This window comes from Dermacentor variabilis, chromosome 5 (genome assembly GCF_050947875.1).
Source record: "Dermacentor variabilis isolate Ectoservices chromosome 5, ASM5094787v1, whole genome shotgun sequence".
NCBI classification, from domain to species: domain Eukaryota; kingdom Metazoa; phylum Arthropoda; class Arachnida; order Ixodida; family Ixodidae; genus Dermacentor; species Dermacentor variabilis.
In genome coordinates, this window is record NC_134572.1 from 64215279 (window position 1) to 64326819 (window position 111541).

Genomic DNA, 111541 nt, shown 5'->3' on the forward strand with positions numbered 1-111541 from the left:
GACTCGATGGATGTGAAACTAAAAAAGAAACAGTTGCAGTTCTGCAGACAAACGCTCCACACGAGGCATTTGCACTCGAGGTTTGCCTCGCAACCAGTATTTCTAGATCTATGTGATTCAAGCTTCACTCTGTGGTCTGGGAAGTGTCCTGTCTGCCAAACCTGATGTCATCAATGGGCAGTGGAGTTCATCATCATCGTTATCATTGATGACACATGAAAACCTGATGGCAACGAAAGAGAAGCCCATTTTGAGTTTTCGAGTTTGTAGCATTGATCAGCTAAGCTCCTCCTAAATAATTTCTTACTGGGGGTGTGCGTTTGCTGCTCACCGGGGGCCATGTGTGTCGACTTCAATGTTGTGACCACTGTTTTCGCTCTCCATCTCTGCATCACCACAGCCCTCGGCATCGTCAACAAATTAAGCTTCAGATTTTCCCGGATCCGAGAAATTGGCTTGGCTACCTCGCAAGCACACCTCAGTCTTTTTGTTAGTCAAATATTTTGCTGGTTGCCGTAAAGTAGCAAGACCCACTGGCCCCAATTGCGGACATCAAAGTTAGTCTCCTGAGCTGCAAGAAACAGCCCGTCTTCTACATATAAATTATACACGTCTGATCTGTGAACTTTAGAAAAGGCTTGCAAAACATAAGCGTTGTTGCAAAGCATGCTATAACGACAGTGAATCAACGTGAGGTTGGAGACGAGTGCTTTTGCCGGAGGAGGCCATCTTTGGGATGCAACTGTTCTTGCCACCTCATGCACAGTGCACAAACTAGAACCCAAAAATGCAGCTAATTCACATTGAGAGAGGTCCCTCGCTTTAACAACTAACTACACGTTTAAACCAGTGACCCAATTTGGGGTCACAGGGACTGAGGAGGATATAACCACTACTAGTATTAGTGATGTAAGAAGTGAGCTTCAGCAGCCGTCATTTTTGAAATAGTGTCTAATCCATCACAGTTTGTACCATACATGTTAGCCAACGACCCACGTAAAACTTATTCAATTTGTTGAACTCATGACTGAGAGCAAGAAGCGTACACAGCAATACTGTACCACAAGATAGATTTGCCCCAGGCTTTGAATACAGTAGTATGCAGATGAATGGAGCTGTTGTGCTTAATTTGATATAATTGGACAGAAAGCAGTGAGACACTTAACTATGTGTCCTGCACGTGAGCATACCACGATGTTTTCACAATGTAGTGCAATCCCAAATTAATATACCTAACAGCAGTAGAATAGAATGGTATCTGTGAACATTGACACCTTGTACATGAGCTGCCATGAAGTACAATAACTTCTCTGAACTTGACTCTCTCATGAAGATTTCTAAAGCATACTAGCGTGGTTTTGGCTTTATTTACGTACATGTTGTTGTCCGATAGCTAATCAAAAAGTGCCTCAACATCAGCTTGTAATAACATTAAAGCTTGATTGTGTGACTGATGAGGTATTATTAATATTGTTGTTATTATTTTGATAGGTTTTTGTGACTAGTGTATAAAGTGCTGCTGTTGATTTCGTCACAGACGATATTCAAAGGGCTTATATATCTGCATAAGCTGCGTCGTCGGCATGGTGACCAGCAACTAACAAAAAAGAAGGGCATAAGGATTTTTCCAGTAAATTCGCATTTTTGTTACCGTCAGGACATTGTTTTGAATCCTATTTGCAATGCCTTTCATAAATTAAGCCACGTGTCGAGCTGTGCAGGGTGTCGAACCAAGCCCGAACTGAAATCCTTGCCCGAACCGGAACTTTAGCCGGAAGTGAACACAAACCGAATTTCTTGGAACATGCCAGAACTAAAACCTGACTGTAAATATATTAATGGTCACCGGTTCAGCATGAAACGGTTCAAGCACATACAGTGACAATGGGTACCCAATAAATAAATGATTCTTCGAAATAATTATTCAGTCTGTGCATTCCACTAGCATACTGCTAGGATTCACGAGTTGCGTTGTGTGCGAGAATGGGCTTGGGTAGTAGCATAGAATAAAGAACTGTAGTAGTAGGGCAGTAGCCTCGTGCGGGACTGGTGACGCCAGTCAGGGGACCCGCCTTTGTCGTCTGCTATGCTCCGGCTATTGGCAGCGAGTACTTACGGAGTCGCCATCTGTCGGAAGCGCCTCGCTTGCGTAGTATGAGGGCGCGCTTCTCAATGGCTGACGGCGCTCAATAAAAACACCACGCGTGAGCCCTCCTGGACATTTCTGTAAGTACTCTTTGGCCAAACAGAAAGCACAGAATTGTTTACAAACGCTTTTTTTACCGAATATGTACAGTGAACGCACACTGCGCGTGGTCGCCGCGATGGAGTCCCCGAACCGGTTTCTTGCGTTAAAAGGCCTCTCACCAGGCCCCATAACAAATTTTGGTTATGCACTGAAAGTTACGTGTCCTCTAGGAAGCGTTCTGCCGCAAAAAGTTTTTTCAAGGCGGCTCATTAATAGCCAGTGGCGTAGCAACAGGGGGGGCCGGGGGGCCGTGGGCCCCGGGTGCAAGGGTCCATAGGGGGGGGGGTGTCATATACGTCTGAAAACACCCCTTTTTCCGCCAGCTACACCCGGGGGGGGGGTGACAGAAGACCTATGGGCCCCGGGTGCCAGACGAGCTAGCTACGCCACTGTTAATAGCCGAGATAGAAATATTCCAGTGCCGCGAACCCATGATTTCAAGCAAGACGCCCTATCCGCTCGCCCTCTCTAGTCTTCGCAAGCGAAATTCCTTCCTTGCGTTCTCCCATACCAGACCTCCAGGATCGCGTGACGCATGCGCCACGGGCTCCGCCTTCGTTTTTTTTTTTCTCCTCGCTTTTTTTTTTCCGGCGCTACGCATTTCCGCTGACGGCGTCGCGTGCGAGCTGTTGTCTCGTTCGCGTTGCGCACGATTTTGCGCGCTGTGCACAAGGAAACATGACTAGCGGTATGATTCAGTGCTATACGATTACTGAGGCAGAACAAGCGGATCGCAGAGCATGATCACGCGCTGGAGCACGGTAGAAAATGGCATAATTTCGGTACTACGCACGTGACCGCACGACCGTGGGAACAAGCAGACGAAGCGGAAGTAGATCTCTCTTGCTTCGGTGCAAAGTAATAATAATAATAATAATAATAATAATGATTTATTTCCATCACCATTACATTAATGGAGGGGATGAGAATAAAAGGACAAAAAAACACAGACATTCTGTTTGTGTGTTTTATTATTTCTCTAAACATCAATTCGTCAATTCAAGCAACAGATCGCACATATGACAGATCTCTTGAATAATCCTCGAAGTCACGTGTCACCACGAGCGATCGCGTCACACTGCGGACTCGAGTACGTAGGCGCAGGGACGCGGAACGTCATCCTCCGGCTTCGAGCGCGGCGGAACGGAAGCAAAATTTCATAATTAGAGATAGCAAAGCGGCCATCTAGAATTTTGGAAATGGTAGGATCTCGCCGGAAGCGGCAAGGGTTCGTTCCAGTAGACGGCTAAACAGAAAAATTAGCCCAATTTGGACCCCCGCACACACGTCCGTTCCTGGCAATGAGGCGGCCCACGAGTTAGCCCGAGCTCTCTACTTTCAGCCGCCCGACTGCCGGAACATGGACGAGCGTCTGGAAAATTATACGGAGAGTGCCGAAAATTATTGGCTACGTAGGAGACTGGTGCCGCCACCGGATAAAAGTCTATAGACAATAGAGAGGCATTCGCATGGCGGCGCCTGCAAGCTGGGAACTTCGTAAACCCGGTCTGGGCATACCATGTTATACATGATAGAGAAAATGATAAGTGCAAACACTGTGAGGCGAGAGGGACCCTCGACCACATAATCTGGGAATGCGCTAGCTCCCCAGGGGCTAAAGCAAACATAAATTATAGAGAGGCCTGGGAAGCCCTGCTGCGGAGCAAGGACCCTACTCCACAGCAACACGCCATCCGCCTGGCGGAAGAAGCCGCGAAGAGTCAAGACCTTTTTGCTTGTTTCTAATCGCGGAGGTCCCGGCCCCCGTCCTCTAGGCCTGTGTGCCGGGGACGGGGAGTAGAGGGCTTCCTTATCCGGCGGTACAATAAAGCTGCTATCATCATCATCATCATCATCGAGCGCGGCGGCCGCGAGAAGGAAATACGGCGTTCGGTTTGAAATTTCAGATCTTTCCGCGGCGCGCAGCGATGTAATACTTTGCAGACACGATCGCTATCACGCAGTGTATGCTCTGTGCTTGTCAGCTCAAAATGGCCAGACCTGGTGGGGGGTCCTTTAAAGGTAGGCAGTCTCTCATAGCAAACTATGTGGAAACATCCTTCATTTTCGTTCGTTTTCTGGCGCTCTGCGTCTCGTATAACGCTCTCGCAGTTACTGCCTGTATTTTTTTCTACCTTGAGTTCTATAAATGACAGCTTTAGGAAGACAACAAACTTTGAATATTTAATTGTCCCTGCTGTATCACCGCCAGACGTTGTATGTAGCCCAGTTGCGCTGCTAAGCTCGAGGTTACAGATTTGATCGCGGCCGCATTTCGATAGGGGCGAAATGTGAGAACGCTCGCAGCCGGGTGAAAACTTGGAGGACCCTTAAGCTTCACCTTTAAATAGGGGAACGCGATAGCAGTCAAAAATCCCTGACCGCTTCTCACGCTTCCCGGCAACTGCAGCTTATGTAACCGGGATGTTTACGGGGAAGCACTGGCGGCGAACGCTATGCTCGAAGTTGAGCTTTCTGGTAGAAACGTGGCCTCTTGCGTGCGCCGATCCCGCGCCAAAACAGACGCGCCAAAAAAATTACGTCATTTTCAGATTTCTGTTATTGTTTCGCACTTTTTAATATCGCAGCCTGGGAAGATACAAGGTAAAGGCCATGCGCTTTCGGTGTTTTATTTCGTGACATTTGTTTGTGGGCTGTCATTCTCAAAATTCCGAGGAAAAACTTAGTCCAGAATGTAAGACACGGTATGAGCAACTCTACTGATAGCATGGTGTGGCAATATAGCCCGCATATACCGCGTGTCATATAGCAAGGCGTGGCATATACATATACCTAAATATATACAGCAATTTTCGCTCACGGGTAGCCAACGGCATCGACGACACAGGATTTTCTGCGACACGGTTAACACTATCGCGTTAAAACATCGCGCCGAGCGAGTGAAGCACGTTCGCAGGACTCATTCCCAAAATTGCGCGTCGGCTAAATGGTATTGTACTTGATTACAAATTTTAGATTTCGCTCTCAATTCTATAGTCACTTGGTATTGCATACATAAAAATTTTTCTTACCTGAAAAATCAAAATTTTTTTCCGTGACAATTGATTTATCTCGAACGTGGGATATGCACCACCCACTAAAAAAATTTCCGTATACCAGTTGGAACGAATTGTATATTTCCAATTGTATTTTGGGACACCCATGGAAAAATTCAACAGGTACAATTGGTTTCTGAACACAATTGGTCTCTAAATTGGACTCGTTGGGACCAATATGAAAAACAAAGGGGAAGAAAGAGGAAAGAAACCAGGAAACCTAGTGGGTTTTGACCTTGATATGACACGGATATACTTGAAACTCCTTTGAGAGGCATACTCGTGGATGAACACACTGTGGCAATTCTGTTCATTGACAAACCGAACATTCACGTACTATTTCACTACGAGAGATAGATGTCAGGCACTATTTGTATGTAAGCAAAATTATGTTGACCAAGTGGTGTCACTGTTTCATGAGAAATCGGTAAAATTTCAAGAGAGATTTTTAGCTTGACAGAAAGCTAAACGCTTCTATCCATTGATCACACCAAAATTCAGATATCTCTTACTTGAAAGCTAACATTATAATTGTGCTATTATTAGTGTCAACTATTTTGTTGTTTAACGAGATTACTCAAGATCTAGCGACTTCCAATTGGGATCAGTTGGCACCACTTTGCATACCAAGCTCCAGTGATGTCCAACTGGAACCAAGTGGACTTCTCATGAAGCCCAATTGGAACTTCGGCCTCCGATGCTGTCCAATTGGAACCATGCAGTTGGGTCTCATTGAAAGATCCAACTGGACTCAATGGCGTTTTTTTTTCTTTTTTTTTTTACTGGGCACGCTCTGTCATGCTTCGCAATCGCCAAGCATGCTTTACACTATTGCAAGTAATTCTCGTTACCATTTTCTAACGCAAAAATATTGTTTGTTTAGGTTAGCACATGACTATTTCTGTTCAACGCACTTTCATACTACCGGAAACCATGGCCCGAGGACAACACTTTATCAGCGTAGAAATAAAGATATCGTTATATAAAGAAAACGAAAACGCAGTAACGCCTGTGAACATTTTATTGCGCCTTTGTACGTTTCTCCAGAAAGTCGAAGCACTGTTAGCGATAGCTAAGTATTATACAACCACACGTATAGCAAGGTTCGTAGTTTTATCGGCCACATAAATTTCAGTGTACATTCGCTTACTAATTAAGTTACCAACAGTAGTGTCCCGAGCACACAGGCAAACATGAGGTCTCACTCGATGACTGCGCACACTCGCTCTCTACGCTGGCGTGATGAATAGCGGAAACAGAAGGAGGCGAGCGCTTCGTCCTGCTCCAAGGCGTCTCCGAAACTTGAGCTTACGCCACCCGTAACTCTTGGCGCGCGTGAAGACAGCGCGTATAGAGTGACTAGCGATCTCGGCTTGCCCAACGTTTGCACCCGCCGCAAGGTAGCTCCAAGATACGGCGCTTGGGCCGCGTATGCGCTCAGCCGCACTGGCAGCCATGCGCGGGTATGGCCGGGCAGAAGGAGGAGACGTGGAGACGCGCGCTCAGCGACGCCTCCAGCGCGCACTTTATCACATTACTGGAGTGTCTAGTACACTTTAACATTACTGCGCTCTGAAATACCCCCCCCCCCCCCCACTGTGGCGTCCTTGATCACGTGCTCCGACATTGGGCACGTGGACGGACGACGCCCGTATCAAGCCACCCCAATCTTTCCATCTCGTCACCCCTCGCGCACTTTCCCTCGCACCCCCAGCATACGGCTCAGCATACGGAGTGCTCGGCGAGTGACGTCACGGGCAAGAGGCCATCGGCACGCTCGGGGATACGGGTTCAGTGAAGGGATCGCGGCTTGGTTCACCTAGCAGCCGTATGCTTTTATTGACCACTCCACTCGTTTTCTTCAGTCGAAACTGCGGAATGAGCAGCAGGCACCTTACAAAGCATTTATTTAGAGGCACAGATACAAAACAGCTTTGTAAAGCTTGTGCATGTATTGATGCCAGAAGCTTTTATAGCATCGCGCTTTGTCGTCTTTGTAATGTACGTTTTTTGTAAATTATTATTATTATTATTTATTATACCCCATACTTCATGCCTATTACTTCAAGTAAATTAAATCCATAAAAACCTCTCCTTCCGTATTTTGTACTTGTGGTTTTTACGGCACGGCAATGACGAATGTAATGCACTCGATTAGCTTCACAACTGCGTATGAACAATTTTATTGGGGACACATGTATTTATTCCAATCTAGATTATGGTCAAACGAATAATTTCGCTTTCGACGCACTAATTACCGCAGTCCACTAATTTACAACAACTGAAATGAGTTTAGAAATGGGATATAAAACATTTGTGCAGCTATTTACACGAAAACAGCTGCCTTATTGCGCAGAATTTCAGCTTTTCTCTTCCTTGCATTAGCATTGGCATCCAATATTTTGTCATTCATCTTGCAGCAGTAGTTCATTAATAAAATATTCGTGCTACACCACAAAAGGTGCCTTAACACAAATTCATATTTATGTCTATCCGCGTAGGCGTCTAACTGTGAGGAATCATCACTTTCTGTAAATGCACTTGCTGTAATTGAGCAATTAACGTTTCCGTATTTTTCAAAAGTAACTATTTAAAGAAGTTCTGAACATCTTACCCTGGAGTGCGCTAATACAATGAAGTCTGCACGTGGTAGCGCCCTAATCCAGACACTCTGAGCTTCTTCATCTTGCGGAAACTATTTTTCTGCCTTGATTTGTACATGTAATTGCTCCGGCAATTGGGCACGCAGCACTTATTAGGCATATCTTGGCATGGCACTCCACATTCCGGGGCAATGAAGACTCGCGGTACACACAATCGCAAGCACAGCACAAGTGTTGAGACTACATGCACTGGTCACGTCTAGAAAAAAAAAATGTGCGTTCGGAAGCATGCAATAGCATGGCCGAGCATGCCGGGACTTGTTTAACACCGAAGCTTTTCAAGGATCGGCGGGGCTCCTGGAACTAATTGAATTGTTGTCGCCGCTTTAGTCCCCTCGGTCTTCTCCGAATAGCCGGGGTTAACCATTGTATATCTTCCGCGCTTCATTTTCAAAACTGGTGCGCCGCTCGTAGCTTCGTAGCACGCTGCACGGAACTTCTATGTTGGCCTCTTGTGCGTGACGTCGCTCAAGGGGAGAGGGTCAGCCAGAAGGCCTTAAGTTCTCTAGAGGGTGTTGATACGGCGCGCAGGATTCAATCTTATTGCATTTGGCTTTATACCGAACCTAACGGTGATAGTGAAAATTCACGTGGGGTGTCCATGCAATTGATATCGCAATAAGATTAAATGGCTCAACCGACTATGTTGCTCGAGGCGTTAAGCATACCCCACGAAGACGCAGGGATCATACTATAATTAACTCTGCCATTGACATGTATACATGAAAATTTTCCCGTGGTGGCGATAACCATTCGTAAACTGCACATTGTATCGAAAGACGTCTTTGCTCGTTCTTATCAAAGTGCGTTATTTATTATGTTTTATTCTCTAATAAATTCGTCGCTAAAATCGCAGCGATGGCGGCGACGCAAGACGAGCGTACAAAAAAAAAAAAAAAAGAAGAAGAAGAAAGAAACAGCACAGAACCGCGCGGCTACTGTGCGCGTTTTCGGCATCACGTTGCCCAGATCTATGCTACATCCTCAAAGTCATTGAAACTCCGTCACTCAAAGTGTCCAAAGCTTTAATGTAATTTAATGTAACGCTGCATATTATTCAGCCCTGGAAATACTGCTTGTGTGTCGCAATCACAAAAAGAGGTGTATATGAATCACGTATAATATCAAACAGATGGAAACGTTACCTGCCAAAAACGTCTGTCGATATCAGATAAGTCATCGAGCGCACTAAGCGAAGAATTCGGCAGCAGATCTCATCACCTTTCAAGGCCGCCTATAAGCGCTTCAAGGAGAGAAAATTATTAAACGAGAAAAGCTAGGAGGTCGAACCTCTGAGAAAAGTGCGCAAATCCTCAAGCCTTTCACGTTCACGTGATCCAGGCATAGGTGCAGGACGCTGATTGTGGGATGGAGGTAACCGACGTAGATGCTTTTATCCCTTTGGACTCTAGTTCTCAAAACTGCATCGCCTGTGAGAGCATTGTTTCGTCAAACATGTAACTGGTTACTTGTAATTGGTTACTGAACAAAATTAATTTATTTACAAGGACCGTTACCGAGTAGGCAAAGTAATAATCAAATTACAGTATTACCAAGAAAGTCGTTGATTACGAATAATTTAAGTAATTGCATGTAATATATTGTGTACATCATGATCGACTCGTCTCTCATCTGCGAAGCAACCGGACCTTTGAAAGGCCATTGTCCTGCGCTGTCTTCGATAACAGCGATGCGAGCTTACTATCAGCAGTGCTCCCGCATATCGTAGTTAGGTCATGGCATCACGTTACTTTAGGCTTTTCATGCAGAATTCAGGCAGCATCTCATTTCGCTTACGAGGCATTCTTTGAGAGCATACCGAACAGCATCAGTAAGAAATCTCTGTCTCACAGAGATTCAATCTCTACAATCGAGCGAACACCAATACTCGCATTTCCATGATGTTTATTTTCTTTCTTTGCTTTAATAAATCTCTACAATCGAGCGAATACCAATACTCGCATTTCCATGGTGTTTATTGTCTTTCTTTGCTTTCTGGATTCCTTAATTCAGACAAATTTTATTCCTCTGTGAGCTATGCTCCCAGCTGTGCGCTTGATGATCGCGCAGCACGCTAACTATACTCTCACTTTTTATAATTTATTTGCGGAATATTTTAGTTTGTCGTCCCTCCGCATGTGCGTTACTAAATCTGACTTGAAATATTTTAATTTTTTGATATATTCACGAAAAGGTGTTTTATAATGTCATCAGTGAAACATCTTCAAATTTCAATGTGCCACTTACGAAAAACGCCTTATATGATAATTCGGTCGCGACTGTCACATTTTGCATATGCAAATACCGAAATCCGCGCGCTTTTACGTCTCGATCGACTATTTCCTACTTGTCTGGCACGTATTCAGTATGAACGACGATACAAATTGACGATAGAAATGACGATAGAAACGCGTGAAGAAAGGGAGCGCACGGACACGTCGAGCCGCCGCACGGCGTGCAGAACAATCTTGCGACGCCATTGCCTAAGATGGCTGTGTTTTATGTGCATGCCTGGTGTTGCTGTGGAACATTAAAAATCATTGATAACCATGGACAAACATCGATTGTTGTCTTTCATGTGTCGAGGAACCCATTGTTTAACAACTCCCGACAAAACCAGCTCATGGGCCGTGCGCAGCGCGTTTGTGGAGCGCGTTTCCATGTAGAAGGAAAGTTTGCTGCACCGAACCGGTTCGCCAACCCGGGTTCAATGTTGCGAGCTGTTATAATATTTTTTTTCCGAACCGGAACGAATACGGAGCGCGTTGAACCAGCTAGTCTTGAGGTTGCTGGTTGAACCCGAACCCGAACCGAACTGTTACATACATATATCTATATACGTTGGCTAGACATCCTGGAGCTGTACCACGCCTCATATCTCCAGCAAGAACTTCGGGAAGTTTTTCCTTGTGAAAAAAAAAAAAAGCTGGATTTTGGAGAGAACATTGAAAAAGCTCCATGGGTAGAATTGCGCCCTTTCTTTTCTTCGTTGGGCTTCGATATTTTACAACACAAGGTGTCAGGTTTGCAAAAGCCGTGAACTAATTGAACTGGCGTTATCATTCTGAAATTGCAGTAGAAGTACCGTCAACGATTTCGTTCCGAGTTTTGTCAAAGGCTGACTCTCCACTACTCCGCGGAGGCACGCACGACGCAAGATATCGATTGAAAGATGTTTGAATCCCACCGATGGCAACGGTTGTTGTGGTCGCACCGATGGTACGACCTGTTGGGAACTCGGCGCTGACGCCCGTGGTTGCACCTGGGTCGCAAGCCCCAAGGGTAGCGTTGGCCTGGCGGCCTGGGGTACAACTGGAAGCATCCGAAGGTCCCGGCAAAGCATGAGTCGACTGGTAACAACAAAACAACTTGTTTATTCTAACATCGCAAAGAGTTGGCGGTCAGGTTGACCGAAGTAGAGAGACGGGAGTGCACTTTACTCAACAGAAGAAATCGGAGCCCTCCCTTTGGCGTCCGGGGGCAGCTGTTTTTATACTCTCGCAGTTGAGGGCAAGAAGGAACCCCTCAATAGACGAGCACGTGATTGTACAATGGGATAAGGTGACGCATACTGTCGTAGCGCCGCCGGTCGGGCACAAAGACTGGGAGGAGAAGGTGACTCCTACTGTCGTATCGCCTCCGGTCGGGCACAATGGCTGGGAGGAGAAGGTAACTCCTACTGTCGTATCGCCTCCGGTCGGGCACAATGGCTGGGAGGAGAAGGTGACTTCTACTGTCGTATCGCCTCCGGTCGGGCACAATGGCTGGGAGGAGAAGGTGACTTCTACTGTCGTATCGCCTCCGGTCGGGCACAATGGCTGGGAGGAGAAGGTGACCCCTGCTGTCGTATCGCCGCCGGTCGGGCACAATGGCACATACACTCACACACGCACATGAAGACACGTGGCATCGGAACATGCCTGGACGCGCTTGGCGGGGAGCGTAGCGGCGACGCCGAACGGGCCAAAATGTCTGCCGCTTTGTTGCAGTCGCGCCGGCTAAACCGCGCGTCGTAGGCGAAACGTAACAGACCGCCCCGCCGGGGGAAGGAGATCCCGATGGACAGGGGACTGCATCCGCTGTCCGGAGGGATGTCGCTCGATGATGCTCATAACCGAAGTCGGGCGTCCCTCGACGTTTCTTGAGCGCAGCGCACAGAGAAGGCCTCGTTCTCTCGTTCAGGTTCGCACAGGACACTGCAAAGTGACTTCGGGAAAGTTCACATTTTTGTTCTCGTTCCCGGCAAGCGTTAGAACTACGCTGAAACTCAACCGCTCAGTCAGCAAGCACGGCACAACCCTCACTAAGCCCTGCCAGGCTCTTTCCCCTTTTATACCACTGCCTAGTTCCTTACAGTAGTCTAGCATCACTCAGAACGCGTCCACAAATTGGAAAATTGCACTAGAAAGCATATCATCACTTTGAAACACTAAACAAAAGCAATATGTTAAAAAATCCTGCCTCAGGAAGAAAAACATCAGTAACAAACAATTTTGAGGCTGATTCCTACGTTAGGGGCTTCGACTTAAGCCATCGGCGTTACCGTTGAGACTCCCCTTTTTGTAACGCACCTCAAAGGAATATTGTTGCAAAGCGAGGCTCCAGCGCAGGAGGCGGCCATTTTTGGGAGAGATGGTCTGCAGCCATTGGAGAGGGCAGTGATCCGTCTCAATGATAAACCTCGAGCCGGCTAGATAGCATGACAATTTCTGAACGGCCCACACGAGACATGCACACTCTTTCTCGGTGGCGCTATACGCCTGCTCACGACTGGTCAGCTTACGACTAGCATACAGGACGGGGTGTTCTACTTCTCCATTTTCCCGTTGGCACAGTACAACGCCCATGCCTCGCTCACTAGCATCGCACTGAACAACGAACCCTTTTGTATAGTCTGGCGATCGTAGCACAGGCTGGCTTGTTAGGGCACTCTTTAGGGCGCTAAAAGCTCTTTCCTTTGTCTCGTCCCAGACGACTGTTTGAGGCTCTGTCTTTCTTAGAGCATCCGTCAGGGGAGCCGCGATATCAGAGTACCTGGGGATGTACCTCTGATAGTAGCCGGCGACACCTAAGAACGACCGAATATCGGTCTTCGTGCGCGGTTGCGGGAAGTCTCGCACAGCGGCCACCTTTATTTCAGAGGGGCGGCGCCGACCCTGACCAATCACGTGACCGAGGTAGACAACCTCGGCCTGTGCTAACTGGCACTTAGGAGCCTTTACTGTCAAGCCCGCTTCGCGCAGGCGGGTTAGCACTGCCCGCAAGTGTGCCATATGCTCAGACCAGGATGCGGAGAATATCGCTACGTCGTCTAGATACGGTAAAGCGAATTCTTGCTGTCCCCGCAACACTTTATCCATGAGGCTTGAAAAGCAGTATGGCGCGTTCTTCAAACCAAAACTCAACACTTTAGGACGGAATGTTCCCATTGGGGAAATGAACGCCGCATACCTACTAGCCTCTTCTGTAAGTGGAACCTGCCAATAACCCCTGACAAGATCTAGGGTGGAAATAAACTGAGCGCTACTAACTTTCTCAAGGCGCTCCTCGATGTTAGGGATCGGATAAATTTGATCCTTAGTGATGGAATTAAGCCTGCGGTAGTCGACGCAAGGACGAGGTTCCTTGCCCGGTACCTCAACTAAAATCAAAGGGGAGGTATAATCACTCTCACCTGCCTCAATAACACCGAGCTGTAGCATTTTCTTTACCTCAGCCTCCATAATATCGCTCTGACGGGGTGACACCCGGTACGCCTTGGATCGTACTGGCTCTGGGGAGGTAAGTTCTATGTCATGAGTAAGGACAGAAGTCCTACCAGGCCTCTCAGAGAACAGACCTTGAAACTCTTGTAAGAGCTGGTGTAGTTCGATTTTCTGCTCGGGCGACAGCGGTGCTTTACTGATAAGGTCACTAATGACTTGACCGGTGTCTTCCCTGTTCGTCACTGAGCCTAGTCCCGGAAGCTCGACCGGAAGCTCTTCAGGAACGTTTACCATCATGCACACCACTGCTTCCCTTTGTCTATAAGGTTTGAGCAGATTACAGTGGTAAACTTGCTGTGCTTTCCGCTTTCCTGGCAGACTCACCACGTAGTTAACGTCCGACAGTTTCTGAACAATTCGTGCTGGGCCCTCCCACTGCACGTCTAGTTTGTTGTTTAGCGATGTGCGCAATATCATGACCTCATCGCCCACCTCAAAACGACGGGCCCTGGCGGTCCGATCATAATAAACCTTGGCCCTCTGCTGGGCCTTTGTCATTGCTTCACCTGACAACTCCTGTGCCCTTCTTAAGCGTTCGAGGAGCTTAAGCACGTACTCCACCACGACTGGGTCGTCGCCCCTGCCTTCCCACGATTCTCGAAGCATGCGAAGCGGAGACCGAAGCGAGCGACCGTACACCAGCTCAGCTGGCGAAAACCCCGTAGCTGCATGCGGCGCGGTCCTTAATGCAAACATCACCCCAGGCAGACACAGCTCCCAGTCAGTTTGATGTTCAAAACACAATGCTCTCAACACGCGCTTCATGACGGAGTGGAGCTTCTCAACGGAATTCGACTGTGGGTGGTACACTGAGCTGTGTAGCAGCTTTACCCCACACCTTTCGAGAAAAGTTGTCGTCAAAGCGCTAGTAAACACTGTGCCCTGATCTGATTGGATTTCCGCAGGAAAACCAACTCGCGCAAATATGGACAGTAGTGCATTGACTATCTCCACTGAGCTGAGTTCTTTAAGCGGCACTGCTTCAGGGAACTTTGTCGCTGGGCAGATCACAGTCAAAATGTGTCTGTACCCCGTGGCTGTTACCGGCAGAGGTCCCACTGTATCAATAACGAGCCGTCTAAAAGGCTCCGTAATGATAGGTACCAATTTCAACGGCGCCCTTGATTTGTCCCCTGGTTTGCCCACCCGCTGACAAGTGTCACATGTCCTCACGAAATGGTCTGCGTCCCGAAAACACCCTGGCCAATAGTACTCTTGCAAGAGACGGTCCTTAGTTTTCTTAACTCCTAGGTGTCCGGACCACGAACCCCCATGCGACAAGCGCAACAGATCCTGACGATAGCATTGAGGAACGATCAGCTGATCGAACTCCACTCCCCTGCGGTCTAGATACTTCCGGTACAGGACTCCACCTCTTTCCACAAAACGCGCATTTTTCCTGGCGATACCTTCCTTGACATTGCAGCGCACGTTTTCCAGGCTGCCATCCTTTTTTTGCTCGGCTATCAAAGCCGAGCGGCTGACTTTTAGCAACCTATCAAGTCCGTCTGACGTAGGCGCGATGAGCAAATCTGCAGATAGCTCTTCTAACTTTCCCTTATCGGGCATTTCCTCTCCAGTATCTGGTGCCTTTAACGTTACAGACTCAATTTTATTTAGTTCAGGCGTGCTCTGAATATCGGCTTGCTGCGCCTCTGACCCTTTCTCATTGTTTGATAACGTCGGCCCCGCAACTACCGCCTTTGCAGCGAGCTCCCGAACCTTCGACCTGGTTAAGGCCTGAACGCTAGCCTCACCAAACAAAAGCCCCTTCTCGCGCAGGAGGTGATCGGACCTGTTTGAAAATAGGTACGGGTACTGGGGGGGGCAGCATAGAAGACACTGCGGCCTCCGTCTCAAGCGCTCCGAAAGGTCCTTCAATAAGCACTTTTGCTACCGGCAGACACACGCTATGAGCTTCCACGGCTTGCTTGATCCATGCGCACTCGCCCGTGAACATATGGGGTTCTACATAAGACGGGTGAACTACATCCATCGTAGCTGCGGAATCGCGAAGCACTCGGCACTCTTTCCCGTTCACGAGGAGGTCTCGCATGTAAGGCTCGAGAAGCTTCATGTTCTCGTCAGTGCTGCATAATGAAAAAAACACAACTTTTGGTGTTGTTTCCGGACACTGCGCCGAAAAGTGACCCGGCTTCTGGCACGTATAACACGCGCGCTTGCCTCATCTCGAACCGCTTTCTGCGTTCGGCTTCGGCTGCCGCCGTCTCTTTACGTTTGGTCGGACTGCTTTCACTCGCATCCTCACTACGCGTGTTCCCCTTTGCTCTCATGGGTGTGAACTTCGGCCTCTCAAACTTCGAGCCAAATTCACCCTTTTGACCGTCCTTAGCTCCGCGAGCCCGACGCGTCACAAACTCCTCGGCTAGCTCAGCGGCTTTAGCCACCGTACAAACGTCTGGCCTATCCAAGACCCAGTACCTCACGTTCTCAGGTAACCGACTATAAAACTGTTCCAGCCCGAAACACTGCAGAACTTTATCGTGGTCACCAAACGCTTTCTCTTCTTTGAGCCACTCCTGCATGTTTGACATAAGCCTGTACGCAAACTCTGTATATGACTCACTTTTGCCTTTCTCATTTTCCCGAAACTTCCGACGGAACGCCTCCGCTGACAGCCGGTTCTTTTTTAGAAGACTCGATTTCACTGTGTCGAAATCCTCTGCCTCCTCTCTATCCAAGCGAGCGACTACGTCGGCCGCCTCGCCGGGTAACAAAGTGAGCAAGCGCTGTGGCCACGTTTCCCGAGAGAACCCCTGCTTCTCGCACGTTCGCTCAAAGTTAACCAGGAACAAACCAATGTCCTCTCCAAGCTTAAACGGCCGCATCAGGTCAGTCATTTTGAACAATACGCGTTCTCCTGCACCGTGTGCCTGACTTCCATTACGAGCGCGTTCCATCTCTACCTCAAGACGCTTCATTTCCAAAGCGTGTTGACGGTCGCGCTCTTGTTGCTCTCGCTCTTTCTGTTCTTTACGTTCACGCTCTTCTTTTTCTTTCTGTTCTTTACGTTCACGCTCTTCTTTTTCTTTCTGTTCTTTAAGTTCGCGCTCTTCTTTTTCTTTTTGCTCTTTAAGTTCGCGCTCCTGTCTTTTTGCAGTCTCCCTCTCCTCAATGGTCTCAAGGCATTCCGACAGCTCGTCATCCTCAGCTTCTAACTCCAGAATAGCCTTTAGCAGTTCAGGTTTTCTGAGTTTGTCTGAGACATCCAGACCCAACTCTCTTGCAAGCTCCAGCAATTTCGGTTTGCGCAACGACTTCAAATCCATGGCTGCTCTGAATGCTGCTTTCTCTACTGCTTACTATTGTCTTGCCGCAAACTAACCCGGCAGCAACGACAACCACAATTACCAGCTCTGTTTCTGACACTAACAAAAGCCTGGCAAAGCTCAGAAGAAGAAAGTCCCGCACTCACCAAACCTCGCAGCCAAGAGTCCAGCGCAGTCGTTCCGCTGCAGGCAACCAGTCATCACACAGGGCTCGTTGCACTGCTCCCGGATCGTTGTTGAGCTGCTCAGCATACAGTCAACTGCATCTCTTCGCTGCTGGCCTCCGTTGTCGCGATCTCACCGCTGGCAGACAGTTGTTTGAATCCCACCGATGGCAACGGTTGTTGTGGTCGCACCGATGGTACGACCTGTTGGGAACTCGGCGCTGACGCCCGTGGTTGCACCTGGGTCGCAAGCCCCAAGGGTAGCGTTGGCCTGGCGGCCTGGGGTACAACTGGAAGCATCCGAAGGTCCCGGCAAAGCATGAGTCGACTGGTAACAACAAAACAACTTGTTTATTCTAACATCGCAAAGAGTTGGCGGTCAGGTTGACCGAAGTAGAGAGACGGGAGTGCACTTTACTCAACAGAAGAAATCGGAGCCCTCCCTTTGGCGTCCGGGGGCAGCTGTTTTTATACTCTCGCAGTTGAGGGCAAGAAGGAACCCCTCAATAGACGAGCACGTGATTGTACAATGGGATAAGGTGACGCATACTGTCGTAGCGCCGCCGGTCGGGCACAAAGACTGGGAGGAGAAGGTGACTCCTACTGTCGTATCGCCTCCGGTCGGGCACAATGGCTGGGAGGAGAAGGTAACTCCTACTGTCGTATCGCCTCCGGTCGGGCACAATGGCTGGGAGGAGAAGGTGACTTCTACTGTCGTATCGCCTCCGGTCGGGCACAATGGCTGGGAGGAGAAGGTGACTTCTACTGTCGTATCGCCTCCGGTCGGGCACAATGGCTGGGAGGAGAAGGTGACCCCTGCTGTCGTATCGCCGCCGGTCGGGCACAATGGCACATACACTCACACACGCACATGAAGACACGTGGCATCGGAACATGCCTGGACGCGCTTGGCGGGGAGCGTAGCGGCGACGCCGAACGGGCCAAAATGTCTGCCGCTTTGTTGCAGTCGCGCCGGCTAAACCGCGCGTCGTAGGCGAAACGTAACAAAGACTAGAAGCCCACGTGCAAAACCCCTGTCTCTGTATTCCACGCGGTAGACCACGCGCGCAAGGGCCGGTAGCCAAAAGAAGCCTTGAGTCGCCTCGCACGGTGCAGAGTGCGGTAACAGCTCGTGAAATTCTCACGGTTCTCGTAGCACCCGCGATTGGCCGTCATCGACCTTTTAATTTTTTCCCCCTTGCCCCTTAAGACCTCTCTACGCTTGGCCACGTTTAGCCACCAATCGAAGTTGCATTTTGCCTTCCCTTTTCGCAGTAATACGAGGCCACAAGCCATGTAACCGGGCGCCAAACACGGATCGAGCCAAAATTATTCGCGTCGTGCGTTCTCCAGTGTGTCGCTAACTGACAGATCGCTATACCACGAGACGGCAGCCAGGGGACGGGCCCCGTGCAAACTTACGCACGAACTTCCATGTACTAAATGCCTGTCTTTCAATATGACAGGTACGCCGTGCAAGTACGCACGGACAGGCGCTTGTGGAAGCCGATCTAGCAAGAAGCTCAACGTTCTCTTAGATAGTGACGGTTTAATTAACGTCAGTAAACTTGCTCGCCAAGAACTGTGGTACCTTTAGGTGTAAAGCATCCGCTGTAGTAAATAGGTGGTTTGTTTGTCGTTTGTTGATATAACTGCGCGCAAGAGCGGTGCGCATCGCGATTCCGCGTACAAATAGTGAACGGGTTATTCGACGCCCCACCTTGAATTCCGTGTTCCGCCTGAGCCGCCGAAAAGGGATACGCTCCGACGGAAGTGGGAATCCGAGATGGGCGACGGCGTCTCTAATCCGCGGCTGCTGGAAAGACGGGAGGCGAAAACCGGGAGCCAAGGCCAGAGCCGAGCACCTGGCGGCGTCGCCTGCCCCCCCCCCCCCCCATCCCCCGCACCCGTCGTGCCTACGCCAGCCCCGGCCCGTTCGACCGCTCCGCATCCTCCCTTCCGCGCAGGCAGTTGGGCTTCGCCTCATCGACGGCGTGGGCGCGCGCCATCCCCGGCGTCGTCGTCGTTTCAAGGTGGGAGCGTGATTTTTGCATTGCGCGCTCGTGCAGTGCGCTCTTACACAGCGACGACGCGGTACAACCCTAGACACCGGCGTTTGCACTGCCGCCTTCAACGCGTGTGACCGCGTTTGGCGGCTGCTAGACCCGCTATGAAAGCGTTGAACGTTTGACGATACAGATATGATTGCAGCAGCTCGCAGCGTTTCTTACCCCCACCCCCCCCACCCCATTTTGTTGTTGTTTCTCGCTGGTCCCTTTCCAACGCACGCGAAGCGCGTCATGTGTGCCGGCACGACTAGTCAGTGCAAAGGAAAGAACGAGTTCGACGAGTCTGCTTGCTCGCTTCTGAGGTTTCGTAGCATCTCAAGGGGCACGGTTGATGTGGTGAATTTACCGAGTACAGCGTGACAGGAAACGCCAAAATCTGCATTGGTTCATAGCGGTTGCATGGCCCATCGTGGCCCAGCACCTGTACGCGCCAAAGATAAGTGTTCCGTATGAGATAAATTATTCAGTGTGGAATGTTTATGTACATATTCACATGTCATGTTTAACAAATTTGGTGTTCGTTCTTGTCCACTGTAATGCTCACATCTGTGCTCTTTATGAATAGCCCAGAGAACCAATGAACGTCCTGCTTACGTTCTCAACATGTGCAGACGTTCTCATTCTTGTGCGGACGTCGTGAGTACACCCTGGGTACATAACGAACTAAATAGCCACGGATACGAGGACATCCTCTGTATGTGGATGCACGTAGAATTATTTGTGGTCATGCGCTGTCGAACCGTTTTACAAACGCCAACTTGAGAGCAACGTAATTGACCTTGTTAAAAGGTTTGTATGCTTGCGTATGATTAAAGAAAAAGGTTTTGTGTGAAGGACTTGCGCAGCTGCAACCGGCGAATTTATATGAAGCATGCCTATACGGAATGTGTTCATGTTTGCTAGTAAAAAGCTTTTCATTACATTAACATGCTTCAGGTGTGTGCGCGAGAAAAATGAGATCGGACGAAACTGATGAAGCTTGGTGGGCTTGATTATCCATATTCACGTAGGTAGCGTAAACAAGGGGAAAGAAAACGCAAGGTAGTACACACTTGTGCTGATCATGGTGTACGTTCTAGGTAACCAATAATTGGCTAATCAGGTTTCCATTAAAGCAAATTCCCTAAAGGTAGTAATACTTGCGCAAAAAAGAAGCAGAAACAAAATAATGTTTAAAGCGTTTTAAACACTTGCATCCTTATTTCAGCAGACTGGACATGTTGTTTTCAAGTTTGTTAAAAACGCATGATAAAGATCGTTTCTGTCTTTCACGAGGACGGAGAACAGAACGAGATTACGATATTTTAAGGATCATTTGGAGACGTCGCTATATTTGGGACGTCACTATAACCATGTCAACATGATAACAGCTTTGGGGGCCAAGGGCACCTCAAGCAGCGTAAGTGCCGTTTTTACTTCTGCCGCCTGCATTTGTACTGAATGGGAACAAATAATAATAATAATAATAATAATAATAATAATAATAATAATAATAATAATAATAATAATAATAATAATAATAATAATAATAATAGTTTATACCTTCGGTACGTCTTCAGCATGTGCTACGCTTGCAAGCAAAAGTTCGGGGACTGCTACATCAACGAAAATTAGTTTTTTTTTCTATAGCACAGCTCTGTAACGTGAAATCGCTGCAATAAATTCACTGGCCTAGGCTGTGCCACTTTATTTCAGCCGGCATGCACAGGCTGCGAAGAAAAAAAAAAGTTTTTTTTTTATGTGGCACCATTGGGCTCCAAGATTTTGCTCGCGACAGTACGTCTGTTGTCTGGACGGGTCATTCAACACCGCCTGCGAAGTGTATCGACAACGGAAACTGTATACCGGTGTACGGGCTGCACTCCAGTTTTCGCTGTGCTGTGTGTTGACAGGAATCCTAGTATCGCTACTCGTATCTCTATAGCGCCATAAGTGTCTTGGGAGTCTTCCCATATGGCCCACTATGACCTCGGATTTTAGGCATTCTGGCCTGTATACTCTCTTTACAAGGGATGTAGAGGGCGGATCAGCCTCAGTTTTGCGTTCGAAACAATTACTTGTCCTTGTTCTCACACTGAATTAAGAAAGCGCCAGGACGCGTATTCTCCTAAAATGTATCAGCAGGTGAGGATCGAACTCGCATATACCTTCTGTAATCCTTGTTAGGCGTACTCCGTTCATGACAAACCAGCATGTACGTACAGAGAAAACGTCGGCGGATGAACTTAGCTAACAATGCCTCTACTGAGGAAGCTTGCATCTCCTAGTTGACAGTTAAACCACCTTCTAAATAACAACATGAAAAGCCAACAAACACTGACCCCAAGGACAACATAGGGAAAATTACTTGTGCTTAATAAACCAAGCACAAGTAACCAAGCACAAGTAATTTCCCCTATGTTGTCCTTGGTGTCAGTGTTTGTTGGCCTCTTATGATATGACTAATAAAAATCGGGACCTTCGGCTAACCCCACTTTCTTCTCGCTCCTAAATCACAAGTGACGCAGCAATTTTGCAGCTAAGCCTCAGATAAAAAGAAAATCTAATAAAAAAGTCAACGTTATACCTTACTAGGCAATGTCCCTGCAACATCTTTCGTGAGATCTGAAGTTCCTTTGAGTAAGATTTTTCAATTTTTCATTTCCCCAATCACTGCAAGCGTGGCGCGAGTAGGATAATCTTAATAACGCAAAGCCTGGAAAGAGCGATGACGTCACCCTAGTAAACTGGGCCTCTGCATACCTGCGTTTAGCCAGAACCCTTCATTACTCCATGCGCTGTTTGAGAGAAATCAGCGGGCCAATCCCGGAACCCGCGCACTTATATGGGGACTCAAGCGCGGAACGCTTTTGCAGTAGATATACTGTGTCTGAGTTGTTTGATCACTTGACGCAGGCCGGAAATGCCGCAGTACAAACTGGTCGACTACAAGGTTCCATCGTCTGGCCGCCTCGCGGCGCTGCTGTTCACCTACGCCGGCGTCGAGTTCGAGTACGTCACCTACGAAAAGTCCAAGGCGGCCGAGGCGGAAGCCGGTAAACGAACCGTGTGCGCTTGCCGGACTGCAAATGCTGTTCCGCGCAATGCGCTCGCTGCGGAGGCTCGCATTTTCGTGAACGAGGTATACCATAACCCCCAACCAGAGCCGAGAAGGCATTAACTGTAGTGGCTTTCGTGATGGGACCTAATGGCAGGCAGGCGCCGCATTGATTATAGCGCATTACCCAAGCGACAGGTGCGGCAAGCCAAGCAGTTAGAGCAGCGACGCAACGCTAGCCGCGGGACAGACTGATGATAGACTTTGTTTTATTTGTTTTTTTTACGAACTTGGAACACGCGAGGATGTAAACGCTTTATGCGTAAAGGAACGGCTTTCCTGCCACGACATGAAGACCAGGGTTTTAGAAATGGAAATCACATGCGACTGTCGATTGCCGCCTTACGGGCTGCTTCCATGAGAAATATCTTATTCGTAAGATAGATAGATAGATAGATAGATAGATAGATAGATAGATAGATAGATAGAGAGATAGATAGATAGATAGATAGATAGATAGATAGATAGATAGATAGATAGATAGATAGATAGATAGATAGATAGGGGTGAACGGTATGCGTGTCCTGTTTATATATATATATATACACGGTATGCGGTATACGGTAACGGTATGCGTGTCCTGTTTATATACCGCTGGTTCTGGTTGTACTCTGCGCAATTCTTTGAGTTTGTATGCCTGCGCGTTTATGACTGGGTTTAATAATTATAATTACTGGGGTTTTACGTGCCAAAACTACGATCTGATTATGAGGCACGCCGGGCTTCGGATTAATATTGAGTTATTCTCCGGGTGAATTTTCACTCAGCCCAGTCATAAACGCGCGGGCATACAAACCCATAGAATTGCGCAGAGTACAACCAAAGCCAGCGGTACACCTGGAGTTCTTTAACGTGCACCCATTGCACGGGGCGCGGTCGTTTGACTGTGTCTGTATGCGTGCCTTTCACTCGACCCGAGAGGCGGAATTAAAGACGTCCAGGAAGAAGGAGGAAGATACAGCGGCATGACAACGTATGGCAGATTCGAACACATTAAAGAAATGTCCCTTTCGTATAACTATTTCGGATAGCTTTCGTATAACCAGCTCATTACGCGAGAAATGGGCCACGTGCAGTGGCGCGTGTGTGCAGGGAGACACCGAATTTCCGTTCCCGGGCGCGACGTCAGTGGTATTGCACCGACTGAAATGAGGCATTCTGGGCAACTACCTCGCCTTTGCTCTTATATAGGCTATATACTATAATATTATATATACTTATGTATACAGGTCTTGTATAAGCGTCGGCGCCTCCGTGAACGCTGTCCTGAGCAGCGGCGGCCGCCCAGCGTGACCGCGGTGCAGCACAGGAAATTGATTTGCTCCAGACTCGCTCGGCGAGCGCGTTGCACGCCAGAGTGCTTCTGCGCTCCACAAAGGACTGCAGCCGCTTACCCGCCGCACGCCAGCTACACGGATGTATGTGTACATACAGACACACTAAACCACTTCTTTGAGTTTCGCGCTGTTTACAAGCCGGAGGAAATAAAGTTTGCGGTTGACTTAAACGCTTGTTTGCTCTTCGGTCTTTTGTGGAGCATCCAACTCGTTTAACAGTCGCAGTTTCTCGAGGAAACCCGACTTCTGCGGAAGAGCGATGTGCACTGTGGTCACCATGCCATGAATAAGTTTTTTACCGCTTGGATGTAAAATTATCGAGGGCGGCGTAAACAAGGTCTCAGCCATTTTTATCGCGGGATCTCGGCAATGTCGCTGACTTACTCATTAGTTAATTAAGCAAGCGGAAAGGACTGCACTGCCGTTTGGGACACGAACTCGCCACTAACTTAAGTACCTTGGCCGAACAGAGTTTCGAAAGCTTTATTTTGGGATATACGGGACGGAAACCTGGATAAACTGTAATTGCCTTTTTTCATAACATAGAGCTGTTTGTCGCCATTTCGCGACATACTTGTTCTGGAGGAGGAGGAAGAGAAAAGCAGAAGGCAGGCAGGTTAACTAGGATAACGTCCGGTTGGCTACCCTAAACCGGGGAAATGGGAAAGGGAAGAACAAAGATGACAGGGCGAGAGAGGAGGGAAGGAAAGAAGGAAATTAGCGGTGAGTTCGAGCTTTCAACTTGTATGCCGGGGCGCTTGCGCGAGAGAAAGGCGCATTCAGACGTTATGTGTAGGTGCACAACAACAAATAATGTATTGGCGCCTCACTATCTGTCACACATGTATAAAGCAACGCCCTGCACACGGCATTTACGAGCAGGCTGATTACTTCAAGAAGTTTACGTGGCTGCATCTATTCAGGCGCACATATTGCAGTCGTCATCCGTGGAAATGTTTTACGGCCTGCCATAAGATGCGAGACAGTTAGTCTGCCATTTATCAAGAGACGTACTGCGATGTGAGAAAGCATGAGGAATATATAGTGCGGAAACATTTAACGGTGCACTTGCTTTGCTCTTGGCACACCTGCTGGCTGTTCTACGCTGTGCACGACGACGGAACACTGGGACCACGCAGACGCACCCTTCGGCTCGCTTCCCGTGCTGTACGCGGACGGCGAGATGTTGGGCGCGGACTACGCCATCTGCGTCTACATCGCCAGGCAGTACGGTGAGTGAACACCAGTTGGGCTACTTTCCTATATAGACGCTGCACAAATGGCGTAGCCAAATATACTACCGACAGGCGCTCAATCAATCAATCAATCAATCAATCAATCAATCAATCAATCAATCAATCAATCAATCAACATTTGTATCAGCATACTTAAATGTGCCCGCGGTAAAAATTTAGACCTACCCGTGCTGTATCCACGCAGGTCTCGAAGGCAAGGACGCCCGGGAGGCCACCAAGTGCGCCACCATCGTCACGGGCATCGCCTCCCTCTTCTCCAGCGTGCGTCACGCCAAGCCGCAGAGACTAGCTCCAGAGGAAGACGTGAGTGGACGAAAAAAGCTTAGCAGAGCGATGCAAACTCTTAGATGCATCAAGAACAGCGTTAGCTGAGAAGGAACTCCTAAGAGCCCTCAAAGACTTCTAACTGCAGTCTTTAGCTGTTAGCCGGCATCCTCACATGGGTCACTCTGGACAGCAGAAATTTTCGTGAATGTCGTTATAAACCTTGAGGTGGTACGTGCCGGCTGCCGCAGTGCCCGCCAATTATACCAATGTCTATAGCAGTTTTGATAAAGAAGTACAGGCCGTAGCATTACGTCTGCCACAAGCTCTTTAGACTCCTTACCAGTATCAGCACAATGTCTACTCGGTTCCCGCAACGTCTCGCCTCGGTGCGTCTTCTCCTTTACACGTGACGACCGTTAAATATCGCCGGATGCACAAACACAGCGTAAATGGGCTCCTAGTACCTGACGTCGCAAGAAAGACGGGAATTGGGAAGGTAGGAAGTGTAGACGAACTGTTATGTTTGAGGTAGTACATTTGTAAAGAACTTGCACTCATTCCTGTTAATGCCACTGCGCTACGAACTGTTCGTGAGCACTGCCAGCGTGTTTCCCAAATTGAGAGCACTGCAGCGTTCATACACTGCGTCTGTCACCGAGTATATTATGTGTGGGAAAGGGAAAAGAGCGAAGCTTCCGACTTGTGGGAGCTCGCGTTGTTTGCAGTTATAGTATAGCTTTTACGGGCAGACTATTCTGCAATAGAGAGTGCTTGAGAAGAAGCTGAGTGCCGCGAGACGAGCGATGGACCCAGAAAATGTTAGGCGTAATGTTAAGTGACTGACAAGAAGCCGGCTGCATGGAATAGAGAGCAAACGGAGGTAGCCGATATCCTAGCTAAGATTGGGAGGAATAAATTGAGCTGTGCAAGCCACGTAGAGCGTAGAGCACACAAGCGCTCGTCCGTTACAGTGTTACAGAATGGGTGCCGAGTGAAAGGAAGCGCCGTCGCGGACTCCGGAGAAGCGTAGTGGCGCGAGGAAATCGGGAAATGTGCACGCGTAGGATAGATGGTGTCAGCTGACGTAAGGCAGTTAGTGGTATAATTGGAGGTTGCTTGGAGGGTCTCCGTCCTGAAGAGGACGTGAGATAAACTGATTATGATTATTTCTGTAATACATGTACAAATTGGTTTGAGCAAGGTCTTCTTAACGGACTTAGAGAATTTTGCGGACCAGCGGGACAGCTGGTACAGGATATTAAAACTAGATAAACTCTAATCTAGCTGACAACAGGATAAATTGGCCAGAAAATGCTCTCGAGTGTCAGTTTTGACGGAGATAAATGACTGCTCCCCCTATATATATATATTGTTACGAATGATGTTTATTTACAGGGTGAAACGGTGAAACGAGGTCCGAGAGGGAAGCTACAGGCCAGGCCCAGCCGGCGCAGAGTACCGCGAGGTCACACGCGCACACTCTACTTCGTCTTTCTCTGCCTCAGCCGCAGCCGCGCAGTGCTGCGACATTTTCCCCGGGGGCAGACGAAGCTCGCCGAGCGAGTTAAAGGGACCTGTGATGGCACTGCTTGAGTCTGGCCACGTGAACAACTTGTGTCGCCCGTGAACGCCGATTACTTGCCGTCACTTTGGCGACGACATAGTTAACATCACTCAAGCGGTTGAGTATAACGAATGGTCCGGTGTAAGTGGCGAGAAACTTGCGGTACAATCCCTTTTTGCGAACAGGTGTCCACAACCAAACATAATCACCGGGAGTAAAACTGACGGGGAGATGCCGCGCATCATAGCGAATCTTGCTGTTGCCTTGTGAGGACAACGTCCTAAGATGCGCCAGTCGACGTGCTTCCTCAGCACGACACAGAGTTTGGGCGATGGAAGGATCCTGTTGGCACGATAAAGGTAGAATAGTGTCCAGAAAGCTCTGGGGTGCGCGGGCGTACAGCAAAAAGAACGGCGCATATCCAGTAACTTCGTGCTTGGCACTATTGTACGCGTACGTTGCAAAAGGTAAGACGGCGTCCCAATTCTTGTGGTCAGCAGCGACATACATTGATAACATGTTGGTAAGGGTTCGATTCGTCCGCTCCGTGAGGCCATTGGTTTGCGGGTGGTAAGGAGTGGCATGACGATATGCAGAACCACAAAGCCGCAAAAGTTCTTCAACGACGTCGGCGGTGAATTGCCGTCCACGGTCACTGATGACAACACGGGGAGCGCCGTGACGGAGTATGACGTGATGCAACAGAAATGAAGAGACATCTGCTGCAGTGGCAGATGGAAGTGCCGCCGTTTCCGTGTAGCGAGTAAGATAATCTACGCATACTATAATCCAGCGGTAGCCAGCTGACGTCTTTGGGAGCGGGCCAAGCAAGTCGATGCCCACTTTTTCAAAGGGTAACGTCGGTGGCTTAACTGGTTGTAAATAGCCTGCTGGGGCCGTCGTCGTTTGCTTGTGGCGCTGGCAAACAGTACAGCTGGCGACATACTGTTTCGTTGTTTTCCAGAGCTTGGGCCAGAAAAATCTCTGTCTAAGTCGGTGTAGTGTGCGTGTAAAGCCAAGGTGCCCGGACGTGATATCGTCATGCATACAACGAAGGACAGCCGAGCGCAGGTTTTCGGGCACAACTAGAAGCAATGGGGGACCATCAGCCGAGTAATTTTTTTTGTACAGCAAACCATTACGAAAAGTAAACGGTGTTGTTCCTGCTGGCTCACGTGCAGCTGCCCGTAGGGATTTCAAGGTAGGGTCACAACGTTGCGCGCGCTCGAAGGTACGCAGGTCTGTAAAGTCGGAAGAGATGGAAACTAGGTAGTCGTCGAAGTCATCATCCTCAGCTTTAGTGTGCGGCGAAGGGAGACGGGAGAGGCAATCAGCATCCGTGTGACAGCGCCCGCTCTTGTAGTTAACGGAGAAGCTGTACTCTTGAAGGCGCAAAGCCCAGCGGGCCAACCGGCCAGACGGGTCACGCAGCCCAACCAGCCAGCAGAGTGAATGATGGTCAGTCACTATCGTGAATGCGCGGCCATGTAGATAGGGACGGAACTTCTGAATGGCGAAGACGACTGCTAGGCACTCGAGTTCAGTAACGGTGTAGTTTGTCTCCGCTTTTGTAAGTGTCCGACTAGCGTAGGCAATGACATGCTCACGGCCATCGCAGAGCTGAACAAGCACAGCACCAACACCCGCACCGCTGGCGTCAGTGTGCAGCTCAGTTGACGCCTCCGGATCAAAATGCCGCAGTACCGGTCCAGAAGTCAACAAAAATTTTAGCTGTTGAAACGCCGACTCGCAGTCAGCAGTCCACAAGTATGGGGTGAGTAAAGTTTTGTTCGTTTTCCGTCCTCGCTTCACCGTTGGAACTTGAAGCTTCTCGGACGATGATCGGCAGTTGTTGATCAAACGCAGACAGGAAGCGATGCAGATCAGATGTACAAGAAATATTTATACGCAAACTTTTCTATATACATGGCAGGTAAAACAAATACATTACAAAGTTGAACAATTGAGAAACAAAGTCTCACTCTTCGACTGTCTCAATGACTGTTAGAGCCCAGACTCGTTTTAACGTACATAGCACGGAGCCTCACTGATCTATCAGCAATCCTGATTTCAGCCAAGTCTCACGTACATGGTACGGAGCCTCACTGATCTATCAGTAATCCTGATTTCAGCCAAGTCTGAGGGACAGCATGTCGTCCCGATTTTTATAGCCCAAATATACAAAGAAAAGAAAGGCGGTAGGGCCGTTAGCCCGTCCCACAGGTTCAGTTGCCAATCAGAGTCAACCGTTTGTTAAGCCACAACCCACAGGGATGGGCTTACTCTTCAAAATAAACATATTGGAAAACAAAGCTCTTTCCCTTCTTCCCTAAAACTCCGATGCCCCCTATTTCTGCGTAGTTAGTGACGGGCTCAGCAAAACACGCCAGGCCCGAACAAGTTATCGCTAGACCGTTTCAAATCTCAACGGCGTCTAGGCCGCAAATGTCTCGGAAGCAGGGGCATCGATACCACGTAGTGCGGCCGTACTCAAAGTTTGTCCGCGTGGGAGACTGATGGCTCTCCTTGTCCTTCAAACTTATTGTCTACAAGACAAAGTTCTCCGAGTGCGTGTTTCCAAGACGCCGTCGTCCGAATGCACTCTTTACGTGTGCACCGCATTCCTACAGCGTGCACTGTAAGCTGGCCTTCGACACCACACCGGCAGTCGCACCCAACAAGGCTGGCGATTGCGTTCCGGACGCGTAGAAGATTAGGTCCATGCTCACTGCATGCGGAACGGGGTCAGAGTTGCTAAGCCCTTCTTAACCTCGGCGGCGCCTTCAATTAGTCAGGCACTCGGGAGCCACACTCACAATACCTTGTACAGCGGTCCCTTTCAAGGCTGGTCTGTGTGGACTCGTGTGACCGTCGGCGGACTGCCAACACCGTGCGCACAATGCCGACTTCCCGGAATCGGCACTCGCCCACCTGGCACCTGCCGCGACGCGTCACCCAACACCGCGCGGTGCCTGTGACCCCACATAACACAGCAACTGTCGCCCGGCTGACACGGGGGCAAGTGAACCCCCTCTCTATGCACAAAGCACGTGGCCGATTCGTGACACTTAAGAACCCGAACAATCAGAGCGACCTTACACGTCCCTCCTAAAGAGTATACTGGGCTCACAATGTGCCCAGCTATACTACAAGAGCCAAAGGGCGCTGTATCGTAAAATTTAGGCTCTGAAGGTTCCGTCAAAGAAAATTGACATACGCTGCCCAACACGGGTGCTGCGGAGCCCGTAAGGAACAGGAAAATGAACTAAAAGGACCACGCAAAAAAAAACAATTTTCTCACAGCGATAAAAGAAAAGGGCGGAGGCTCAACACATTCATGGCAGTGAGCATGCGAAAGAAATACTCATGTAAGTACAGGAACACTTTGCAACGCGCTGCACTGCACAACAGCAGAAAAATGACATATACAGGGTATATACATAGTATGTACACAGTCTTATAACCCTCACACACATGGACGACAACAACCATCGAAAGTTCCATCAAGGCTGAACTGTCCCACGCACACGTCCTTCGAGTGAACGGGAACATTCACGCCTGTCGTAGCTGGCATGGCTGTTTCTGTCTATCCTTTCTTTTCTGCTCTTTACTCGGTTGGCTCCCATGAACGATTCGAGAGCCTTGACAATGCATCAGCGTTGGCGTTACTTGTTCCTTTCCGGTGACGCACCGTTACATTGTAGCGCTGTAGTGAAAGCGCCCATCTTGCTAACTTGGCCCCCTGCGGGGTGCTGGTTGTCAAATATGACAATGGGTTATGGTCAGAGACAACATTCACCACTGCTCCGAAAAGCCAGTAGTCAAATTTCTTGAGTGCCCAAATAATAGCAAAGGCTTCTCTCTCTATAGTCGAACAGCGCGCCTGTGTCGGGTTAAAGCGATGGCTAGCAAAAGCGATCGGCTTTTCTTTTCCGTCCGCTGACATTTGAGCTAAACAGGCACCAGCCACCGTCGCCGACGCATCAGTGAATAGCCAGTACGGCTGATGAGGCTCAGGAGTGTTCATGGCGACAGCCTGACAGAGAGTTAACTTTTGACTTTCGAACGTGCACTGCGTATCTTCTGACCATGGAATTGAATTAGGAACCCCTCGCCTTGTCAAAGTTGTAAGCGGGCTCCCAACGTCGGCGTAGTTCTCTCTCAGAGTTGAGGGCACCGCAATTTCACCCGTCCAAGTTTGCTGCAATATTGATAGGGACCCATTTGGGTTTCTACCGTACAATAGCCTGAACGGCGCCACCCCGGTGGTATCATGCGGCACTTCGTGATACGCCCACAGAACAAATGGGATCAGCTTGTCCCACTTTCTTCGGTCCCGTTTGTTTGGATCGGACTGCTGGTACGATCTGTTGGGAACTCGGCGCTGACGCCCGTGGTTGTACCTGGGTCGCAAGCCCCAAGGGTAGCGTTGGCCTGGCGGCCTGGGGTACAACTGGAAGCATCCGAAGGTCCCGGCAAAGCATGAGTCGACTGGTAACAACGAAACAACTTGTTTATTTTAACATTGCAAAGAGTCGGCGGTCAGGTTTGACCGAAGTAGAGAGACGGGAGAGCACTTCACTCAACAGAAGAAATCGGAGCCCTCCTTTCTGGCGTCCGGGGGCAGCTGTTTTTATACTCTCGCAGTTGAGGGCAAGAAGGAACCCCTCAAAAGACGAGCACGTGAATGTACAATGGGCTAATGGTGACGCACACTGTCGTAGCGATGCCGTAGCACCATGTCGAGCACGATCTCGTAGCACCCTGTCGTGGCGCTGCCGGTCGGACACAATGACTGTAATGAGAGGATGGTCCCTGCTTTGGCATCGCCTGTTTCGGGCACAATGACTGGAACGAGATCCCTGCTTTGGCATCGCCTGTTTCGGGCACAATGACTGGAATGAGATCCCTGCTTTGGCATCGCCTGTTTCGGGCACAATGACTGGAATGCGAGGATGATCCCTAGGCGGTCGCATCGCCGCAGTCGCGCCTGGAAACACCTGGCGATGAGTGTTGCGGCGACGACGATCGGGCCAAAATGTCTGCCGCCCCGCCGCAGTCGCGCCGGCAATACCACGTGTCGCAGGCGAAACGCAACAGACCGCCCCGCCGGGGGAAGGAGATCCCGATGGACAGGGGACTGCATCCGCTGTCCGGAGGGATGTCGCTCGATGATGCTCATAACCGAAGTCGGGCGTCCCTCGACGTTTCTTGAGCGCAGCGCACAGAGAAGGCCTCGTTCTCTCGTTCAGGTTCGCACGGGACACTGCAAAGTGACTTCGGGAGAGTTCACATTTTTGTTCTCGTTCCCGGCAAGCGTTAGAACTACGCTGAAACTCAACCGCTCAGTCAGCAAGCACGGCACAACCCTCACTAAGCCCTGCCAGGCTCTTTCCCCTTTTTATACCACTGCCTAGTTCCTTACAGTAGTCTAGCATCACTCAGAACGCGTCCACAAATTGAAAAATTGCACTAGAAAGCATATCATCACTTTGAAACACTAAACAAAAGCAATATGTTAAAAAAAATCCTGCCTCAGGAAGAAAAACATCAGTAACAAACAATTTTGAGGCTGATTCCTACGTTAGGGGCTTCGACTTAAGCCATCGGCGTTACCGTTGAGACTCCCCTTTTTGTAACGTACCTCAAAGGAATATTGTTGTAAAGCGAGGCTCCAGCGCAGGAGGCGGCCATTTTTGGGAGAGATGGTCTGCAGCCATTGGAGAGGGCAGTGATCCGTCTCAATGATAAACCTCGAGCCGGCTAGATAGCATGACAATTTCTGAACGGCCCACACGAGACACGCACACTCTTTCTCGGTGGCGCTATACGCCTGCTCACGACTGGTCAGCTTACGACTAGCATACAGGACGGGGTGTTCTACTTCTCCATTTTCCCGTTGGCACAGTACAACGCCCATGCCTCGCTCACTAGCATCGCACTGAACAATGAACCCTTTTGTATAGTCTGGCGATCGTAGCACAGGCTGGCTTGTTAGGGCACTCTTTAGGGCGCTAAAAGCTCTTTCCTTGGTCTCGTCCCAGACGACTGTTTGAGGCTCTGTCTTTCTTAGAGCATCCGTCAGGGGAGCCGCGATATCAGAGTACCTAGGGATGTACCTCTGATAGTAGCCGGCGACACCCAAGAACGACCGAATATCGGTCTTGGTGCGCGGTTGCGGAAAGTCTCGCACAGCGGCCACTTTTATTTCAGAGGGGCGGCGACGACCCTGACCAATCACGTGACCGAGGTAGACAACCTCGGCCTGTGCTAACTGGCACTTAGGAGCCTTGACTGTCAAGCCCGCTTCGCGCAGGCGGGTTAGCACTGCCCGCAAGTGTGTCATATGCTCAGACCAGGATGCGGAGAATATCGCTACGTCGTCTAGATACGGTAAAGCGAATTCTTGCTGTCCCCGCAACACTTTATCCATGAGGCTTGAAAAACAGTATGGCGCGTTCTTCAAACCAAAACTCAACACTTTAGGACGGAATGTTCCCATTGGTGAAATGAACGCCGCATACCTACTAGCCTCTTCTGTAAGTGGAACCTGCCAATAACCCCTGACAAGATCTAGGGTGGAAATAAACTGAGCGCTACTAACTTTCTCAAGGCGCTCCTCGATGTTAGGGATCGGATAAATTTGATCCTTAGTGATGGAATTAAGCCTGCGGTAGTCGACGCAAGGACGAGGTTCCTTGCCCGGTACCTCAACTAAAATCAAAGGGGAGGTATAATCACTCTCACCTGCCTCAATAACACCGAGCTGTAGCATTTTCTTTACCTCAGCCTCCATAATATCGCTCTGGCGGGGTGACACCCGATACGCCTTGGATCGTACTGGCTCTGGGGAGGTAAGTTCAATATCATGAGTAAGTACAGAAGTCCTACCAGGCCTCTCAGAGAACAGACCTTGAAACTCTTGTAATAGCTGGTGTAGTTCGGTTTTCTGCTCGGGCGACAGCGGTGCTTTACTGATAAGGTCACTAATGACTTGACCGGTGTCTTCCCTGTTCGTCACTGAGCCTAGTCCCGGAAGCTCGACCGGAAGCTCTTCAGGAACGTTTACCATCATGCACACCACTGCTTCCCTTGGTCTATAAGGTTTGAGCAGATTACAGTGGTAAACATGCTGTGCTTTCCGCTTTCCTGGCAGACTTACCACGTAGTTAACGTCCGACAGTTTCTGAACAATTCGTGCTGGGCCCTCCCACTGCACGTCTAGTTTGTTGTTTAGCGATGTGCGTAATATCATGACCTCATCGCCAACCTCAAAACGACGGGCCCTGGCTGTCCGATCATAATAAACCTTGGCCCTCTGCTGGGCCTTTGTCATTGCTTCACCTGACAACTCCTGTGCCCTTCTTAAGCGTTCGAGGAGCTTAAGCACGTACTCCACCACGACTGGGTCGTCGCCCCTACCTTCCCATGATTCTCGAAGCATGCGAAGCGGAGACCGAAGCGAGCGACCGTACACCAGTTCAGCTGGCGAAAACCCCGTAGCCGCATGCGGCGCGGTCCTTAAAGCAAACATCACCCCAGGCAGACACAGCTCCCAGTCAGTTTGATGTTCAAAACACAAGGCTCTCAACACGCGCTTCATGACGGAGTGGAGCTTCTCAACGGAATTCGACTGTGGGTGGTACACTGAGCTGTGTAACAGCTTTACCCCACACCTTTCGAGAAAAGTTGTCGTCAAAGCGCTAGTAAACACTGTGCCCTGATCTGATTGAATTTCTGCAGGAAAACCAACTCGCGCAAATATGGACAGTAGTGCATTAACTATCTCAACTGAGCTGAGTTCTTTAAGCGGCACTGCTTCAGGGAACTTTGTCGCTGGGCAGATCACAGTCAAAATGTGTCTGTACCCCGTGGCTGTTACCGGCAGAGGTCCCACAGTATCAATAACGAGCCGTCTAAAAGGCTCCGTTATGATAGGTACCAATTTCAACGGCGCCCTTGATTTGTCCCCTGGTTTGCCCACCCGCTGACAAGTGTCACATGTCCTCACGAAATGGTCTGCGTCCCGAAAACACCCTGGCCAATAGTACTCTTGCAAGAGACGGTCCTTAGTTTTCTTAACTCCTAGGTGTCCGGACCACGAACCCCCATGTGACAAGCGCAACAGATCCTGACGATAGCATTGAGGCACGACCAGCTGATCGAACTCCACTCCTCGGCGGTCTAGATACTTCCGGTACAGGACTCCACCTCTTTCCACAAAACGCGCAGTTTTCCTGGCGATACCTTCTTTGACATTGCAGCGCACGTTTTCCAGGCTGCCATCCTTTTTTTGCTCGGCTATCAAAGCCGACCGGCTGACTTTTAGCAACCTATCAAGTCCGTCTGACGTAGGCGCGATGAGCAAATCCGTAGATAGCTCTTCTAACTTTCCCGTGTCGGGCGTTTCCTCTCCAGTATCTGGCGCCTTTAACGTTACAGACTCAAGTTTATTCAGTTCGGGCGTGCTCTGAATATCAGCTTGCTGCGCCTCTGACCCTTTTTCGTTGTTTGATAACGTCGGCCCCGCAACTACCGCCTTTGCAGCGAGCTCCCGAACCTTCGATCTGGTTAAGGCCTGAACACTAGCTTCACCAAACAAAAGCCCCTTCTCGCGCAGGAGGTGATCGGACCTGTTTGAAAATAGGTACGGGTACTGGGGTGGCAGCATAGATGACACTGCCGCCTCCGTCTCAAGCGCTCCGAAAGGTCCTTCAATAAGCACTTTTGCTACCGGCAGACACACGCTATGAGCTTCCACGGCTTGCTTGATCCATGCGCACTCGCCCGTGAACATATGGGGTTCTACGTAAGACGGGTGAACTACATCCATCGTAGCTGCGGAATCGCGAAGCACTCGGCACTCTTTCCCGTTCACGAGGAGGTCTCGCATGTAAGGCTCGAGAAGCTTCATGTTCTCGTCAGTGCTGCCTATTGAAAAAAACACAACTTTTGGTGTTGTTTCCGGACACTGCGCCGAAAAGTGACCCGGCTTCTGGCACGTATAACACAAGCGCGCTCGCCTCATCTCGAACCGCTTTCTGCGTTTGGCTGCCGCCGTCTCTTTACGTTTGGTCGGACTGCTTTCGCTCGCATCCGCACTACGCGTGTCCCCCTTTAATCTCATGGGTGTGAACTTCGGCCTCTCAAACTTCGAGCCAAATTTACCCTTTTGACCGTCCTTAGCTCCGCGAGCCCGACGCGTCACAAACTCCTCGGCTAGCTCAGCGGCTTTAGCCACCGTACAAACGTCTGGCCTATCCAAGACCCAGTATCGCACGTTCTCCGGTAACCGACTATAAAACTGTTCTAGCCCGAAGCACTGCAGAACTTTATCGTGGTCACCAAACGCTTTCTCTTCTTTGAGCCACTCCTGCATGTTCGACATAAGCCTATACGCAAACTCTGTATAAGACTCACTTTTGGCTTTCTCATTTTCCCGAAACTTCCGACGGAACGCTTCCGCAGACAGCCGGTACTTTTTTAGCAGACTCGATTTTACTTTGTCGAAATCCTCTGCTTCCTCTCTATCCAAGCGAGCGACTACGTCGGCCGCCTCGCCGGGTAACAAAGTGAGCAAGCGCTGTGGCCACGTTTCCCGAGAGAACCCCTGCTTCTCGCACGTTCGCTCAAAGTTAACCAGGAACAAACCAATGTCCTCTCCAAGCTTAAACGGCCGCATCAGGTCAGTCATTTTGAACAATACGCGTTCTCCTGCACCGTGTGCCTGACTTCCATTACGAGCGCGTTCCATCTCTACCTCGAGACGCTTCATTTCCAAAGCGTGTTCGCGCTCTTCTTTTTCTTTCTGCTCTTTAAGTTCGCGCTCCTGTTTCTCTTTTTGCTCTTTAAGTTCGCGCTCATATTTCTCTTTTTGCTCTTTAAGTTCGCGCTCCTGTCTTTTTGACCTCTCCTCAATAGTCTCAAGGCATTCCGACAGCTCGTCATCCTCAGCCTCTAACTCAAGAATAGCCTTTAGCAGTTCAGGTTTTCTTAGTTTGTCTGAGACATCCAGACCCAACTCTCTTGCAAGCTCTAACAATTTCGGTTTGCGCAACGACTTCAAATCCATGGCTGCTCTGAATGCTGCTTTCTCTACTGCTTACTATTGTCTTGCCGCAAACTAACCCGGCAGCAACGACAACCACAATTACCAGCTCTGTTTCTGACACTAACAAAAAGCCTGGCAAAGCTCAGAAGAAGAAAGTCCCGCACTCACCAAACCTCGCAGGCAGAAATTCCGCGCAGTCGTTCCGCTGCAGGCAACCAGTCGTCACACAGGGCTCGTTGCACTGCTCCCGGATCGTCGATGAGCTGCTCAGCATACAGTCAACTGCATCTCTTCGCTGCTGGCCTCCGTTGTCGCGATCTCACCGCTGGCAGACAGTTGTCTGAAGTCGGAGGCGATCTCACCGCTGCCAACCAGATGTTTGGATCGGACTGCTGGTACGATCTGTTGGGAACTCGGCGCTGACGCCCGTGGTTGTACCTGGGTCGCAAGCCCCAAGGGTAGCGTTGGCCTGGCGGCCTGGGGTACAACTGGAAGCATCCGAAGGTCCCGGCAAAGCATGAGTCGACTGGTAACAACGAAACAACTTGTTTATTTTAACATTGCAAAGAGTCGGCGGTCAGGTTTGACCGAAGTAGAGAGACGGGAGAGCACTTCACTCAACAGAAGAAATCGGAGCCCTCCTTTTTGGCGTCCGGGGGCAGCTGTTTTTATACTCTCGCAGTTGAGGGCAAGAAGGAACCCCTCAAAAGACGAGCACGTGAATGTACAATGGGCTAATGGTGACGCACACTGTCGTAGCGATGCCGTAGCACCATGTCGAGCACGATCTCGTAGCACCCTGTCGTGGCGCTGCCGGTCGGACACAATGACTGTAATGAGAGGATGGTCCCTGCTTTGGCATCGCCTGTTTCGGGCACAATGACTGGAACGAGATCCCTGCTTTGGCATCGCCTGTTTCGGGCACAATGACTGGAATGAGATCCCTGCTTTGGCATCGCCTGTTTCGGGCACAATGACTGGAATGCGAGGATGATCCCTAGGCGGTCGCATCGCCGCAGTCGCGCCTGGAAACACCTGGCGATGAGTGTTGCGGCGACGACGATCGGGCCAAAATGTCTGCCGCCCCGCCGCAGTCGCGCCGGCAATACCACGTGTCGCAGGCGAAACGCAACACGTTCCATTACAGTATACAACATATTTTTGAGGACTCTGTTCCATCTCTCAACCACTCCGTTGCCCTCAGGGTGTTCGGCAGTGGAGAACCTGGGTGAACAGCCCAGTTTTTCTAACATTAACTGTGTCAGTTGAGATTTAACGTTAGTACCTTTGTCTGAACAGATCGTTCCCGACACTCCAATACGACTGAGAATTTCCAGTAAAGCCTCGCATGCGGCCCTCGCTGTCAGGGATCGGAGCGGCACTACCTCATTGCGTCTTTCTTCTGGTAGGACCAGTTGTCTGACCTTGACTCCCGCTAAGGAATCCCAATGGTACAAAAGTCCGTCTGACACGAACATGCTAGCTTTTCCATTTCTCGCATCATCCGAGGCCTTTTTCAGGCTTTCATCGGCTATCTGAGCAGCTCGAAATTCCTCCCGCTGACTGGGCACCCCATTGATATCTTGTATCAAACTATTCCCTTGCAATTTAGGGATTTCATCTGTCATTTCTTCGCAACTTAGACCGCAGTCTGGCTCAGTGTTATCGACCATTTCGACTGATCGGACCCGAACGGAATTGGCTACCCGCGGAATATTTTCCTCTCCAAACTCCTCTTTTTCCTGCGCCTGTAGTAGTTCCCAATCTTCCTTTGACAGCAGGCAGTCAACCCCGTTTGCAAGTTCGTCTGTAACCGCGCACACCAGATCGATCCTCTGCGGTTGTATCACAGCCCCTGGGCGATGCATGCCTACGGGCAGCGTAGCTAGGTTAGCTCGAATGGTGTTTCCAAATGCCGACTCGAGTCTTACTGTTCGTGATGGCTCCTGTAAAACGATGGGCAACATACTTTTACGGACGACCGTTATCTCACTACCTGTGTCCAACACAGCTTCTGTTGCTATATTCCCGCACATGATAGGGATAAGGTCCAGCTTTGACCTCCCTGAACTAGCATTTTGAGCTACGACTTGCACTCTAGCGCTTAGCACCCTTTCTTGCTCTGGTGGAGGTTCTTCACTTACAACAGCAACCTTCTGTACCCTTTGTTTTTGCACAGTCGGCGCCTTCCCCTGCTGTTCTTTATTTGAAGCTTTTGGGCAGTCTCTGGCTAGGTGACCCTGTACATGACACACGTGGCATTTTAAGTTTGTCCTCTGCGGGCTAGCTAGTTTTGAGTGCTGCAGCAGTGAGGCTGTTGCGGCTGGCTTAGTTGCTCGTCCTTTCCCTTTAGCTTGCTCGAAAGTCTCGAGCACTTTCGCCACCTCCACTGGCTTAAACCAATCTTCACCCTCCCGCAAAAGAACATATTCAAGGGCTTCTGAGCTTAGACTGGCTTTCATACGGTCAGCGACCATAAGCTCCGTCATAGCTTCTTTGGTGTTTGCATTTCGAGATTGAAGGTAATAGGCCAAATAAGTTCTCCCGCGAGACGCGAACTGAGCCCAAGTTTCCTCCTTTCGTTTAGATGCCTTTTCAAACCTCTCCAAGTATTTAGCTGGCGTGAGCTTAAGTTCATCTAATACCGCCTTCTTTACAGTCTCATAATCTGTACATTCCTCGTCATTGAGGCCACGCAACAGATAACGAACCCGCTCGGCCAGCGCAGGCATGATCAAATGTACACGGCTATGTGCTGGTACTTGAAAAGATGCAAACAACTTTTCGACCTCATCAAACCATATCGGAACGTCAGCGTCACACGGCAACCGGTATGCCTTAAGCACTTTAGCACATTGTGCTATTCCATCCGTGATGGCACCGCGCCGATCGCTTCCTTCCGACACCGAAGGCGGCCTGCTCGACTGCTCGAGCTCCACTCTCCGTAGAGCAATGCGCTCGCACTCTAGCTGTAGGCGCACCTTTTCCAGCTCCAGCTCCAGGCGTCTCACCGCCATGGCCTCTGGATCTGTCGTGCTCGGAGCCTGAGCAGCGCCTTGCGTCTCACTATCCATTTCAGTATCCGACGTCTCAGACTCGGTCTCTCCGACGCGTTGCAGTTCCTGCCGTCTCTGACCCTCTCTTTGTTCAAATGCAGTATCAATGTTTACGTTAGCCTCAATCGCGTTTGCTGTTCTGCGCGTGAACACCATTAACCTCACTGAACAACAGCCATGCCAACCTAGACAAAACGCAAGGAATCCCGCTCACCCGTTGCTGCTGGGGGCGCCGCCTGACGTCCTTGTCGAGATGAATTGCAACCCTTGCGGAATTCGCTGGTGGCCCTCCTATTCCTTGCGCCTGGCTCGCCGCTCGTTGCTCGTTGTGGGGCTTGCCGATCCTGTCGTGCTGCGCCAGTAAAGTTTCGTTCGTTCTCCGTCCTCGCTTCACCGTTGGAACTTGAAGCTTCTCGGACGATGATCGGCAGTTGTTGATCAAACGCAGACAGGAAGCGATGCAGATCAGATGTACAAGAAATATTTATACGCAAACTTTTCTATATACATGGCAGGTAAAACAAATACATTACAAAGTTGAACAATTGAGAAACAAAGTCTCACTCTTCGACTGTCTCAATGACTGTTAGAGCCCAGACTCGTTTTAACGTACATAGCACGGAGCCTCACTGATCTATCAGCAATCCTGATTTCAGCCAAGTCTCACGTACATGGTACGGAGCCTCACTGATCTATCAGTAATCCTGATTTCAGCCAAGTCTGAGGGACAGCATGTCGTCCCGATTTTTATAGCCCAAATATACAAAGAAAAGAAAGGCGGTAGGGCCGTTAGCCCGTCCCACAGGTTCAGTTGCCAATCAGAGTCAACCGTTTGTTAAGCCACAACCCACAGGGATGGGCTTACTCTTCAAAATAAACATATTGGAAAACAAAGCTCTTTCCCTTCTTCCCTAAAACTCCGATGCCCCCTATTTCTGCGTAGTTAGTGACGGGCTCAGCAAAACACGCCAGGCCCGAACAAGTTATCGCTAGACCGTTTCAAATCTCAACGGCGTCTAGGCCGCAAATGTCTCGGAAGCAGGGGCATCGATACCACGTAGTGCGGCCGTACTCAAAGTTTGTCCGCGTGGGAGACTGATGGCTCTCCTTGTCCTTCAAACTTATTGTCTACAAGACAAAGTTCTCCGAGTGCGTGTTTCCAAGACGCCGTCGTCCGAATGCACTCTTTACGTGTGCACCGCATTCCTACAGCGTGCACTGTAAGCTGGCCTTCGACACCACACCGGCAGTCGCACCCAACAAGGCTGGCGATTGCGTTCCGGACGCGTAGAAGATTAGGTCCATGCTCACTGCATGCGGAACGGGGTCAGAGTTGCTAAGCCCTTCTTAACCTCGGCGGCGCCTTCAATTAGTCAGGCACTCGGGAGCCACACTCACAATACCTTGTACAGCGGTCCCTTTCAAGGCTGGTCTGTGTGGACTCGTGTGACCGTCGGCGGACTGCCAACACCGTGCGCACAATGCCGACTTCCCGGAATCGGCACTCGCCCACCTGGCACCTGCCGCGACGCGTCACCCAACACCGCGCGGTGCCTGTGACCCCACATAACACAGCAACTGTCGCCCGGCTGACACGGGGGCAAGTGAACCCCCTCTCTATGCACAAAGCACGTGGCCGATTCGTGACACTTAAGAACCCGAACAATCAGAGCGACCTTACAGGGTGTCTTTGTGAAGGAGAGACGTGAGGGGAGAGGCAAGCTGTGCGAAATTCTTGATAAAACGTCGGAAATATGAACAAAGGCCCAAAAAGCTTCGCAGATCTTTCACCGTTTGTGGCTGTTGGAAGTCGCGAACCGCTGCTATCTTTTCAGGGTCTGGTCGTATGCCGTCTTTGTCGACCAGAAAGCCTAGTACGAGGGCTTGACGCTCACCGAAATGACATTTCTTCGAGTTTAAAATAAGGCCAGCTTGCTGGATACAGTCAAGAACGATCGACAGGCGCTGATTGTGCTCGTGAAATGTCCGGCCGTAGATAATGACGTCATCTAAATAGCACATGCAAATTTCCCATTTGAGTCCGCGGAGCACGGTATCCATAAATCGCTCGAATGTCGCTGGAGCGTTGCATAAGCCAAAGGGCATAACGTTGAATTCAAAGAGACCGTCAGGTGTCACGAAGGCTGTCTTCTCCTTGTCTGAGGGGTGCATGGGAATTTGCCAATATCCTGACCGCAAATCAACAGAAGAGAAATACGACGCGGAGTGGAGGCAGTCGACGGCGTCATCTATTCGTGGTAGGGGGTACACGTCTTTCTTTGTGACGGTGTTTAGGCGGCGATAGTCCACACAGAATCTCCATGAGTTGTCTTTTTTCTTGACTAGGATCACAGGAGCAGCCCAAGGGCTAGATGATTCCTGGATCACTCCTTTCTGTAACATTTCTTCGACCTGCTCGGCGATGACTTTTCTCTCTGAAGGTGAAACGCGGTAGGGCTTCTGACGAATTGGCGTTGCTTGCCCTGTATGGATGCGGTGTTGCATACGAGACGCCGGTGGTGTATGGGACGCTCGTTGGCCTTGAGCAAAATCAAACACTGTGGCGTAGCGAGCGAGCACAGCTTCCAGCAGACACTGCTCACTAGAAGACAGCGACTTGTCAATCATGCGCTTAAAGTCAGCAGAATTATCATAGATGGAGTCGGGGTTGGATTTTTTTTCGGCAGTTGACATTTCGACCGTTCCGACGCTGACAATGGCTTGTGCATCAAAACTTGCCAGTTTAAGTCCTAGCGGCAATGTTATAGATTGGGTTGAAACGTTCACTGTCCACAAACGAGTACAACCATCAGTGGTAACCACGAGGGAGCGAGGGACTATCGCATTCTTCTTGAGCGCGTTGTTATAATCGGGCTCGGCTAAACCACAACAAGAACCTGTACGAGGGCGAGAAGTAGTGACAGGTACAAACATTGCAGTCTTAGGGGGCAAACACACATCTTGTGACACGGTGAGAACATCGGCGGCATCACTGGTGCTATCTGTCATTGAAGTTCGCGCGTCGCGGCGAAGAGAAATCGCGCCACTTCCACAATCCAAAGTTGCCCCCCACTCACGCAAGAAATCAATTCCTAAAATAATGTCATGCGTTGTAGGTGCAAGCACAGTAAATTCACTTCTAAATGTCTGCTCCCCTATCATAACTGAAACAGAACAGACCCCAAGTGGGCGTAACATTTCCCCGCCAACTCCACGAAAGGTAGCGTTCCGATCCCAAGAAAACATAACTTTTTGTCCAAGACGATTTTTGAAGGACAGGCTCATAACAGAAACTGCCGCCCCAGTGTCAACTAAAGCAAAAGCACTCACATTGTCAACTAAAACGCACACTTTGTTTTTAAACAATTTTACACAAGGGGGTCTTGATGAAGATGAACATATTGCGGCCTCACCCCCGTCGGTCGCACCAGCTAGTTTCCCAGCGGTTGCGGTGATAACGAGCGACGACGAGGTGATGGAGAGCGTCGTTGTCGTGTCGGTGGTGGTGTCAGGCTGCGATCGGAAACGGGGGAGTCACTGCGGTTTGCGCGTCCCTGCTGGAGCCGCTGGAAGGAAGTGGGATATGGCCAGGGCTCATCAGCGGGCACGCGGGGCGTGTAGGAATTAAACCGTGGAGCACGCTGCTGGCGGCGGTGGCAATACCTAGCAATGTGTCCAGCCACACCGCAGCTGTAGCAAGTGCGGGAGTCGCGGCTTGTCGCGGGTGACACCGGTGACATGGGTGTCATGGGTAGAAACGCACTCTCAGGCTGGTTGTCGGAGGGAATAGCCCGCGGAACAAATCGTTGTGGTGCATCTTGTCGGCGTCCCAGACTTGTCGGTTGCGGTGGCAAGTTGCTGCTCTCCGTACGATCAGCATAGGTCCTGCGAGGTTCTCGGAAACTCTGAGGTGCCCAGGTGGACGGTGGCACACGAGAACGATGATCAAATGCACACTGATGGCACACATGAGCGTCGTCAACAACTTTAAGGCGTTGAAGCTCTTCTTTAACTACTTGCCGAATCACTGAGGAGAGGTCGTCGTGGGTTGGGACGGACACACTGGCAATAGTAGTAACATTGTCCAATCGTCCAAACTTTGGCCCAATCCTTCTCATTTTCAGCGCTTCAAACGCCCGGCAGTGTTTCTTCAGATCAGGCGGAGTACTAAGATCGTCCTTCGTTATAAGAAAATTATAAACATCTTCAGCGATTCCTTTAAGCAGATGTCCTACTTTGTCTTCGTCTGTCATGGTAGCGCTGACGATTCCGCATAATTTCAGAACAGCCTCTATGTACGTTGTACACGTTTCGCCAGGTAATTGAGCTCGTCGGGAAAGCGTCTGCTCAGCCTTCTTTTTCTTAGAGATTGGGTCCCCGAAGCACTTGGTGAATTCTTCTACAAAGTTATCCCAGCTTGTTAGAACGCTCTCGTGGTTTTCAAACCAGAGGAGTGCGGTGCCAGCGAGAAAAAAAACCACGTTATCGAGCTGCTTCGTAGAGTTCCAGTGGTTGTGGCGACTCACTCTGTTGTAGTGTTTAAGCCAGTCGTCGACGTCTTCGTTGGCCTTCCCCGAAAAGGTGGGTGGCTCTCGCAGCGGTGTCCAGTAGCCAGCCTGACCTGCGTGATTGCTGTCTGGTCCGCCGCAGGTGGGGTCGTCATTGCCTTCTCCGGAATCGGCCATGTCCGCTGCTTGTGGTCGTAAACCGGCCAAGCGCCTACTCCGTCGGACAGTGGGTAGAGCTAGGTCGTCCAGGATCGTCCAAGATTTACCCCGCACGTCCACCAAAGATGTTACGAATGATGTTTATTTACAGGGTGAAACGGTGAAACGAGGTCCGAGAGGGAAGCTACAGGCCAGGCCCAGCCGGCGCAGAGTACCGCGAGGTCACGCGCGCACACTCTACTTCGTCTTTCTCTGCCTCAGCCGCAGCCGCGCAGTGCTGCGACATATATACATATATATGTATATACAATATATACAATACATACATATATACATATATACAATATATGTATATATACAATATATACATATATATATATATATATATATATATATATATATATATATATATATATATATATATATATATATATATATATATATATACAAAACAGAACGGTAGGAGGCATCCTTATATTCGTTAACATCTAACAGCGCGGGCGGGCGCTGCCATACGACATTAGCAGTGCCTCGAGCATAATTGATGACATCATGAAGTCGTTCCATTTTGCCGAGCACCTTGCATGAGAGTCAAGTGCAGGGGAAATAAATGAACCGTTGCTCACCTGCGCAGCAGCGTACAGGAGCCAGCCTAAACCAGCGGCGGCTGCACCTTCTTAATGAAAAATCGAAGCGCCCGAGATCGCTGTAGTTGTCTCTCCGAAAAGTTTTTCTTGGGCGCTTTAGCCCAACGCTATGTGTGACCTTCATTCGATTAGTCGCTGGGAATAGCTCAGAGTTGTTCCAGACATGGCTTCCGACGGGCCCTTGCTTTGTGCCTTGCCCTCGCGATGTTGCCGGAAGCATCGCATCGGAAGGAATCGCCGTGGTCGGAGCAAACTTGACGGTCGCTTAGTGCGCACCAGTTTACAGGCGCCACTTAACATGTCTTAGCATTTCGTATACGGATATTTGCGGTTGCTAATTAGAGTTCTGCAGACGAATACGAATGAGCCTGAACGAATGTTCCAGCCAATATCTGCCAGGTTCCTTTCCTATAACATATCCGGGTGGTCGTTTCAGTGCGATATGGCAGTGGTACAAACGGCACGTAAAAGGGCAACTAAGCGTTTGTGCTAACTTAAAATGGATTCACTGATGGTAATCAAGCCACACTATCACTACCGCATCCAGTTATTATCCCAATACGGCTTTAAAGTTGTTTTTCGCGATCTCCACCTTTGGGCTCAAGTGAAAGAAGCCTGGTCAAATATTAAAGTTTAATCTCTCTCTCTCTCTTTTTGTCTCTCGCAGAAGTGTCTGAACGCTCTCAAACGAACACCAGAATATGCTATTGAATTATAAACGACAGTTACTTTCACTATTATTAATATATATTTCTTTAATTGTGGGATTTAACGTCCCGAGACCGTGCAATTGATTATTCGGCATGCCGTAGTGGAGGATTACTGATTTGTTTTGAGCACCTGGTGTTCTTTAACGTGCACCGAAAGCGCGATACACTAGCGCCTTTTGTTTTTCTTCAAAATACCGCCCACATCGGAAGGTGGCCGCCGCGGCCGGCAGTCGAACCAGCGACCTCGTGTTCAGCAGCGCAATGCCATAGCCACTGAGCGGTGGGTAAGATCAGTGCAACGATACTCTCGCAAAAGGAAACATGTAGAATCAACGTATTCTTCTAAGCTGTATACTATAGGAACGTAACTTGGAGAATAACAAGTAAACTTGAAAGACGTTTTGAGGGACCACACGGCGAGCGATAGAGAGCAAAATGATACGCTTAATATTATCGCATAAGAAGAGATCAAACGTTGGTACCTATAATTCTGTAGTTGAGTTAGAGGCCAAGTGGAGTTGGGGAGGTCATCTAATATGTTGAGCAGATGCACGGTGTTCAGTTAGACTAACAGAGTGGGTGCTAAAAAAGAATCGCAGTAAAAGTAGCGGCAATGGATTGGTTAAACTGATGGAATTAGGGATATTCAGAGGCATACGATGGTTGTCGGACCCGAGGCTAGGCCGGGCTAACTTGAGATCACTGGGAGAGATCTTTGTCCCGCAGTGGAACTGACGGTGCTGATGATGATGGGGGTGGTGGGGCTGGTGGTGACGATTTAGCACGTATGGCTAGCTTATTTGTGTCCAATGTAGATAACTGTATTGGTTCCCCCCCATGTATGCAGCGCGTCAATTTTATTAAATAAATAATGATGTGGTCGACTGAAGTCACGTCATTGACTAATACACTGTTCGAAGAGTTACTGCCAGGCTACTTATACCGACACAGCTGGTTTGACACAAGTGCAATACGACAATGATAATGCATGGTGATCCAAGGGCGCGCACTGCAGAGGCTGGGGTTTCGCGACATTGTAAAAAAAAAATGAAATCTGCCTTTTGTGAAGACCCGCTAATCTCTCGACAAGAGAGATTATGGAAGCTTTGAGATTAAAAGCCTGGCGCGAAATTTCTGATCGCGATATATATGGTACGTACGATCGGCACGGCTTCCTTTCCTATTACATCAGAATAGTGGTCTGTGTAGATTTTCACTTGGAACAAAAGAGAGATTCTATCGCTGCGGGATTCTTATTCAAGTCAGCCAAGCTGTGACTGGGTCTACGTGTCACAAACGGGCATTCGAACCGTCATTGGGGCAAGGTCATTAGCACTATAGTCGTCATCATCATCTTCATCATCATCCTGGTTAAGCCCACTGCAGGGCAAAGGCCTCTCCCATACTTCTCCAACTACCCCGGTCATGTACTAATTGTGGCCATGTTGTCCCTGCAAACTTCTTAATCTCATCCGCCCACCTAACTTTCTGCGGCCCTCTATTACGCTTCCCTTCCCTTGGAATCCATTCCGTAACTCTCAATGACCATCGGTTATCTTCCCTCCTCATTACGTGCCCTGCCCATGCCCCATTTCTTTTTCTTGATTTCAACTAAGATATCATTAACTCGCGTTTGTTCCCTTACCCAATCTGCTCTTTTCTTATCCCTTAACGTTACACCTATCATTCTTCTTTCCATATCTCGTTGCGTCGTCCTCAATTTAAGTAGAACCCTTTTCGTAAGCCTCCAGGTTTCCGCCCCGTACGTGAGTACTGGTAAGACACAGCTGTTACAAACTTTTCTCTTGAGGGATAATGGCAACCTGCTGTTCATGATCTGAGAATGCCTGCCAAACGCTATAGTACGCTATAGCGTTTGGCAGGCACGCTATAGTATACGAGGGATTTCAAGACGGCAGTCCGCACTCTCTTGCGACCTCGGCGGCAGCGCAGATACTCTTGATCGCTCTCTCGATAATTATAGGCTAAGACCGCTCGCAGATAGTGATTCCGTTTCTCCTGTTCAGCAGGTGGACCACGACAAATGAAATCACAAGGGACCAGAATGGGAGTTTTTTAGAGCTCTTCACTGGCTCACAACGAACACCCTGGTGAATACGCTCGCGTTTCATTCCGCAGAAACTCGCCGAAGCGAAGGACTTGCGAGAGAAGGTGCCCAGATACTTGCGGTACTTCGAGAAGCTCCTCAAGGACAACGGTACCGAGTACTTCGTCGGCAACCAGGTAGGAGAAGCACGTCCTGATCTCGACACAAAGAATAGAGAGAAAGGAATATACATAGTTAACAGAAGTAAGGAAGAACGGTGCTATTTCAGAGGGCACATATCTATGGGATAACAGTTAAGAAATGTAACGGTGACGAGGTAGTTACGGTAGCCTCTCGAAAAAAGAGCAGTGAGATGCAGTGTTTGCATATGCATGTGCATACCTTTCTCTCATTGAGGACACGTGTCCGAAGATGCTGTCTTGTACATCTCGCCGCTGTATAATTCGACTTGTTGCTTGTTGCGAATTTCACAAATTTTTTTATTTCGGAAGCGCTGTCAGGTATTTTTTTTTATTTGCTGAAACGGCGGAATTAGACAGTCAAATAGCACTTCTTGACACCGATATGTTGACCTACAAAAGCAACGACACTCGTGTTTATGGTTAAAGGACGCCCACAAAGCGATGATTTTAACACCAGTGGTGACCGTACCACAGGTGATCGACTCACGGTGACAGTTAGGAAATGTACAATTAAAAAAAAAAAGTTCTACTTGGCGCCCTGTTACGCAGGCTGCCTGAGAACGGCAAAACAATCGTATCTACTAGTTTATCGTTTCGCACGACCTCTGCGTGCAGCAGTGCAAATAACACCTGGAATTCAATTTTATCCGCACGACTATAGCCTACAGGCAACCGCGTACTCTCGTCGTGACAGCCGCTATATACACGCTGTCGGAGACGACAGCCCTTGGCAGGCGTCAGTCGCGCACAGACGGATCGAAACGAGCCGTTCCGCCTCCACGATGGGCATCAAGAGCGTCGTCCATCTCCGCGTATCTGTGGTATTCAACCTGACAGCTGTGATCACGACAATATATCGGGTTTAACTTCGCACTCGTTGCCGCGTGTCAGGGGCGTTATTATTCGTTCGTTCCTGAGATGAACAAAGCGCCCCTGTGCTACGAAAAAAAATATACAGAAAGAAAGAGAAAAAGAAAGGGAACGCGAAGAAACGAGACAAAGGTGCCACAGAAAATGACAGAAATAAAAGCTGCCCGCCGCGCAACAGAGGAAGCGTGACGAGCATCAGCGAGGCCCAAAAGCGCGAGCGCACTTGACCCTCTGCCCTTTCCCTCCACCCCGCCTCCACTCCCGCCTGGATGCGGCGTGCTAAGTGAACGGCGTCTAGCGGCCTCTTCCTCGACAGTGGCGTGGGACACGGGTTCTCCGGTGTGCACGTTTGGAGTCCGACCAACCGTCCCTCCATATTTAGCAGCCATCGGCGCGCCGCGGCACTACTTTGACCCGGCCCACTTCTGGGATCAACACGCAGCTATCCTACTCGTCACGAGCGCGAGCATTCGCGGTGGTGGAGAGGCTGCTATAAGCGACGCCGCACGCCCGCTGTGAATCAACACTGCTGCGCTCCCGGTGGGCTCGCACGATCGAGCGGCGTTTTCCCGATGCGGTCCAGGAACAGCAGATAGAACAGACATCTTTCCGCGCATTAAGCGAGCCTGTGTGCGGCAACAAAATTATCTTAAGAGTGCATTGTTTGAATCTGTGAATTGTACGCGCTGAGGAACTGCTTTTCATTTCCGCGCTGTTTAAGAAGGAAGTGTACGAGCGCGTGATGAATTCTGCCTGGCTCATTCAACAAGGACCTCTCTGTAAGCGGTCACACTGGTAACGCTATAAAAGAAAATCCTTGGAACATCTATCTATCTATCTATCTATCTATCTATCTATCTATCTATCTATCTATCTATCTATCTATCTATCTATCTATCTATCTATCTATCTATCTATCTATCTATCTATCTATCTATCTATCTGTCTGTCTGTCTGTCTGTCTGTCTGTCTGTCTGTCTGTCCTCCTCCTCCTCCTCCGTCTCCTCCTCCTCCTCTTCTTCTTCTTCTTCTTCTTCTTCTTTTCCTTCTTTTTCTTCTTATTCGAGCTGTATGACTTATGATGAATTCGAAATTACCCAGCTTTAATAATCATTTGAGTAGTTCCGAAAGTAAACCCTATTCATCATGTCTAACTTGCGTGTGCAAGGTCGCACCGGTTAAACGGGCCTGAGTATGTCTATCGCTCCTTCGATGTTTCATACGGTATCAAGGATTTCACAGGCGATAGAAATGCATAATCGAGAAAAAAAAACTGAACCTGCTGCTTCAAAGTCTTCAATGGCTGAAGATAGTTGATAGTTACGTCAGCGTCACATAAGCGTCGAATGTCTAATAAATCATTTTGACGTCCCTTTGATGAGAAGGGCCGGGCCGCAGAGAAAGAGAAGTGCCGTTGAATGATCCCGCACACCATTAGGTACGAAAGCTCCGCAAGGCGTGCACGCAAATCTTCGCTACGTCAGTCACAGGCGCCATTCAATGCCTCACAGTCCCCGTTGCCGTGTCTGCCGTGCGCAGCTGACGTGGGCCGACCTGGCGGTGACGTTCTCGTGCGTGCAGCTGCTGCAGCGCTTCCACGGGGCCCTGGACAGCCACGCGCATCTGAAGGCGCACTACGAGCGTGTCACCACCCTGCCCGTGGTGCGGGCTTTCCTCGACCAGCAACAGGCGGCAGCATAAGGAACCAGCGGGGCGCACTATAATTGTATACCCACATATCCGTGCGCGGAGCTGCGCGCGAGCAGGTGGATTATTAGCAAGAACCGACAGGAAGGCACGCAATACGAGATTATGTGATTATGCTTGGGTAAAAACAGTCGAACCAGGAAGGGCACCAGGATGAAAGAAGTTTTCGCTTTTCACAACCTGTACTGAGAGCCGTCGCTGCTGCTGATGAGCGCATGTAACGTCGTGCTTTCGACACCCAGCTACGACTACCGTATTTGTACGCACACCCGCAGTGGAGGAATGCGAAAATTTGCGCTTGTCTGACATTTCGGGATACGCTAAAGAAGCCTCGGGTAGCGAGATAATTTTCAGAGCTCTCCACTGTGCCCACAACCGAAATGTAGCACATATGTACATTAAAGAGCGACGGCCAATTCCAACTGATCACGTGGTGTTAGACGTTATAGCTGGCGTTTATACGGTATTCCTTAGGTTTAACGTGGAATTGCGCAACGGCGAGGACTTAGGCAATAAATGGCGTTTCGCAAAAGACGCGAGAAAGAAAAGAAAACAGACATGAGCAGGATCGACAAACGTACATCCTCTGTCAGACTTAAACCCGAACAGTGAAGACACAAATAGCGGCTGTAAGGGGCCAAGATCTAATGCTTTGGAATGAAGCTGCATTAAGTTAGAGCCACTCAAGGCAACCCAACCAGAAATATCCGGCATCCTCCGCTGGAGAAGCAAGAAGGCGTTTGTATATTTGTAGAATGCTCGGGTCAAGTATGACGGTGGCTGTACAAGTCTTGTCAGCCCTCGGATAACGTTTGTTTGTGTCTACTGAGACATTAATTTGCTTGCTGATTCTTGGGAATGCGTTGTGACAAACTTATGGTCGGAAGCTGGAGTGCGATGAGGGTGGTTTCAGCCCTCTCTTTGTGATTCTGAGCACTGCTGGCTATAGTGCGGATGCTTGGTCAGGCAGCTCAATGGTGGACAGGTGACCACTCGCTGTTTCGTCCACTTAGCCATATACCCATGTTCGCGTCTGCCAAGCACTTCTGGCGCCAGCCCACCGTGAACAATGTAGCTTGGTAATAATTTACAGTCGGAAATTAAGAACGAGCTACAGCTGTGGCCGTCGGTCCAACCCTTATACTTGTGTAGTTCCGCGCTAAGTCCTCAAAGTATGCTGTTAAGGAAATGGACAGCTATAAAGTCATCACTGATATTCATCTTGCATCCAGATTCAGCGAGTGCAAAAGAGCTTTGCACTTTGACACTGTCACGGAAGGCATGTGGACACAGGAAGAGAGATTGCTGGCGTGACAATTGCCTATAAACACAGCCGCAACGACGCTTCTGTGCCCTCGAGTAAAATAGAAAAGCCGAAACAGGGTCACTTCCTGCCTGGCTATCCGGATTTGATGCTCCAGTTAACCCTATACCTGAACACAGATCTTGACGACCTATCGGGCCCTATATCGTCCCCTTTGCACAGTCGTGCACTTAATGTGGTCGGAAGTACGAATAGATGTATAATCAAGTTGCTCACTGCTACTGCCTGAGCATGCCCTGCGGAGATGTCGCACGGTCTGGTGGTCAAATCAGCGTTGCCTTCTCACGCCTTTGAGCACCCTGTCGAACAGCTTCCGCCGCTCCTGATTGCTCCGGGTTGGGCTGTCCCTCCGATAAACGAAATGAATCGACGTCAAACAATGGGGTTGTGCATGAAGTGTTTTAAGACGCTCCTCTTGCCTGATGTGACCGCACCACGTGAAATCTTCTAGGTAGTGAGATTGTTCTCGATTTACCCACATGTTTGGAGCAATCCTGAGATATTTTTTAATTCGAGTTGTGCTACTTTCTCACGAAGCAGCTAGTTGCTGGAAAATGCAAACTCTGCTTTTCAGCTTATGACGAATTGAAGGGTGATGGTATGCTGCGACGCGTTTAACATTGACGTATACCTTTGTATTTACCTCCGTGTGCAAATGTAATAGACCCTGCTCCCTACGGTTTTGACCCCCGTTTTTGCATCAGCTAGCAAAGATGTCGTTGTTTCTAGTTGAGAATGTTCTTTAGGCATACGAGTACAACTTAACTAGAATGAGCGGTAACTGTTTCATCTGGTGCTGCCCAATCGTGGTTTGAAAAATGTGGGAGGTGATAGGATGCGCCTTCGAGTGCGAAATCGCTATTTTTACCTACCAGAGTGTACAATGCGCGCAGGTCGCAGACTTTCAGAAAATAGTGAGTGTTACTTGCTGGCGCGCTTTACTTTTTTCTGTTTTTCGTTTAGTCTTGTTTAGTCTGTTTGTTTAGTCTTTCGTTTAGACCTTTAATCACTGACGTCGAAGCTGTTCCGCGACAGTTGAAGAGAGCGGCAACAACCGTGCACTTTTCTGTGATGTCACATAGCAAGGTTTTTTTTTTTTTTTTAGGACGAGGCACACGACACGAGAAATCACTCCGTGATGTGTCACGCGCACACGCACGCGAATGGTTGTAATTTCATTCACCCGGAAGCTGATCGAGCCGCGTGAATTCGTCACGCGGGCGAGCAAGATGTTGGTGAAATGTTTGTATGGTGACTTCGTGTTTGTAATGTGGCCAGTTTGATAGAGGCTTGACCCTTCGGGTTGCATTTCTTAAAGAAAGCACGGACCAATGAGTAATTTTTCAGCTTTTCAAATCTAGGTATTCCTCCCACATATCGTCTGACGTCGCTTGGCACCTCGCATTCGCTTGAATGGCAACCGGTGTCGCTATTAGCTGGGCAAAAGTTCGACGTGAAAAAAAAAAAGAGCGCTTTTGACAGCCGTAGAAAGGAAACGTGCAATCGGGACCAAGTAGGAGCTGGCAGTAAGCACGATTCCTGTTCACGCTTCTATTTCGTGAGTGCCCTGTATACGCGCGTGTCTGTCCACGGCTGAAGCACAACTAGCGAAGAGATTGCGACGCATGTTAGCCTTGGTGCGCGGTAGCTCGGTGCAACCGAGCCCTGACGAGTCCATTAATGCGGGCAACCATAAGTTAAATGATTCTCACTAGCAAATGGGTTAAATATTCGGGCTGGCGCGAGCTCATGTTTTTGTGTCTACCGTCAGAGTTTTCGTGCCTAACGTCAGTGTCTAACGTCTGTACGAAGTATACGCTGTGTGCCACCGGTAACTGACACATTGTCCCTGGGCAATTGTCTCCGGTGTCCGCACTATAGCAGGGAGTAAAACGCACGCACAAAATGGCTGGAGATATATACCACTGGTAAAGATCGAATGGCCGGTAGAGTGAAGCTTGCTATTTGTGAGAACAAAGATAAATTTCTTTTATTTTAAAGTACGCTGTTGTGTGGGTGTGTTAATAAGCGTATTTAGGGGGCATCTTAGCGTCAGTACATCAGATCGAGAGTCAGGCGTTGACACATCGGAGCCCCTGCTTTCGACTTACTACGCACTCGCTCTGGTGGGTAGCTGGAAGAGTCCTCGGGGAACAATTGGCTTCGATTTTCTCTCCATATGTCGCAGTGATGTATTACGGCGTGGACAGAGGGAGCTGACAATTGACAGAGGGGTTCTCGCTTATCTAGGCGCATCACTTTCCCTCTGGTATTTTAAACGTTAATGTCATTTTGTTCCCTGGAAAAGCATGATTGACATACACCCGTCGTTTAGCTGCTTTACTATCATACCGTACGTGTGTTAAAACCCCCCAGCTTCTCACGTTATAATTCTACCAGGTTTGCGTATCCTTAAAACGAAAATAACGATGCCATTCACCGCTCCAGATCACGACTTGATGTGTGTCTGCACAATCAGCTTCAAACTGTTCCGCCGGAATCGTTCCTCAGAGTATCTGCGATGCGGAAGTCATTGTTCAGCACGTAGTGCCCTATACGATCACCCGCTTTCGCCGAGTCAAAGGTTAATGGCAAGCGCACTCAGGCGACTGGGTGTACTGTGCGTATCCGACCAGTGATTGTGTGATTGTCTCACTTCTCTGGGCTATATGGAATCGCCGTAGTCCGACGTTCTCTGTTTTCTTTCTTTCTTTAATAAACAATGTGAACACAACATCACGCTTCCTTTTCTCTTCAAATATTATATCAAGTTCAGTGCGAAAGCGCGAATGAACGTAATAACAACGAGCAGAAGAAGCCCAAAAATCTAGTAGCTTATATATCCCAGCGCATTAAAAAAATATATGTATTCCCTGTGTTCATAATTCTTTATCGCCATACGGTATCCTCTGTAAATGCTCCTGTGTTTCCGTATGACCCGCCGTGGTTGCTTAGTGGCTGTTGCGTTGGATATGCTTTCGGATCACAACGCAAGCTATGTGACCAGAACGTACCTTCGCAGCTTCTTCTGAACCCAGCTTTTTTTAATCGGAATGCCAAAACACCACTAAGTGATCGTTGTTACAATGATGCTACCGCGGCAGCACTGGAAGGGCATTCCCACAAAGGTAACAGTTGAGCGAGCCGTATACTTGCCGTATATCTCTGGTATCTCTCTGGAAAATTTCCGCGCGACTGGTCGCTCGAGGCGTTTTGCTTGTATTCGCGGGCTTCTTTCACGCTCGGAAAAACACTTTTATGTAGCACGTATTGAGCAACAGAAAGCTGTATCGGGAGTTTTTCATGTCGCTCTAAAATTTTCTCATTGGCACTTTTCATCTAGCTATATTTGAGAAGTTGATTAATTAAGACTAATTGTATAGTTAGGCGGGATTTTAAAAAATGTAGTTCGAGTATCTCCAAGCGACGGCAAACAAGATTACTTTGTTTCTAACCAGCTACATGGCATTTGCATATTTTTAAACTCTGGCTAAAGTTAGCTGGGACACCCTGTATACTCTCAACCACATAGCGACGGCGGCTGCTCGGGGGCAGGGTATTGCACGGCTCCATTATACCGTCCATCTCGGAGTCGCATAAAGCGACGGGGGTTACCTTCCGAGATATCGTAATCTTCCAGTAAGAAAACGACATGAGCCGTGATGGTCGCCGTGTTGTGGAGCGGCTCTTCTGATCGATTCCGGCCACAGCCCTTATGTAATCTGTTGAATGTTCATGAAATATTTATAAGGCATGCATCGTTTTACATGCGCTAAGCCTGCATATGTGTGAACACCTTCCGTGCCTCTAGTCCGTAGCTGTCCTTTCTGTTTGTTATCCTCGACTGAGAGAAGACGATATAGCTGACAGTGGCGTGGCTTACAATAAAGAATGCGACATTAATTCAAATCAAGCGCGGCGAGGCACATGGGGAAAACTAAGCTTCAGTAAAAGAAAGAAGAAGTAAGAAAAAAGGAAACTAGTGGATTTTATCGCTCGCGCAAGTGGCCGAAGGCCTGGAGAATGGTTTCGCCACGCCGTCAGCGACTTGGATACCTTGCAACACTTCAGCGAATTCGGGCCGTCATTCGTCGCGGAGTTCGTGTCGACCTCAGTGGAGTAAGTATATCGGTGTCGACAATACTGTCTGCCAACGAGTCACGCGACCGTTGCGCTTATTGGCGTCGACTCAGTACCATGTTGTCCTATTCAGGCAGCGTGCTTAAAGAGCTTTAGGCAAGAAAAAAAAAAGGAAAAAAATGTAGTGTGTTGTGCATTGAGTGAACCTGACTGTGCGGACTGGATGACTTCGCGTATGTCTCCAGTGCGCTGGCTCGACGGTAGGTGTTGCGTTTCGCCTGCGACACGTGGTTTTGCCGGCGCTACTGCGGCGGGGCGGCAGACATTTTGGCCCGATCGTCGTCGCCGCAACACTCATCGCCAGGTGTTTCCAGGCGCGACTGCGGCGATGCGACCGCCTAGGGATCATCCTCGCATTCCAGTCATTGTGCCCGAAACAGGCGATGCCAAAGCAGGGACCATCCTCTCATTACAGTCATTGTGTCCGACCGGCAGCGCTACAACAGGGTGCTACGAGATCGTGCTCGACAGGGTGCTACGAGATCGTGCTCGTCATGGTGCTACGGCATCGCTACGACAGTGTGCGTCACCATTAGCCCATTGTACAATCACGTGCTCGTCTTTTGAGGGGTTCCTTCTTGCCCTCAACTGCGAGAGTATAAAAACAGCTGCCCCCGGACGCCAAAAGGAGGGCTCCGATTTCTTCTGTGGAGTGAAGTGCTCTCCCGTCTCTCTACTTCGGTCAAACCTGACCGCCAACTCTTTGCGATGTTAAAATAAACAAGTTGTTTTGTTGTTACCAGTCGACTCATGCTTTGCCGGGACCTTCGGATGCTTCCAGTTGTACCCCAGGCCGCCAGGCCAACGCTACCCTTGGGGCTTGCGACCCAGGTACAACCACGGGCGTCAGCGCCGAGTTCCCAACAGATCGTACCAGCAGTCCGATCCAAACATCTGGTTGGCAGCGGTGAGATCGCCTCCGACTTCAAACAACGGTCTGCCAGCGGTGAGATCGCGACAACGGAGGCCAGCAGCAAAGAGATGCAGTTGACTGTATGCTGAGCAGCTCAACGACGATCCGGGAGCAGTGCAACGAGCCCTGTGTGACGACTGGTTGCCTGCAGCGGAACGACTGCGCGGAATTCCTGCCTGCGAGGTTTGGTGAGTGCGGGACTTTCTTCTTCTGAGCTTTGCCAGGCTTTTGTTAGTGTCAGAAACAGAGCTGGTAATTGTGGTTGTCGTTGCTGCCGGGTTAGTTTGCGGCAAGACAATAGTAAGCAGTAGAGAAAGCAGCATTCAGAGCAGCCATGGATTTGAAGTCGTTGCGCAAACCGAAATTGTTGGAGCTTGCAAGAGAGTTGGGTCTGGATGTCTCAGACAAACTAAGAAAACCAGAACTGATAAAGGCTATTCTTGAGTTAGAGGCTGAGGATGACGAGCCGTCGGAATGCCTTGAGACTATTGAGGAGAGGTCAAAAAGACAGGAGCGCGAACTTAAAGAGCAAAAAGAGAAACAGGAGCGCGAACTTAAAGAACAGAAAGAGCGAGAGCAACAAGAGCGTGACCGTCAACACGCTTTGGAAATGAAGCGTCTTGAGGTAGAAATGGAACGCGCTCGTAATGGAAGTCAGGCACACGGTGCAGGAGAACGAGTATTGTTCAAAATGACTGACCTGATGCGGCCGTTTAAGCTTGGAGAGGACATTGGTTTGTTCCTGGTTAACTTTGAGCGAACGTGCGAGAAGCAGGGGTTCTCTCGGGAAACGTGGCCACAGCGCTTGCTCACTTTGTTACCCGGCGAGGCGGCCGACGTAGTCGCTCGCTTGGATAGAGAGGAAGCAGAGGATTTCGACACAGTGAAATCGAGTCTTCTAAAAAAGTACCGGCTGTCTGCGGAAGCGTTCCGTCGGAAGTTTCGGGAAAATGAGAAAGGCAAAAGTGAGTCATATACAGAGTTTGCGTATAGGCTTATGTCGAACATGCAGGAGTGGCTCAAAGAAGAGAAAGCGTTTGGTGACCACGATAAAGTTCTGCAGTGTTTCGGGCTAGAACAGTTTTATAGTCGGTTACCGGAGAACGTGCGATACTGGGTCTTGGATAGGCCAGACGTTTGTACGGTGGCTAAAGCCGCTGAGCTAGCCGAGGAGTTTGTGACGCGTCGGGCTCGCGGTGCTAAGGATGGTCAAAAGGGCGAATTTGGCTCGAAGTTCGAGAGGCCGAAGTTCACACCCATGAGAGCAAAGGGGAACACGCGTAGTGCGGATGCGAGTGGAAGCAGTGCGACCGAACCTAAGGAGACGGCGGCAGCCGAAGCCGAACGCAGAAAGCGGTTCGAGATGAGGCGAGCGGGCGTTTGTTATACGTGCCAGAAGCCGGGTCACTTTTCGGCGCAGTGTCCGGAAACAACACCAAAAGTTGTGTTTTTTTCAATAGGCAGCACTGACGAGAACATGAAGCTTCTCGAGCCTTACATGCGAGACCTCCTCGTGAACGGGAAAGAGTGCCGAGTGCTTCGCGATTCCGCAGCTACGATGGATGTAGTTCACCCGTCTTACGTAGAACCCCATATGTTCACGGGCGAGTGCGCATGGATCAAGCAAGCCGTGGAAGCTCATAGCGTGTGTCTGCCAGTAGCAAAGGTGCTTATTGAAGGACCTTTCGGAGCGCTTGAGACAGAGGCGGCAGTGTCATCTATGCTGCCACCCCAGTACCCGTACCTATTTTCAAACAGGTCCGATCACCTCCTGCGCGAGAAGGGGCTTTTGTTTGGTGAAGCTAGTGTTCAGGCCTTAACCAGATCGAAGGTTCGGGAGCTCGCTGCAAAGGCGGTAGTTGCGGGGCCGACGTTATCAAACAACGAAAAAGGGTCAGAGGCGCAGCAAGCTGATATTCAGAGCACGCCCGAACTGAATAAAATTGAGTCTGTAGCGTTGAAGGCGCCAGATACTGGAGAGGAAAATCCCGATTCGGGAAAGTTAGAAGAGCTATCTACTGATTTGCTCATCGCGCCTACGTCAGACGGACTTGATAGGTTGCTAAAAGTCAGCCGGACGGCTTTGATAGCCGAGCAAAAGAAGGATGGCAGCCTGGAAAACGTGCGCTGCAATGTCAAAGAAGGTATCGCCAGGAAAACTGCGCGTTTTGTGGAAAGAGGTGGAGTCCTGTACCGGAAGTATCTAGACCGCCGAGGAGTGGAGTTCGATCAGCTGATCGTGCCTCAATGCTATCGTCAGGATCTGTTGCGCTTGTCACACGGGGGTTCGTGGTCCGGACACCTAGGAGTTAAGAAAACTAAGGACCGTCTCTTGCAAGAGTACTATTGGCCAGGGTGTTTTCGGGACGCAGACCATTTCGTGAGGACATGTGACACTTGTCAGCGGGTGGGCAAACCAGGGGACAAATCGAGGGCGCCGTTGAAATTGGTACCTATCATTACGGAGCCTTTTAGACGGCTCGTTATTGATACTGTGGGACCTCTGCCGGTAACAGCCACGGGGTACAGACACATTTTGACTGTGATCTGCCCAGCGACAAAGTTCCCTGAAGCAGTGCCGCTTAAAGAACTCAGCTCAGTTGAGATAGTTAATGCACTACTGTCCATATTTGCGCGAGTTGGTTTCCCTGCGGAAATCCAATCAGATCAGGGCACAGTGTTTACTAGCGCTTTGACGACAACTTTTCTCGAAAGGTGTGGGGTAAAGCTGTTACACAGCTCAGTGTACCACCCACAGTCGAATTCCGTTGAGAAGCTCCACTCCGTCATGAAGCGCGTGTTGAGAGCGTTGTGTTTTGAACATCGAACTGACTGGGAGCTGTGTCTGCCTGGGGTGATGTTTGCTTTAAGGACCGCGCCGCATGCGGCTACGGGGTTTTCGCCAGCTGAACTGGTGTACGGTCGCTCGCTTCGATCTCCGCTTCGCATGCTTCGAGAATCGTGGGAAGGTAGGGGCGACGACCCAGTCGTGGTGGAGTACGTGCTTAAGCTCCTCGAACGCTTAAGAAGGGCACAGGAGTTGTCAGGTGAAGCAATGACAAAGGCCCAGCAGAGGGCCAAGGTTTATTATGATCGGACAGCCAGGGCCCGTCGTTTTGAGGTTGGCGATGAGGTCATGATATTGCGCACATCGCTAAACAACAAACTAGACGTGCAGTGGGAGGGCCCAGCACGAATTGTTCAGAAACTGTCGGACGTTAACTACGTGGTAAGCCTGCCAGGAAAGCGGAAAGCACAGCAAGTTTACCACTGTAATCTGCTCAAACCTTATAGACAAAGGGAAGCAGTGGTGTGCATGATGATAAACGTTCCTGAAGAGCTTCCGGTCGAGCTTCCGGGACTAGGCTCAGTGACGAACAGGGAAGACACCGGTCAAGTCATTAGTGACCTTATCAGTAAAGCACCGCTGTCGCCTGAGCAGAAAACCGAACTACACCAGCTATTACAAGAGTTTCAAGGTCTGTTCTCTGAGAGGCCTGGTAGGACTTCGGTACTTTCTCATGATATAGAACTTACCTCCCCAGAGCCAGTACGATCCAAGGCGTATCGGGTGTCACCCCGCCAGAGCGATATTATGGAGGCTGAGGTAAAGAAAATGCTACAGCTCGGTGTTATTGAGGCAGGTGAGAGTGATTATACCTCCCCATTGATTTTAGTTGAGGTACCGGGCAAGGAACCTCGTCCTTGCGTCGACTACCGCAGGCTTAATTCCATCACTAAGGATCAAATTTATCCGATCCCTAACATCGAGGAGCGCCTTGAGAAAGTTAGTAGCGCTCAGTTTATTTCCACCCTAGATCTTGTCAGGGGTTATTGGCAGGTTCCACTTACAGAAGAGGCTAGTAGGTATGCGGCGTTCATTTCACCAAAGGGAACATTCCGTCCTAAAGTGTTGAGTTTTGGTTTGAAGAACGCGCCATACTGTTTTTCAAGCCTCATGGATAAAGTGTTGCGGGGACAGCAAGAATTCGCTTTACCGTATCTAGACGACGTAGCGATATTCTCCGCATCCTGGTCTGAGCATATGGCAAACTTGCGGGCAGTGCTAACCCGCCTGCGCGAAGCGGGCTTGACAGTCAAGGCTCCTAAGTGCCAGTTAGCACAGGCCGAGGTTGTCTACCTCGGTCACGTGATTGGTCAGGGTCGTCGCCGCCCCTCTGAAATAAAAGTGGCCGCTGTGCGAGACTTTCCGCAACCGCGCACAAAGACCGATATTCGGTCGTTCTTGGGTGTCGCCGGCTACTATCAGAGGTACATCCCTAGGTACTCTGATATCGCGGCTCCCCTAACGGATGCTCTAAGAAAAACAGAGCCTCAAACAGTCGTCTGGGACGAGACCAAGGAAAGAGCTTTTAGCGCCCTAAAGAGTGCCCTAACAAGCCAGCCTGTGCTACGATCGCCAGACTATACAAAAGGGTTCATTGTTCAGTGCGATGCTAGTGAGCGAGGCATGGGCGTTGTACTGTGCCAACGGGAAAAGGGAGAAGTAGAACACCCCGTCCTGTATGCTAGTCGTAAGCTGACCAGTCGTGAGCAGGCGTATAGCGCCACCGAGAAAGAGTGTGCGTGTCTCGTGTGGGCCGTTCAGAAATTGTCATGCTATCTAGCCGGCTCGAGGTTTATCATTGAGACGGATCACTGCCCTCTCCAATGGCTGCAGACCATCTCTCCCAAAAATGGCCGCCTCCTGCGCTGGAGCCTCGCTTTACAACAATATTCCTTTGAGGTGCGTTACAAAAAGGGGAGTCTCAACGGTAACGCCGATGGCTTAAGTCGAAGCCCCTAACGTAGGAATCAGCCTCAAAATTGTTTGTTACTGATGTTTTTTTTCCTGAGGCAGGATTTTTTTAACATATTGCTTTTGTTTAGTGTTTCAAAGTGATGATATGCTTTCTAGTGCAAGTTTTCAATTTGTGGACGCGTTCTGAGTGATGCTAGACTACTGTAAGGAACTAGGCAGTGGTATAAAAAGGGGAAAGAGCCTGGCAGGGCTTAGTGAGGGTTGTGCCGTGCTTGCTGACTGAGCGGTTGAGTTTCAGCGTAGTTCTAACGCTTGCCGGGAACGAGAACAAAAATGTGAACTCTCCCGAAGTCACGTTGCAGTGTCCCGTGCGAACCTGAACGAGAGAACGAGGCCTTCTCTGTGCGCTGCGCTCAAGAAACGTCGAGGGACGCCCGACTTCGGTTATGAGCATCATCGAGCGACATCCCTCCGGACAGCGGATGCAGTCCCCTGTCCATCGGGATCTCCTTCCCCCGGCGGGGCGGTCTGTTGCGTTTCGCCTGCGACACGTGGTTTTGCCGGCGCTACTGCGGCGGGGCGGCAGACATTTTGGCCCGATCGTCGTCGCCGCAACACTCATCGCCAGGTGTTTCCAGGCGCGACTGCGGCGATGCGACCGCCTAGGGATCATCCTCGCATTCCAGTCATTGTGCCCGAAACAGGCGATGCCAAAGCAGGGACCATCCTCTCATTACAGTCATTGTGTCCGACCGGCAGCGCTACAACAGGGTGCTACGAGATCGTGCTCGACAGGGTGCTACGAGATCGTGCTCGTCATGGTGCTACGGCATCGCTACGACAGTGTGCGTCACCATTAGCCCATTGTACAATCACGTGCTCGTCTTTTGAGGGGTTCCTTCTTGCCCTCAACTGCGAGAGTATAAAAACAGCTGCCCCCGGACGCCAAAAGGAGGGCTCCGATTTCTTCTGTGGAGTGAAGTGCTCTCCCGTCTCTCTACTTCGGTCAAACCTGACCGCCAACTCTTTGCGATGTTAAAATAAACAAGTTGTTTTGTTGTTACCAGTCGACTCATGCTTTGCCGGGACCTTCGGATGCTTCCAGTTGTACCCCAGGCCGCCAGGCCAACGCTACCCTTGGGGCTTGCGACCCAGGTACAACCACGGGCGTCAGCGCCGAGTTCCCAACAGATCGTACCAGCAGTCCGATCCAAACATAGGCAAAATGGCAATCGCAAACAAGAGTGAGCCGAAGCGAATGGTGTTATGCGGTGGGTTAGCGCGGTTGCTGAGAATTCGGGACAAACTGATGAAATTGGTGAAGCGAAGACAACGTCAAGCTTCGAGAACAAATTTAGCCGTAGGTTTAAAACAGTCGCTCGAAGGAGATGTGTCAGCCGTAGACAAAATTCGAAGAAAATATGGCAGATATCATAGTGCTTGTGGAGTCACCGGGTATATGCCACTGGGTTTCAGTTTGCTTCAATTTTATATATGGCCATTACGAACATTCTCTTTCACTTATAAATATAAGCACTACAACATATAATCTCTACTATCAACATTTACAATATTCTTACAACCGTTCTATACAAATCGTGGATGCTTCGTATTGCGTAGACGTCAACCGCATGGGGCTCTTCCAAATTGTTTTCTGCCATAGGAAAGCGTCACGCCGAAAGAAATACGACAGGAAATTAGAGAAAAAGGCAGGCAAACGAGACGTTTATGTGCGGTTGTCATTTTAAATAATCCATTCGATTCTTTTCCAATCCGCTTCCCCGTTGTGGGTATATATGAACCAATCAAACAACAACAAGAATAACAACAACGACAACAACAATCACAACTATGACGACGACGCCCGAATTTATCCGGTTCGCCACACTGTACTGTGGAGGAGGAAACAGCGAAAGATAAAAGGAAGCGACTGTAGGAGCACAACACGCGCACGCGTGCGGGAATAAAGATAAAGCGTTGAAGCCGATCGATTGCGCAGGACAGTTGATAAAATGAAGCACAACAGCTTAATGTCCTCTACAGCATGATATACAGGGTGCTCCAGCGAACACTTTCGAAAATCTTTAAAAATTGCCTGTAGCAGATCGCACAGTTCTAGACCATGAGCTGGTGTATTCGAAGAGGTGGGTATTACATGCACAAAACTATTAAAATGCTTAATCGACTAATTAATAAACATTCGCCAATTACGTTTTTAACTAATTACATTATGGTCCATATTGCAATTTACAAATTCTAGCGGGTGAGGCTGCAAGGCATATCCACTTGAAAATAAGTGTGTGAATGACACCATTTACGAGATATGCGCCGTCAAACTTGCGGTAAAAATGCACTGTCGTTCCACTTACTTTCTTAACAAAACCTCGTTAAGTAACTGGAACGCCAATGCATTTCTTTGCAAAGTTCGGGAATTAGTATATCGAAATTGGTGTCAACCTGTGAATTCGCCTCAAGTGGATCCATCGCCTTACGAACTCGATCCCCGGCTAGGATTTGTAGATTGCAATATATGCCATAATGCAATTAGTTAAAAACAAATGAGTGATTTATTGTTAATTAGTCAATTATGCATTTCGATTTTTTTTTGTGCAAGTAATGTCCACCTCTTCGTGTAGACCACGTCATGGACTAGAATTGGCTATCTGCCACAGGCAGGTAAAGAAATAATAAGTGTTCGCTGAAACACTCGGTATGGCGGTGAAAGCACTGCAGTGAAATTTGTTCCCGCAGAACCCAGCTGTTGAGAAGATTGAGCGATTTAGTGCCACGGAAAACGGCTGCCTTTGCAAACAGAGAGTGAGTGGCTGTAGTAATCGCAGACAGCGCGGCCCAGGCCATCTCTATGTGGAAGGATTTGGCGAAGGACGCTGCGAACCTATATGTATAGTCAGCAGGTGAGAGTTGTGTGCCTTTTGTGGCATAAACAAACGGCCGATGGGTCATGAAAGGGTTCCAGTAAGCAGCTGGTGGTGGTGGCGGTGGTAAACTTTATTGAAAGGGGGAAGGGTAAAGGGGGACGTGGCTGAGGGATCGGGCTCAAGTAAGGCCCTGGGCCTGCTTGGCCTTCTCCGCCCACTCCACCAGTTCAAGCTGTCGGTCGATGTCCCCGGAACTGAGCAAGGCTGTCCAGTCAGTCTCGCTGCTCACGAGGGGAAGAGAAAAAGGGAGCGAGGTGCATTCCCACAATATGTGTGTGAGTGTTCCTGTTTGTGAACAGAGCCTACATTGGTCGCTTTTCTCGCCCGCTGTGATTTTGTTAATCTACTTGTTTTTAACAGAACGTATCCGAGCATCTATGCGTCATCTATTCAGAAAATTTCGTCCGACACTTTCGCATTGAACTGCATAGACGAACCACTTCTCTTTACGACCAACCTTGGAGAGGCAAACGGCTCCTGCAGACTGCTTTAACGTTGCATGAGGTCGGTATGTAGATGCCGATAATTGCAGCAATCATGCTAGGTAATTTGCATCCTAACATCCCAGCATCAGATAACCCCGACTCGTCGATATATGCTACCAGTCTGCCAAATTCATACTTGCCAAATTCGTTTTCCCTCCATTAAGAGTCAGCCCCTGTTTACGACAGTGGAGCAAACAGTTGGATGCACGCATATTGCTCCTGATGTCAACGACACCGACGCCCTCCCTCTGTGACAACGGCAATGTCGAAACAAAGGGAACATCCACCGCTAACTGCCGCACCACGCCTCGTTCTGCACGTTTGTATTTTTCTAGGCACAATGCAACTCGACGCGCGACGGGGCCGGAGCACCTTCGTTTTGTCGTCTGGTCTGGTCTTCCTTTCCAACGAGATGCGAAAGTATACGTCCAGTAGTGCCGGGTAATCCGAGCGCCCGAGAGAGGGCCACAAAAGGTTAGAAAACAAAAGGGCATACGCGGTCAGCTGATACCCATGCCACCACGCTTGTCCTACATGCGCGTATACAGGCTCCCTTGTTCCCGAGCTCGATGACACAGTTCTTGTCTGATTCGCATGCAAATTGCCCTCAAGATGGGAGGGGCCACTTAGCTTTTGTTCCCCTTCCTTTCCCTCTTTTTTTCTCTTCTCGTAGAGAGAGCATTTCCACGCCACGCGGGGAAGAAAGCAAAGGGCTACATACCTCGCATGTACAAATTCAGGGACGCATGCGCCGCGTGTGAAAACAGAACGCGGTTACACCCCACCTCACCCCACCACCACCACCATGATCCCTACGTCCCATTGTCACACGTGTCTCGGTCATTTGTTAAACTTAGATATCTTTTTCGAGAGATGGCGATTTTGGGCAAGTTTGTCTTTGCATTTTATTTTCTATTATTCTCTTTTGATTCGCACGAACGCTGCCGAATGAATGTACCCGCGTTTGGCGGCGCTGCCCCGTTATTATAGTAAGCTTGCATCTGCAGTTGGGCACGCAGGAACTGCGATGGTGACTCGCAGGGGGATATTTCGGGACCCTTTGTTGTCCACTAGGAACGATGAGTCCGAGTGGGTCAAGGCCCTAATTGGCCTCATTAACTGTCTGGGCCTGCACTTCCCTGGCTTTGTCCAGTATCTTTTTGTTTCACTGGTTGCGCTTGTTCTGACGACTTCAGACTGCTCTCTGCTCGAGGCTGCGCATGAGGATTCCGTGACTAGATGCAGGCCCGTATCTCGGGCTACTCGTTAACTGTAGCCATTATAATAGCGTACAGTTATAGTGAGGTGTGATATGCACCGGCCGACGCATGCAGGTCGTCGACACGCCGAAAATATGTATAGGAAATGCGTTCCATGTGGTTGCTCGCTCTCAGGGGCCGGGATTCCGTTACGAAGTTAACAACGACACGACTGTTTCTGCTGCGTAGTTTTGCTTGTTTTAATGTGGAATAAAAGAAAATAGCTACACACCATTTTGGTACGGCTCAACCTCCGACTAGCACTGTGTTCATTTCCGGGCAGTTACGGGCACCTCTGGCACAACCAAAGAGAAGTCAGGCGCGAGGTTGGCTGGATTCGAGCGTTTTTCTTGCCTGCTACTCTACACTGGAGAAAAAAAGAAAGGGGAAAAATACGTGCGAATTAACTTGTGTAATCAAATGCATTCCGTTTGCCTTCGCCAAACCGTGGTTCTAAAAGTCAGGGCCGTTACAGAAAAAGAGGGTGTCAGGAAATATGTTCGCCATACCTATTACCAATTTTATGCCATAAAAGGATGCGGCTGGCCAATGACAAACAGTCTTCCCGAACGCAGAATTCCGTTCATTCGGCCCCTCGTCGTTTGTAATATCGGCGCCTTATAGCATCGGATCGCGCGCACAAAAGCAAGACGCGGAGTAGCCGTGTCGAGCGCACTCAAATGTGCGTGGCGTTTAGACGTCCTTGTTACTAATCGCATCTTGTCTCCTTCCGAGTGGACTGTGTATAACTTCCCGGCGTCCATCTCGTCTAAGTTTCAAGTACGGCCCTTTAAAGTTTCAGATCGAGACGACATTCTCCGCAAGTAACGTGCACCAGCGTCCCACGGCTCCCCCCCAAAGCCACCGACCGGCGCGTGAGAGCGACAAGCCGGGCTACGACGGTCGGAGTCTTCGTGGTCGACGTCGCATACTTGAGCATCGGCGCGGCACGAAGGACTTCACGCACCGCCGACGCTGTGATCTGCGAACAAAGACGTAATAAAAAAAACAACGTTACCAGCGGCCGAGGCGAAGAAGGGGCGGAGAAAGCGACGAATGACCGCTTGTTGTCCGCTGAGACAATACATCGGCTGGGATCATTTGCTTTCGTAACAACTCGCGTGTACACACACACGCCTAGCCGCGTCGTGGAGGGAACGGCGACCGAACGGGTCGCGGGCGCTAAATGACCCGTTCTCCTCCGGATGGCAGCGTCTTCTTCGGCAGTCTAGACGTCCAGACGCGGCGCGGCCTTCGCTCTAGTATGCTCGCGCTCGCGCGCGCCCGCATCGGCTGGTGAAGGAGAAAGTGAAAGACGCTCGTGCTCCCTATGTGGCCACCTCGGCGTGAGAAAGGAAACGTTGAAGGTGGTCTGTAATATACGACCTTCTGTGTTCACCGAGCGCACTGGAGCCACGAAAGAAAGAAGCCTTAAGAATAGCATGCCTGGATCTGGTGGGGGAGGTTGCGTGACGCTGAGTTGCTGGACGCGGGGTGACATACCACGGTGACATTGCAAGAGACGTTCAGGCGATCCAATTACTGGCCTCCGTTGCCAGGCTAAACCCGCCTGTAGCTACAATCCGCCACCACCACCACAATTTCTGGATCTCTCGATTCGCATTTCTTTTCACGGGTTTCGGGCTGCTCGTGCCGATAAACAAAAAATCGAAATATCGAACACATTCTATTCTGCACGCAATACGCATAGCGCGGTAGAACACTTCCGTCTGGACACCTATGGCCTGTTCGATGCGGAAAATACGAAGGTAACGCGAAATATGGGCGAACAAGGGAAGGAGGCTACTGGGTGTGGTTCGACATTTTGACATGAAGACATGTCCCTGTCATCATCAATCCACCGCCCAATGCTTCAATAATATGACTCATCTTTGTCAACTTCAACATGTGCCATCGTTTCTACTAGATGACATGCCTTTTTGTCGAGCTCCTTTCAGCGCCGTCGTTTCTGATGACCCGTCTTTGCCAAATAACTTTAAACCCTCTGACAAAGAGAAATCCTTCTGTCGAAACTTTGGCCCTGAAATGAGGGGTCCCTTTCACTTGTCAGCCCATATTTCTTGGGTTAAATGTGCGTCTTCTAAGTGTCTCACTTCAACTCTCCTTGGGTTGTTGAAAGGGTTTCTTTTTTTCTTATTTAGCTCATGGCGCCAACGTAACCTGTTCTATGACAGGCGATCAGTGCGAATATACTTACGAATGCGCTTGCTAACTGGTCCCGAACGCTGCGTTTTCTTGCAACCCCGTTGCATTTGTATTACAAGCCCAGATGGCGGCATCGAATGCCTCGGATAAAACACATTCCGTAACGTCAAGAGCATTTCAACAGTAGGTTTCCTGCCTTTGCCCTTAACCGGTTAGTCTCGCCCTCAGCTGGGGCGCCTGCAGAGCTACGGGGCTAAGCGAGGACGGCGCCTCGATTTGAGGACAGCTGCACATCGCGGTTCTTATGATCCTGCCCTCCTCCACTTCCCACACGCAACGGCCGCCACGATAAACAGCCGTAATTATTACGTTCTTTCCACCTCCGACCCTTGCTATTTGGCGAGAGCTCAGTCAAGACATACTATACAGTAAACTGCTGTATTGACTGACCTATTGTTGGTTTGCAACCTGTAAAGGCGAGAACAACCGTCCTCTCTCCTGAACCTGCTTCTCCTGGACGGTCGCCCGCTTTCAGAACAAAGGACTCTGGCATCCCAAGACGTCCGTGGAAAGCACGCGGTGCGTAACAATGGTGCCCCTTGAGTTAAACGGCCTTCATTCAAGGCTCTAAGCACAGCCGTATCAGCCGTGTCAGAACTTGAACAGAATAGGATCTGGCATACAAGGCGCATGTGTGTGAGGTAGGACAGATGCTTGCACAACGTCGACAGTTGCGCCAGTTGGCGACCAAAACGCCCTAGCGTGTGGCTGCAGCGCACAGTGCCCGACACGATGAATTAGAATAATTGGCTTTCTTTCATTCTGCTTCTTTGGTGCCGTGTACTGTGCCCGCTTCACACGTTAAGACGATGCTTATATGTATATGCCACCGGACTCTGCCTACATTTTATATATGTGAGTGCATATATAAATACGTAATGCATAGTTCACTCCACTGTTATCGTCACCTTAATGCCTTAGCTTCTCCCTACATGCACTGCCGTGACAGAGGCGTGCTTCTTTCTCGACCGACCTCTCCACCCTTGCTCCAAAAATATATTTACGTCTCTTCTAGTCCTCCTAAACCTTTCTCCTTTGTATCGTGCTTTCTAGGGCAAGCTCGCGAGCGAAGGCGGAACTCTGCAACCGATATCGGCACGATTCCCGTAATTGATTACGTCTTTATATACGTTCTGTTTCACCGATCGACTCTACTCGCAGTAGGAAGCAATCGGCCGCTAATTGCAGGCCCGAACAAGCTTCGTCCGTCCTCTTCTGAGCATATACGCCTTTCAGCTTCGACGAGCGCCGACCAGTGGTGCCTCAGCGCGGTTAGACGCGTCGTCGTCGCCGTCGAGATAGCTTCTGCTCTGACCACTGCGCGCGACCATTGAGTGCAACGACGTCGCTGAATGCGCGCGTGTGCCGACGCACTGGGCGGCTCGCGTGTACAAAGACGGGAAGCATCCGCCGGCCGCATAAATTGTCCGTCCAAAGCCCCTCGCCTGTGTAAACGCGGAATGCGTGACGCGCTGACCCGCACTAGGTCACTCGGAATCGTGACGGCTATATTTGTTTCTTGGGCATCATCACGTGCACCGAAGCCAGTCCCTCCCACCGCCGCGCCGACCGACGGCGGTGCACAATGCCCGCTTTCTGGAGCACCGTGCCTCCGAGTGAAAGCCCACCGCCCCCCCTCGCGTAGTTGAGTTTTTTCGTTCGAACGAGTTCCGATCTTCGAAAAAAAAAGAAAAATTGTGGCAGAAGCGCGCGTTCGGAAGGTAGAACTGTGCCGATCGTGCGTCCGAGAATGCGGAGGAATGGAAACCGCGCAGCGGCGGCTGTTGTTGACGAGCGGTCGGCTAGCGTAACCATTGCCGATTCGCTTGTACGTACCTGCATGCATGAGCAATGGCGGAATAATCGCTGGAATGAGGAAACCTTTTAAGTGGAGGAGTTGCCAAACTTCAACAGGCAGGTCGATAGTTAGTAAACCAACGAGGACATCGACGAAGCGACGAGTCTAAGTTGCAGAGAATTCAGTAATAAATAATAAACTTGTCTTTAAACTGGAGGTGCAATGACAGACACTACAAAAAATGAAAACAACAACAACACCGTCTCTAATGCTGTCATCACTAAATTGTATCGTATACGATATATATATATATATATATATATATATATATATATATATATATATATATATATATATATATATATATATATATATAATCTGCGCTGTCTCAGTTTTAGTAATACTAGAATTTTTTCTTTCTTTCTTTTTTGTTGCTAACTTCAACGAGCAACTATACATTATACGGGCTGTGAGAAATGCGATGTGCCTACTAGTAAAGAGCTGTGTAATGTATTAAAAGTAGTTTCAAAGAGCGGCGTTACACAGAGAAACTTAATTAAGGAGCTGCAGGGCAAAGGGTAATGTCTTTAAGGGCCCGGGACGACAACATCGAAATGTCGTGCTATTGCAATTTTTTTTATGCGTGGACTGGTGAAAATGCCGATATGTATTTATGTGAGTCATAATTTTTTTACGCAATAGGTTAAAGAAAATGTGTCTAGTAGAACCCATCGAAGTATCAACAGGGCAGAATTATGGGCAAGTACGATCACCATAAGAACATATATCGGGAATTGTAATTATTTAGCCTGCTCCATTGTTACGGTCATTATTTTGAAAAGTTTCAAATGTACTATCCTATGTGCCAACTAGAAGAGCTGAAGCGCTGCCCAGATTTCGTGCGTTTGTGCCCTTCGATTACCCTCACCTTCCTCATGCTGTTGCAGCACAATATGAAATTTAAATTCAGCAATGTTTTAAACTACGAAGAGCGGCAACAGCTTCAAGGAGAAGCAATTATACAGATTCGTTCACCTTGCCAGATCATATCCGAACGCGCTGGGACTGTCCTGCTTTGACTACTCTGACGGCTTCGTTCTTTTGTGCGCGCGACCATCTGGGCTTCGTTGACGCCTGCAATCTTCTATTCGCCACTCAGTGTTTCATGGCACGCGAAAGTTCGATCTCGCCGGAGCTGGCTCGAGTATTGGCCATCGAACAATGCAGTCTCGCTGCGCTATTTTCTCGGCTTGTTTGTTACGATCTCGTTTCACAGCTCCAACATTTTCTCTTCGGCGAGTACGTCGTGCGTGTGCATACCTGGATTTTTCTCCCTCGCAGCCTACGCCTTTAACAGCGACGTTTCCGGTCCGCTACTCCCAGTGGTTTCTTTCGCCGTGCGCTCATATGAAATACTCGATTTTTTTTCCTTCTTCGAATTCTAACCGAACCAACGCAGTTCCGTGTCCCAGCGGTAGCAATACCGGCAATTCACGCTGCGAACGAAAACCTTCCGTTGTTGTGGATTGCTCAACGAACAATATGCTCGGTTACGTGTCCCACGGTGGTTCACCATTTTCCCTGCGTTCCAGGACGGCGAAAAAGTGAAGAAAAAAAAAGAAGAAAGGCAGTAAATTTGGTAGCGCGTCGACATGTCGTCGGCCGCGAAATGTTTGGGTGCTGACGTCCCTAGTGGCCCGCTTCTTTCATCTCGCTTTCCTCGTTAAGAAGCGGAGAGGGCACACCAGCCGCCCGCCCGCCGCTGCCGCTGCCTTTGTCAGCTGCGGCCTCTCGCTTCAGGAAGCTCACCCTCCTGCAGACTGGAGAGGGGGTCGATGGAGAAGGAGCTCGGAGGGGTCACCCACTGGGCTGTAGCGGCGATCTGGGAGCGGACGATTCAAAACACACACACGCTCGCTCGTATCTCGTGCGAAAGGGGCCAGAGTTGTAGCGGCGCGCACGAGTACGGCTGTAGTGTGAGTGTGTGTGCGCGCGCGTAGAGAAGACATAGCCGGGCCCGGCCGGCTACTCGGAGATGAGGCCGCAGCGGTGGTGAGCCCCAGGAAAAGTGACAGTCTTTGCCTTGTGCGTTCTTACGGGATCATCGACGGGATCAACGCACGTGGGGGCCTCGCATTCGGTGCGCGCGGATCACCGTCGTCGCATCGGCAAGCGCCGTCACGCCCGCTTGCCCGTCTTGACGTGTCGTCTTACAGGGTCTGCCTCCCTCGTCTCACGCGGGTGCACGCTTTCCGTGCTGCCGAGGCTTCTCCGTGAGCCACACCGCCCTGTCGTTGCGTCGCAGTCGTCGGCCCCCCTCCTGCGCCGGTGCGTGGATAAGAGAATGTGAGTATATGCACGGCTTCGTTCCTACTTTCACTGCGCACGGTGCAATGTACGCGGTCTAGCGCGTCTGAGCGTTCGGTAAGTTTTTGCCCTGCTGAATGTGTTTGGGCATGAGTGACAGCAACGAAACAGATGTGGTACGCGGTTACAGTAATGACGTGAATTAAGGAATTTCTTAGTGTATATGCGCGTCTTCGGAAAAGGCGTACACTATCGTGGTTAAGCGGAACCCGAGTAGCAAAATTAAAGCCTAGACAGAAGTATTGAAAAATTGAGCTCGAAGAAAGCGACGTGCATTGGTATGCTTGGTTATCGACGTTCGATGTGCCAGGAAGACAACTTCTACATTTGTATGGAACATGTTAACAAAATTCTTGCATTTGTGTGCACGTTAAAATCGTCCTGTTCGCGTTCAATATTTGCTCGATAAAACAGTGCACGAACGCTTCACTTGGATTGAAACAATCATTATAGACCTATTTCATCGCGGAGCAATTACCTTCCTGTTGTTCGCTTGAAATGTAACGTGTCTTTATCGTTTCTTCTTTCTTAATTATTGCAGTGTCAGATTCTAGAAGCTCCAAATTGATAAGGGCAGTTTTGATCACGTTTATGCGTCTTACTGCTCAATATTGCTTAAAAAAGAAATTAAGGAAATCAGCATCGCAATCAGCATGCATACGCTTTATCCGCGAGTCCCCGGGTCCTTTCAAACATACAAAATGGGTATCGCTCTTATACGGGTTGAATTTTTTCTGTGTGACAACCGTGTGCCTCGTCGGTCTCGAACAGCTGGATTCAATTTTCAGGTTGTCGCGCTCAGCTCGCACGCCGGCCCGTTTGTTATTTAAGGCCTCGTTTCACCTTTCAGGTGGGTGCATGGAATTCTTGCGGCGACTGCACTGATGCTTTCGCCGGTCATCGTGGTCCCTTCCGAGGCCAGGATAAGGGATGATCCGAACCAGCCGTTCGCTCACACAAGGTCCGGGATAGTTCGTGGCGTGCGCCTAAACGTCGGCCACAGACCTGTGGACGCTTTCTACGGCATACCTTACGCCGAGCCACCTGTTGGTTACCTCAGGTTTCGCAAGCCGCGGCCGGCGTTACCTTGGAAAGGCATCCACTACGCCACGCACAAGAGACCTCCGTGCTCCCAGAAGTCCTGGGAACTCACGCAGGGTTTCACCATCGACGCGTCGAACACCACCGAGGACTGCCTGCACCTGAATGTGTGGACGGCCGCCCGGTACTGCTTCCATCCGAACATCGGGTTATGCACCACCAAAGCCGTAATGGTGTTCTTCCACGGCGGCGGCTTTCAGTTCGGCGGAAACAGCTACTCCGTATACGACGCCCGATACCTGGCCCTCTTCGGCGACGTCGTGGTGGTTGTGCCCAACTACAGGCTCAACGTGTTCGGTTTCTTGAACGCCAACGTTTCCGACGCACCGGGCAACATGGGTATGTACGACCAGATCCTGGCACTCGAGTGGATCCAAAAGAACATCGCCATGTTCGGCGGGGACCCTAACCGCGTGACGATGTTCGGCCAGAGCGCCGGCTCGGTTTCCGTAGGCTACCACCTACTCTCACCACTGACCAGGGGTCTCTTCAAGCGGGTCATCATGCAGAGTGGAACTCCTTACTGGAAGGTTCCAGACAACACCTTCACCGGCAAGCTCAAGGTCCAGCAGCTGGCCGTCGGCCTCGGCTGCCCCGTCGGCGAGCGGGGTAACGTGCTCGCCGAACCCGGAAAGGTCATCGACTGCATTCGTTCCAGGAGCCGCTCGAGCATATACCGGGCCATGAAAGACGTGTTTGGCGTCGAAGAGCACTACATGATCCCGGCCTACTACAGCGAGTTCCTTCCTTTCGAACCTGTCCTGGCCACAGAGAGGGGCCAGTTCCAGGACGTCGACCTCATGATCGGCAACGTCAGGAACGAAGGCACGGGCATAGTGGACCACTTCTTCTGGAAGATATTCAACTTCAAGGACTACACCAAGATCACCGTGGACGAGATATGGTTCTACAGCCTGCTGGTCTTCCGCGTCATCTTGGGCAAGAATCCCGCGCCCATCCGCGAGCTGTACCTGAGCGACCTGAACGAGACGGACTCGTGGATGGCGCTGAATCGGTTGTCCGACGCTGTGGGCGACTTCAGCCTCATCTGCCCGTCTCAGCTGTTCGCCGAGGCGTACGCCAAGCGTAAGAACAACGTGTACTATTACATATTCAACCACCGACCCTCGTTCAGCGTCTACCAGCCGTGGACTGGCGTGGCGCACGGTGACGAGCTGGGCTTCGTGTTCGGCTTCCCACTCCTCTACCCGCAGCACTCGACCGATGAAGAAAGGGTCCTCTCCAGGCGGATGATGCGCATTTGGTCGACGTTTGCGAGGACTGGGTGAGCCCGCGCATACTTCTATATTCAGAGTCAGTAGCAATTCGTACGAATAGGAGTCTCGTTTTGATATATACAGGGGTCGCGCAAACAGCCCGTATGAGTGTTGAAATTTGTCGCCGTCAAACTTTACTTAGCCCATCCAGATTCCAAGCTCAAAGCTTCTCGATGCCAGATAATGTGTTGCCCGGTGTGTTTTTCTTCCCTGTCTCTACATAACGGAAGTCATATTTATAAAGTGCCAGAATTGGTGTTCTATCGCGATCTAATAAGTTGTAAATTAACGAAGAAATAAAGATCATAGAGCAAAAAACGCAAGGACAAAGATACAATGCGCGGGACAGGCGCAGATTTCTTGCACTCTGTCTTTGTCCTCGTCTCTCTGCGCTATGATTTTTACTTCTTCGTCATGAATCAGCTCGCCCAAGAAAACTTTCTTTTTTCTAATTCGAATTTTCAGGTCTAGGTCGAGCGTATTGAACTATGATAGCGCAAAATAAACAAAGGGTTTCAATGTGATCAGAGCAATAATAAGTGCTCACTAAACGCTATGCGCGACCAGTGTTGTGCGAAATTTTCGAACAAAATTATATATTCAACTGTTACTTTTCGTTCCCAATCATACGGTAAAAGTGTAAGAGCCTCAGTAAAACATATATAAAGAAGGCGCACAACTTAAAATTGACGACAAAGGGTGTTCAAAATACGGAGAAAGTTTCTCTCGTAAGCCTGATGCCACGTCCTGACTCCGAACCTTTGTGTAATATGAGATAACAAGTCTCATTGTAAGAAGCCACCAGACGAATGACAGATGCTTCAGTCACCAAGACAAAAACTAGCTCTTCTTGCCGACAAGACTTCAGATTGTAATTAAAAAAAATTATGTCACTGCAACAGGAATTTTCGACGTGACAACTGTGAATCACAAGATGAGACAAATAATTATGCTGCCACGACGAAAATTTTCCCGCTGTGATTTTCGTCCGGGCGAGCATTTGCTAAGTGTTACTACATTCACTGCATGAAATACGAAGGAACCGAAGAGAAAAAATTTGTTAAATCGTAAGATTGACGTCCTTCTCACGAGCTATGAGGTATACACCGTGCGTGATGGGCTTCAGATTAATTAGTTTCGATAATGTGTTTTTTAACGTGCACCAGAAACATCGTACACGAGCGTTCTTGCCCTCAGATGACATCGAAATGTGGCCGCCGTGGCTGGGAGTCGAGCTCGTAGCCTTGTGCTGGGCAGAAGAACGCCACAACCAACCATCCACCTCGGCGGGCTAAACACCGAAATAAAAAGGGCGGAATCCTGCTTGGGAATCCTTTTCACAACGTTATGAAACGAAAGGCTGACGGATTCCTGTAGTCGGAAAGGGAAAAAAGGAAAAAAAAATAAGAAAGAAAGAGAAAAGGAAGCACTCCTGGACGAACAACAATGGAGCGTGGGATAAAATAGCACCGTATAACTGTACCGAGACGTCCCCGTTACGATATGAAAACGGCCGAGGTGACGCCCGTAGCACGATGAAACAATAGCGTCATCGTCTTTGTTGGCATAAATATAGCGCAGGCATGAGTGAAAGCGTCGGTGGTGAAGGGCCAGAAACGTTGGCTCTTCCGTAACTTTCTGTCTATATATCGCCGGTAGTCTGTTCAGAGGCTGTGCTTAAGGCAAAACATTAAATGAATAAAACATGAACGGAAGCGGCAGTCTTCCCGTTATGGCCGTCACATGTTTAGCGTGGGCACTGTTGCGACGCCTATATTCAGCACAAGGAGTCTGCGTTATGCATTTCTTTAAAACGTTCTATTTTGGGTCGATGTTGAGTTGTTCCTGTGTCCATGTACCCGCAGAGAGAGGGAGAGGGTGAGAGAAAAGGAAGTTGAAGTTAACCCGTGTTATAGGTTACCCTGCACTGGGCTGCGCATATACTGCTTGCCAATTATTTCACCATTCGCAACGCAACAAGCAGCAAAGCAAGTTCCGGCAAGTTCCGGGAAATATTAGTTATCCTCAATTTGTTGCTTTTTCGGCATTTTCTTCGCGTTGTGTTCCAACGTATTTGACCGTTGACCTTGACAGGTAAAGCGCTTCAGCCGCAACGTAGACCGACGGAAATGGAATCCAACATTTGCATGCAGTTTCTTATAGATTGCGATCTTTTTCTCTTATCGACAAACAATCTGATACCTTTGTGGCAAAAGCTTTATTGACTAAGGAAGCTTGCTTGCCAAATATTATAAGGAAGAAACTTGGCCACAGTAACGTAACAGATATAGTCTTTCCCGGGGATAAAATGGCAGTGGGTGATCCTCCATGTCCTGCGTACGATCCATGACGCGGATGATGACTTCTTGTCATGTCATCCGTGATCTCTCTGCTATCCTATATACTCCTCCTCTGTCGAGATGTAAGCTGGCTTTATGTTAGCTGTTTCCGCAAGACAGTAAAGCAGGAATCTGGGCTCGATAACGTCCTGGATGGTTTCATGGTTGTATAACTGCACGTCTTGTCTCGAACAAGACGAACAACCACGTTCGCTGCTGGAAGAGAACGGGATGCGTGGTTGCTCGTTTTGTCAGAGCTCGATGTGTAGCTACACGGCTACGAAACCACAACGCTCCTGCTAACCACAACTCCCAGCGATACTGCCTTGCGGAAAGAGCTAACGTAACCATTGCGCATCGTTGAACTGAAAACAAAGACAGGACCTTATCGCCACACCGAACTGCTGACAAAACTGTAAGGGTTGGGTCCCACCACCAAAAAAGACAAACGCTTCGCTGATCTCGAAGTTCCAAGGCCAGCGCTTCTTCTTTCCGTTTAAGGAAAGAAACATTAGGGAAAAAACAAAGAAACATGAGGGGAAAAAGAATTGCCTACTAAAACGCGCCCGGAGTAGCTGCGGAAACGCCCATTCAGCGGTGGATAAGCGGGGTTTATAGGACGTGCTGAAAAAGAAAGTCCTCGCGAAGAGATAGCGAAGCCCATACCGAAAATAAAGAGAGGAACCAAGCGGAGCGAATCGCTTCGACTTCCGCGACGAGATTTTCCTTTACCAGGAAGACGGAAGCCCAGAGATTGAGCAGCCGCAGACGGAACGTAGATGCGTTCTGCTTTACTTCGCTACTGCGTTTCAGACCGCGACGTTTTTTTTTTATTTTTGTTATTTCTCGTTTGCGGGTGGCACGAAATGCTGTCTTAACTGCAGCGAAAAGTTGGCGGGCGACCACCCCGCATGGGACAGGAAATATCGCCTCTGAAATCTCCGAGCAGTTGTAAGTAGACCACAGCCGCTTGAACGCAGCGCTGCGCTGAGGGGGGAAAAAGAAAAAAAAGAGAGATAAAAATGTACAGCAGACGCGGGTAACGTGGTCGTACTCCGGCCCCACGTGACTTTGATCATTGGGAAAGAGCGAACTTATCGAGAGATTCCCACTTGACCGTGGAAGCGTGCTCACCGACGGCTTCGCCTTTATTTGCCCTTTTACTGCTCCATTACCCAGTAATGACTAAATGAGCATCACTTCATGAGCTTGCGTTTAGCTAGAATGTTTCCTTCTGCGTGCGCGTGGGCTGTTCGCAAGATTAGTTCCATTGAGATTTTCACAGGTTACATATGTGCTGTCTATCGTGCTAAAATATTTGAAATACTTCTCTCGTCTCAGAAAGCGTTCTGGACGGAAATTTTCTTAGACGGTAATTCTCGGACCGTGGCCGCATCCGTCGCTGGCGCAGAAAGTTATTCGTGTGCTACTGCAGTTTTTCGAAGTGCACCGGCCTCAGTGACCGTCTGTAGTCCTTTTGAGCGCCCTGTTATGTGTGCACAGCGCTGCAAACTCTCTGTTCCAGTTCCCTTACCCGAAGCGTAGGGTAGCAAGCAGTACGCTCCCTCGGTTGATTTTCCTGTATTTCCTATCCTTCTTTCTACCACTATCTCTCTCTCTCTATATATGAAAAGATATTGCAATGTTTGGCGATATGAGAAGATGTACCTCACACTATAACTCCATCACGCACAAGTATACGCGTAGTTTGTGTGTACTTACGGTTTATTTATTGATCTATATATTATATATGTGTATGTGTGAAGAGAGGTGTTGGCATCGTGAGTGACACAATTAAGTTCTGTCATGGCAAAAACCAGTTTCACAAATGTTCTCAGCATTCAAATGAACGCCTCCCCCCGCCTTCTTAAAAAAAAGTTCAGTGCCCTTCCATTCTGTGAAGAAGGGTGACCAGCGAAGCTGTGAATGTGGGCCCCTTACTGGCGAACTGAACCTCCGCCGCGGGTCGGCCCGGTATTGCACAATTTTAGGGATCGGTCAACGTATCAGGTGTGCTTAACGCCAGGATTGCCGCGGACGGCCCGGCATTACACTATCTTCGGGATCAGCCCACGTATGGGGAGTGCTTAACGCCCGATTCACCTCTGCCCTGGGTCGGCCCGGCATTGCATGGAGGGAACGGGACTCATGGCTTTAGTGAAAACGTCAGCGCATGGAAGACGACGCACAGTCTTTGTCAAAAGATCTGAAGTCCTTTCGCCAGTGAGAAAATCCCGCTCGGTTGTGTTGCAAGCCTTCTGTAGATGCGTCCAGAAGTGCGAAACTCTGGGGAGTAAGCGGGCGGTGCTGTCACGATCAACTTCTGGGGCTCAAGTGGACGAACGTTCTCCCGACGACATATCCAGTAGCTCCAAAAATTATGACGCGGGCTGTAATTATGGACGGCAAAATCTTGCGCAGCAAGTAAGTGAAACGTTTTATAATTAAGGGAAAGCAGCCTCCAAGTGGATCACACCTTTGGTCGCGCGCGCTGTATATCGTAGACGGCAACTGTACATTCCAGGCTACACGTGCGTACCTACACAGGCAGGCTAAGCGAAAATCCACTCTCTTCCCAAGCACTGTTTTCCTAGAAACTTGTAGTGACGATAGGTATACCTCTATACGTGGGCTTGCTTGCTCTTGTGATGTGCAAAAGACTAGTTCCCACACTCGTCGCTATATTAGACTTGGCAGCCTGAGCTTCCGCTTATCTGATCTCGATGCTTGGTGAGCGGCGTACGCACGCATCCAACATTTTGAAGTCAGATCATTGTGCGGGGGCAAAACGGCTTTTTTTTTTTTTTTCAAGCGAATGTTGGCTACTGTGAGCTGTGACATGGGGAGCACGGGGAGGGGAGTAGACCCCTTAGTGGAAGGCTGTGGATTAATTTTGATTAGCCGGAGCTTTTTTTAACGTGCACCCAAATTTATGTAGGCAAGCGTTCGTACCTTCAGCCCCCTTGAAATGTGTCTCCCACGGCTGTGAACCGAACCCACGGACTCGGGTTCTGCAGCAGAACGCCGTAGTAGCTGAATACCCCTGGCGAATAGTGTAACTACTCTGGGCAATGCACCGTGACGATGCAATTTTGACGCACGCTTTTTTTTCTCTTCCATTCTTCTACTTTCAGGAAGCCGCCGACGGTCGGGGGCCAACTTTGGCCAAGGTTCACACGTGATCACGCTTTCCACCTGAACATCAACCTCAAGAACTACTCACACGGCATTGACTTCCGGAAGAAGCTGTGCTCCTTCTGGAGGAAGTATCTCGTTCCCACGGGTTCCTGGTGACCGTGGCCACACTCGCAACAGACTCCCGCGCACCCATCTTGTGTACAGTTCTTCGTCTCATGCTATGACATGTCATGTCGTTAAACACGCTACGAATATGTAAATATAACAGAGTACAAAACGGCCAACCGAGTGTAGACCAGCGCGAGTTGCATCACGAGACTTCAGTTGCCGATATGCGCAATGCTAGGTCGGGTGGCTTTTGTGTGCCTTCCACGCGTGTAGCGCAGAAATGACCAGTAAAACGTTTCTTTGCTGCGCGCTTTCGCAGATTGTAACCTCCTGTGACGCAAGTGTGGCAGCTGTTTCTTTTCTTGCTGTTTTTTTTTTTCGTAAAGTAATTATTGAAGGTGTTAAAAAATTAAAATTAAGTTATGGGGTTTTACGTGCCAAAACCACTGTCTGACTATGAGACATGCCGTATAGTAGAGGACGCCGGATTCATTTTGACCTCCTGGGGTTCTGTAACCTGCACTTTATTCTAAGTACACGGGTGTTCCTGCATTTCGACCCTATCGAAATGCGGCTGCCGTGGCCAGGATTTGATCCCGCCACCTCGCGCTTAGCAACGAAAGACCAAATCCACCTAAGCAACCACGGCGGGTGATTGAGAAATGTGTATAGTAAGTGTTGGGCTCTTTGTGCCCAGTTTTTGTACGCTGCACCAAGCTTTTAGAGCTCTGATATGAGCTGGGACCTGAGTTCCGGCTCCATAACATGCAGTACTCCTTCGTAAGGAACCCTGCGTTCACATTCTCGAGGCGATGGCTACAACACGCTCGTGGAGGTTCATTCTCTGTTGCGCTTTCGACTCATGGTACGACAAACGTGTCTCTCTCTCGTTGAGCAAACGTACGTTCAATTTCGGCGTCGTGGTGGCGAACAAACGTCATGGTTATTATTATTATTATTATTATTATTATTATTATTATTATTATTATTATTATTATTATTATTATTATTATTATTATTATTATTATTATTATTATTATACTCAGGAGGTACTTGGCAATCAGGTTGACTTTCATCTTGTAATCGCAGTGAAAACAAAATAAACAACGAGAACGGAAGACAACGCTAGCTCAGATAGCTTGACGTTGTGTTAGTTGGGAAACATCTTGAGTCATTATTACGCTGGAAAGACTTAAACAAAGAGAGCACAAATCACAGAGTAACGAGAAGGCGCGTTCAGTCGACGTCGCCCAAGGCGGGACGACGTCGACTGAACGCGCCCGTTCGGGTACGGACCGGAAAAAAAAAAAAGAGAGAATATGTTCTTAGCCTGCGCAAGCAGGCCGGGAAAATTGGGACTTCCAGTATCAACATAGATTATATGAGAACGACGTAGTATTTGTCGCACGGTTTTACTGGCTGGCCACAGACTGCTAGAAAGTTCAACGTTTTCTGAGATGTCAGATTATTAACCTGCTAAGGCGTTTCGCTACCAAGCAGGACGGCGCGGTGTTGAATGCCAGCCGCGGCAGCCGCATTTCAATGGTGGCGAAATGCAAAGGCGCCGACGTAACGCGCATTGGGTGCACTTTGAAAAACCGCAGGTGGTCAAAATTAATCTGCACTCCCTCACTGCGGAGTGCCTCCTAATCAAATCATGGTTTGGCCACGTAAATCTCAATCTGAGAACTTTCTCAGATCAGTTTGTGAAGCTTTTATACGCCGACCCTATAACATGTTTTGTTTCTCTGTGGCCTGTCTTGCCTTTATATTCGTCCTTGCAATGCAGCAAATCTTCTAGGCGCAACACAAGCGCTGCGTAGTCGCAAATATATATTTTTTCTTGTTTGTCTGTGTGTGTGTGTAGCGAGAGCACACATTTCTACATTGTGGCCCCACTGAATCCACGAACAACGCGTGCGCGACCGACATGCATGTTGCGAAGCGGCGTCAAGAGAGAAGTTTGTAATCCGCCTTGCCTTTTTTCGAGTTGAATCCTGCTATCGAGAAGCACCAACTCTTCGGCATCTGTCTGGTGAACGTCAGAGAAAGGAATCGTAGCGACCCGATCGGCCAGAGCCGATTGTGACCCGCGACCACCGCAAGTACTTTCTTTTTTTAGAGACATGATCGCATCGCGCAGGGTGCGTTGCCTTCGCTCGACAACGGCAGTTGGCCCTTGCACGTCGAACGTGTCTTCCTTAGGTTGTCGCGTGAAGTACTACAGCCCCAGGCATGGGCTGTTGGAATCGTTGGACATTAAAGACTATCAGTGGCGTAGCCAGACTTTTTTGTTTTTTTCGAGCAGCGGGTTGGGGGAGGGGGGAGGGGGGGTCACGTGCCCGGTGTGACACCCTCTGGCTACGCCACCGAAGACGATCGACAAGATCTCGATAGCTAGACGGCTGCTGCATCTGCGCCTGCGACACCGGTGGAATAGTCCAAGTATACCGAGATCGTACGGTAAGTGACTCGCTATAAAATTCTACCCTGGTTCCTGTATGTGGAAATGAGGCAGAGCAAGCGGTGCAGGTGCCGACAGAGCGCATGTAGAGGGGGCGACCGAGTATGGTAGCGCCGTACGGGATCGCGATTCCACCTGAAGACCAATAGCCGGTCTCAGTGCTCGAGGCGTGTACGTGACAGATTGCTTCGACTGCTGATTTTGATAAAAAGACAAGGTGGAGGAAAACTGACAACACAAGCGTAACCTTGTCTTCGCTTTCAGTGATAGCTATCGCGGACGTTCGGGGGATAAGCGACAGGAAGGTGTGCACTCTACGGCTTTTCCTTTAGGTTGAAAAAGCGAGTAGAGCGAACGTCGACGGCATTTAATATATAGGAAGCGAAGTGTGAGAGAAATGCTGTAGACGGCGCGTTCTCTTTGACATGGACGTAAGTATTATCATTATGCATGTTAGATCTGTGGGCGAATACATTATGGACATCCTCAGTGAGCAGTGCAGCCTTTTTCGAAAATCACAGGCTCAATTAAACGACCTCTGAAATCCATCGTACGTAGATCATAATATTGATCATGAAATCGGTTACGCTGTATGAGGGACGCTGCCGCAGTGGAGTACGGGAAACGTCTCGTGCGTGCTGCGGAGGGCGTGTATGGGCACTGTAGGTTAGAGAAATGACGTAGACCAAATACGCAACTTGCGTTTATCCACGCATTAGAAAGCTTGCGTGCTCAACTTACGTTACAGCCAGATGGAGTCTTATACTGTTTAATTTTTTCAATTGTGCTCGTTCCCTATTCGTAGTGGGCTCGTTTGTTTTGAAGAGGGTGTTTGGCCACTACGGTGCAGAAGAAATGCTCCCCCCCCCCCCGCACCCTCCTACTGCGACCGAGACCGCCCTGCTGCGCTACAGCCCGACGAACTCACAAATGGTTGAGGCTCCTGCGCTTATTGAGCGCCTGTGGATACTTACACATACCGCCGTGGTGAAAGGGCGTTAGTATCACTCTATCTTGCTCTCCGAGTTCCTCCCTGCCATTTCTGTACCCTCAGTCTCGTACGCAGCAGGAGCGCCATAGCCGAGCAAACTCGAAATTTCTGCAAGAAATTGCACGATTTGATCGATTATACCAATACTATGGCCGAGTGGGCTCTCTCAAACGTGACTATACTACCGTTGGGATCAACAAATGTATACTGCCGAGCTTTGCCTCCGTGCACGCCCGGGCGATAGGCTAAAAGTTAGCTCCGACTGTATCCTGCGTGACACGACAACGGCTTCATTTGCGCACACGACACGTGCATGAGCGAGCAATGACTTAATTCCTGTACACAACGATATCAAACTAAAGCGCTTGGCTAGTGTGGTTACAAAGATATGAGCGAGAAATAGCACAAGATGTTTTCGTTACGTGCGGCTTTAGCAAGCGACCCCCGATGCTGACCGACCTGTATAAGACGTTTCACACAAGAAATGAAGTGTTCTGTAAGGCATCATACCCTTCCTCCACACCTTGTGCACGCAAGAGCTCTGATGTTGCATTAAAACGCTGGGAAGCACGGCAAGAACAATGTCCAAGTTCCCTGGTGACGCTAATGAGCCGAGTGCACCGTAGACTAAAAAAATATCTCAACAAATTTCGAGCGCGACTCCTTCATGAGGACGGGCTCTTTTCAAGTATTCAAGTCGAATTGCAATAAGCGATGTTTACCTCAGTACGCCAGCGTGTCATTCCTCTGCTAAGGCGCGTGTGCGTGGTATGCTAAGGCTGAGAAGACAGGCGAAAGTTCTCTAAGGTGCCAGTTGATTGATTGGCTGATTAATCGATCGATCAGGTTGAGCGTCCCGAAGCAACAGTTACAACGTTATAGAGGGCTCTTGATTAATTTAGACTAGCTTAATTTCGTTAGCGCCCAATGAAAGCTCGATCGCCACGGCCATGGCCTATGCATTCTTGCATGCAAAAGGCCACAATAGCCCTTCCGCACATATTGAAGACGACTGGACCGCACGAACCTTTGTGACTGCGGACATTCCTCTGTGAATGTGCTTACAATGACTGACTCTATTATCTTTCTTATCTTTCTTTATTATCTACAGGGGTTTATCCATGATTTCGACTTTTGGGGGGTGTTACCACAACGCGGGAGGTGGGGAAGGAGGGGGGTTCAAGGGGCTAGGGTTGATTTTTACCACGTTGTTATATTTAATTAAGACTGCACACTTCTTTTTGTCACAAATGTTAACGGAAAACCTGCGAATTTGCAGAAGTACACAAATTAACCTTTTAAGCAAGCATATTAAAACATATTACAAGAGAGTTCGTCCTTGTTGATGCATGTCGAGCTGATGTTGCGCAAAAGTACTACAACGAAGGTGGAGACAGGCGGGCACAGAGAGGCGTGCACGAACGAAAGCTATTTGAAGGCCAAAATGTGTGCTTCCTTTTGCGGGGTTATAAATGCAATATGTTATTTAAATATCCATGGTATTCTGTGACCACGTTTGAAAATTGCAGGAACATGAGGGGCAGCGTTTAGGGTTTTTTTTTTTATTGCACAAGATTTATTATTTTTTCTATGTAGAACAAACTGAAGCAAGTACTTAATCTACAAGTCTTGAAAGAATAAAGTGCAGACGTTTTCAAAACTTAGTACAGTATGATTAGAACACAATTACAACATACAACACAATTAAAATATAACAACGAACAAAAAGTATATATGCACATTATGTGCGCCACGATCCGGTACATACAATATCCAAAGAAACTATTCTAGGCCAACCGTGGCTGGCCACATTCACGAAATAATAACTTAAAGAAGAAAGAAACTGGGACTGCAGTCGAGAGGCAGCTCCAAGGCGACGGAGCGTGTGCGGCCGAGCGTAGGTAAACCCGTGATAACAGGGAAGTGCCTGTAGATGTCCATTAACCACGACTATAGTACGGCGCGCAACTCTCAGCGCCGGCAGTTGTATAGACGAAAACGCAGGGACGTTTCTTGCGTTTACCGCGGCATCAAGGTTTCTCCGCTCACTGCAGGTCCCAGTGCAGCGCTGCCGTCTGCGTCTGCGCGCTGAACATCAAAACTGGGCCTCAAAATTAGGGCCACGTAGCGTCCACCTCCGCAAAAAGTAAACATTGCATAAAGTGATTACCACAAGTGCGTGGGATCAGCGCAATTTTTTTCCAGTATAAGTGCCTATCTGTAAGAGGGGAGGGGAGGGCGGTGGTTGGTCTGGAATAATTTTAGGGGGGTGTGGGAATCCTCCTGAAGGGGGGCGGGGTATAAATCCCTGATTATCTGCTCTTCCCCTTTCCCCTCCCAAAGTGTAATGTAGCCAAGCGGGCATATCCTTGGTTAACCTCTCTACCTTTCTCTCTTCGTCTCTCTCTCTCTCTCTCTCTCTCTCGATCCCTACACGAGCGTTCTTTCCATTATGCTTGCTTGGGAATACGGCTTACGTAGCCGAGAAGCGAATCCGCGATCACGTGATCAGCAGAGCAGGACACCATAGTTGCCGAGTCGCGACGGTTGTCAACTACTGTCCTGAATATATATATATATATATACAAAGGCGCTCCGCGGAATGTGTAAAGAAATGATCCGTGCCTTAGGAACCGACTAAACGAATAAGGAAGTCCTTGCTCAATTAGAACGTTACTGTGAGACATATTAACTCCTTCAATCAATTCTTTTTTTATATATTTGGCAGTTATGTTCAGTAGTGGCTAGAAAATAACTGTAGAAACTGAGCTGCGCGTCAGTTGTTCCTTGTTCACTTCAGATTGCGGAATATTGCTACACGTGAACAGTGGCGCAGCCAGGAAATATATTTTTTTAAGAGGGGAGGGCGAGGGGGGGGAGGCACGTGCCCGGCATGCCCCTTTTATCCGGCTACACACCTGCACGTGACCGCTCTGCTAAATTCATTACCAATTTTGACGGAACCTTCGACGTGCCGCGTTCCGTCAGCAATAGGGAAGCCGTAGTTTTTTGTTCCTCGTTATACCTGCAGCCAATAATTATCTTGTGCATGTGGTGCGGGCCCGTGATTCAAGTCTTTTTCTGCAAAAAAAAAAAAGCGACATTACTGACTGCAAGATATGTCAAAACTTGCTTACTCAGTAATTACGAGGGTTCACTAGGAAATGCGGAAAAGATCTTCCTGCCGTGGTTGCTTTTTTTTTTTTCAAGAAAGTCTGCAGCATCGTGAAATAATATTGTCTTTGACACATTTATTGACAGTGCATAGTAATTTGTGACTGAAGGTCTTAAGAATACACATTATAAACGTAGGCGGCCGAATTTTTAAAGTATTAAATGTAAGATTTCGTCTGCCTCAGCCTGTATTAGTTACACTTCCTCATGAGAGACACCAGCTATCGACCAAGGTACCGAGCACACGATGCCTAGAATAAGCTCGCTCCACTCCGGTGAGCCAGTACATTCTGGAATTGTGAAATCGAAGAATGTAAACAACATAGGCGTCGCGAGACTATCACAACTTTCGATAGGTAAGTGCGCGAACTTGCGGCGAAATGCATCGGTGTCGCACTCATTTTTTGATGAAGTCTTCCTTACGTATTGCACCGTAAGAACATAGGCTACATTCCCTGTTGATCTTCTTTCTCATTTGTTTGGTAATTCACTGTAACGAAGCTTACGGTACGATGGCAACACTCTTAGTTTAAAAACCGCTTCCGACGCACAGACCACTGAAACATTGAAAATGACTGAAGTTGGCTTTTCCGCATAACGATGTCTATTGCGGAGAAGCCAGCTTTGACAGATGCGCACAATGAATTAATGAATGAACTCATCGATAAGTCCGCATGGGCGTATAAGACAGTTTGTGAGACGGATTGCGGCTACCATATGCAAGCTATCGCCTGCAGCACATAAACGATAACTAGCTGAAATAAACATGAAACCACGAAGTTAACCTTCGCGGCCAGCGCGGGACGAGGAAACCACGTGGTGAAGTCATATGCAGTTTATGCAATTACAAAATAGTTGCATAAGACAGAAGTTCCGACGGAACGGGCGCACGTCTTGTTGAAAATATATATTTCCACTTCTGACCCGATGTTCTGCGCCACATTAAATAATGAGCCGTTTGTAAGATAAAGTTGATCTCTCTCTCTCTCTCCGTCTCGCTCTCTCGTCAAATCGTTTTCTCTCTCCGTAGGGATGTCGTCAAAAGGCACTTTGAATGCCCTTCCATGAATCCTTTGTCCGTGCAAGCACGTGCATGCACTCTGACAATGGTTCTACGTCCGGGTATTTAGCAGTAGAAAGGCATGGAAAAAAAATGACAGACACTTAAGTATCCTTAAGTGATTTGAATACGAAAGCATTAGGGTTTAATGCATCACCTTAAATCTCCACCTTAATCTACGTTACTCTAATCTGTACCAATCTTAGTCCACGTTAATCTCACTTTAGCAGTGGGCCAGGTGCGACGCCATGGCTGTTCGGCATGTGATTTCGCAATGCGAGTCGCAGCGGGTCCAGCGCTGGAAACGTGACGTCATCAAGTGGTCACGTGGGTTTTGGTACATCGGATGATAACGACAGACGCTGGATTTTCTGCTTGAAGGGACATATAAGGATTTGGCATTAATAAGCGTGTAGCAGAGGTCAGCATCGCAGATCACTCTTCTGGCTTGCTGCCTCTCATTCATGCTAGTGAATTAATGCTAGCCCGCAACCCTGAATTGATGCTGCTTCCACAGCTGCAACACGTCTGCTCTTATTCGCTGCACAGGATCTGGCCAGAGATTTACTGGAAAACTACGAGATGCACGGAGCATATATGTACGCACACTGACATGTTCAAGCCAGCAGCGGCCTCCGGTGAGAGTCACCAGACTGAACAGGGCGAAAATTAAAGTTCCCTCGCAGACGAGACGTTCATTTGAGGGATCACGAGCCGTTTGTGCGCAGGCGCGAGTAAGATCAGGGGCGAGAGAGAAAATGTGAGGGCTTTTGCTCCTTGAACATATGACTGTCTAGGCGCTACGGAGGAGGTTTCTTAGCGCGTGTTGTATGCGCTTGTCCCCTAGACACGCCGGCATTGCGGCGTGCGGTCGAATTAGTTTACGCTCCGCCGTTGGCTGCCCGCGCGGTGAGGCATCGGGCACGGATGCGCCCTTTGGTGATCGCTGGGTCTGAAGGGGCAAGGTTCTGACTGGGGTTGCATAAGTCACGGGTCGCTTTTTTTCGTCTCGACGATAGATTGTATTTTTTGCAAGCACTGCTGCAGGAGGGTACACGTAACCGGCAAACAGAGGCTTCAGGAGAGCACCTGAGGTTATAATAAAGCAGGCGGCGCAGAATCTCCAGGACACCCAAGGGGTTGCGGGGGGATCAAGCTGGAAGCAGGGCGGCACGCGCAGGCCTCGGCGAGCCGCAATTCACGGACCAGTCCGTGTTCTAGCTTTAGTGTCCCCGCTGCCGCTTCGGTGTCCTGGAGGCGCCGCCAATAATGCGAAATAATGACACGTTTAAATTAGTAAAAAACATGATTGAACAAATATAATTACGTCCAGCCGCCCACGCCCCGCGACTTCTGCAACACCAGCCAGAACTTTGCCTTCGAAGGTACGTCGGACAGACTTTCTCGCGCCTGCGTCGCTGAGTCAGTCACCGTTACGGCGGCCTTTCAGCAGCGTCCGAGCGTAAACAAACTCGACCCCACTCCGCAATGCCGGCACGCCTAGGGACAAACAGCTACAACACGCACTAAGAAACTTGCTCCGTAGTGCCTAGGCAGAATCACATTCAAGAACCAAAAGCCCCGAAGTTTTCTTTCTCGCGCCCTCTCCTACTCGCGCCTGCGCGCAAACAGCTAGCGTTCTCTCAAATGAACGTCTCGTTCCCTCGCGGCAGCCCATGAGCTTCTCAGTAGTTTTTCGAGATGGCGCTATCTGTCCAGCCCGTTCGACCCGTCAGCAGGCTACCGACGCAAGCCAGCAAGCCAAGCGCTCGAGAACCAACGTAACGTTTTTCGAGAACTGCGCCAGAGTACGCCACCAACGCCACGAGATCCGCATGGCTATCAAAACAACAGATCTTGCACTCCCGGCTCCCCTCACCCTGTTTCCTCGTGCTGTCGGAAGAGGAGCGGCAAGCTGGATGGCGAGAGAAAACTGCCGAGGAAAACACAAGAGGGAGTGTAGGTGAGAGAGCGCTGAGACGCGTCAGTGGGCGCGTCGCGCTCCTCAGCGTGGCGCGAACTTTCAATTTCGCGGCTGACCCGCGTTTTCACGGGCCGCACTTCGAATAGAGGTCTGCGTGTTTGAACCGGAGGAAATGGGTGGCCGGCTGACCGCAGCCAAGCGAGGGCGTCAGGGCACACATCAATCCACGACATCGGCGCTCACGGAAGCATTTCTGAACGTCGCCACGCAGGTTTGTATAGGTCATTCGGCTTCGACCGATTTTACCGTTACGGGATTCTCGTTCCGGACGTTCCGAAAGAGGAGCCCGCCACCTCCTTTTTATAGCTATACTGGCCGGCACGCACGCACTCACACAAAGTGCAGCACTGTCTGTGCTCCATGATCAAGGCCCCGCCGTCGCTCCCGGGCTTCCCGAAATAGAAAATCGGGCGCACGGACGGACGACCGCCGAAACCGGTGCGCGCTGGGAGAGGGTGAGTGCGGATGCGAGACGCCGAAAGTGTCAGTCAATATATGCCCGATGCGTTGGCGCCGGCAGGTAGGCGTTGCACGGACGACTTTGACCGAGTTGTGTGCGACCCTCCCAACCTCACTCCCCACCTCCTCCCTCCTCGCTCGACGACCCCCTTCGGAAAGAGAGGGCACAGGAGAAGGTGAGGTTTTGGTTGAGAAGGGCGGGAACTCTCTCTCCAACAGGCGCGCGAAGATGCGGCGCGAACTCGCGCGATTCTCGCTGCCTGCACCGGTTCGGGCCGCACAAACTGAATGCCACGACCGAACGCGTTTCGCTCGCGCGGCGTGGCGTACGTTGTTGTACGCGTGTCTTGACTATTTTGGCAATCTTTCGCTCCTTCCCTCTCTTCTGGTCCCTAGCTTTTCCGACGGATGACAAATGTGTCCCCGCGATAGCGCCGTTTCCGCGTGCTATTTTGTGAGCAACGGCGGCTGAACATTCGCTTCCTCTTCAGCCTGGCGCAGGCGACCCGTGAATCCGCCCGCCGACTTGATCGATGTTTTGGATGTCGCGTTGTGATCTTTGGGTTCCCGATTGGCTTTCTGGAAGCAACGCGTGCGTTATGGTATGACGAAACCGAGAAGTGGGAGGCTGGTGGGGAAGCTGTTCTGTCTCAGCGCTAAACGTTTGCCGAAAGTTCGAAGGAACATTTGAATTATTCGAATGTACACGGCGCGCTGCCTCAATAGCGTTAAAGAGAGAGAGAGAGAGAGAGAGAGAGAGTAAATGATAAAGGAAAGGTAGGGAGGCTAACCAGGACTGAGCTCGGTTGGCTACCCTACACTGGGGAAAGGGAAAAGAGGACGGAAAGATTAAAAGAAGAGGAAGTCTACTGGGTATACCGTTCGGTCGCTCAGTCCGGATCACAGACGTTAAATATTTCACCTGGACATCATGAGGTAAAGACTGCAAGCTTTGCAGTTGCAAAATTCACCCTCGCCGGGATATCAATTTCGGCACCGATGCCGTTTCCGGGGCAGTAGCTCTGACGTCCAAGCGATCAGGAGGCTGATGTAGCGGTCTCGGTTTTGATCCCCGAATGCGAACATATTTTTTTCAACATTAAAGTTCACTTTCCAATGATACTGCAGCGGGTCCATTTGTAGCATTCTGCAATACTCAGGTGGAGAACGTTTCCCCCACGTGCGACCTCCTCCGTCCCTTATATTTCTGGTTTACTTATTTGAATAGGAAAAAAAAAACAAGAAATGTGAATGTCGTTTTTTTTTTGCCGTCTGTGTTTTTATTGATGCATTCGTGTCTTAGCGACGTCATTGTGTCTTATTTTCTGTGTTTTAGCAATCAGGTAGGATGCAAAACTGAGACATGCTTCAAGGACTGAATTTAGAGCATCAATAAAGAAACGGGATGTGCCACTCGCTCTTGGAAAACATATTTAGCGTCAGCGGACGAGGAGCGAATGAAGACGTTGACAACAATGCGCAAATTTCAGCAATTTTATTCCGAAAGGAAACCACCTTTATACACCATCCACAGTAGCGCCACACCTGATCAATGTGTCAAACTGAGCTTACCAAAAAGGCCATTTCTCTATCTAGCAGGTCGATAGACGGAACGCTTACACAGCCTTGAACAATCCGATTGATAGTGTGTGCCTCAGTCATCTGGCGTGCATCTTTATCTCCGTGCCTGGCGAGAACCACGCAGTGGCCAGACAAAGGAGCGCAGCCTCACTCCAGGCAGTGAACAGACCGATGACCGTCACGGTAATTCTTCGCATTTAATCTATGCTCTCTTAAGCGGTCATTAAAACGTCGTCCTGTCTGTCCTACGAACTTCTTACCGCAGGACAGTGGCAACTCGTGCATCACTGCCTCTTATCAAACCACAAAAGGATTGAGATGTCTTCTGGAACATTCAATCGCAGCTTTTCGGTACGGTTCTGCCAACCGACACACTCTGCTAAATTTTTCTGGAGCTGAAGCAGCAACTCTTGTGTTCAGACGACTAGCACATTATTTAAGACAGTGTGCCGTCCTGTGTAGGTAGAGCACAACCACTACCTTTCGCTTGTTTTGCGTCAGTTCATTTGCTGTATCCCGAGTGCTATGTTTTACACATCTTTTCAGCGACCCCGCTTCTACAGAAACCTGCAAGGACCTCGGGAACCCTGCTTAAGAGAACCTTTCCGACTTATTCTTCAGTCTTGCGTAAATACTGTCTTGGGAAGGCTTTTTAAACACATTTCCAAGTCATATGTTGACAATGCTCTTTTTATCAAGTTTCTAATGGGCGGAGTTGTACGGTAACAAGGGCTTATTACACTCAGGCTTATATATATATATATATATATATATATATATATATATATATATATATATATATATATATATATATATATATATATATATATACACGTGTATTGGTCCGATAACTCAGGCTGGATATCTAAAAACCGCAGTACTTAATTCTGCAGGCAAATGAAACGTCAGTGTTATAATGGCTTAAGGGCTTCCGTCCGTTCTTCCGTCCTCGTCCGCTGGCGCTAAAACTGTTTTCCAAGTTAGAGTACCAACATGCCCAACATACAACAGCGCTATTACTAGTTGTTGAAGGTAACTTCATGCAGTCAATCAGTTCTAATCAAAATTATTTTCGCATATCGTTTAGCGCAGTTCCGAATCAATAAACGAGATGTAACTTTTCATTTCTCCTCCGTCAGCACTATAGCTCATCATTGCTTGACGGCCTCACGACTGAATCCCTGAAATGAATGCCGAAGATAATGACTGTATCATATATAGACGAATTATTAACACCGAAGATAAGAACTAATCATAGTTAGACCTCGATAAACTCGCATTTCGGCGTCGACATTGGCAAATGGAAATTGATATCTCTAAATATAAGGCAATGACGTTCACGAGAGCACATAACCCGGGACCTAGCTACTACGCAATTCAAGAATCTCTTTCATTGCCGTCCCTTCAAAGCGCAGACTAATAACGCTGTTATAAAATTTTCATGCGCGTATGATACTAAATCTCTGTTCCGGGAATCTCGCATCATTGCAGCTCATGGTATTTCTCAACGTTTTGATCACCCATCTAAAGCACGACCCTTTCGTTTACGCACTAATCTGTATCGTCACTCACCACTATACTTTTGTCAGTATACCATGCATAAAACGGCATCTTGTTGGAAGAGTAAGTGGCGCATTTTTACAGCAAGTTTCATGGTGCATATCTCGGAAATGATGTTATCTACAGAATTCATTTCAAGTGGATATGCCTTGCAGTGTCATGCGCTAAACTGTGCAAATTGCAATATGTGACTAAGCTAATTAACTAATATACTAATTAGCGAATTTTTGCTAATAAGTATGTTAGACACTTCGATTTCTCGTGTAAATAATGTCCGCCTCTTTGAGTAGACCAGCTTAAGGACTAGAATGGTGCCATCTGCCACAGGCGGTTTTTAAAGTTTACTTAGTCATCGCAGTACCCCTTGGTAGATATACCTGAATATATAGACGAGACAGTTCGGTACTCAAGGTAAGCAAAACAGCCGTATGTTAGACCTCGTTTAAGCGTAAATCTGTCGACTCCCGTAGAGGGCAACGCGTACAAAAAACAAACAAAAAAACTAATTTAATTAGATGATGGGTACTGTTTAAAAATTTCCATGCTTTCAGTACACGCTTAAGATCTAGTGGTACCGTTAAAAAATTGGTTACTGTTGGTATTTTTTGCTTTGTGTAAAAATCAGAAGACAGTCATGCAAATGCAACACACATGCATGAAACTATCTGAACCGAAGCTTCCGGGAAGCAGTTAAGTAAAATTTTAGAAAACTAAATGCAATGCGTAATTTTTTTTTCTCATCCTATGCAACGTGTAAGTAATGTCATGCAGTGCTTATGCACTGCGCAGGTCACAAATTTAATGTAATACAATGTTTGTGGCCCACGCGGTATAGTCCAGTGTCTATGCCGTTACAGTGGCTGAGCTCGAGGTCACTGCTTCGATCCCATCCACGGCGGCCGCATTCCGATGTGGGTGGAATGCAGTAACGCTCCTGCACATAGATTTAGGTGCACGTTAAAGAACCCCGGGTTGTCAAACCCCGGGGTCCCCCACTACGGCGTGCCTCATAATCAGATCGTGGTTTCGGCACGTAACATCCCTGAATTACGTATTATGCATTGTTTGTGTTTGTGCGCTACACCGTTAGCACGCTAATGCCGAAATGCAAACAGTAGTTCATGCAAATGCTTAGGTACACTGTGAAACGCAGACGTAGTAACGTCATAAGGACGAAGGCGATGTTTGACGTCTGTCGCGGGAAGAACGGTGAGGTGAAACCTATGCCGAGAGAACTACGACACGAGAGGCAGTGGGTGAGAGAGACACAGACCTAAATTTTTATATTCTGAAACGGTAATCTGAGTCAGAACTCGGTTCACCCTAGGTGGGAGGATTCCTTATTCGAAGAAGCCTCTGGCTGGGGCTGTATCCTTGGCCCGGGCGACGAGACTATGTTGGTCGTCCAAGTCATCAGAGGAAAGATTGGCCTCCCACGTTTCAGTTGTATGGATCTGCGGTGAGGCACTGGGTGAGGTTAGCTATTATTCGCCCGTTTCGGTCCTGCATCTGCGGCCTAATGGAAGGTGGCGTGCGCGCACGTATATTCTCGCACTTGCCACGAACGTAAAAGCGTGCGCCAATCGTGTCAGAAAGGTACTTGGCATTTTCACGACAGAAGTATGCGCGCGACTGTGGCCTAATGTTTAGAGCTTGGGGGTGTCGGGCTTGAACACCGAGGTTCGGTCACACCGTCGGACACGTGAGTTTTTTTTTTATTTTCTGTGCGGGTAGCTTATCGGTAAAACAGCAGCTGCCACGGTCACCAAAGTCTGGGAGTTTGACGTAATAGGTCTGCGGAAACCTGCAAGGTGGTTTCGCAAGAAAAGGAGGGTTCGCAAGAAAAGTTTAGATTTAGCTCCCTGAGACCTAAAGAAATTTCAGAAGCCTAATCACTTTTCGGGTCGATTCTTAATACCGACACCCAGTTTTTTTTCTTTATTAGAACGATCAGATGCGGAAGGTCATGTACGAGGAGTATGTGACAATTTTTTGACGTTTCTGTTTGTAAAATGTGCTTTTGTTTGCATAAATACAAAGACGAAGAACTAACGCCGTGAGACGAGTTGCCCCCCTCCACCCTCCGCTGCCCTCGCCCCTTCTATATCTTTATGCTAGATCCTGCATTTTCCTGTCATCTCGAGGTATCTGGAAAGCACTTCACGAGTGATTTTCGTGACCTGTTGCGATGCAATTCTTTAGATCCAATTGATCTCAACGTTCGGGAACGCTGACGCCATTGCAAGAATATGTCTAAACCCTTTCCATGCAGTATTGCAGCCATCTGAGTACATATCCGGGAGGTAACCTTGTCGTGATCACTTCCGAGTTAACTTAGAGAAAGTTGATTGAAAGCCACTGTGCAATTCAATCTACAAAGGGTTGAAGGAGGTTGACACTATTTACATTTGCTAAGAAGGTATGCGTACTGCAGCACTCGTACTGCTGCCAAGCCCGCCCTGACAGCTGAGAGTGCAAAGATTCTTCGTTGTGCCCACTGCGTTTTCTCCTTTGTGGAGAGATAGCCACGAACACGTGCGACATTTGGTTGAAAAAGTGATCCACCGGAACGAAGGCGAGGAGGCGGCAAAAATGTCGATCGTTGCTTCGGCCGCGTTCCATTACGCAAGGCGGCGGATCGGGGAGAGCTCGAACTCGGCGACCACCAATTATTTGTTTTTTTTTTCTCGGCCTTCAAATGAGGTTTCGGCTTTCGATTGAAAAGCGCGCCGCTCCGGCGCCTGTTCTGCAGATAACTTCCGTCGCCTTCAGCTCGCTCGCGCAGGCCATTCCTGCAGCGCCACAAGGCGCGTGGCGGTGCATGCGCACTCACTCACACGCACACACACACACACACAAACACGGACATACGCTCAGACGCCGGCGAACACACAAACAAAGGCGAGGCAAAACTATCCCGCAGTGTGCAGCGGAAAAGGACACCAAACGCCGGGAGGCGGCCGACTGGCTCGTATATTGAAGATTCGCGAGGAAGATTACACGCGAGAACTTGCGATAAGGAAAGGAGTCGTTCTTCACTTCTTTCTCGGTCTTTCTTTCTTTCTTTTCAACCTTCGGGGCTTTGTCGGCGCACGCGCTTTGCCCGGAAAGTGGAGCGTGTCGCTCGCGGCTTCGTGGAGCTTATAGGGGGCAGCCGCGCACCGCACGGGCGACAAGGCGATCGAGCGCTGCCGGCGAATTCCTCGCTTGTTTTCCCATCGGCATCTTCCGCGCGCTGCTCCCGTTGTGCGCGCGCGCGATCGCACCGTCGGAAGCGCCGAGGGATCCAGCGCGCACTCGTTGTCCTGTTCGCGGCGGGATTGCCGCCAACCCGCTCTTTCGGGCGCGATGGTTAGAACCGATAACCACCGCTTCACAACTCTCTCTCTCTCTCGTGGAAGTTCTTCCTGGCCAATAATATGCACCATTTCTTTTTTCAAAACTCCTCGCTGTTAAATCTAGACAGTACTAACTGCTTACTTAGCCTGGAGCGAGGGAAAGTTATTGAGCACTTTGTAGGAATTCATGTGACTGAAACGCGGCCGTGAAGACGAGGAAACGGGAAGCACGAAAAGGGCGACACAAACGCCCTCAAGCTAATGAAATGTCGCGCAGTGATGGAAAGGGAGGAAGACGCCAAAACGCGCATGATCGGGATAATGCAGCGCCAACCCATCAATCATGTACAGGTGCAGGTACTCGCGAAATGTATAAGTGCTGAATCGCCGTGTCCAAGCGGCTATGTTTCTACGTTGTGTGTGGTGTACGTTAAAATAATTCCGAGACCCCTGCTACGGCATCTCTCTCAACTGACTGCAGACTTTAGCTATAATTTTGGGATAGCGGGCTCGCCAGCCCCACATTAAAAGAAGATAAAAAAGATCCCTATCACTGCAGGAATGCCGAAAGGGCGTGCTCATTTTCAGAGAACGTGTCGTTTTGTTAGTCTATGCGCATCGTGTCCCACATGCCCACGTGATAGATAGATAGATAGATAGATAGATAGATAGATAGATAGATAGATAGATAGATAGATAGATAGATAGATAGATAGATAGATAGATAGATAGATAGATAGATAGATAGATAGATAGATAGATAGATAGATAGATAGATAGATAGATAGATAGATAGATAGATAGATAGATAGATGTCAACCAGACGCACGTCCAGTTTACTAGCCTGCGCAGGGGAAACGGGGTAAAGAATAGAAAGAAACAAAGAACTACCAACAAGACTGAGGGTCCTGCGTGAAGGGACTACCCTTGAAAAAATCGTGTAGGGCATGTCAATGCAGTTAAAATTTTTGATTGAATTAAACAAAACGTCAACAGAAACAGAACATAATTTCTATAACCACTTTTGTACCGGTTTCAATAACGCACGATATAGTGCAAACGTTTCGCAAGCTTTTTGCAATGCGACGAGAAGACGTGCCATTTGCGCTGCATCTCCTTCCACGGTGTTCAACTGGAACCAAATCAGAATTACGGATCGGCGAAGAGAATGATCGCATCTAGGTCGTCCGACGCGTGCCATGGGGAGTGCGATAAGGTCGCTCGGACGTTGCGCCACCATCTTAACCACGTGGCGGTGAGTGTTTCAGCAGATGCTATGCAGCTCTCGTTGGCGTTATCACGGTTGTGTCGCCAGCTTGCCTGAGTACTATAAGCTGCTATATTAATCACTGCATGACGTAAATAATCACTGTGCGAATAATATGTATGTTTGACATATTCTGTTTTGCTTTGTTGCTCCCAAGAAAACGTGCCGCGCTAAAAGAAACAAAGAGAAAAAGCAACAACGGAATACCGCTATTCGGTTTATGGGAGAAAGAGAAGATTGAGAAACAATAGAAACAACCAATACACTGTAGAAATCGACCTTGTGCGAAGCATTTAGCAGGTAGCTGGATATCCAGTATCATTTGGGGCTATACAAAGCATTACCTAATAAAGCATGTGTGACGGAAGCATGCGTGTTTGACGACATCAGCAATGTGGTAACTACGGCGACGACGATAGTATGATCGGGAAGGCCTGACTGCTGGATTTTTCGTTTGTACTTCGGATTAAAACAAATAATTCAAAAAATAAAAGTTACAACCTGTTCCCTTACGACCTGAATCGATCCCGAGAATGGTATAATGTCGAATAGCGTCTGCGTGCGGATCAGCTGTCACAAGGAAAGGAATGGAGGAATGTGGGCCGATTTCGAAGACGACGCCGTCAAACACAGCGTCCCAAAGCGCTAGCGGCCCACAACCTTGGGAAGAATGGGAACGCGGGCGTCACGCACGCGAAAGACAGTGGCGAATTAGGCTATTATTGGAGCGTTTCATTTCTGCGTCTGGGGCACGAGTACTGGGGCCTAATGTAAATGCACGCGCTCGCGTGCGCGCGTGCTATGCGACATGACCCACGTGTCAGCTGTTTGAAGAAAGAGCGGCGTTGGAACGATAGATGTGGCTCAACGATAAAGAAAAGAAAAAAACACGTGGGGCCGAATGGTTACAGCATAACGTTGTTGTGCAGGGTGACGACGTTTCCATCACTTCATCTGACACGAAATTTTAAAGCGAAGCTCTCCCGGACTTTGTTGATCTTGGTTGCTGCTGCTGCTGCTGCTGCTGGGGGCTACCGCTGCTGTCTTGGCGATTATGTCACACGCAAGACAGCGCTTGTATATAACAAATTGGCTTATACGTAGCCCTATCCGTACTACCCTACCGCTACAGATGTGCCAGTGGCTGGCTCTGCTTTCCATCTCCACGATAGTAAGCGACGGAGCAACAAGCGATACCTAAATGTCCTCAGCGCCGCAAACATAGATTTTCAAGCGCGTAATTCTTTTATTAAAACGAAGCTCTGTGTGTTCCTTCTCTTCTGGGGTTCAGCGCATCTGCTCGGTCGGTTTCTCGCCGAGTAATGTGGACCGACTCTGTAGACAGTGTAATCCATGATCACGTGGGTCGCAAGGGGAGCGGGGGGGGGGGGGTGCGGGGTTACCGCGCATTTCCATCTTTACGGGCAGGCACGTAATAACTTTAATTCAAAGCGCGTTGCAGCTTTGTAGCTTGGTAGTGTTTACGCAAGTAACCGCTTCTCGAAAGCTACGCTGCAGATATACGCCAATGTGTGCCCTGAACATGCACAGTATTTGTTTTTATTGAAAAAGGCTAGAAACGATACGAGACAGGCACCTACCAACCGCAATATGCCTGTGGTGTTTCGTATTCGTGCTTCGTGTGTTCGTGTTTGGCACGTTCGGTAATGGGGCAGAGGTGTATTGTACTCTGGGAGAGAGATCAACTTTTTTGTTTGAACAGCTTATTGATCGAGCCATCGTCGCTTCTAATACGTCAGATGTTGTTTTGAGGTAGGGAAATTCATTGAACGTGCCGGACGTGCTGCTCGAGGAGTCGCCATAGCATGAGGCAGAGGAGTTCTGGTGGAGTGATCCGGCTCACCCACGAGTGGGGAAGGTAAGGGAGGAGGAGAAATGGTTGGCGGAAATGTGGCAATTATTTACCGCGAGGACATGTCCTGTAAGTGTGGAGGACGTCTGGGTATAGCCTCCGCACACCTGACAGGACGGGTGACCCCGGCGGCACTCTATAAGTTGTGCCACTTACGGCATCGTGCACACACACACACACACACACACACACACACACACACACACACACACACACACACACACACACACACACACACACACACACACACACACACACACACACACACACACACACATATATATATGTATATATATATATATATATATATATATATATATATATATATATATATATATATATATATATATATATGAGAAGAGAGACAGAAATGAAATTGGCAAAACAGAAAGGTTAACCGGACGAGAAGCCAGTGTGAGTATTTGTGCTGTGCATACGTGTCTATAAACTGATAAACCTCAGCGCACCGTGTGTTATGAGTGTCGCGTTCAAAAGCGATCTCGACGCCATCATTGGTCGATGAGGCCTTGCGGAGGCCAATGTGAGTATTTGTGCTTGGCGGACGAGGGAATCATCGTGGCGGTTGAATGTTGGAGGAGGCGCGGGAAGGGTGCATGTTGACGGTCCCTGTTGTGTCGGCGATAGCGCGCCTGATAAGCAGACTGCTGTTAGTGCGCATGTGCGCACAAGTACTTATAATGTCTTGCTATGTGCGTGAACCGTTGATTCTAGATGTAACCAGGAGCCCGTAAGCTTCGGGCAATAAACACCGTTTTCCTGTTTGATCCCTTGCCTGGTCACCCACTGACATGAGATACAACACTGGCGACGAGGGTGGGACCGAAGGCCGCTGTCAGTTTGGTGAAGAAGGCAAGTCTTTTCAAAGTCAGCCTCTGTTCCAAGTTGGACTTTGAAGAATGCTGATTTTGCGGCTGTCTGTGCATGGATAACAAAGAAGCGACAATGCAGTCGACTGGACAGCTTGGCCAGATGGAGTCATTTGATGTTACCGCAAGTGACTGGACGGCATACAAGGAGAGGTTGACATCTTTTCTGATTGTCAACAAGGTTCCTGACAGCGACAAGGTGCACGCATTCCTCAGCATCATCGGCCCGCGAACGTATGGGCTGCTGAAGTCGTTGACGGCGCCTGACCTGCCGTCGGCTAAAAGTTTCGAACAGCTGAAGAGCATCTTGGACGCCCACCTGGCCCCAGTGCCGTCCGTAATCGGCGAACGAGCCACGTTTTACCGCAGAGCACAGCATGAAGGTGAGCCCCTGCCGGAATATGTTGCCGAACTTCGCAAGTTGTCTCAGACCTGCCAGTTTGGAGCCAGTTTAGACGAAGCGCTGCGGGATCGTTTCGTGTGCGGACTGCTCCGTGAGGACGTGCAGCGAGTACTTTTTACCGAGGGCGACACGTTGACGTTCTCGAGAGCAGTGGACCGCGCTCTGGCCATGGAAGCAGCCCGGAAGAATGTCTCCGAGACTCGAGTCGTGGAAGCATTGGCCACACAGCTGCACAAAGTTGAAGACGATAGTAGAGAGGCACATGCTGATCTGTACGAGGTGCAAACGAGAGCTGGTAAGCCGCTACTAGTTTGCTACCGCTGTGGTTCCCCGAGCCACACTCATGCAGTATGCCCTCACATTAACGATACCTGTTTTAAGTGTTCGAAGAAAGGACACATTCAAAGAGCCTGTCGGAGCAGCAACAGGCAATGTCATGACGGGTATAAGAAAAAACGGAGCCTGAAAACGCTAAAAGTTGTGACACAGGAGCCGACTATCAGCATTTCCAAACAAGGGGCTGCCAGCCGCGCTCCCATTTTTGTTAAACTAAATATAAATGATGCACCGGTAGAAATGGAACTCGACACGGGAGCTGCAGTGTCAATCATGCCTTTCAAGCAGTTCAAGAAGCGGCTTCCTTCTACCAGCTACCGATCAACTGACGTCACCCTACGCACCTATACCGGAGCACTCGTCCGACCTTGTGGCGTCGCGGTTGTCAACGTGCAGCATAGTGGACGGACGGCGCAGCTGCCGCTCTACCTCGTCGACCAAGCAGGACCACCACTGCTAGGACGAGAATGGCTACACACATTACGTCTAGACTGGGACAGCATTTGGGGTCTGAACTACATCTCAAGGTCAGTGTTTGACTCGTCTTCTCGAACGAAAGAAAGGCTCGATTCCTTGCTAGCCAAGTACGAAACTCTGTTCAAGGATGAGTTAGGTGCTATCACAGACGAACGGGCCGAGCTGTTTTTCAAACCAGACCACCGGCCGAAGTTCCTAAAAGCAAGGAATGTGCCGTTCGCATTGCAGTCAGCTGTAGAAGCCGAGATAGCAAAATTGGTTGAACTAGGAATTCTCACGCCAGTGAATACAGCGGAGTATGCCACGCCCGCAGTGCCCGTGATAAAGAAAGATGGCAGCATACGCCTATGTGGGGATTATAAGACGACGATAAACCCTTCACTTGACATCACACACTACCCGCTGCCTAAGATAGATGATCTACTGGCAGCGCTGGCCGGGGGGCTACATTTTACGAAGATCGATCTGAACAGGGCATACCAGCAGGTATTCATGGCGGAAGAGTCAAAGAAGTACTTGACATTAAACACGCAGAAAGGTCTGTTTACAGTTAACAGGCTACCTTTCGGAATTGCGTCAGCGCCAGGTATTTTTCAGAAAATAATGGACACGATGCTGAAGGGCCTGAGCGGAGTGTGTTGTTATCTCGATGACATTCTAGTCACGGGAAAAACCGCTGAAGAACATTTGATAAACCTAGAAGCTCTCCTGAAACGTCTGTCAGAGCGAGGTGTCAGGGTGAAGAAAGAAAAATGTGCGTTTTTTCAAAACGAGCTCTGCTACCTGGGGCACAAAATAAGTGCGGAAGGAATCGCTGCGTCACCGGACAAAATTGAGGCAGTTATTAAGGCTGCTGCACCGACAACAAAGCAGCAACTGCAGTCCTTCCTAGGTGTCGTCAACTATTACGGGAAGTTCGTACCTAATTTGTCAACTGTCGCTAACCCCTTGTACCGGCTTTTGCAGAAGGACACTTCGTGGTGCTGGGACGACCGCTGCCGCGCAGCGTTCGAGCAAATCAAAACAATGTTATCATCACCACAGGTGCTGGCCCATTACGACCCGGATAGACCATTGAAGCTGGCCTGTGACGCATCGCAGTACGGAGTAGGTGCCGTACTTTCCCACGTTTTCGAGGACGGTAGGTCTCGACCGGTTGCTTTCGCATCGCGCACGTTGTCAGAGTCGGAGAAGAAATACAGCCAGCTTGAAAAAGAGGCATTGGCCATAATTTTTGGCATAAAGAAGTTTCACTACTACATTTATGGTCGATCATTCACTCTAATCACGGACCATAAGCCGTTACAGCAAATTTTGGGACCAACAACTGGGATCCCGCCTATTGCAGCTGCGTGATTACAGCGTTGGGCAGTGACGTTATCGGCGTACAGCTACAACCTTCTCTTTAAGAAGTCAGCCGATAACGCCGAAGCTGATTTTTGCTCCCGGTTGCCGCTTCCCTATGTCAAGGACGAGACGCAAGAAAGCGAAGAAACTTTTTATACATTGCGACTGGCCTCCCTGCCAGTGTCGAGTAAAGAAATCGCGCGTGCCACGCAACGCGACAACGAGCTGGTACAAGTAAAAGAATTCATAAGTACAGGTTGGCCAAGATCCGTCAGTGAAGACAGGCTGAAACATTACGTCACCAGGCGCAATGAATTAACCTTGCATCAAGGATGCATATTGCTCGGAACACGAGTAGTCATCCCCGCAAAACTACAGAGTGCAGTTTTGGAAGAGCTACACGAGGGTCACCCAGGTATAGTTCGCAGCAAGGCGCTCGCGCGAAGTTACGTCTGGTGGCCGTGTATCGAAGCGGATATTGAGCGTATGGTTCAATCATGTGCAAAGTGCCAAGAACAACGCAGCGCCCCTGGCAAAGCACCACTACATCCGTGGTCCTGGCCCACAGCGCCGTGGCAACGCATACACATTGATTTTGCAGGACCCTTTCAACAATCCGTTTCTCATAGTGGTCGATGCCCACTCCAAGTGGCCGGAAGTTTTTGTGATGCCGTCGACTACTACAGAGGCCACAATTCAGTGTTTAAGAGATGTTTTTGCACGTTTCGGTTTCCCCGAGACAATTGTGTCGGATAACGGGCCACAATTCACGTCACAGGACTTCAAACAGTTCGTCCGAGAGATGGGCTGCCGACACGTGCAAACAGCACCCTACAATCCTAGCGCAAATGGGCTCGCGGAACGTTTCGTGCAAACTCTGAAGAATGCGCTGCGAAAGGATGACACGCGCCAACCACTGAAGGTAAAGTTAAACAAGTTTCTGCTCGCCTATCGGAACACTCCTCACGCTACAACGCACGAGGCGCCGGCCAACTTGTTGTTGGGTCGACGTTTGCGTACGCGCCTTGACGTGCTCAAACCTGTGGTGGGGGAGAGGGTGGCTTACGAACAGTTCAAACAGACGGTGAACCGACCATGTCGAGTGCGCGAAGTCGCTCTTGGTGATCATGTTCTCGCACGCAATTACAGGGGACAGCCAAAATGGATGCCAGCAGTAGTAATGGCCCAGACTGGACCAGTCTCTTTCAAGGTTCGTGTATCAACCCCTTCAGGATGCTTGGAGTGGCGGCGGCACAAGAACCAGTTGCTTCAAAGCACGACAGTGCCTGCGGAAAACGTCGTTCAAGACGATGAGTTCTCCGTGGGGCCACACAGCGACCTCGGATCGGGACCAGCTGCGGAAAACTCCGTTGAAGGCGATGGGTTCACCGTGGGGCCACACAGCGACCCCGGATCGGGACAAGCCTTTTCAGTACCACCAGCTAGTGTTTCTCTCTCACCACCGACGTCGCAGGCTGACACCGCACGGGGTGACGAGGATCGACGCTACCCAATTAGAAATCGTCGACCACCTGATAGGTTCCAAGCAGGAACGTGAACTTTGGTAGTTTCATAATAAAAGCGGAGGAAGTGTTGTGTCGGCGATAGCGCGCCTGATAAGCAGACTGCTGTTAGTGAGCATGTGCGCACAAGTACTTATAATGTCTTGCTATGTGCGTGAACCGTTGATTCTAGATGTAACCAGGAGCCCGTAAGCTTCGGGCAATAAACACCGTTTTCCTGTTTGATCCCTTGCCTGGTCACCCACTGACATGAGATACAACAGTCCCATGTCTCTGTTAATCTGGACCGACGCTGTCTTCGGTACTATACTAGCGACGAGGCCTCGGACTGAGAACTCAATAAACAGACGCACCATGAAGAACCGTTCCGAAGAATTTCGCATAAACTGTCATCTATATTTTCTTTAACGCGAGGTACGTGCGGCAAACGTAAAAAGAAAGAGATGCCGTGCATACTCACTGAGCCACATTCAACCTGCGGTTAAGGTGTTCGTACTAGTACTTAAATGTAAACCACATCTATGAGTGAAACTAAACGCTGAGATACAGTTGTGGATTTAGACGTTCGCATATATAACAGAGGAACTGTTATGTCTTGTGCAACGCCCCATGCAGCAAGTGTTCTCACATATGCAAAAGAAAGAGGGAGATAAAGAATCTGCATCTTGTGCACTGACCCCGTCACAACGGTGTCCTTGCCCGCTGGGCCGTCGTTTTTGTGAATGCCGATAGCTGTCCGCGTTGCGGTGCCATTCGGTCTAGAAACGAAACGTTAAGCAATTCGAGCTTTCGGGCACCCCTACTCCCCAGGGGAAGCATTTCCGACGCGCAGATTCTACGTCGATCGCGATAGTAGCTCCGTCGTTAAACGGAACGACATTCCACAGCGCTCGCCAATCAGCCGCGAAATGACACAGAGCCCCTGTTTCAGTATCCGCTGACCCCGGATTGTCCGTTGTTCCATTAGGAGAGGGCTTGACCGAGCTGGCTTTAATCTCGCCTTATGCAGATTCGGTGAAGCCGTGTCTTTCACGACGTCGTTCGTCCTCTCATACTGTCTAGTCTAAACAAGCGAGAAAAAAAATAAAAAAGAAAAGAAAACGCACGGCTGAAAGGATCAGCTGCTCAGGTCTGTTTTTTTTTTAAATCATTTTCTTTCTTGCTCGTGCTTCACATACTGCGAGGCCGCGATTATCGGCTTGGCTCAGTGACACTCCCGCTCCCGTTTTTGTTTTTCTCCTTGTCTTCATGTCTCAGGTCACCGGGGCATTAATCGTGTGTGACCGTGGTGTCGCGATGCTCGCAGACCGCGATCTCCTTCGCCGCTTGTCACGTCCTTCGTTCGAGCGGAGAATACGACGATGCGAAGTCGTTATTCGCACCGATGGCAACTGGCGCCACAGTTTTCACGAATGCGCATGAAGCAACACTTACCGTCAACGGTCGTTGGAAGAAGGCGACATGCTGTAATATGATGGGCCATTCGAGACATCACAATTTATTTGCCGTTTAGAATGTTAGTATTTCGTGCAGCAAACACCGTATAAAACCATAATAATGGCGCTTATGGGGGATGCCAAGACTTTAATTCAGGTGCCCAGAAAGTGGCTGAGAGATAATAGAATTTAATTAAGATGGCTACAAGAAGAAAAAGATCCCTTCCCCGCACCCCTCCCCTCTAAAAGAAGAGAAAACGAGAGAAAGAGAGAAAGATAGAGATAAATTAAATATATATATACATATTCTGGGGCATTACACGCCAAAACAACAATCTGATCATTATCCTGCGAAGTCTTGAGCCTGCAAAATGTTATAGGATGGCGACAACGCGGGCGATTCCCTATGTTCGAGGTGCGCACATGAAATGTTCATCCGGTGAACAACGATTGAACCAACTGATTTCAGCAAGCCAAAAGGCCAGCCTTTCGAGGCCCTGAAAATTGGAACGCGCATGACACGTTCAGAAGCGGCTCGGTCGTTCATGACAACGATGATTCGAATAGTTTTGTCGTCCGTGGAAACATATATAGTTCGACGTGGTTCAGCAGACAAATTCTACCTTTGGTCACCAGCTAAAATTAGGTTGAAATAACCTGCTTTGGTTGCATGATATACCTCTTTATCCCAAGCCCTTAAGATATTGCTACATCAACAGAACACCTATAGCTCGATTGTCATGGATGGTGGCAAGCTCTACTTATGTGAAATAGTTACTGTGGCGCGAGGGGCACTAAAATTTCGAAATAAATTACACGTATGTATTCTAATTCAAGTCAGCGAAAGTCTTTGCACTCTTTTTGATAATCGCTATGGTGCATGATAGTTTATGTCACAGGATCTGAAGCTATATACTACTCCGAGTCTTTTATATCCGCGGTTTCTCTTTGATTCCCCTTTATTCTTCTTTATCCTCTTTATTAGAACTTTCTCTTTTTGATCCCAGTAGCACCTTCAATTCACGCAGAGCATCCAACTAGAATTATCTCTGGTTAACCTCCTCACATTTCTGTAACTGTTCTGTGACGTTTTAACGCGATAGCGTTAAGGGCCTCGTGTCGCAAAAAATTGTCGCAGAAAAAGAATTTCGAACCAAATTCCGTATCACGCACACCAAACCACTCTTCTACCACCAAAGTTGATCATACCTTGTCTTTCATTCTTTAAAAAGTTATTCCTCGGCATTTTGAGATCGGAGAACAGTATAAAATATTAAAAGTGGGAAACAATAACGAGATCGACCTATATGCCGGAGGGCGCGTTTCTACCAGAAAGCTTGCCTACACGTGCACAGCGTTCGCCGCCAGCGTTTCCCGGTAAATTTTACGATTACATAAGCTGCAGTTGCCGGGAAGCACGAAAAACAGTCAGGGGTCTTTGAATGCTGTCGCGTTCCACTCTTGAAAGCTAAGCTTTAAGCGCCCTCCAAATTATTCTGTCGAAATATCAGAACGGCAAAAATGCAAGACACTACAGACACTCGCATGTGTAGGCCATGATGCAACGGAAGTTCACCGCCTGTCTACCGTATGCGAAATGCCACACAACGCACTCTTGGTCCGCTTTGAAGGCGAAAATGAGAATCACCAATTAGCGAGCCCACTCGTAGAAGGCGAATACCTCTGACAAGGCGGTCGCATTGCATTCCGCTCGCAAAGCGTTCTCGACCATGCGTAATGAACGGGGCGCACGATGTCCTTTGTGCCGGGCAAAACGTGACTTGCCGCGGCTTCACGTTGCCGAGGCCTCTCGAGGCTTGCTCAACGCGGCGAGGACGCCCCGAGCATGAAAGGAGGGTCTGAGGAGAATGAATTTCCGGCTGTCTCGCGCGGAAGGACGTTTACTATAGACTACGTGTATTCACGAGTAAAAGCTCTGCATTGGAACCGAGGCAGAATTTACGTTCTTGAAATGTGCGCAGGAACGCCCAGAGTTTTGACCGCTTCGTCCTCAAGGGCGTTGAGTCACGGGAGAAATAAGTGCAGGCAATAAACGACTTTTCTAAGGGAGTGACGTGTGCGCAGGCGTGGCCGCTACTGCATGCGCTTAAGTTGGCCGCGGTAAACTAGGAGTCTTCTGTTCTTTTGTTTTTGATGCGAAAGCGTAAAATGACCCATTGAGTAAAAATGCTGGCGGCGTCTGTAGCAGCGAAACGGCAGATATACTCGCGGACAACTTTCTGTGGCTATGAAGGGAAAGCTACGGGCACGTGGCTGCTGCACATGTGTTGCCGCGCCAAGTAGTCCGGCAGCGTTAAATTAAAATTAAAGTATGGGATTTTACGTGCCAAGACCACTTTCTGATTATGAGGCACGCCGTAGTGGGGGACTCCGGAAATTTCGACCCCCTGGGGTTCTTTAACGTGCACCTAAATCCAAGTACACGGGTGTTTTCGCCCCCATCGACATGCGGCCGCCGTGGCCGAGATGCGATCCCGCGAACTTGTGCTCAGCAGCCTAACACCACAGCCACTGAGCAACTCGGCGGGTTCCGGCAGTGCTGACAGTGCTTTTGGTTGCTCGGAACGGGCGCTTAATCCACGTTGCTTCCACGTGCGACGGTTTCGCGTTTGCCCGGACGCGGGAGGGACAAGCCGCAAAATGAGTAAAATTTTACAGTGCCGTGTTCAGTTTCCTTTAACTGTTGCTGATAAGCTGCTCGTCTTTGTCTTCCCCAGCGTAACCTAACGTGGATTAAAACGCGAGACTCTATTCAGAAGCGCTCTCACACGTGTGCGCTTTGCCTCCGTAGCCTTCCCTTCATAGCCACAGAAAATTGTCCGCGAGTATATATTCTCATTGGCTGCGACACCACGTCACAAGCGCGCCTCGACGGAGCAGAGAGAGCGAAAGGGAACACCTGCAGCAGCAGTAGCGCGCCAGGTGTTGCGTGAGGATGGAGGGCATCGCTGTGATGCGTCGCCCGATGGGCTTCGTCGCGTCGATGGCACGCGGCGTTGGTACCGCAGGCTGCTACTTCTTGCTGCCTCGGGCAGCATGTATCGCTATGTTACATTGCTCGCAGCGCGAGACTCTAAGGACCGCACAGCGGCATTCAATCGGACATTAACGCATTCGCATTCACAAATCATAGGAAGTGCTTAGACGTCCTCGGATTCTTCTTTTTTTTAGCTATCACGACCCGTTTTCATAATTAAGTTCTTGTGTTAGTATAACTTTTCGGAAGAGCAGCTGATGCAAATAGTAATGATGGTCATATTTTTAGCGAACGTGGCCAGACAACATGGCAAGACGCACTTTGAAAGAAAAGCTTTGAGAACTGGGGCACTGGTTCTCTTAAGTATTGAACACTTGTTCAACACAATACTTGAACATGAATGTCGAATGACGTTACGACGCGGAAAGATGTGTCTGCTAAAGTTTGCGTTTCGAAGGCTTCAACGCTTGAAGGATACAAGGAAATATTTTCGCCTTAGCTACGTTATCAGCGTTCCTCCGCAGTTTGGACGTGCTTCAACATCGCATTCCTCCGCTGGTTAGAGAAACCACCCTGTAGAGCAATTATTCCCTGCCCGACAGGAGCTATGTAAGGCTTAAAGCTTTCACACATTCTGTACACGGCGGAGAGACAAACTCACGGATACTGTCAGCTCCAACTTCTAACATACTCGCGGGTTTCTCCCGATGGCGCAGTCAACATGTCGAGGAAAGTTTCGTGAATTAAGAATAAGATAACTGTTTGTGACTTCTCCAGGCAACCTTGCAAATTTTCTTGGGAATGATGCAAACTTCGCAACCTATCGTCCATTCTGATCACTGAAGACATACATATCTCCTCTCTTTTCATTGATTACATGAGTGCTCGTCTACTTAAGAGGCGTGAGAACGGATGCGTGAATCGGGCTCATCGATGTCACACAGTCTTTGAATGAATTCATTCGTTCAGAAGTTAACGCCTGATTATACAGAGCGGGGAAATTTTTTGAAGGCGGATTGTTAGAATAACTTCAACTGTTCCCTAATGAAGAAACAATCCATCTCACAAAAATCTTAAAGCAAAGTGCCCACAGTGTAAAACAGCGTATGGTCAAAGAAAAGCATTAATAAGCGTACAGCATGGGGAAAGGGACGGATTCGCTATAGGACGCAGCATCCACAGTGGCAGCTCAGGTTTGAACAGAAACTCTTGGTGCGTGACTGATTCAGGCCAGTGTTTCGAGCACCACTCTTTCAATAATTAAAAAAAAAGGATAGTCGGTAGACCTCTATGAGGGCATCCACTGGTCCAGATTAGATTAGTCCAGTTAGATTCTCTCAACGTAACGCCCCGTTCCATGCTTCGGTTGCGTCGCGGGATGCGTATATTCGGCTTTCCGTTAGGCAGTTTGCAGATCGGGCACAGTAGTGGCGGAACTATTTGTGGTATCGAGGTGGGCCACAAGTATGACTA

General features: G+C 49.2%; 2 protein-coding genes across 2 annotated transcripts; both read left to right on the forward strand.

Annotated features, from left to right (window-relative positions):
* Positions 1 to 19126: 19126 nt before the first annotated feature.
* LOC142582693 (glutathione S-transferase 1-like) lies at positions 19127 to 54794 on the forward strand. Its single transcript, XM_075692643.1, has 6 exons — positions 19127 to 19219; positions 22151 to 22290; positions 24829 to 24921; positions 25130 to 25248; positions 48047 to 48151; positions 50567 to 54794. The coding sequence occupies exons 2-6, from the start codon at positions 22158 to 22160 to the stop codon at positions 50726 to 50728; spliced, it is 612 nt and encodes a 203-aa protein (XP_075548758.1). The 5' UTR covers positions 19127 to 19219; positions 22151 to 22157; the 3' UTR covers positions 50729 to 54794.
* Positions 54795 to 73783: 18989 nt separating this feature from the next.
* On the forward strand, positions 73784 to 81141 carry LOC142582694 (acetylcholinesterase-1-like). Its single transcript, XM_075692645.1, has 2 exons — positions 73784 to 75333; positions 80799 to 81141. The coding sequence occupies exons 1-2, from the start codon at positions 73832 to 73834 to the stop codon at positions 80956 to 80958; spliced, it is 1662 nt and encodes a 553-aa protein (XP_075548760.1). The 5' UTR covers positions 73784 to 73831; the 3' UTR covers positions 80959 to 81141.
* Positions 81142 to 111541: the final 30400 nt, after the last annotated feature.

Coding starts and splice junctions, on each gene's coding strand:
- LOC142582693 (XM_075692643.1), top strand. CDS start 22,158: ATGCCGCAGTACAAACTGGTCGACTACAAGGTTCCATCGTCTGGCCGC. Junction 24,922..25,129: donor CTACATCGCCAGGCAGTACG/GTGAGTGAACAC, acceptor GTATCCACGCAG/GTCTCGAAGGCAAGGACGCC. Junction 25,249..48,046: donor GACTAGCTCCAGAGGAAGAC/GTGAGTGGACGA, acceptor TTCATTCCGCAG/AAACTCGCCGAAGCGAAGGA.
- LOC142582694 (XM_075692645.1), top strand. CDS start 73,832: ATGCTTTCGCCGGTCATCGTGGTCCCTTCCGAGGCCAGGATAAGGGAT. Junction 75,334..80,798: donor TCGACGTTTGCGAGGACTGG/GTGAGCCCGCGC, acceptor TTCTACTTTCAG/GAAGCCGCCGACGGTCGGGG.